The 142,752-nt window shown below is 45.1% G+C and overlaps 3 protein-coding genes and 3 long non-coding RNA genes across 10 annotated transcripts; 3 read left to right on the top strand and 3 right to left on the bottom strand.

Moving 5' to 3' along the window:
• Positions 1–34,351: 34,351 nt before the first annotated feature.
• Positions 34,352–39,897, bottom strand: LOC141942272 (uncharacterized). The gene is made up of 2 exons (XR_012628588.1): positions 39,266–39,897; positions 34,352–36,654 (listed from the first exon to the last, which is right to left on the bottom strand). It is a non-coding gene; the product is annotated as an uncharacterized LOC141942272 (long non-coding RNA).
• A 42,347-nt stretch (positions 39,898–82,244) lies between these two features.
• Positions 82,245–102,306, bottom strand: LRRC74A (leucine rich repeat containing 74A). The gene is given in 16 exon segments (XM_074864967.1): positions 82,245–82,320; positions 83,610–83,695; positions 84,304–84,411; positions 85,587–85,730; positions 89,613–89,708; positions 91,390–91,584; positions 91,930–92,015; positions 93,665–93,746; positions 94,536–94,585; positions 95,010–95,111; positions 95,838–95,940; positions 96,572–96,711; positions 96,714–96,743; positions 97,128–97,184; positions 101,030–101,149; positions 102,162–102,306. Coding segments are annotated over 16 exon segments (1,620 nt in total).
• Positions 102,307–104,291: 1,985 nt separating this feature from the next.
• Positions 104,292–120,746, top strand: ANGEL1 (angel homolog 1). 5 transcript variants are annotated; one of them, XM_074868468.1, is made up of 11 exons: positions 104,292–104,364; positions 106,281–106,880; positions 107,408–107,634; positions 108,276–108,345; positions 108,767–109,200; positions 109,890–110,016; positions 110,906–111,016; positions 111,784–111,853; positions 112,293–112,456; positions 113,303–113,467; positions 119,353–119,738. In XM_074868468.1, the coding sequence occupies exons 2-11, from the start codon at positions 106,514–106,516 to the stop codon at positions 119,415–119,417; spliced, it is 1,800 nt and encodes a 599-aa protein (XP_074724569.1). In that variant the 5' UTR covers positions 104,292–104,364; positions 106,281–106,513; the 3' UTR covers positions 119,418–119,738. The 5 variants fall into 5 exon arrangements, with proteins under 5 accessions (XP_074724569.1, XP_074724568.1, XP_074724567.1 ...); XM_074868467.1 differs by lacking the exons at positions 104,292–104,364; positions 119,353–119,738 and adding exons at positions 104,401–104,571; positions 119,988–120,746; XM_074868466.1 differs by lacking the exon at positions 104,292–104,364 and adding an exon at positions 104,401–104,571.
• A 2,350-nt stretch (positions 120,747–123,096) lies between these two features.
• Positions 123,097–135,664, bottom strand: VASH1 (vasohibin 1). Its single transcript, XM_074868471.1, has 7 exons — positions 135,392–135,664; positions 130,263–130,351; positions 129,098–129,154; positions 127,951–128,025; positions 126,540–126,921; positions 126,029–126,141; positions 123,097–125,428 (listed from the first exon to the last, which is right to left on the bottom strand). Exons 1-7 carry the CDS (start codon positions 135,656–135,658, stop codon positions 125,356–125,358), a joined length of 1,056 nt encoding a protein of 351 aa, XP_074724572.1. The 5' UTR covers positions 135,659–135,664; the 3' UTR covers positions 123,097–125,355.
• On the top strand, positions 130,559–135,013 carry LOC141943351 (uncharacterized). Its single transcript, XR_012628926.1, has 2 exons — positions 130,559–130,825; positions 133,689–135,013. It is a non-coding gene; the product is annotated as an uncharacterized LOC141943351 (long non-coding RNA).
• Positions 135,665–141,645: 5,981 nt separating the features above from the next.
• On the top strand, positions 141,646–142,285 carry LOC141943347 (uncharacterized). The gene is made up of 2 exons (XR_012628924.1): positions 141,646–141,683; positions 142,089–142,285. It is a non-coding gene; the product is annotated as an uncharacterized LOC141943347 (long non-coding RNA).
• Positions 142,286–142,752: the final 467 nt, after the last annotated feature.

Here is a 142,752-nt window from a genome sequence, read left to right as displayed (position 1 = left end):
AACGAAGGCAACTGAATCGGGCTGGCCTGATCTGCAGTCCAAATCCAAGGTTTGTGGAGTGGTATTTGTCAAATTACTTAAGACAGGGCCTTAGAGAGGAAGACTTTTGAGTTCACAGACACCACAGAGCTTTTTTTTGTAACTGACAGGGGATGCCTATGATCTACAAGGTTTTGCCAATGCTACCTAATGGAGACCTACCAAATTGGAGTGCAAGACTAACATCCTTGTTTCCTGCCTCACACCATTTTGCAGCCCAGGCTCTCTTAACATCTCCTAATGGCCTGTCTTCTACTCCATCACCCGAGGCACTGAAAGTGGACAATCAATAGTTATCTTCATGGGCTGTGCCTGGTACAGGGTGTGGGGAGAGGCCGTGAGGCTGTGCTTCAGCCAGAGGATGTGCAGGCACAAAGACCCCTTATGCTCAAAGGGGTCTTGCTAAGAGGCAGACCCGGGCTCCTAGTATAGTGCTACAGTCCTTCCTACCTTATGGACCGAGTAACCATCAGAGGCCTTGGAGCTGTCTCATGCACGGGAGAAGATACCTGGGGGGTCTGGATGTATCTGTATTACACATTCAAATGGAAACCGTGCTTAATGCACATATATTGTCTATGTGCAAATATCCATACAAGAATCTGACATGTACATTTGTGTCACCAAACTGTTACACAGAACATGTTGGATTCATTCATTGGATACAGTCATATGTCACTCTACAACAAATTAAACAGATGGGAAGAGAGTTCAAGATGAGCTGAATTTACATTTGCTGCAGTTTAGGAGAACAGGAGCAGAAAGCGGCCCCCAATTTACTTTTTTACTCCTTTAATTCTGACCTACCTGTGGGCTAATGTGGATCCCAGCAGAGTGGAAGAAGCCAAAGTGATGTACTATGTCTGAACCCTGTTTGTGGCTGCAGTTCCAGCATCAATGCTGCCCAGAGGGCAGGTAGCAGCATATGCTTTGTCTTTGCCCTTCTTCCCACATGGAGCTGAGGAGGATCTGTGTGTGAAGAGTAAATGCATAGTCCTGAGTACAGGCAGTGGTTATTTTATACTGCAGAGGAGCTGCAGGTGAGCCTGAGGATATGTTTCATTTCCCAGTTTCACAAATCCCGTAACAAAAACCCTAAACATGTTGTATTTCAAACCACTGTTGTCTTCTTCCTCATACTCCCCTATGCAGTTCAATGCACACACACATACACACCACCAAAATACTATTTCTTTTATAACACAGTATTGCTCTAGAGTCATCTACAGATAGGTAAAAATGCAAAATTCCTGCTCCAAAGAGTTAACCATGTCGGTTACTTTTACATCAAAAGTCTGATGGGAATACAGAGAAGTCAGGAAATGTGGATAAAGCTGAAATTACGTTCACAGGAGATCTTGCAGTGGTTGGGAATCACAGCCCATGCATGGACAAACCTGTATTGAGACTGCTGTAATCCCTGGGCAGAACAGGGGGGAGTGAAGGAGAGGTCAGTGTGCTTTGTGGGATTCTCTGGCATTACTGGGGCAAGGGGAGTTAGTCCCCCTCTGTTATTTGAACAGTGAGCAAGTATTTTTTAAAGGGTCTTTTTTATGTTGCTAGAATAAAAAGGAACAGGCAAGAGAAAATGACCCCAAATCATTAGGGGATTGATGTCTGTGGAAAAGTGCAAATACAGAATCAAATTGTTTTCCTGCAAAATCCTTTTCATGGCTTGTTTCCATGCCACCACAGAGAAGAATGGTGAAGAAAAGGGCTGATGTGCAAGGAAAAGGGGCTTTTAAAGATTCCCAAGAAGTACTGAATGGGTGTTGCTTGTTCAAATTCTCCAAATTGCTGTTACATCAGTCTGGACAGTGGAGATAGATAAACTGTCAAGAGAGCCTAAAAGCCATGGCACAATGCTTCAAAACACAGTAATATTTGTGTGTGCTTCGACTTTTTGGATTTACAGGATTTATTTTGCATACTCCCTTGGCATTGCCAGAGCCTCTCCGCAGACCTAACACTTGATCCTCTGTTGTGCCAAGTCCCCAGGGAGCTGTTGCTGTCTGACTCCCGTGACATTGTGGGTACCTGCTGAGGAGTCAGGGACAGGTTGTGTGGGTGGGGAAAGGGGAGCATGAGGAGGTCAGAAAAAGGGGTGCCTACGGGGCAGAGCGGAGCGGTAACTGGGCAGGTTGCGTCTCACTTGTTACCTGAAGGTCCGAAAACCACTGGAAGCGCTGAAGATGCAGAGGCTGGAGCCTGTTCCTTTTCCTGGGTTTATACAACTGCCTTGAGTCAAGGGTATTTAAATGTCAAGTTTTTATGTAGTTCCTAAATTGACTTAGGTTTGCATGTTTATAGCAGGTTTGTGTCCTTGTGCACTCCTATCCGTGTATATGAATGATAAATGCCAAGGCTTGCTTTTGGGGCTTGTGTTTTCCCACAGCCGTGGTGACACACTCCCATTATGTTTAACCTTCTCCCCCAAGAGCTGATTAAGTTTATTTCTTTTGGAAGGGAAATATCAGAGCATAAGCAGGCCCAAAGCAATTTTCTTTGAAGGCTGCGGTACCTGGGACTGCAGAAACAGTGACAAAGAGGAGATTGTGGAAGAGCTGCTAGATGGGAGCTCAGGCAGGAAAGGGTTACTGCCTGCACAGCTTTCTCTGTCTGCAGCTCCAGGCAAAACCCAGAGAGAGACAATGATGTCAGCACTACCTCCAGGCCCAGGGCCCCTTGCCTGACAATGTGGGCAATCCAACACATTCCCATCTGCCACAACAAGAGCATTCATGCTCCTATTTCCTGACCTCTTTGGATTGAAACATGTGGAGTTAAATATACATCCAGCTCCATGCTCATGCACTTGCATTGCACCAGAAATAGACTTACGGGAAACTGCCTGCAGCTTTTGCCACCCGACACTCAGGATCTGTGTCAACGTTGTCATCGAGAAACGCACACGTTGGTCTGGTCGGGAGATTGTACAGTCATGCACACATAGCTAAAATACAGTTCGCTTTTGTGCCTTGCAATGCTGCATGTAATCAGCACGCAATGAGAAAGAGCGGAGGGGGAAGGGGCAGCTTAAATAGAAAATGAAGATTAGTCAGAGGCAGTGATTTCAGCCTTTTAACCATATGAAACTGGCTGAGATTTTCAGTATCGCATAAAAAATTCTGACAGCAGACAGACCTTGGCCGAGCTGGGTGTCTGCACTCAAGGCTGGTGGAAGAGGGAGAGCGTGCGGCAGCCGTTGCACGCTGCCATGCTGGGCTGGCGGGGAGCACAGGGAGCGCAGCTCTGACGAGGAGAAGCTTTTTGTTTGCTTTACAGTGAAGCTGGTCTGGTCATGCAAAATGCTAGTAATAGAAGGATTTTATTGCTGCTTTTATTCACGATGCCTGGGGGGGTCTGTTTCACACACATGGGTATCGTGTTGTTTCTTTTTCATGTCTGTGTGTGCTGCGTATCTGTGCCTGTATGCCCATATGTATCTGTGTGTCTCCACGTTTATCTGTCATTCTGTGTCTGCATTGCTGTCTTTTTCCTTTTAAGTGTAGGAGTTGCATTTCTTTCTGTGCACAGATGAATTTTCCTTTACTATACGCTAAGGGGAAAGGCAGTGCAGGGATAGCTCACATTTAGTTTATGTCTTGCTTGACAAAGGCCATCACAATTCAGAAATATGAATGAAGAAGAAAATGAGACTATTTCTTTTCCTTACTCTCTTCTGTCTACAGTCTTCTGTCTTCTCTTCCCAGTCATTTCTTTTCTCTACTTTTTCCCCAATCAGACTGCAAACTCTTGCTCCCATAACAAATGTTTTAAATGTAATCTATCCTGCCTGCACAAACAGTCAGGCCCCTTTTCATAGCGTGTTTCTTATACAGTCTTCTCTTTCTTCCTTTTTTCTAACACATAGTGGGCCTCAACATAGTAAATTCCTGTGGGCAGTTTGGTTTAGCATCTCTCCCCTTCATTTGGCCCCTGCCTATAGCACTCAGACTCTCAGAGAGCACAACACAGGGAAGCAGAACAAAAATAAGCTCCCCAAAATCTGTAGTCCCCCAATGGCTCACAAGAGTCTTGGAAGAATGTTTAGCTCATAAAATCCTAATCGGGTGCTTGGAGGGGTGAGGCCAAATGGTTAATGTAGGATAAAAACTGCAAACCTCTTAATTCTCTTAGTGTTTGGCTTAACCTTGCCTTGACTCTGAAGAGATGGCAGTAAGTAAGGATGAGCTTGTATTAGAAACAGGATTCTCTCTTTCTGCCCAGCCCCTGCCGTGCCAGTTCCACTATTACAGGGCATCAGTGGTATAAACTTCTCTATCAGTTTCTGTTGGTGAAGGTTTGGAACCACCTCACTTCTCAATTAGTGTAATCAAGGCCAAGACCCTGGCATCTTTCCCAAGAGCTTCCTCCCCTCTGTGAAACAGAGGATACTGAAAACCAGTCAGAAAAATTAGAGCCAGACAGTAGCAAGCATTGAATGTCACTGGTGGCACAATAAGGAAGCTGCCTCTAGTGTCAGCCACTCTAAATGAGGCATACAGACAAGTTAAAGTGGTAATATGCATAATGTCTGTCATCCAGCTATTTCAGAGCATATAATAAGCTGTGATTAAATCATTAAACTAAAGAACTTCAAAGGGGTCTGTCTGTGCAGACTGAGGATCTACATGCAAGAAATCTCTATCCTTTTTCCACCTTGGTACCTGATTTGCCACTGGTCTGTCTGCTTTAAACTAGTCATTTCACACTGATCTTTAATTTTCCCATCAGTAACACCAGGGGTTAATATACTTAAGCAGAGCAGTGCCTCTTACAGAGTTGTTTTGAAGGAAGTGGAGACTTCTTGCAGGAGACTAAAGACACATTTGATAGGAACTTGCATGCCAGTTCGAAGTTCGTTGGGAGCAAAGTGGAGGAAGCATGTTCAGCATGAGATCATCACTGAGCTCCTCCACGAGGATCTGCAAGTGCAGGGGAAATACAGTGTTAAAACCAAGAGCCCTGAGTAGTTTTCAGGGACCCTAATTAGGCTGCAGAACGTAGGAAGAGTTAGGTTTGCAGTTTTGGACTGAGACACATGCAGTGCTTACGATCCATTCTTGGTGCCTGATGGATCTCTGCTTTTGCTACTTGTTCCAATTTCACACACAATGTCAGTGAAATAGATGAGAACAGAATCTCTATGTCCTGACACCCCATCCCTTGCCAAGAGTACCAGACTGGGCACCAAAAATGTGGAGGATATGTCCCCAGGTTCCCCTGCTTTGATTAGGACCATTATTTTGATGGGGGGTTTTAATTTTTCCATAGAAAGCAAGCAGTTTCTCTGTGTTTATGGCTACACATGCATCTAATATGGCTTTCTTACCCCAGATATGAGCAGCCTTGTGAGAAGTTCTCAGCAGCTGTTTTGGAGTGGGGCAGAGGAAGAGAGGAAGCCTGCAAGTCACATCCTCCTGACCGCCTTCCCCTTCACTGATGTGTTCAGTCACACCGCCCAAAGGAGCCATTTGGGAGATTTGAGAATGTATGCAGCAAGTGCTCCTTTTCATTTACGATCAAGATAAACAAGGGTGTCAGCTGAAGCAGAGCTGCTGAGGTGTTCTGTGCATTTCAGTGCCAGGCAGTAGTGGCTGCTGCTTAGGAGATGGATTTATTAAGATTATTAGTAAGTGTTATTTGGAGGTGACTGAAATCGCTGGGTGAACTCCAGAGGATTAGCTTTCCAAAGATAGCAAATGCAAAAAAAAGCAACCCCAAACAAACAAGCCACCAGTACCAGTTGTGTTTATTTAATAAAGTCTCTGCACAGGATTAGCTCACAAGCATTTGCTTGTTTTTGTGACTGGAGATATGGGGGATGGGAAGGAGGAACCATCTTAGCATGTAATTCCCCAAGTAAAAGCAAAGCTGGAGCACAGCCTCTGGCCCAGTTCACGGAGTAGGTGACAACCTGCTGTGAGCCGGATAGGCAGAAGAGGAATCACCTCTTCCTGGATTGCACCGGATTTAGGGAGCCTAGCATGCAGCAACTCTGATGCAGAAATAACCTGGCTGAGGAGGGCTCTCTCTGCTCAGGAACCATCCCGTCCCTGTATAAAGGGCACGAGAGCCTTAGGCAGGGCATTGTGCTGACCGGAGCCTGAGAAGTGGCCTGTGGGAGATAGAGCAGCAATCAAAATAGTCATCTCCTGTTCTCTAGCGAGGCCATAAAAGGGCCTCAGAGTGCTTGTAGACATGAATTCACCAAATATCACCCCCACAAGCACATCATTGCGGGATGGAGGTTGGTGTTACTAAGCCCAGATGGCAAACCAGAGGCAGTGAGAGGGTGTCGGAGGTCCCACAGAGAGCAGGCCAGATGGGAACACAGGGAAGGTAGCAAGAGGCGAAGACAAAACCAGGAGGAAAAAGCCATCCCTTGGAGAAAACTGAAGGGAAAGGGGCTTTAAGGACCAATGTAGCCAATATTTTAATGTTGTTTTGGTGCCTAGATACAGTTCCTAGATGAGTTCTCCAAAATGCTGCTGGTTGGTGATGTAGAACAAATGAGTCAGTTCTGCAGTGCAGTTTGGCTGTCCCTGCTTCAGTGCTGCCGTCCAGAAGTGGGGCCATGTGGGAGCTTCCCACTTACCCTTCAGCCTTCCCCAGCATTGCACTACCAGAAGTGTGGTCACCCAAAGGAGAAGTATCTTGTGTTGCTCTTTAGTGATTCATTGGGGCCCCTTTGCAAAGTGGCAGGAGAGACTGAGGGATTCTGTTCAAGTCAAGGTACTGAAAAGGGGACTGTGAAGCCCAGTGCCCTTGCAGTTTCCAGTGAAATTGCTTTTTTCCTTTCATGAGAAGCTGCTTGCTTGTCTCCTAAATCCACAGAAGTTGCACTGGCTCCTTTTCCCTCCTTCAAAAAAGTCCCTTATGCAGAACTGGGCCTGGTTTCCTATTGCCTGTGCTTCCCAAGACTTCCCTAGGCACCACGACAACAGCAGCAGAACTCCTGGATTTTGTAAACCTGTTCAGACAGGAAAGACCTTTAATTTTACACAGTCACAGAGCAGAATAGGATCTATGAATATAATTTAGCAACCTCATTCCTCAGGAATAAGCCATCACAAGTGGAAAAAGGAGGAGGGAAAGGCTGCAACTCACTCAAGTGGAAGAAATGGGGTGGGAACCCAGTGGTGCAGTTTATACTGAGTGGACAGAATCGTCTGGTAACCTGTGTGCTTAATCCCATGCTGAGATTGAAGGATATGTCAGCAGTAACTAAAATAGAAGCTAAGTGGGAGGTATAGAGCCCTGGATCCAAACTACCCAGCTTTTACAGGAGATGGCTTTGGTGCTAAAATTTGTGTTACTGAAATCCTCGATTCCTACTAAAGAGAAAGTAAGAGAATGTTGGACTAAGTGGCAGAGGAAGAGGGAAGAAAAAAAAGAAGAAAAAAAAGAGGGAGAAAGGGAAAGAGACTAGCATTTCAGGGTCATGTCCTCATCTCTTTCTGTTGGGCTCCAGATTTCTGATAGCAATCGTAATTTCCACATGAGAAGCTGATGGTTGAAGAAGCTATTTTCTTTCATAGATAAAATGAAAGTACCCACATCAAAATAAGAAAGGCAGGGTTTTCCTTTTCCATGAGTTCTTCATGCATTAGAGAAATGTCCTCTGTTCTCAAGAAAGGAAACAAAAGTTAATATTTATTTTGAAAACTGGAACACATTTTGCGGTAGGAATAAAAGATAGTACAGGACTGGTTTGCTCCAACCCTTGATTTACAGAGCAGTCCAAGGAGCTTATTGCTTTCACTCTCTGAAGGGGGTCGAGCAGGTGCAGGTTGCAATGCTGTGGTGGTGAATAGATGGGTCCTTAGCTGAGGCCCTAGACTGACTTCTGGAGGATCTCACTCCTCCAGACAGAGAGAAGTGCTGTGGCACATTGCCAGGCTTTGTGAACCCATCGAAGGTAAAGGGACTTGACTCTATGCCTGTGTGTGACTGATTCGCAACATCTCCAGAAAAAATCAAGCCCCTTTAGTGAGAGTCAGTGGGCTGCTCTAATTTACATCAGAGAACCCAGCACCCTGTGACTGGTGACACCAAAGGTGGTTTAAGGCCACCTCTGTCCTTGGACTTAATACATACATAGAGTATAGCAAAGACTAAGGGTCTGTCTCTCTCTGTGATAAATATCCACTTTTATGGGACTGTGGCCATGAGTCCAATTTAACATTATAAAATAATTTTCTGTGACAATTCAGATCCCAACTTCATCACTCTCATCTTTCTCTCTATCATCTGATATATTTTAGTGTTTGGTCTTATGCCTAATATGGAGAGATTGCAATGAACTGGATGAGGCATTTAATAAAAGAGATGTCTGGAAAGTGAGAAGGTTTTTATCTCTGAAAAAGTCTTCCAGTGATTGGTTGAAACATCCTATTTCAAAATGGGTTTGCCATAGAAGGGCTACATTTGTGTGATTTGTCCTCGACAGAAATTAGAGCCTCTCAGTATTTTTATGCGGCTGAATGATGATTTTTGAGTTATTCATTATAGACTTCTGAACCACTCAGGAGTCCATGAGGTCTTTATGAACCATATAAAAGGATGCAGACTCACTAGCAGAACAGTGAAAGTCCCAGGAGGAAAGAGATTTGTAACTAAACTGAGATGGACAGAAAGAGATGGAGAAGGTAAACTTCAGAAGGGCTGGAATAAAAGCAAATTCTTTAACAGCCTAACAACGATCTAGACTCCTGCAAGTCAGGAGCAAAGCAGGCTATACTGACGATGTTTAGAAGAAAGCACAGGACTATCCTGCAAAATTTTATTTCATATCTAGTTTGGCAGCAGGAGAAAGATAGAAGGTTTGTTTTCTAGGGCTTTCTCAAAACAGTGACCCTAAAAGAAACATGCCCGCTATCTTCAGAGGACCCACTCATGTTATTGACATGCAGGATACGCTCCAAAAGAAGAGTCATTTGCTCAAAATAGTCTGTTTACAATCAGCAGGGCATACAAGTCAAAGTGAAAGAGAGCAAAATCACTATTTCCGAGAAGCTACAAACCAAAGAATTTAAAGAAGATGCACAGACAGAAGTTGTACATACTGTAAATGCCTAGGCCTCTTAATAAACACCTTGGGATTCCCAGACTGGTTAGGAAAACATTGCTCGCTCTTACAAAGAGACAGTTAGATAAATGCCACCTGCTGATTGCAAAACTGGCTAAAACTTAGTGGGATCCATGCGTTTTACAAGATCCAGCTTATTTTCCTACCTGGGAGCAAAGTCTGATAGAGCTGCATATTAAATGGAGTGGGACAGAGCCAAAGTTGGCTAAATAATGGAAATGTATTTGTGAATATTTATTCAGTGAAAATATTGCCAAAATTCACAATATTATTGATAATGAATTATTTAATCGGCTCCAGACAAAACTCCAACAAAATCCCTGGCTGTACTGTTCTGCCAACAAGTATTATGCATGCATAGCACTCCCTCCGCAGTGACTGCAGAAATGTGCTCTGATTGCCAGACTCCAAGAAAGGATTCGACTCTGCTGCTATCAGCTGAGTCAAAGTTTCACAGTACTGATAGAGCTCCTCAGTCAGTGATGGACTGAGTCAGGCCCGTGGGCAGAGCTTGGGACAGAGATACACCACATCAGTATGCCCATACAGAAGCCCCATGTACAAATAAATGGGTGCATTTGGGATATCTGTTAGCACGTGGCAGTGTTTCTCCCTCCACATAGATGTGTGCTCTGTAGAAGCGTGCATGGGCTTATGCAGCTGTGGTGCAGTGAGGGGACATACATGTTTTTGGCAGCTGCGCGTTGGGGTAGACGTGTGTGTGCTGTGTGGGTTGTCCTACCTGTGCGTTTTGGGGCACTGTTCTCCATGAACTGTCTGGGGAAAAAGGAATTCCACAGGGCCCTGTCTTTTGTCTCTTCCTCTACTTTCTCTGTCTCTCATTTTCGGGTAACCTTTTCCACAACGAGGTCCTTATGTTGCCAGCGTGTGGGACGCCTGTTGCATGACTGTGTAGAACTCCACGTTGCTGCCTGGAGTGGCTGCAGGTGTCTGTCCTCCTGCCTGCGGCATCAGCCCAGGGATGTCTGTGCCTCTTCCCGTGTCATCTGCAGTTCACTGGCAGCAGTTGCTCACTTTCACCAGAGGACTCTCACGCCCAGATCTGCTGTTTAAGCAGAGGGCAGAGGCAGTGTTCAGTGAGAAAGTCCTGCATATTTCAGGCAGGTTTAGGGACATTTGTTCCAGGCAGCGCCTAGTTTGTTGAGCTCGCTTGTCTTTATCCCACGAAACACACATAATTCAGGTCAGCCCTTTCCTCTCTGCCCTGGCCTGCTCAAGCACATGCTGTTTCCAGATCAGGTCACACGTTCCCCTCTCTTTCCTACCACTGTTGAGCCTGTTCTTTCCATTAGGGTTTAATAAGAGGCCCACCAGCCATGGCAATCCCAGCCCTCCAGTCACTGCTGCAGCCAAGGTCAAGCCCGGGGCAGGAATTGTCCACAAATACAGACACTGGAGTGAAGGGAAGGAAAGAACAATAAGAGCCATTTACTTCCCAATGCACTTGAGTGCTTGAGAGAAACTGTCCTCCCAGATTGCTGAGTCAGCAGCGGCTGACAAATTAGTCAACAGGATGACTGGGCCTCAGCTCCTGGCAATTAGCATCGACAAAGCTTTGTGTGTGCCTGTGTGTTTTCCCATTAGCTGTGGCTTGCACGCCTGTGGAGGGAGGAGGGACTGGGGAAGGAAATAGCTTGCTTTGACTTCGCAAACACATGGAATTTGCATTCCCAAGGTCGCACAGCAGTCATTCGGCTTCCTGTTTCAGCATCTTTGCAGGCTGTAGCCGTTATGAATAAAGTATGCTGAGAGAGAGTGTCTTAGGAGGGAGGTGCATCAACACAGCTGGAGAAGGGTGAGCCCTGAATTGCAGTAGCAGAGGCACTTTAGATTGGGAGGGGTGTAGTTTAAGCAACCAGTGTGGCTAACAAAACCAGGTATTGTCAGGGTAGAGGAGTGTTGGCAATGGCCAGACAGAGGAGTTTACTGGTGAGAATGGTATTGCTAATACTAAAATTCAGTATTGTAATAAGAAGGGTGTCACAGATCCAGAGTGAGAGTCTTTGGCAGAGCTCAGAGTGATGAAATGATAGATGGAGACAGAGGGGGATAAGGACTGGAATAAAAGAGGATTCTGTAGGTCAGGAGTTCAGTGTCTTGTCAAAGCGATTTGGGAAGCCAGGGGCTAAAAGGTGGAGCTGCAGGTCAGGATTAATCTGAACCTAAGAGCTCAGTTCTGTCACCGTTTGGCAGAGGTCACTGCCTCCAAAGCAGGCTGCAGGGGTCATGGCCCATGCTGTGAACAATGACATTTCCTGGATTCAGCTCTAGTGGAACTACAAACACACTTTGTTGTTAAAATCCCATGCATCTCCTCTTGCCTTCCCATCTTCGAGGCCAGGTCACCAGTGCTCTCAGACAGGGTGTGAGTTGAAAGTCCGCAGAGGACCCTGGAAGAGAGGTCAAGTACAGTTGCTGTTTTAGCCTCACCTTCATCCACTGCATATCCATCTCCCTGATAAGTCAGACACTACCATATTATCATCCTCATTCACGATGAGCTGGTCAGTCTGATTTATCTAAAGTTCAGTGGTGCCCCCTGCTCTGAAAGGCCTAGCTGTGACCCGTGAAGGTTTAGTGGGCTTTGTTCTGGGTGCTCGGAGACCCGTCTCTGCTTACAGGCTTTCACAAAAGTTAAGCTCAACTAAGAGCCGCAGAAGAGTTCAAGCTATCAGTCCTGTTTGCAAGGGTGGGGGTGAGAGACATGGTCTTTGTATCCAGGGCACCACAACACGCTCCTTTGCTGAGCCTAACTGGAATCCCTGGACTTCAAATCCTGCTACTGAGAGCCTAGCAACAAGTGAATGTATCTACTTAAGCTTTTAAGGAACGAGTAGGTTAATGGAGGTGAAAGTAGGTCAGAATGTTTTATTTTCTGAGTTAGTTGGATTTCTTTCTAGGAACTGTAATGCTCTGCTTGTAAGTTGTCTTTGTGTCCAGAGACTAGCAGCGCCATAGCCATTTACACTCCTTTATGCCACACTAAACTTGAGACAGTTCATTCCCCTTCTGTTGACGGACAAGCTGCCTCACACTATCTCACGCTTACCAAAGGAGAGGAGCGTGCACTGAGGTGCTTTTTGTGGAGCAGCTGACACCCAGCAGCTTGCTGTTCCCACAGTGACCTCTCCTCATCTTCGCCCCTTGTGATTTTCTGCTTGGTTGTAGGCTGATTTAGGGCAGATTTTTCCTGATCTCTTAGCTGCCAAACAGTGTTTTCTGAAAATACCAGCTGGCATCTATCTGCATCATTAGGTGTCTAAATAGCTTTTGAATCTGGGCGTCTCTTCCTCCATGCTTCAATTCTTCGTCTAATAAAAGGGTCTAACTGTAGTTTGGGTTTGGGTCAGGGTTATATGCCTGCATGTGAATATGGCTGTGGAGGAGCTGTGGCCATCCAGGTGCTCCTGTGCTCCTGCTGAGGAACGTGAATGGGGCCTTCCTTCTGCCCCTTCTGACATGGCAGTGATTAGACAGCACTGTGGTTATGCCTGACTATTGCTGCTCTGCCTGAGTTTCAAAACTTTAACCTGTGAATTTTGCCATCCTGTCAGCCTACAAGGAGTAAATCCATTTAATCCAGGACTCAAACCACTACAGATGCAAGGAAATAGTGAGTCCTGAATTGCTTGGCTTTAAACTTCTGCAATACCGAGAAAATTCAGAGAGGCCTTGCTGCTGTGGTCTTACACCTTGCAGAAAAAACCAAGGCTGTCTAACCCATGTAACACACATAATTTATCAGATATGGATCCCATAAGGAACTGTGGACAAAGATCAGTTGAATTCTCTCTCTGTTCACTCATTTAACCTTCCTAGTGAATATCGTAAAGTGGATTATCACTTCATTACAAGTGATAAAGTTCAGGACAGTTTCACTGCAAATTCAGGCCCTTGGTTTTAGTTCCATCATTTTGCAGCACTTACCTCTGTTCTCTTTCAGTAACAAATCTCAGTGATTCCCTTGTCTGACGGCAGGATGAAACAGGAGGAGAAAGTGGCCAGACCATGTGCTTGTGGGACATGCCACTATTCGAATTCTTGGTTCACCTTTTCTCAGGGTTATGCTTTGGATCTAGCTGCCAGAGCCAATTCCACCTTTGGGAGAGAAGTATCCAATCTCTTTTTGAGTGATACCAGCAATACGGCTTCATCTCATTGTTCTGAGCTGGTCATGCATTCCCATCAGAAATAGAAGAAGTGACATACCCTATGATAACTGTTGTTCTTTGAGATATTATACTTCACATGGGCCTTGTGACTGCGTTGACACAACCGCAAGCTAACGCAGCCGTCAGACTATGAGGGAACAGAAAGTTTTAGCTGCTCTGCTTTTTCTCCCCTACTTCAGAGTACCAGAATGACACGGTTCACGCATGGCCATGCCGAACACAGTTGTTTAAAAAATCCAGACTTGTTCTTATGAAGTAGATGTGCAACTGCAGCATCTGAAAGAACACCTGAAGGAGCACCTCATCAGGTATCATAAGGAAAATATGTGAAGTTCAAGGTGCCCAGGTGTCACAGGGAGGACCCAAGGGTGTCTAAAATACTGTAACTTTGAGAGTTAGCTTCCTCTGTCTAGTCATATTTTATTCCAAATGAGCTATGCTTTGTACAGCAAACTAGGGGTGGATACAGTGCTGGGGTGCAGAAGTATTTTAGTAACCCTGAGTTATGACAGATTGTTACTAGCTGTAATTCCCATTTATTTCCTGAGGCACACTCCTAAAAGCAGGTACTTTCAGGAAACTGCTGCAAATAACACTCTTCCTGTCTGGCTGATACCCACTGCTCTTTAAAGTGGGTATTTTTCTGATGGAAGGCACTCAGTTAATTTTGGAGTCTAAAAGGTACATGCAGGACAGGGCAAGTTTCTTTAACATGGCCCTGACATTATTCCTCCTGCCCTTCTGGAAGTAATGTGACTGAGGAATGCAATGGCCTCTTTTCTGAGCTGGCAAGCAGTGCCATTTGTAGTGTTGATACTTGTCCCAGTGGGACTCAGGCTGAGATTTTTCCATCCTTCCCTTGCCCAGTTCATTTTGTCCAGAGTGCCAAAAAGCTGTCAAATGGCATTTTTGCAACTATCAATCTGGACTGGGCTGGACCTGGTGACATGAAGGTGAAAGGATCTGGAGTCTGTTTTCCTGTCCTGCTAAGCTAGCCAATATCTCCTTGTGCTTATTCAGGGTGTTAGTTCTGATAATATCAGTATGAATATTTTGCTGCCATTTAGCTAACAGCTACGTTTCCCATTGCAAACTCCCGTAAAGAGAAATAAAGGAAAAAGAACGGCTGTGACAGGAGACAAAGGCAGAATTCAGTGGCTGGTTTAAGGTGTGCTTGTGCCATAGCCCGATCCGACGTAACATTGTCCAACCGCATTGAGCAAATATCCCTGAAAAGATGTTTTTACAAATTGAATCATTGAGATTATAATTTCACCATTTCTCTACAGCTGTTCTTCAGTCTCAGATGCAGAGCAGATCCAACTCAAAAAGAATGAAAGGACTATAGTATCTCAATAAGAAGCAGTTAACCCCCCTAATATCAATGGTAAAAATAATTAAGTCTTTCTACTTCTCTAGTGTGTTCCATCTGAGGGTCTCAAAGCATTTTACAAGCATTAATTAATTAAACTTTTCATCTCCTCCCTGAGGCTTTTTCTGTGCTGGAGGTGGTTCAGTCCAGTTTGGTAGATGTGGCTGTGGAAATCACAGCTGATTCTCAAACCAGCGGTTAAAAACTGCCTCCAGAAATCTTCAGTTCTTACAACTGCTGCCCTTTCATCCCACAACTGTGCTTCCCAGTCTTAGTTTGGTGGATGATTTCTCTTCCTCTGGCCCATGCAGGCTCAGATCTGCAGGTCCCATCTCCTAGCTCTGCCCTGTCCCGGGTGGGTGATGCCACTGGCACAGTGCCCAGGAGCTAAACTGACCCTCCACTAGCCCCAGAATTACTGAAGTGTTTAAGTAGCCTAAAGCCACTTTTGGGTTCTATAACCTTCCCTCCCAGTTAGACCATGGGATCTGGACTAGAAAGAAATGAAAAGAGAAGGGATAAGGGTCACTAACTGCAAATATTTGAGAAGTATAATTTGAAATACAGCACGTGTTTACGAATAAAGTGTAGAAATTGCTTATCCCATTGCTGAAATCCAGTCATTCTTAGGGCTGAACATGACAGTTACTTAACAGTACAGATCAGCACTTGCATTGTCTTTTAAGGAAGGGAAGAATCAGATTATATCCAGCTGAAACTGGAGAGGAAGTGGGAGAAGGTAGAAATTAAGTACCCAAACTGGGAGGTAGTCATTGGGATTCAGCTCCCATCCTAAAGGAAATATATCAGAGAATCTGTAATAATAATTAATATGTTGTATTATTTGACTTTTTAAAAAACAGTGATAATAAAAATAGTAAAAGTAATAAATAAACAACTATGCTAAGTATGCAGCAAGCCTTGGGGCTTTTGTTGGCGAGAGAAACTGTTGAAATACTTTTGCACTGGTATTTATGTAACATCTTTTGTCTTGGGGATCCCAAACTATATCACCAACTGCAGCATTGAAAAGCTTGTGAACAAGGCAAGCCATATGTTGTTTTGTTGACAATATCATTTTGGAAATCATCTGTAGCATTTCTAATTAGAAGTATGTAGTGTAAAGTATTTGATTTCATTAATTTGAGTTCAATACAGTGCATTCCTCACCTAGAAACCAAAGCAACTGGCACATTATAAATATGCTGGCATATAGAATAGTTAAATGAATTAATAATTTAATAATGTGTACTGCTAACTGTGTGTCATTGGTTTCGTTCCGAGCAATCGAAGTGCTTTACAAAGGCTGGTGGTAATAAAGAATGATTCTTTCAGTTAATTAGGAATGTATACTTTGTTTCTGAGATACACAGTTATCCATTCATTGAACTCTACAGCTTCCTTGTGCTTAGTGCATTTTACTGCCTGCATTTTACAGGTAAAGTAATAGAAGGGATACATTAAACCCGACACAGTCAGTGGCAAGGCAGGAACAAATTCAAGTCTCTTGATCCTCTCTCTCAACATTGAAAACATTGTTCTTCTCTCAGTTTCACTGAGCAAGGAACACAGGACTAGAAGAAAGGCTTTTCTAGGATGACCTTCTGGGTCATCCTCTCCTGTCTCCTGCCATCAGGGGCAACACGTCCTTTCGTGGCTTTTGTGACTGTGACAAAGAAAGAATGAGTCACACTTCTCTGCTGGGCACCAGACTGTGCATTGATACAGTTCAGGTTGCCTTTCTGAAAAAAGGCAAGGGTGGTGTCTTAATGGAGTTTGCAGTGGGAAAAGGCTGGTCTGGTTTGTGCTCTGGGATTAGAGGAGAATGGCAGCCTTCCAGTTTCAGGTGCTGGGAATTGAAAATAAAGTTGCTGCTGAGTAGGGTTTTTCTCACAGACTTGGCTTCAGCTCTGCACTTCCCCAGCCATGTCAAACAGTACTTTCTTAAGGCTAGAAGACTCTCTTTAAAACACAAGAGAAATTAAATTCACGAAGCATCTTGTAAGAGCATCCTGCAGACTACCTTTTAAACTGGTGCCTGAGTTTAGTTAGGTTGGTCACAGGATTGGAAGGTAGGATTAGAAGATCATTCCATTCATCCTCTTATTCCCAGCAGGATAGCATTCCTGGCCACTGTTAGCTGAACTGTTCCTGAGGCTTTTTGATGAGAGACTCCACATCCTTCTCTTGGGTCCTCTCTAGGCCTGTTCACCGTATTGTGAAGCTTATCATCTCCCTTGCCATGATTATGGGGCCATTTTGCCCCTTCTCCATGCTCTGTACAATCTAGCCCTGCCTGAAGAGGTGTACTAGATGGGTTGTTTGTCCGTAAGTCCCTGCATGTATTTGGTCCAATTTCCCTCACTTTTACTCATATCAGTGGATGTGCACAGGCATCAGCGCGGCCATTAGGGAGGAGTCCAGGGAACACAGCGGGAATGTCCTTGCTCTGAGAGCTGGGAAGTGTCATCTTGTGTGAACTTCCTGTGCAAAAACTGTTTTCCTCCATGACTGTACAGTGCTCAGCAGGCTGACAACACACGGGAAGTAGCCAATTCTGTAGCCAATTTTATTCTTTCTCATTTTACTGTCAAGGGGAGGGGAATTCACAAAAATTGTGAGAATCTCACCCACTTCCCCTCCTCATTGCAGAGCTGCTGATCTATTTTCATTTCGTAATATAAATAGTTACAGAAACAAAGCTCCCCAAATGTTAAAGTGAATCCTAGCATGTAGCACCATACATGGGAAATCTATGTAATAATGCTTCCCATCACTATTGGCTCCATCCTCCCCACCTTTGGTTCCTATCTTCAGCTCTCTCTACAAGGTTTCAGAGCATGAGAGGAGCAGCAGTTAGACGGCAGGGACAGAGAATAAGATGGTGTAGAAGATAGCAGGAGGGATGGGAAAGTAGGTGAGTGACAGCAGAAGGGTCACAGGAACACTGCTGAAGCTGGGAAAAGCATATGCAATCACGAAAGCACTCTTCTATGGAATCTGGATCAGAATTCATTTTATCTGCATGCTGACATTTCTCGCCTGTCAGCTTACAGCTGTGAAATTCGCTGGCAAGGTGTGTATCACTGTCTTTAGTAGTACATGCAGTTGAAAAAACATCAAACCTTCTAATGGTACTAAATTCCTTGCCCATAAACTCAGGCTATAGGAAGACTGGAGAGGGAAAATAGACATTGAAATCTGAGTTTGGTTCAATTCACCGGGCTGGAAGGAAGGTTGATGATGTCCTTGTTTGCTGAACACTTCATGATGCCTATACTGAATAGGCAGGGGTCTGAGGCAAGGGAAAGGAGAGTAGAGGACTGTATTGCTGCACATGCATTTCTTGCCTCTTTATTTTTATTTTTGAGTGCTGGCTTCTGCAATCTTTACACTGTTTAAATTAGTAGTACTACTGTCATTTCTCCAGCCACGTTAGAAACACCTGCCTCTGCTTTGTGTTTCTTACTCCTTCTTAATGCTCACGCAAGCTGGTGAGACTGTTACTCACACAAGTCATGGGTTAGGCCAATCAAAATATATCAAGCCTTTATCTTTCTTTTTATTTCCTTAGTTAGATCTTACCAAACGCCAGATGTTCAAGTCATGGTGCCTTGTAATCATTGCTTCACCCCTATATGCCATTCCGAATCAGACCTGGATGGATCCCCGAAGGGGTGACAGAGCTCACTGCTACTGTGTTCAAAGCGGAAGCTGTCGAGAGCTGTGTCTGTCTGTTGGGTCTAAGGAGAATTTCCTATCTGAATATACTTGACTGAAATAGGCTGGAGGGGATAATCTGGCACTAACCTCTCCTTCTCCCACCCCACCCTGGTTGAAGAGTCGATGGGAACTAATAGGTCTTTTCCTGACTAACATCTCTAATTCACAAAACTTTCTGTGGCTGACATGGTGCCAGGAGGCAGAGGGGTTATTTTGGGGCAGATTCCTTTTCATTTGTTTTGTTTTCCTCTTTCTATAGCAGTGTGGCAATCCCCAGTCCTGGCAGCAGGGATGCCCTGAGGGAAGGGAGAGGAGCTGCTGCTGAAGACAGAGAGAATTCTTCATGGCTGCTTGTCCTCTGACTGTGGCATCAGCTGGGGACTGGGGGAGGAGAAGTGCCTCAGGCTCATTCAGAGTTGACCCATGGTTATTTTTAGCTCCTTAATGCTCTTTCCAAGCACACCCCCACCCCACCCCCATCCGGAGCTTATTTCTCTCCTCTTGGCAAATGACACTTTGTGAGCTACTCAGTCACAGGTTAGAAAGCACTGAAAAAAGTCAAAGGGCAGGCAACTGAGGTACTCCTCCGAGAGAGGCACTTGAAAGGTCAGGAAATGCCTGGGCTGTGGGTAGAAGCACCTCCTAGCCTAGCTCTGCTTATTAAGCAGGCTTGCCAGCCCATGCGGACAGGGCGATGGGACTCAGATCTGACACAGCATGTGAAGGAGGCAGAGGATGTAGGAGGAGAGGGTAAAGGAAGAGTAGGAAAAGAGATGGGGAGATAGGATAAGGAGACTTGTGGTATACAAAGGGGACTAAGTGAGGTGAAGGAGGATGTGCACTGTTGGAGCATGATTGAGAAAAAGAGGAAATGGGAATGGAGAGGAATTTTACTTCCCTCAGATTGAAAGCCTGGAGGATCTCTGGCTAAAGGACCCTAGGCTTCCTCTTCCCCTGGGGAGTCCCTACACATCAAAGCCAGGTCCACATCCTACAGGTCTTGGGAGAAGGCATGTAGGCAGCTCCACTTACTTTCCCATCGGATGGGGTTGCCAGTGAAGGGTGATCAGCTGGCCAACAGGAGGGTGCTGTGTCCTGGAGAAAGACGGGTCTTAGTCTTTATGGAGAGAATGGAGACAGCCACCGTGGAGAGGCTTTTCCTGTGCCTTGCAGAGCTCCTAGCAACCCACCCTGGCTCATGGCTGGTAAAGCATCAGGTGAGGTCTGAAGCTAGGCCTAAATCCTAGCACTTTGGTCAAAGCAGGATCTAAAACTCACCTGCACCTGGTGCCAGTAGAAAGTGATGCAGCTGTCACCCAGGCAATAAATAACGTACTAACTCCTGAGGTGCTTGGCTGTGGAGGACCGGAGCATGGGGCACTCCAAGGGCTCATAGCATCTCTGCCTGCATGTGCCAGTGTGTCTGTCCATCTGTTGATGGTTTTGGCCCTTAACATGTATAGGATTTGAGCTTTCCAAACAACACAGGATTTCTCCTCACCATGCCCCGCGGGGCCCGGTTACAGTGCACTCTCCTTCTCTTCCCACAGAGCTGGGGAATGGCTCCTGCAAGAGGCAGGGCAAGCCTTTCCCCATCCTGGTCCTGTGGTAGGATGAACAAGCTGCTCCCTTTCCCTTCTCTCTGTGGGGACCTGGAAAGGAGCAGCAGGTTGGCTCCATTGGCTACTGTAGCTGGGTGCAGTGTCACGCTGATGCCAGGGCAGAAATAACCTGCTCAAAATAACATGGCTCCCCCCCCTGTAGCCTGCTCAATACAGTAGCTTCGTCTTAGTTTTCCAAAGTCCCAGCTGTGTGTGCTTGTCTCAGGCAGGGGAAGCGGGTTGCCTGGATACAGTCCCTTTGATGAACAGTGCAGTCCTCCTGGAAATCAGGCTGTAGTCCCTCCCCTTCCCCAGCATCACTGCTCAGCATGAAAGATGGATTTGGATCCCTGGAGGGCTTCTGAATGCCAAAAAGGGATGGGGGGAAAGACAGAGCATCACAAATGTCACCATTGCCCCCTCACCCCAAAGGAACAGCCAGGTGCAGGGATCGCAAAGACAGGCAGGGCCAGGAAACTATTCCACCCATTGCTGGAGGCCAGCATGAAGCTGGTCCCAACCTGATAAAAGAGGATCCGACACCTGAACTGAGCCAAGAAGCCACTCAGAAATGTGCATCACAAGCAACAAAGATTAGGACTAATTGATATAGTCCAGCAAGGGCAAGCCTAAGTGAGTTTACGCAGCCATCAGGATAATCATCGCTCTGAAAATGAAATTGCACAGAATGGGGCAGGGTTGGGAGGGGATAAGACAATTCCCATTCCTCTTCGTGTGTGAAGGGATAAAACAATTCCCATTCCTCTTGGTGTGTCTTGCTTCACAGTTTCGCAATTACACAGCTTCCTTGGCACCAGACAGCTTCCTTTGGCTGATGCTACTAGAAAAATTGGCTAACGTGGAAAAACATCGTGATGTGCTTACAGGTGTCTAAACTATAAAGACCACAAGGAGATGTTCACATTGTTTCAAAAGGCTTTAACCAGGAAGAATATGAGAAAGATGAAAGAGCATACACTATCAATACCAGAAAAAAATATTAAAATCAGTCTTTTTTGCTTTATTCCCTAATGTTCTCAAGGCAAAAAGCCACACCTACTCCATTTCTAGATAACGAGTACATATACTGAAAATCCTTACAAAGGATAATTTCTCAGCAACATTACAAAGCCTCCACAAAACAAAATTCTGTAATTGAAAACTACTGTCTATATTACTGAAAGCATTCTCGTACTTAAGCCAACTGTCTTCAATGGTGTGTCTCCACCTTCCCCATAAGTCTCTGATGTGGGCCAATTTTAGAGAAAAAGTAACAGAATAATTGCACTAAACTGGATGGTTCCAGCAGGAGAGATCCTGCTCCAGAAGTCCAGTAAAGTAGGTGGCTTTTGTAGCAGACCCTAAAATACAACAGATGAAATGTAAAATACAAATATATTTCAGGACCAGAAAGACAAAAAAGTCTCCCAGCTAAGACTCTATTATAGGCGTTGCCCTGCCAAGGAGCACTCAGCCCCGTAAAAGCAGGGCATCATCGGAACTGCCTCTGCTGGCTACGGTGCTGCAGGATCTCGGTGGGAGGTAGGTATCTCTCAGTTACACAGGTCTCACTCAGGGCTCTATCATACCAAACAAACATTTCACATTCTGCAAGAAAAGCAATAGCCACCTACTGCAGTTTGGCAAGCACTGGCAGTTCCCAGTGAGAAAGTCTATTTAGCTGGCAGTCATCTGCATTCTGCAGTAGTTTCAGTTTCTTGGTGCATTTAGAGTACATCCCCTGATGCTGTGCTTTAGAGCGCATTCAGCATGACGTAATTCATAGATGACAGTAGGGATTTCTGCTCTGAGTGGAATAGTTGCAACCTTTTAGCCTCATTAAGATAGAAAAATGCAGTCTTGGACACTGGCACGTATGGTAATCTAAAATCATCCTCGGCTTTGATAGCTTCCTGTGGGGCAAACCAATGTGCCAGTGAAGACAGGCCCCAGCAATTAAAGAGACTCATGCCAGCCCTGTCATTCTTCATGATTGCTTCCTTCAACCTATCATCAGCACCTCAGTCATCTCTTGATGTAAAGTTGGAGAGTTACAGTCAGGCAACTGTGGGTTAAGCCGTTCAGCTGCATCACATGCAAGTCGAAAAAGACTAACCACAAAGCTGGGATTCATCCTTGTATACAGAATGCCACAAGTCATGCCTTCTTGCTGGCCCTTCTATTAATCCCATATGAATATCAAGTAATGAAAGTAGCAAGACAGAACTGCACAGCACCCAGCAAGTGAAAAGCCCTGGAGCAATTGCCACTAATATCATTCAGATGCTGCTAAAATAGGTGTGGAAGCTTCTCAGGGCAAACGTCCTGAGGGCAGGGCAGGGCAGAGAAAATAGAAGATAGTACAGATCTCTGGCAGGGGCAAAGAGGATACACAGATGGGGGGTTTCTTTCTTTAATCTCAGAAATTAGGATTAATCAGTGCGTAACAGGACAATATTGATGGGATTTTTTAACAATGATGGCTCCTCTGCTCCATTTTCTTCTGCATCAGACACACTGAAATCAAGAGACCAGGTAGAGATGTCATTGAGAATTGGGGTCTGACTGAGGAGAGAAGGAAAAAGGGAGAGAGAAGTCTAATCCCAGGTTCTTTTTTTACATTTTTTTTTTCTCATTCCCATTTCAAAGACAGAGAAAAAGAGAAAGACATATAGAGAAAGAGAGCGTGAATCATTTAACATGAATTTTGCCTGAATGAGGACTGACATAAGTGTGTGAAACAGGAAGGAAATGTATGAATAATGCAGAGCAAGGCTCCGTGCAGACAGAAGACTGTTATTGTGTCCCTGTTCACAGCTTCTGAAAGCACAATCAAATAGATATGGGAAGAGTGCAAAAAGCCTGCATGGTCATCTCATGTTGAAAAGGTGTTAAAATACATTGTGGATCACAAAATAACACCTCTCAATCACTGCACCGAATTCACTCATCTGCTCACACCAAGACAAAGAAGAGGAGTTGGTGTTGCTTTAAATTAGAAGTGAGTGGAATTATTTCTGTGCAGGTTAGGCTTGGTCTAAGCTCTGCCCAAGCTGCAGTGGCTGCTGTGGTAGACAAAGGCAGAAACACAGGGGGAGGACATACCCTAAGCAGCTCTGCCATGCAGCCTTGACCATGCATGCCTGGGAGAAGGGTTTGTAGAACTACAGAAGACAGATTTTTTTATGACAGTGACCCCTGAAAGAATTAATACCTGCCCTTCTGCTTATTTACAGTTGGTGCATGCAAGAAGCTGAACTAATTTCTTATTCCTTTTATGGGAGAAAGTATGGCTAGGAACTAGCACACTCTCCCAGGATGCTTGGGACAGCTGGTTTCCATTTGTGGTCCTGCCACTGGCTGGTTTTGGCCAAGCATCATTATTTTTGTGCCACTGATGAAGCACTTTGAAATCTTCTAACAAAAAGCAGCATGTAAGAGCTGGATATTAATTCTGATTATTCTAAGAAGCCCATCATCATACCGTGTGGTCTCTTGCATTCTGTAATTAAGGCACACTTCTGCCCTAAGGAGGGTATTCTATTCCTTCCCTTGCTTTATACCACTTCTGGATGGAATTTGCAATAATTTCTGAGGTAGCCTGTTGGATCCACTCCACATGTCTGGTCCTTTTCCAAATCACAGTCCATGAGTTCATCTGAGTAGTGATGGAAGACTCTGGCTGTATTGTATGCCTCAAGAATTCAGTAGCAGCAGAACTCACACAGTCATACATAGCTGCTGAAGATTTCTCAGAAAGCTTTAAGAAAAAAGGCTGACATACTGAATGACTCTTTCTCAAATTTATTGCTATATTAGACTAGCAAGAGATATAATACAACATTACATGGGTTTATGGAGGTGAGTGGAGAATGTTCATATTTTTTGGCAATATAGAGACGCTTACCTGGAGGTCTAAGGAAGGGCATCTTAAAGATTAAGACTTCAGGGAGAAATAGAAGGAAGGTGGGGGCAAAGTCAAGACACTAGGGCATAAAGCAAGGCAGATTCAGAAACACTGATGTTAAATTTTGGATCAAAAAGCAGCAAAGAGAGAAGAGGCAGGGTCTTTGAGGACAAGAGTGTAGGAGACATGAGAGCCTTGGAAGAGAAGGAAATTCTTTGCAATAGAAATACTCTTTGCGTGCAAATAGGAATTTTCACATTCAGCCTGTCTACCTAGCTAACCCAGTATCATATAAAAGGGCAGACTGTGAAAAGCCCTATTGCACAGAGACACACAGAGTTTTAAGTACAGCACTACAAGAAGCCAGGGTGGAGAAGCAGTGATGCTGATGCAATGCAGTGATGAAAATAAACGTGCTTGCTACTTCAGGGATAGAAAAGGCACATTCCACCTTCTGCCTCCTAGAAATCAGCTGCAGCCTTTCATCTGCCAAAAGAAGCAGTGGGCCTCAGTCAAAACCAGTCTGCTTCTGGCTCCTCACCTCATGCTTTCCCATTTCCCCTTGGTGCCCAGCAAAAAGGAGAGGCCAGCAGGGATTTTCATGTTTTCAATACACTGTATTTCTGTGGTGATATGAAAGTGCCCTCTATTTGCTTTTTATCTTTCACCTTGAAATGGGAGTTGCAGGTGCTTGTATGCCGTGTAGCTATTGCACATAATGAAAAGTGACAGAGCAGTTCAATCTCTGGGGTCCTTTCAGTCCATAGGCTCCCTGCTGAGAAACCCAGCAAGGTGGGCACTTGGGTTGATTTTTTTGCGTAAGTTGTTCTGACATATCTCTTCCAAGAATTGTACTGATGCCCCCTAACTCATATCATGCAACCCTCTGGCTGCATCAGCTAGCGTTTACTTCTGGTCACTGATTATCTGAGCTCCTATCAAATCAGTAGCCTAAATATGAAAGGCTTCATGCTGTGGTGTCCACAGCACTGCAAACAGTCCTGAGGAGGTAGATGTTAATAGGTGATTAGAGGACAGGTTGCACCCTTTTCAGCTGGGCTTTGAGCTCTTTTGAGGGAGGATGATATGAAGGATGGTGATTAGTGTCTTTTGGAGACAAAGACAACAAGCTTTAGGCCTGAATTAGCAGCTCTAAAATGCAGTCAGATCAGCTATTTCTGCAGACTGTGTGATGCTGCAAAGAGAAATCATGCCAATAGTAGACCTGGTGTAGAAGTTGCTTGGTATCTCATGCCATCTTCCCCTTTCTTCACAGCAATATACCCACTATCCCTGCTTCACTGCTCAAAGGAGCTGTAAAGAAGCACTTCCTTCTCAGACATTCAGATATGCTTCCATAACGTTGTGGTCCTGGAATATATCACACCCTTTTCTCTACTCCTACAATTAATTTACAGTTCATATTAGCTCCCTATAAAGCACGATGAGGAACAGTGAATCCAGCTTTTGTAAATGAGGGAGAACACCACCAAATCTACCTCTGCATAAATGAAGAAATATCTTGAGACCATCTCCTGTAAAGGAAGACGTGTTACACTGAATCCAGGCTTCCACACACTGAAATATAAAGTCAAATTGAATCTGTGCCTCTCATAAATGGGAAAGCACAGACAGACTTCTGAGTCAGGAAGGTCTACCATGCAGACCCCATAATCCCTATGTATTGAAACTGCCCCTGTCTTTCCAAACCTAATGTTGAGCTGAACTGCATGGATCCCTGTGCGAGCTGGTAATCATATGGTGCCCAAGCCTTATATATATGAAGGCCATGCTGAATCATCTCCACGTACATGGAGAGCCATATTCTGTCAATTTGCTCTAAAAGCAGATGAAACTTATTCAGTACAACCTACCACCCACTTTAATGAAGGTTGAGATATTGATCTCCCCAGTAAATCAAGGTGAGATCTATAGATCCCTCCCAATAAATGATGGTGGCTGTATTGATTCTCTCCTTCCCACCCCCCATAAGTGAAAGCAAGACATATTAGTTCCTCCCCATTAAATGAAAGCGAGCTGTATTGAGGCCACCCCCATAAATAAAGGGTGGGCCATGCTGACTTAGACCTTAACCACATAAATGGAGGTGAAATGTATTGATTCCATCTTCTGTAATTGAAGGAGCGCTGTATTATGGTCCTCCTTCCAACATAAATGATGGCAAAGCATATTGATTCCATCATCCTTGAAGTTAAAGGTGAATTTTGTTGAATATTCCCAAAATAAGGAAGGAAAGCCTTAGCAGAAGACAGAACTTAGCATCTTATCCAGAAATTTATTTTGATCTGTTATTTACACATTGAGGCTTTTATTGCATTTGGATGGCAGAGGTGTGTTACTGCTTAAAAGCTCTAGGCATAAAATTAAGTGATAAGGCACCATGGTTTCAGCAAGGGGATGTGATGGCTAAGGAAGGCCTCCTGAGGTCCAGTCCTTGTGTTCATATAGACCACTTGCATTTAGGCAGTTTTCCTGGCTTTTACATGTCTCATCTACCTAGTAAGGGTAATGATCTTCCTCTGACATTAGGTGGTAGAATAGATTTGTTCATGACTGTCTACAATGTTGTGTTGGCTAATGGGACCAAGTAAGTCCTGGAGATAGCAATGGAAGTGGATGGAGCATTACAGAGCAAAACGGTTAAAAAAATAATGTGCGCTGTATATGCCCTGTGCCTTAAGACAGGCTAGGGCTGTACACTGCAGATAAATAATTAGCAGCAGCTGCCTGGAGCCTGTGGTGATTTTTGGTCTTAAACTATTCCTGCTCCTTCCTACTCCTTTCACCTAACAGCACTGGTTTTAAATGGTCTTTGCTGATGAGAAAGATGCCAAAGGTACGTCACCTCAAAGCCATGCACTAGTTCAGGAATTCAGTCTTTTGGACCGTGACTGTTGCAAGCAAGGCAGCTGGGCCAGTGCCCATCTGCAAAGCGAAACATTCAGATTCAGCTGCACCCCTCCAGGAGATCATGTTCAGCCCAGCAGCCTGACAAAACCCAGGACAGTGCAGGGACAGCTGTTGGTGGTATAAAAGAGAGGTGCCAACTCCTTGCTTCCCCAAGGAAATATACCCATTTTCCCCATAGTACTCCATTGCACAGTCGTTGTCTTTTGTTACCTGTTACGAACATCATAATACTTGGGGAAGCTATGGAAGACAAGAGGACAGAACCAGCAAAGCCTCGCAGAGAGGCCTGTCTTTTCTCCTGATTTGTCCCAGCAGTAGCAACAAGATTGAAAAAAGAAAAACAAACAAAAAGACAAAGAACAAAGTGAAGTCAGGCACATGTAAATGACATGAGGAAGTCAAGAACAGAGCCCTTAAACATCCCCCACAATAAATCATACCATTGTTACTTTTTTGCCCAATGTCACAGAAAAGAAACACACCTCTGGTACCGTGTCTTGTGATGAGCAGGCAGAGTTACGGTGTCTTGTGGTCCTGCATGCTATATGGGGGGGTATGCATTCAGAGAGGGGGATACGAGATGGACAATTAAAGGAAAGCACGATTATTCTGTGAATGTGTGGCAGCATACATCTAAGAGGGACCCAGGCATCTTACATTGGCCATATCCTAGGATACAGTCATGAGTAGTGCAAGCTTTGATGTTTTCTTTAGGATGAAATACCGAGGTGTATTTTGCCATGTCTTTCTTAACACATAATAATTTATTGTAAGATCTTACCGAAAACAAGATGTGATGGCTTTTACATGAATTAGCTGTTCCTGGTAAATCTTGTGTTCTTCCCGTGTGGGTATTTCTAAGCATACTGCTTTGCCCAGAACAGACTTTGAAAATGCCAGTCAAATGCCAGTCCCCCCTAAGCCCATGAATGGGAAAGCTCAATTTCTTTGCAATTCTCTCATATCACCAGCTGTCTAAAACCCTCTCCGAGAGGATTTAGATTGGATTTTGTGCTGATTTTATACAGTTGTCTTATGTCTTTCCCATGAATGGTGAAAGAGATTTGTTCCATACAGCATTGGGGATGCAAATATCATTCCTGTTTCACTGCATCATTTGAAAGGAGGACCAGACAGTTGCCATGGCAACAGCACATCTGAGCCAGCTGTAGTTGTCATGGAAACAGGAACGATGGGAGCCAGGAAAAATACTCCCAGAGGACAAACCATTTTAGAACACACACAAAAATTCCCTTAAAGTACGATAAAATCTTGCTTTGAAATTCCAGGGCCTCAAAAACAAGGGGTAAACCAGAGGAGAATGCAAACACCCTCTCATGATCCCGGTGCTCTCCTTTTTTACATTTTTGAGAGACAAGGGAGAGGTCATTGGAAGTGATCCAGTGATTGCTAGAAAGGAGGTGAAAGTAAACTCCACCATACCTTTGGCCCAGTCTGCTGACCCTGTGGGAATGTGAATGCTCTGCATTGACAACTCTGCGCCATGGAGGCACAGATCAGTACTCCAGTCAGGTATTCCTCTTGTTCGCAGCAGGCTCTCCTATAAAGCTAACCATTCTCCATACAAGTGCTTTCAAATAATGAGATTATATCTTTGGAGACTCTTTAGTCCCTGCAAGAGGCATAGTTCTTATCATTAAATAGGGGGCAAGATGCACTGTTTGGGATGTCCAAGGCTTAAGTCTGGGAATCTCAAGCAACGGCTGGATGCCTGGCAGCACTGTGACCTGTGCTCTTGGCCTTCAGGGATGGGCCAGTCCGTTTGACGGGTACTAAAGAGAGGAATCCACAGCATCCTACATCTCATCAGGGTAACTCTTTTTTTAGCTTTAATGTTACAGTTAATCAGAGAGAATGATTAAAATAAGAAATGAATGATGCTGTAGAAGAAAGGCAAACAGCTTCAGCATCCACACAGAGATGCGTGGATTTAGGGTCTCCTGAGAATGTAACAGGGCAAATACAAGGGCTGAGACTGGGAGTGGGAGAAGAGAGCAGATGGAGGGAGAAGCTGATGGGAACAGATGGAGTAATAGGGGAAGGTGAGGCAGGACAGCCTCAAATTGGGAAATGATAGGGAAGAGGGAGGGTGCTGGTGCTGAGTGTGTATGGTAAAATGAAAAGCAGTGAGAAGGGCAGCAGGAGAGTAGGTGAAGCCTGAGTCAGAGCACAAAGATGGAAGCAGGCAGAGAGGGGAGCAGGATGGCAGACCACAGGTTATGAGGGTGGGTAGGCTGGGGGCAACACAGTTGACACAGCAGTATGGGACAGACAGGAAGGGAGATGAAGCCTGGCTGAGTAAGTACAGGGGCAAGGAAAGGCGAAGAGAAGTAGGAGGTGTGGAGGCCAGATAGGGCACAAGATGGTTTGTAGGGTAACACACTTTCTGTTGTTGTTTGTAATATTGCCATACTTCAGCAGATCTCCCTGGCTTTTCTAGAATCACTGCATGTGTAAATACTTTTGTTAGCTGGTTCACTCATCACACTGTGGAGAGGGCTACTTAATCCAATGTAGTGATGTACCTAAATTTTCCAAGTATTTCTTTCCTTGCTCTGTATCAACAGCTAATGTTATCAAATCTTTCCCTGCTTTCAAGGTGCAGACATCCATTATTTTCTTACTGAAAGCAGATTTAGAAGAGCAGTTCAGCATCTCAGGTGCCTTTGAATTGTCACTGTATTTTCTGCCTTCTCATTTTGTGATCACAGTTCCTGCCCTTTTGTTTCAGTCTCACTCCTTTCTTTCTGTCTATAAAAAAGGGAGATGGATGCTGCAGTCTGCACACACCTGTAATTTCTGTTGAAGCTGAAGGAATCTGCATGCATGTAACTAACAGGACTGGAGGACTTGGCTAAGGATTCCTGTTTAAAGGAATAATAAACTGCTCACGTTTACTGAGAAGGAGAAAGAAAAAAAGTCTTTATTCAAAATGTAAATCTCTTCCTGCTGAGGAAGGAACCCAAAAGTCAGCCTTCAGGATATAAATATTTATGCCTTTTGCATAAACAGCAGATGTAACATTTCCAATTAACTGTCGATCTTTCCATTTCTCTGGCTGCTGCTGCTTTCTCTCACAATATCGGAATGAACAGTCCGCTTGATTTGCCTGAGCTCAGATCTGTCACAAATTTCCACAGTCAGTAAGATGAAATTGTTCCTGAAAATGTTTATTTATCAGAGCCTAACAATTTCCCTGTATTTTTATTCCATGTATTCAATGCAAGATGAATTCTGTTCTGCTGAAAGATGTGAGAGTCACAGCCCAGATAAGAGGACAACAGAGAAGGAGCAGCAGCAGGCATAGGTGAGGGTGTGCACTCAGCCATTGCAGCACACTTCAGCCCAGCCCTAGAAGAAGCCCTCATGACATGAGAGATGCCGGTCTCTGACCCATTTGGCCCCTGGCCTTTCTACCAAGGCTGTCAGCCTGGGGCTGGGCAGCAGACTGTAAGAGGTTTTATGATGTAGCCACCTGTTCACGAGGAACCATCTCCATCACTTCTGCAGTGTCAGCCTTCTCAGGTGCCTGACATTCAATCCTGCTAATGGCAGCCTCCCACTTCCACAACTTTCTCTCCGGGAGAAAGTGTGAACTGTGCAAGCAAGAAAGTGAACCCTGCTAGAGCTGGTAAACATCAGTTTTCATTGGCATTGTGCCTACAACACAGAAGATTTTGCTGGAGCACTGGGAGGAGGGTAAGAACAAAAATCAACAGCAGAGAAGCAGTAGTAGGTAAAAAACAAGCCAGAAGGCAGGTGCAAGGGGAAGGAAAAGCAGTTGTCTAGTGATATGTCAGAAAGTGGGGATCCCTCTGTTCCCTTCTGCGGAGGATGCTTTTGTGTATTCTGTGCTGTCCTGTCCAGCAATACCATGAAGTTTAGCTCAGCGTCTCTTCGTTCCCTGGGAATCCAACAATTGGTTGGGCACTGCTTCAAACTGAGAGCTGCTGTTCAGCTGCTCGAGCTTTCACTGAGGGCTCAGGTGAAGAGCTCTTGGCCTTCCTGCTTACAGGGAAAGCACTGGCCTGGGAGCCGCGCAGCTCATCTGGGACAGGGCTTTGTGCTGCTCCCTGGGTTGGTGCGGGAGGTCAGCCTTGCTCTTTACCTTCCTCAGGAGCTGCATCCCGATGGCTGGCAGCTCTGGCAGGTGCTGTTGCTATGGGAACTGGCTCTGCTTTAAAACCATCCATGTGGCAGTGCAGGGATGGAGGCATCTGCAATCCTGACTGCTTAGGGGTGCACCCTCCTCACACACTTCTGCTACCTGCCACCTGCTTTTGTCCAGGTTCCTGGCACTTTGAGCTGCATTTTTGCCCCTTCCCCAGGCTCTTCATCTGCCACATCTTCCCTGGCTCTGGATTCTTGCTGGTGTGAACAGCTAGCCTCTCACATAGCATGAGAAATCATCAAACGCTAACCCAGAAAAAAGGGTCTAAATTCACAAGTAACTGGAAGTTTAATTGCTTAATAAGTACAATTTTCGCTTTGTTCTGTGCTGTGCCCAAAAGGCATATGTAGTAGTTCTTGTCTATATTCAAGTATAGTTTTGACTCAAGCATCTGTGACCTGTGATCACATTATCAGTACTGTAAAACCCCAAATAATCACCAACCTTTGCTTCAGGTGAGCTAACTGAAGTGCATTTTGACTACAAGTAGAAGCTAACTTTGCTTGACTCACTTATTGCAAATCCTTGCACGTGTAGGATTCCATCAGCAGTGGAGCAGGTGTACTAACACAGCTGAAGTTACTACCGGCTGCGTGCTACCTTCCTTTTCTTCATTATCCACATCTCTGTTTGATCAGTTACACCTAAAAGAACCTAAGGTAGCATCAGCAAAATGTCCAGGCTTTGCTTTCTCACTAGGAACAGGAGTCAGGGTAGCACCAGTGTTGACTGGCTCCTCTGTCATGCCCTGTCCTTGCTGGGACTCACACTGTTCCTCCTGCCTGGGGAGCTGCACAGGCATGAGGCAGCCCTACCAACTTTCTTCAAGTGGATCAATGTGGATTAACAATTTAGAATGGAGCAATCTCGAAAGGAGACTGAAAGTCAGTTTTCTTAAACCACAAGCATTTATTTCTTTTTTTGATTCAGCCCCCTTGACTGTGGCTGACTGTCTGGTATTTCTCTTGAGTTTTCACTGCTAGCTGAAGAGGCTCTCTGGTTTAATGGCATTCATTAATCATACAACAATGCATCTCTGCAGAACCAGAGCTTCGAATTCAAGTTACATTACTGATGGGCGTTGGCCCAGCTTCTCAGGTTGAGGGTGTTCTAAGGTCAAATCAGATACTTCAGGCTCTGTGCACATTTTGGGTGTAATGTAGGACACCCAGAATTTAGGGCAGCTGCTTGTTCAGGCACAGGAACAGACTTTCAGCTGAAGGTGCTGAGTGCTCCAGGTCATGAGTCACTCTTGGGGCTGAGGCAAAGGGAATTAAGCCACTGTCACACTTCCCAGATTTGAAAGGGATCTGAGAGCTGCAATGACTCTCCCAAGAATTGTCCTGATCTTTATCAGTTATAGCAGATCTTCACAAAGCCCAGGATCTCAGTCTCACATGCCCACTGGCTGCTCTTCTAAAAGGGGATGATCTTCCTATACACAGTTTGTGTTTTCCCTAGAAGAGTTTGTCAGGTTGTTACCAAGGCATCCAGTTTTTCCAGTGCTAAAGGATGCAAAGTCAGTATTGTGTTCTTTCACATGCCTTGTGGATGCTGTGATGACCTGCAGGCACACTCAGAAGCAACCTTCCAGTCTATCCTCCCCCTCCTAGCTGGACACAAAAGCAATTGCAGAGCCTGTGGCTAGAGTCTGTAGGAACACACTAACAATGGCCTTCAAGGGTTTCCTTAATCACCTTTCCCTAGCTCTTCTGTTGCCAAGATGTTATTCAAAGGAAAATGTCAAGGCCTGATCCCAGTCCACAGACCGCCAGTCAGATAACTCAGTGCTAGACACTCCCAGATTTGCTTTATGATCCTTGTTTCAAGGCCTTGGGTAAGCATTATGGTATGCACCATAGAACAGCAACACTGATACCTTTCATCTAGTGTGGGACTGCAGTTGTTTTTCTCACTTCTTAGGATGCAGGATCCCTTTTTGTTATCATAATCCTGTGCTTTACCATTAACAGAGCTTGACTTACCCCTGCTGCTCTTGCTTTGGGGAGGAGTCCGTTCCCTGTCAGGAAGGCTCCTGCGCAAATTCCTAGAAAGTGGCATTTTACTAAGTGACCAGAATTTCGACACTGTCTTCAAGGCCCCCGATACAGCTGTGAAAGTGCACTAGTGCAGAAGCAGGTGAGATATGCCCTTTCACCGTTCCCATGTAGCCTCAGAGAGACCCTTAAGGAAGGTCCCTTCCGAGAAAGACATAGGGTGTTTGTCCATTACATCATTCCCCTTGCACATATGCTCACAGATCATTTGGATTACCTCATTCTTCTCAGAATTTAGACTATGTTTCAGTAGCCAGGCCCTTGAATTTGCACATTAAGCAGCAAGACTCACTGAGCTGATTCTCTGGAGCCCCACTGATGTGATGTGTATGAGATCCATTCTGCCTTTCTCATGTCTTCCACATACCCCGTTACTTTCCCCATCTGTGTCAGGCATAACGGTTCAGCAAATAGATATGCTTCTTGTTGGCAGGTAGTCCAGGCATTTAGCTTGATAGCAACATTGAATATTATATGTCCTTTTATTTATTTTTCCTGAGTGCAAATTTGACTACAGGCTGTTCCATTGTCTATTTAATATTTTGTCCAACCTTCTGGCTTCCTTCTAGAGAGGAGGCAGCCTGCAGGTGCTGCAAACACTTTTTGTTCCTTTATGACTAGAAGAAACTACTCTATTCCTCTAAGGCTTTTAGTCTGACTTGATTCTGGCTCGCCCACCTGCCTGCTTTCTCTGGAGAACTGGCAGGTGAATATTTTTAATAATTTACTTTAGAACAGTTCTATCATCCTGCTATTTATTTCTGCTATAAATTATGCCCAGAGGTTAGGAGGCTCTTATCTTCCCACTCACAAAGGAACCGAAGGAAAATATTCTGCAGGGCACAGAGGCATCTTTGGGTGGTTTGTAAATATTTCCAGAGGCAGATATACTGGGGCGTGAAAAAGCTGTAGTCCCTACCCTGTTAGTATTGCCTGATATAACCTGCATCTTCTAGGTTATGCAACAGGGAGCAGTTGTGCTCACACAGCCCCCTCTTCCTACTGTGATTTACATCCAGTGTCTGCGAGATACACCTGCTAGTGCTTCAAAGCATGAAAAGGAAATAATAAAAAAAGGCCTTGAGAGATGATAGCTTACTCCTCACACAGTGGTTTGACTCATTAAAATCAGTGGAGCGATTTTCAGTGACTTCTCTGGGATTTGGATCAGACCCTAAAAGCACAAGCCCCAAGAGCTGGACTGCAGCCAACTAACTTAAGAGAAGCAGAATTCCAAGCAAATGAGTTTTCATTTTTAATTCAGAAGCTAAATAAAATTGAACTGGAGTGCATTTGGATGGGATAGCTCCAAGAAAAATCCAGGGAACTGAAGGAAGTGATACTTCTGGTGTGTTTGCCTCTTCTTAGCCATACCCTAAGGGGCTAGTTGCTCCACAAAGCAGTATCAATTATCCAGCAATGGACGCTCCTGCTCTTATTATTACTATATGCCTAAATGCTCATTGTGGACCAGGACTCCAGCAAGCTGGACAATGGACAAGTATAGAGCAAACAGATGGTCCTCGCCTCCCAGAGCATCTCGGAGTCTAGATTTACCATTTTATGCTCAGAGTTTGCTGATGGGTGTTGCACCACACAGAGTGGCATTGTTTTGTCCCTGTTGAAGTCAATTAGGTTCTTAGCACCCCAGGGAGGTGATAGGGAGATTTCTGCTGCTTGCTTTGATAGAAGATATAAAACATAAGTCCTGGTTTTGCCACCCAAATTCCACTATGTTTTGTTGGAAAATGCCTGCAGAAGCTTATTCAGCATGAGGGTGAACTTGGTTGTGTCATACAGGCTTGTTTACAAAATGCAGCATCTCCTGCCAGAAGGTCAAACTGGTACCCTGCGCCAGCGCTCCCTGCCCAGGTCTAAACAGAAATGGAGAATTAGCCTACACCATCTCAGTGCTTCATAAGTATGTGCTTTCCTCAGAAAAATCTCTTTTTCTGCATCTTCCTCTTCTTTTTTTCTCAGCATGCCCTGATTTCCTGCCCTTTCCTCTGCTACCTCTTTTTTTTCTGTCTTTTCTGATAGCATCACCTGGTCACCCTCTGTGGGTAACTCCTCTGGAGAACAGCAGACTTACAAAAATAACAGTTGTAAATCTCTCCCTGTAATTCAGTTGGTTTGTGAGGTGCAAAAATAGACTTAACTATTGAATATTTGGGGGAGCCACTGTGCTCCTTGCGTTCAGATGAGCTATACTTATGTTCCTCTGGACCCAGCCAGAAAAGGAAGCTCTAGAAATCCCATAAGAAAAGGTTGTCCTTGTTTTCAGCTTCCCCCATCAAAACCTCTGCCAGTGTGAGATAAAAAACCCAGTTGTGACCAAAGAAAGGAGAGGGAAAGCAACTCAGAAACTTGAGGGCAGTCCTGGCTCTGCTCCAGCAGCCGGTGCTCATCTTTGACAGGTACAGGGAGAAATCGGACTGAAGAGGGGATCTCAAGCAAGCAAACAAACAAATCAACTAAATGAACAAACTGGGTGATAAAGTAGAGCTGAGAATCAGTAGCTAACGAACACATCTCTGCCGCTGCACTGCTTTCTCCTGGGTGGAAGGGGAGTCAATTACCCACCTTCCAACAAGCTATTGATCAAGCTGCTGCCATGTATTGAATCGGAGCCCTGTCCGCCCTGCGTGTGGCTCTTTGATTTTCTCTCCCTCTGTAGCAGCACGTGGATGGAAGCCAGATGAGCCAGCACAGGACTATCGATCAATCTGCCTCCCTTCTCCTCCTCCTCTTCTTCACCCCAGTCACCATGACAACCACAGCTGCTGCAGCAGCAGCAGCACTGTTTACCTGGACCATTTATTTTCCTTTTCAATATCTTTCCCTTCCCCCCGCTGCTCTCACCTTGGCATGATATTGGCAAAGCACTCAGCAGTTGTAGAAGGGATGGGTTTTTATGACTCTGAGGAGGACAATGCAGTTCTTGACTCTACTTTATCACCCAGTTTGTTCATTTAGTTGATTTGTTTGTGAGGAATCATTGCCTATAAACAACAGATAGCTCAGTCAGCAACTAGGTCATGCTCCAGTCATGGAGGAGGACCTGTCATTCCAAAATACAGGTCTCCTTCATATGGTTTAAGTGTGCCTGTAGTAAGACCCACATTTTCTTCTTATATATTGCCCTAGAGTGGCAACAGAGAACTTATTCCAGGTATCCATCATTTACCAGCTGTTAATCTCACATGACCCGTGGGACAGTATAACATAAGCATTGGGTGCACTAGACTTTCTTTCAGGTCTTCAGCCGCCCTTGTAACTTCTGTTGAGGGCACTGTGTCCAATGGGGGCCAGCTGCTGTGGAAGGAGCAGTGGAGCAGGCCCAGTGTCACCTCCCAGTATGTTCACAATGGCTTCCAGCTGCATATGCTGAGCAGTCCAGTTCCCAGCTCTGCCTGGTTCTACAGCGCTTTCCATCATCCCTGCAATCTGCCCAAATGCTAGCACAGTCTTCTCCCATCTCTTTCTTCGTACTGCTTCCACTGCCTGAAATTGCCTTCCCATTCCTCGGCAGGATGACAGTCATGCTACAAAGACCAAACAGGAGATAAATGAACAATGTTTAAAGAGTAGCCCATTTCCCCCCTTCTGAATGTTTTATTTGTTGTGCCGAATCATCCATCTGCAGTTTCTCAGTGCAGGATTCTTTCCTGAAATGTAAGACAAAGAGGCTTTGTGCAGGGATATGGAATATAAGATCTACAAATAAAAGGTATCTCTTAAAATATAATACAGGTGTCCACCTTGTCTCAAAGGTCTTCCTGGCTTCCTTTTAATTGCAATTCTTCACCCAAGTCTCACATTCCTGATTCTCTCCACAGTAAAGTCATCAAACCCTTCCAGAAGACTCCTAGTTTTCCTTATAATTCAATGTGATTGATACAGGATGTAAAAGATCACTTGATGTTATCAAGTACAGATTATCCCTTCTTGAAGCAGAAAGCTCCAAGATAAACTGTGGAATTTGCTACTGCATGGTATTAGAGAAGCAAATACTATATTTTGAAGAGGAAACAGACGAAAGTTTCAACTCCCAATGCTGTAAGGCACAGGAGGACTGGGGTCAGTGACTCCTGCTTCATCCTTCTATTTTGCCTATTCTAGAATAGTGCTATGCTGGGAGTATTAACAGAGCTGTCATCCCTTCCTCTGAACAGTTTGGCAAGTCTCACTCCATCAGATACATTACCAAGCTCAATTAGCCAGGAGTATCTATACAGCAGGAGCTCAGACCCGAGATTGGCTGGGGGATGGATTCATTCAGAACAAGCAAGCCTTGGACAGACTCTGCAAAATGACACTGGGGTTGGGGGTCCAACCACCATAACATGTGAGGCCCTGGCCTCGCTGGGGCACAATTAATTCAGAGCACCATGAGAAAGAAGGATATGTTTGGCTGGCTGGAGTAGTGGTCTGATGTGACATGGCAGGAAGCATGATATTAATGCAAATTGTTAGTACTTATTAACTAATTAAATTGTTGTTATGCCCATAAGGCGCTTAACACTTTCCAGGCACAGAAGAGAGCCCAGTCCCTGCCCTCAGGAGTAGAAGATCTAAAAAGGCAAGCACAGAGGAATGGTGAAAGAAAAACAATTAACGTAGAAAGGGGTGTAATGAGAAGCAGCACATGGTTTTGCAGTTACAATGTATGTCTGATTTTGCAAAGAAAGCTTTATGTGATCACAAGATTTTGGCAGGGGGAGCATGTATGACATGTCTGTCAGATGCATGTATAATTTTTGATGCATTGGTCAACTGAAAGCAAATTGAATGGGTGAGGAGCTGGCTCAGATATACTTAATTTCATTAAAATCAAAAGCCCAGAGAAGAGAAGACCCTTTTCTTGGGCTCAGAAGAACGTTGCAATAGAAGTTCATATTTTTTCAGACTTCAGAAAATTTGCGTGGGCTGCACCTCTTAAAAACACCCAGTTAGAGGAAGTTTTAACTGGTGCTTAGAGTCGATCAAAGACAAACCTGTAGGAAATCAGATTACCTTAGTTGCAGAGAGCTGACCTGGGTAGCGATGCAGCTGCAAAAGGTGGAGCAAAAAGAGGTACGTATTGGAGAGATAGCATGAAAGAGTGTGAGGAGACTGGTAGGGCTGGCAAGAGCTCACATTGTTAGTGGAGGAGACAGGGAGAAACATACTGGAAAAGATGGATGAGCAGTTTTGTACAGGTGACTTTCATTATAACAAGTTCCTTAAACAGTGCTAAGTAGGAAGTAGTGGATAAATGCAAGACAGGAACAAGACAATACAGTGTGCTGCAGAGATGACCTTTGTAGCTCCATTTGCCGTGTACTGCAGGGAAGAGAGGTGCACATCAGACCTGGGATGTGAATGTTATAGTAATAAAGATGAGAGATGCAGAGCCCTTGATATGATGGCTATAGGAGAAAGATCTTGTGAATAGTGAGTGTGAAGAAAAAATAAAGTCTGTCCGCAGATGGGATGGATAGAATAAGAAAGAGTAAGGAATTGTAACATTTAAGCTACACAGGGGCTGGCTGCGGAGTCTGTTAGAAGGAAAAAGAGAGCAACGAAGAGCAAGTGTAAAGGAAGATTAGGATTTCATTTTTATCCAGAATCTTAATTAATGGCAAGATGTGCAAGAGGGAGCATGCATTCATGATACCAAAAGACAGTCTGACCCAGCCAAGCCCGTCTATTCCACAAAGCATTAGAGTTTCAGTAAACACTGAAGCGTTGCTCTGTTGTTTCATCAGACACGCCGCTCTGGTGTGTATCATATGATATGGCAGCCGTTCAGCCAGGCGGGGAGCAGCACAGCCTATAATTTCCTGGTCATATGTAACTGGGTGGGGAAGCGCCTGATCCTGAGGGTGAGTAATGCTGGAACCGCACCATGTGGCACCCTGCTCTTCGCTGTTCGAGGCATCGGGAGGTGTTGCTCTTGCTATTCCGGCAGACATCGCCCAGGGCATCTGAATGTTCTGACGCTCCCATACACACACAGCACCCTCCTGTAACCCGTTTCCCTGCGCCCCCAGGTCACTTTCCCGCGTTCCCGGGGGTTCCCCCTCGGCAGGCTGCGGGCCCGGGCGGGGCACACACCCGCCTCCCGTGGCAGAAGGGTCCCAGCCTCCCTCCCCGCCGCCTGAACCCACGCACCGACTTCGGCGTCGGCATTGCCTCGGGAGTCGCTCCGGGCTATTTTCGGGGGGAGCGGGGGGAAGCCGGCCCAGCCCGGGCAGCTCCTTTTGCCGCCGCGGGGGCCCCGCCGCGCTCCTCCCCGCCGCGTCCCGCCTCCGGCCGGGCCCCCGCGGCCGCCCGCCCTGCCTGTCCGCAGCGGGGATTGGGGGGGCCGCCGGGCTCCCCGCCGGGCCGGCCCGCACCAGCCGGCTCCGGCCCTCCCGGAAACCACGCCGGGCCAGGGTTGGTTTGTTGGGGGGGTTTTGTGGTGTGGGGTTTTTTTTGTTTGTTTTTTTTTTTTTTTTTTTTTTTTTTCCTGCCCCGAGACATTTTCCTACGTGTACTTTTCTCCTGCCGAGCTGATTTACGAGCTGGGTTTGGCGAGGGCCGGGGCTGCTGGCCCCAGCTCGGGGGCGGGGGCGCGGGGGAGAGGGGCTCCCGCTGGGCTCCCCAGCCGGGGAAACGCACGTCTCCCCTCGCCGACATGAGCTGTAATTTCCGGCAGACATTTGAGGTCCCCGACATCTGCCGAAGGCGCGGCAGCCTCCCCGCACCCCCCCCCCCGCCGCACGGCGCGGAGAGGCGGCCATCGCCGGGGAGCGGGCGGCCCCTCCTGCCTCCTCCCGAGTCATTTATGTTTTACTCATTTCCTGCTCCCAGTAACGAGGCCAGCGATGCCGGGGTGGCGGCGGTGCTGCTGAGAAGGCAGATTGTTACACTCACACACATGGATGTTTTTGTTTCAGGGTGAATTTTTAGTGCTCGTGAAAGGGAGGGACTAAGCAGAGCTCACTGGAGCCTGGCACAGGACCAGCAAGCTTCCCGGCAGCCCTTTGCCAAAAAAATCCAGACACGCAGTTCGCCCCCCCCCCCCCCCCGCCCTGGTTCCTGCGGCCCCTCCTTGCCCGCTCTCTCCCCCCTCGGCTCCTCAGGGGCCTCACTCCCGGCCGCTGTACTGCCCTTGTACCCTGCAGCCCCTCTGCCCATCCAGGCTGCAGCCCCCTCGCAGTCCCCTCGCCATCCCCTTGCTGTCCCCTCGCTGCCCAGCGCAAGGTTCCTCCCGCCATGCGCAGCCACGCTGTAGTCCTGACCCGTCACTCCTTAATCCCAGTCTCTCTTCTCACTTGTCTGTGGAATTACTGCAGGAGGGTGGGGAGACTCTTGTGATATAAACATATTATCCTTGGAGGCGAAAACAACTTGAGGCCAAACAGATTCATTGCACTAGTGATTTAAACTAGGTGAAATGTCGACAGTTACTCAACATCACATTCCCAAACTCGTTACATAAACAAACCTTCTAGTGATGTTTTGTATAGGCTCCAGCCAGCCCCAACCCCACCGATCTGCTTCACTCCCTAAGACACGGCAGGGACGTGGGTCTCCTGGCTTGCGACAATCTTCCCCTGCACATCCGCCATGGCTGAACTCTGCCATTTGTCTCCTTTGTTATAACATACTAACAGGATTCTGTGGGTTTTGTTCAGTTTTGTTTTGCTTTTTAAAATTTGTCGTTAAAAAAGAGAACAAAAACTTTTTTGGCTGCAGCTATCAGCTCATTTTTGGTTGCTTTCTAATGCCAAGGCCAGCAGGATCCAGGAATTCATCTACTGGTGCCAGCAAGAAAGCACTGACCCAAACAAGGGAGCCAGAACTTGGACTGCAGTCCTTGCCAGGGATCAGCAAGAGGCCAGAGAGACCATGCTGCTGAGTCATCACCGCTCCAGCTGCTACAAGCCTTTTCTGGGGACGCGGCTGTTGCTAAGATTCCTGGGAGCTGACTGATTGCTCCTTCTATAGTCATGTAACACACACGTACACGTCAAAGGAGCAAGGCAGAGCAGCTGGGGCCAGCTCGGAGCGAGAACACAGCCTGCTGGCCATGAGCAGCCTGGCTTGGCTGTGTGCTGGTGCAGGACCTGCTGCTCTACGTGGCTCTGGGCTCCTTTTGCAGGCTAAAGCTACCTTGCTCCCAGGGAGCTTCTCCTGTCACCTGCTCATGGAGGCGTTTCAAAAGGCGAACGCTCCGGGCAGTGGTTCTGTACAAAGTTTTCTTTCTGTTTGTACTTGCATGTTTCACCATGCTTGCTTTAGACCAGAGAGCCAGAGACTTTAAGAGGTAGGAACATGCTTAAGATCTGTGCATTGCATTCCTTGTAGGGCCAGTGTTGGGTCATTCCCTTCATACAGTAAATAAATATGTTCAATCGGCAGGCAAGTAAAGTGAGCACTTTGCAGTTCTGAGGCCCAGAACTGAAATTAATGACATTTCTTATTAAGCTCTGTCAAGTTTGAGAGTATTCTGCAGCCTCACACACAGGGAGGGAACGCTTTGTCATGTGCATCCTGCATTTTCCTTCACCCAATTTAATCTTTTAAATCTTTTTATTCTCTTGCCTTTTATCTGCCTCAGCTACTTGCCTCCCCCAGGTGCTGCAGTTACCCTTGTTTCCTACTCCACATTTGACACTCAACAGACTAGATGTAGTCGGGCTTTTAGATCTCTCCGCTCACATCTAGGTTGTTAGAGCCTTAGGGCCTGTCTTCTCTCTCTGACATTAGACACATCACTGATTCCAAAGGAATAACTAATCATACTAACATTTAATAATAAAACTAATAATTCCAGAACCCAGTCTCCCTGCTCCTCTTTATCGAGTGAGTGTCTGTTGAGGTGCCAAGCTCAGAATTACAAATTGTCAGATGAGGTTTCAGAGCACTTGAGTTTTGCAGGCACTTTTTTCCAGTAGCACCTCAGAGTCCCAGCCATGGACCAAGACCACTGTATACCGTAATATGAAAAAGGGTCTTTGCTCCAAAGCATGAACAGTCTAAGAGAGGAGACAAGCGATTGGCAGAGATAGATAGGGGAGGCCCAGCAGGCAGTGAGTTTGTTTTGACCAGCATGGCAGGAGGTGGTCTTCACAAACAAGCAAACCAACTGAATTTTAGGGCAGATTCAGGTCGAGAAGAAGGGATTCTCTGAGATCCTCAACTCAATAGCTCCTTTTTGCAGGAGAGAATAGGCACCTGTGGTCATTTCCCAAAAGGAGCTTTAAGTATTGCATCAGGTCAGTAGCACGTTCAGATCCACTTCTGGCCAAATCAGAACAGAAATAGTCTCTTGGCATATGAAATCTGTTTATGTAGACAAATGTACGTATAGCCAAATGGGTAAATTTATCTGTTAAGTGTTTTGAGAAAGCTGTTAAGAAATTTTATGCATACCAATATAGAAATAAGTAAATTCTAAATTGCTCAAAGTGGATGTGGGCAATCTCCATCACACCAAATGTAAGAAAAGCCTGAGGGACACAGTGAAAGTGCTAGTGAAAAAGTGCTTGGACACATCACTGGAAGAAGCCACTCTGTACAGACTGTAAAGGGACAGATTAAATGGGATCAGATGTGATTTTGCTAACTTTAATTTATACAGTGTTTTAGGTATTGTAGAAAACAGAGGGGGAAAAAGCACTACACACACTAAGTTTCTAATTACTTGCATATGCAGATTTGGAAGCTGCATTTGGCTTGTATTAAGGCATTATAGTGCTCTGACAGGATGCCTGCATGGATGGTGAAAGCCATGTATGGTGAGGCTCATCCCCTCCACTCCATGTAGCTAGAGGCATGATATCCTTAAAAAATTCTGCAGTTACGATGTCTGAATCTTGCTTTTTTGTTAACTGGGAGTGTTTTTATGCCCCTAGAGTGACTTGCTTTTCATAGTACAGCGAACTTTGTTGTGTATTGCTTGGGGAAGCTCACCATCAACAAAACTATGAAGAAAGTACATCCTGAACTAAAGATGCTAGACAACATCCCCCATTCTCCAATTTAGGGCATTTTGATATCATGAGACCCCTTAGATGTGTTGTAAAACATCAGTCACCACTTGTATTTCAGACCCATGTCTGCTATGGCTGGGACATCCGGTGAAGGATGCCTGGGAGCAGCTTAGGCTGCAGCTGACAGGAAATGTTAACACTGCCTTTGAAGAAGAGGTCAAGCTCTGCTCCGCTCTGAGCTGTACTGTTGTTCAGCCAGTCCTACCGATACCATCTCTGGAGCAATCAGATCTTCAAAGCTACTACTTGGTGTCAAACCTCCCATATTCAAACAAGGTAGTAGAGTGGCCCTAGAGTTGCTGCCTGTGCACCTATCCATCACTGAAATCTTGTACAGTCCTCAGCAGAGGTTCAAGCTTGGTTGTGGGATGGAGGGTGCTGGCAGCACAGACAAACAACCTTCAAACCAACACATAGGGAGGGGACTTCCATCTTCATTCTTCTGGGTCTGCCTGCAGTGCTTGCTACAGTTAGCTTCACAGAAAAACTTTCTTACCCCAGACACTGGTGATATTTAGAGAGCCTGTGAAACAGATCCTTTCTTTTTGTAAGAATGTTTGTTCACATGAGATAGTCATGGATAGCTGCTTCCTCTGCCTTCAAAGAAGTCATGTGGAGAGCCCCAGAAGGCTTCAGCCTTCCCCCCCAATACTTTCTACATCAATTCTAGGTCTTGACATTTATTTTCAAGGCCTTCTGTGAAACTATCCAAGAATATCTTAGAAAAGCCCCTTTCTTTGCATGTTGATAGTACTGTTCCTCTGAACCCTGGGATAATGAAAGACAAGGCGTTCTCTACAGCAAGGTCATGGCTTTACAGATCCCTCTGCTTGAAGATATAAATCTCCTTTCTCTGGCTTTACTGAAGACAGATCTGAAAACAGCAAAGAAAAAACAAGAAGGTGAAAGAAAAAAGAGATAAAAAGAAAGCTATAAGTGAAAAGAGCTAAAGCAGTGAGAGGGAGGGAGTGAGGAAAGAAACAGCTTGAAAATGACAATTAAATCAGTTATAATGAAGAAAAAGATTTTACCTTTCCTGGGACATGGGAAAGAAAATCAGCCCACTGGGATGCTATGCATTGCTCAGCTCTCAGATACTCTAGAGGGAGAGTTTATGAGCACATGGAGAAAGGAATTCCACACAGTACAGAGATGCTTATATAGGTGATGTCCCAGTTTATACAGCTTAGGCCAGTCTACCTCTGTGCAGACTTTCAGTCGAATGTATAACCAAAATAAAGTCCTGTGCTACAGGGTTCCCAGCTGTTTGCTAATGTGGATACAGGAGCATTTGACTTGATGGCAGCAAGGATCCATGTGGCATCTCACTCCAAATCGCAAGATTTTATGGCATCTAATTCTTAGCCTTTCTCATGTTTCCATCCTGCAGCTTTAAAATTACATTTCCTCCAGTGCACTGTAGTGATACACTCTTTCCAAGGTCATGGCACAGCTTTCAGTGTACCTATACTAAATATCTACAGGTACTGGGCAGATCTGAGGGCCACTGTGAGATTATATTAATGGCAGAGTAAGGGGTCTGGCATGGGGATAGACATTTCTACTCCCATGCGCATCCTTTTGAAGGTCCACAAACCTTTAGTCCAAGAGACTTAATAGGATTGTAATAGGATTGTAATTCTTGGAAGTGTCATGGCACTGCTTTAGTGTCAGTGTCATAAAGGTTTTAAAAAGGGTAGTTAATCATTAATTGGTTCGTGATACTAGAACACACTATCGATTAAAATTAAAACATAAAAATCTAAATAAAACACACATACCCACCAGCATTTCACAGTGCCGATCATTACATTAATGGTAGCTCAGTGGCTACTACATTCCCTTGTCTAGCCTTCTGACACAGTGCAAGCCTGACTGTGCTGTTTGTAAGCACTTCAGCCTTACCAATGGACAAAATACTCTTCCAGATTCTCTTTGCATAAACTATTAGCAGTTTTTATTTCACCTATGGTAGGACCATCTGTTTTTATTTTTGCTGTACTAGATTATAATCCACCTAAAACTTTTTTCCCTCTTCCATCCACTCGCAAAATCGTGGTGCATCCCCATTCCTCAGCAAGGATTCAATTGCAGAATGCTTTGGTGAATTTTAATGTTAGCAAGATCTAGTTTTACAGACCACATTGCACTACATTTAGAGAGATACCTGAAACTAAACCTTAACTGTTGTTCTGAAATAAATGAGCAAAAGATGTTTCTGAAGGCATAGCAACACATAGGGCTCAGTAATACACAACAGGGCTCTAAGTGGAGCGTGAGATACTGGTTGATCACAGCATCACTGTTGAACAGACTACTTAATCACTTGCTCAGCATTAATACATGTATGGAGAGGTTAAAAAGAATTAATAGAGGGCAGGGAAGCACCGAGCTTAAAAAGGGGCAAAAGCAGACTTTGACATTGTAAGCGAGTCAGCTAGATTCAATATCTGAAAGAACACCAGAATAAATTATCAAATAATCAATTCATAAGCACCTAGAGGATATCAGGGTAATCTAGGACAACCTGGGTTCATTTGTTAAGAACAAATAATGTCAAAGCAATTTAAATCTCTTTTTGACAGGGTAACTTCCTAACAGTGAATGGCAAAATAATAGGTATTTATGTCTGGATTTCAGTAAGGATTTCAACAATGTCTTGTCTGACCTTCACCTAAGCATACAGCAGAAATGTGCTGTAAATTAAATCATCATGAAATAGGAGCACAATTTTGTGGAGGTACAGTTTTAAGGAAGAGTTTTCAGTAAGTAGTTTGCTGTCGAATGGGTGGCTAGCATTTTAAAAGGAGCCTCCATACAGGTCTGTGCTGGTCCTAGTCAAAGATCAGAATTTGTATTGTTCTGGTTAATGGAGAAATGGCTAAAACCTGATTCAGTAAAGGCAAGTGGCATCTTTTTCTTTGAGTCAGCATAGATTAGACAGAGCTCTGCGAGCACTTGTTAAGATATACTGCCTTAGAACAAGAGCGATCTCTGAGACCCCTTTCAGTCCTTACACGTCTTTACTTTCTATTAACTATTTGACTGAAACGAGACTTTTTTGCTTGATGTTTGTATTAAATGAAAATATTGCAAGGCTGTTTTCATTTCAATAGCCCTATATAACTTTTCTTATAACCTCAGAGTAAGGGGCACATAAACAGGTTAAGCTGAGATTGTCGATTTGTCTCTCAAAATGACAAAGCCTCTCTCCTGGCTTGACCAGAGGGTAACTCATGCTTTTGTATGCATGTGGGCCAGGATGGAGCCTATGCAGGCTTCCAAACTCCTGAGCTGCCTGCTTCTGTGCAGCTATTGTGGTGAGATTTATGCCACAAGCTTTGCCTTTCCAACTCTGTGTCTCTAGCCCAAGAAAATGTTTAATAAATTGTATATATGAACTGATTTTAGTATGCAAATGTATCATCTCTGGAAGAGGAATATATTTTTGTCTTTGGCACTAGATTTTTAATCTTATCTTTGTGTATAGCACAAGCATAAGACGGGAGTTTGGGCAGCTGAAAGGAAGATGGGTCAAGAAGTTTTCAGAGGTAAAAAGATTAAGTACATGTGAACCAGCAGCTATCAAGTTTTCTGCCACAGCCAGTCTTAGGGATGAAAGGCTGTCTCCTTGATTTGTGTCCCAGATTCTCACTGGCGAAACCTGTAGCCACACACTTACATTTTGAGTGTCATGTGTCACACAGAGAGTGGAGACTAAACTGAAGTATGTGTGACAGCAACAGCAATAACAACTAAAAAAACCCCAGCCCATATCGAATCCCAGAATCAGAATGATGCAAAGATTAATTCATTTCAAAGGGCTGCGTGATGTCTGACTTGGGGTCATTTCAAATCAGCAGTCACAGCTGTCATAGTCAGGTTCTATAAAACATAAAAAGAACAAAAGAAATCCCTGCATGTGCGCACATGCACTTCATGTCACACACTCATCAGGTATTCAGAGAAGAAAGAGGGTTACATACATATATGCAAATATTCTCCCCTGGACACAAGTAAAGAACTATTAACAGCCTTAATCCCCGCCGCCCCCCTCCCCCCGCCCCCCCCCCCGAGTTACTTTCAAACATTTGATGCATTTCCATAAAGCAATTTTCTTATTTTCCCTCCTCGATAGCCTCCCTGTGACTCCATGGCTGCGGCTCTCACTGTGTTATCCTCCCAGTGAATAAGGGCACAAATCCTGGCTGTGGAGAAGCCACAAGTCAGAGGCTTTGCAGTTCTGCCAGCTTCTTTCCCAGACAAATTGTGCACAGTCATGGGCACGCAGGGCCTGGTTCTAGCACAGATGCTTCAAGTAGATGGGAACTGTGCTTTTTGCTACTGAAATAGCTGTTGATTTATTAAAGTATGAAAAATCCATATCTCGGATAACTATGATCAATATTTGTGATCTCACATGAGGCTCCTAAATTCACGTTTACACCTCTTGACAAAGATGTTGTCTTTGGCATGGGATAGGGCTACAAGAGCCTAAGATAAGGGACATTATATACTTACTCCAGAGGCTCCTATTAAAAGATTCAGAAAAAATTACTTTGTAAAAATTCTCTCTTGCTACTGAACACAAGTTGTTCTGATTGACTTTACTGATGGACATAATTGCCTCCTCTGATAAGCCAGTGTAGGTAAAGGAGTGAGCTGGGTGTTGCTCTGCTTTGCATCTCCATCACATCCATGGCAGCTGGGTTGTGACAGTGGTTCAGGATAGGCAGGGCTTAAATCAGGCTATAGAGGGGTTGTGCAGTGAAGCCCAAGGAGGGAGAGGGGATCAGTCTGTTTTCTGAGCGTGTTGTGTTCTCCTAACTCAGTACTCCTCTATTTTGAATCCTTGTTCAACTTGGTGTGAGAATACCCACCTCCCAGCCCTCTTCCTATGTCATTTAACACTAACTGTCCCACAAGTGACCAGCTGAAGAACATAAAGATCACAGAGGTCATTTTGTGCTGGGTATAGCTCAAACCATAGATCCTCACCAGGTGTTTCTGGAATCAGTCACGTAAGAGATGATCCAGGGCTGAGTAGGAACATATTTTTAAGCTCTCTCTTGAGTTAGCTCAGACGGCAGAAATTCTCCTGCATCCTAGACAACTGACCTCACTGTTAAACTTTTTTTGTTTATCTAAATATGCCTTGTGCCTGATTCAAACGACCAAATATTGATGTGCCTTTTTCTTAGAAATTATACAGTGAAGTACTGTCAGAACTCTTTCCTATATATCCACTTAGAGACTGTAAACAAGCTACCTTAAATAAACAGATTAAGCATCCCAGTCTGTCATAGAGGGATATGTTTTACAGTTCTCATATTATTCCTGTATCTTGCTTCAGAACCCTTCCCAGCTGATCAGCATCCTTTCTTCAGATGTGTGTATTTGGTTTCCTCTCATCATCTCTAAATATTTTTCCAGGTCTCTGCAGTCCTGGAGACACTCCCATTTTGGAAGCTCTTGTGCTGGATATATGACTTTGCACTTGACTGTAGTCAGACACATGTTGTTCGGATAAGTCCATCTTATGAAGCTCTCCAGATGGATCTTTATAACTACCATGTCCCATCATTATTTATTTCTCTGCCAATTCTTCTGTCACACAAATGGATTATCTATTTTTCTTTTAGTTAATTGATAGAGATATTGAGTGGTTTTGCGCCCAAAACAAATTTCTTAGGTGCTTAGTAGAATAACTTACATATAATGATGATTCCCCATTTACACTTTTTTATGATATATCAGTTGAGTAGGAATTGAATTTGTTTAATAAGGGCAACATTGATTTGTGTAATGCTATTTTTTATCAAATGCCAGAAACGACAAAGTCAGCTGCCTTACAGAAACCTAAATATGTTATATCAGTACTAGTTACTTTATCAACCAAATTTGTAAATGCATCAAAAACAACATTAAGGTTTTAGGTGGGACAAGGTATTCCATACTGTCACATTGTTTGGTATCAATCATGCCACCTTCTTTTTATACTTCACTGACTACTTCCCAGTTTCACAGAACTTATGCCAGGCTAAGCAGCCCAGAAGCCACACAGCACGCTATTTAGCTTTGTAAATATTTGCACACATCAGGTTATTTTCTCCAGTGTGCTAGAATTGTCTTGGTATTCTGAAGTTTAATAAACAGAAATGAAAATTAAAGATTCAGGGTGGCATATACCTCACCTAACATTAGCTTTCTAAACCCTAGGACCTTGTGTAAATTAGTCACCAAGGCGTCTTCCATAGTCTGTGCAAAGAGGGCAATTTGCCTGTTTATTAGGTATATTTCTGAGTAGGTGAGATGAAATGCTTTGGGGTGCCGTTCTGTTTCTTTGACTATGAAATGCGTGAGGTGAGCAGTTTATTTCATCTTTTGGGTAGCTGGTCAGTTGAGATGCTTGCCAACCTCAGAAAGTTCCTCATTCCTTCTTTTAATAGTCTCGTTCCCAGACATACATAATAATTTTTACTCATATGACCTAACCATGTGGGCTCTAAATACTTCCTTAGCTAGGCATCCAGCTTTTCATTTTTATCCCATAAATTTGCACAGATGATACACTGATAGTCTTCATTACATACCTCTGCTGAGATATTTTGGCAGGCAAGGCAATTGATTACTTAGGGACAGAGCCTGCAGCCTTTGCCTGAAGGAGGGAGATTATATGGCTCTTCATTTGGGACTATTCATACAAAGAACAGCTGCAGACTTGTGGTCTGTACACATTGCATGGCATAGGCCAACATGCAGTTCCTACATCGTTACCATTGGTGGCATCAGGAAGTTAAAGGAGACACAGTGAAAATTATTCCAGTACAGTATAAAGCCAAAGGTAAAGGAATAAAGAATGGTTACAAAAAAGTTCAGGTTTCATGGATTGCTATGTCAAAAAAAAAGACATGTCCTTTTATCTGGATTTAAATTTCCCTGTGTTAACCGAATCCAGTAGCAATGGATTTAATAAATATAAACAGTTTTTACAGTTTTCCAAACTTATATAACAGTATAAGCAATGTCCTACTGGGTCAGACTAATAGTCCACCCAGCTTAGTTTTCTGCTTCCAGCAGTGCCAACTGGAGACTGTATTTAGGGAAATCACATGAGTATTTGATAAAAAGAGGTATTATACAAATCAGCGTTGCCCTTATTAACCAAATCTGGTTCCCTGTGGACCACCTTGGGGAGGAAACTTCTGAGGCAGTTGCCATCCTACTTGCTGTTGGGATATCTCCTTGTGGACATTTTGGAAAGCACGGGACAATCTCTTTGTGTGCAGTTGTTCTTCAAGCTGTTGTCCCTGGAGCCATGAGACTCTGTGCTTTCAAGATTTGTTACATGGACACATCCTCATGAGAGCAGAGAAAAGATGGAAGAATTGACCACTTAATAGTTTCAGAAATCAGATGTAGAAAATGTTAATATTTGAAAATGTCTCGTTATTTTAGTCTTTGACTTTTGGTGTACGAATGCTTAGCACTGGCTAGTGGCTATGGTTAGTCCCTCAGTGCCTCCACTTCCTAACGTTAAAATGCAGAGAGTGACATCTGCCTCCTTCATGGGATACTGTCATTATAAATATTTTAAAGATTATGAGATGTTCAGATACTGAGGAGTAGGCTCTATCCAACAATCTGACCTAGAGATACATAAGATAAAGAGATTTCCAAGAAGTGGATGGAATCTCTTCTTAAAGGGGAAAAAAAATCACCATTGGGAAATCAGCATTGGGAAAATGAGCAAAATATGACCTTGACCATTACAAAATAAGAATGTGCAGACATCAGAAGAAAGATTAAAAGGAAGCATTAAGCAGGACGTTTTCGCAGATGTGGTTATAAGGGAATCACATGGGAGTGGGAGAATTCTGCCCAGAGCTGGAAGACCCACTGTGGACAGTCATGTCTCTTCTGTTTTCAAATTCCAGTGTCACCATTGATTGGCCGTGTGTCTCTGAGTAAGTCATAGCATGCATGAGGCACCATCCTCTCTGTTGGTGACAGCGGGATAACAGGGGCCCTGACAGGGAGATGTGAGATAGAGATGGGGAGATTACATTAATTAATGTCTGAAGCATTCTAAACTCTTCTTGGGGATATGCTAGAGGAAGATCAAAAATACCACCATTTGTTAGTCATAACATTGACTAGAAAAATTTTGAAGAACATGGACTCTTTGTTGTTATTTTAAAATTCTAATGGATGTTGTCATGGATGGAAGACAGAGAAGTGACACAGGGACAGTTGTTCTGGTGCAGCGGCATATGACCCGTCTGATTCCTGCAGAGTTCAGTATTGGTGAGAGGTATCTGGTATCCTTTTCCATAAAGCAGGGACAGAAACAACTGTCATCTCCACCTGTGCCTCAGACCAGTCCTGGAGCCACCTGAGGATGAATAGCTTATTCAACCTTGGACCACTCCTTTGAGAGGAAGAAGTGCCAGGTGTGAGTGGCTTTTGGAAGGTGGGAACTACACTGAGAACAGATAGTGCATTTCCCCCGGTCAGCAGGGAGACATTGCCCGTGGTCTCTGCCCTCTTGGGCAACGTTAGAACGGGCAACACGTGCTGGAAAGTGTGGCAAGGACATGGCAGAGCACCTGCACTCTCCAGAGATCAACCAGCTTTTTTCCAGGTGGAGATCTGTTCTTCCCTCCCTGCTTTGAATAACCTAAAGATGCCTTCAGCTGCTGCATTTCAAGAGACAAACCATGGATATCTGGCACCTGTATGAAACATCTCACTGAATTAAAAGAACCAGAGTGCATCATAAAGACCTTTAAGCAAACCTGCTTATTGCCAGATAATTCAGAGGCTGCCCTGGTGGTAGCCAGCAGTTGTTGGTCTGGATTCCTAGCAGCTTTCCTCTACCTGTGACACTATCTCTTTGTCCCCTCCATTCCCATTGCAGCCATCTCACGTTTAATATTTAAACTCTGCTTTCCTTCTGCAGAGCCCATTCTTTTCTTCTCTGTTTGCACACTGGCTAACACAGTGGGGTATTGGTCCATGACCAGGGCTACTGGGTACTATGCTAATGATTATAATGGCAGTAATTAATAATGCTTTGTTCTTTGATCTCTGGGCTTGCCGAGGCAGTCAAGGCAGTCAGGCAGTCGGCTGCTGCAATTGTTCTCTGCCCTAGGGCTGAATGTGTAGTCAGGTTGCTTTTTTGGCTATCTGGCGTTTTGATCTCAGTGCCCCCTCCTATATGCTGACCTGCCTTCAGACTGGCAGACTGGAGTCTCCTAAAATGGTTTTGAGGGCAGTTGGCCAGGTTGCCTTTGGATCCGCTCCTTCCACTAGGGATACCCTGCTCTACTGCTAGTGGTACCTTTCTCAGTGCTCACAGCCGCTCCCAAATAAGGTGTTCAGATTTCTCTGCTGTGCTGCTGCCCTGTCATGATACAGCAGTATTTTTTACACTGCTAAATATATGGATTATTGACGGGTCACTTGTTACGTCCAAGTCCTTATATCCATACACAGCTTCTGTTGGTTGACTGGGGATTTCAAGAGGAGAAATTAGAAGCAATAAATATCTCTGAATGACTAGCCTGAACATCTCAGGTGATCCAAGGAGGAAATCTGAGAGAATAAAATGGTATGGATTTGTGTTACATGTCACAAATCATACGTGCTTGTGCATTTTTTGGGGGATGCACTACCAGGGAAAGTTGTATGTGCAGTCCTGGAAATGCCAGTGGAGATTGCATGAGTTCCCTGTGCAGCCTTGAGGGACAGAGGGAGATTCCCCAGATCCTGAGCAAATGGCTCCTCCAGAGCAACTGCTTCTCCACTTAGTGCTTAAATTCCCCTAATAACAGAAGTGATAAAAATACTATCCACAGCAAGAATGTGTGGATTATTTGCCTTTCCCTCCCTCTTTTTTTACTTTTTAAAAAAACATTCTAAGGCCATTACTGGTCCCTCAGCAATTGAAGAGGCTCCCTCCTAACTATCCTGCTAGGTAGCTGAACTGTGTCCTGCTGATAGCAGCTATGCTGCCAGGGTCTGAGTGGAGTCATTGGGACAAGTCAGCTAAAAATAATGTAGATATCTGAGGTCCTAGAGAGAGGCTAGAGATAGGTGTGGCCTCTTCCCCCCAGCAAGACCTCTAACACTTTCTCCAGAAGTGGAGTGGTGCCATCAGCTTGGAAGGTTTCTGCAGCTGTGATACCATTTAGATCCCCATATATCAGCATGCCACCAGGAGACAGAGTGTCAGGAGGTAGAGTCTGGAAAAATGGGAACTGAAACCCACTTGCCTTTATTCCAGACTCTGTCAAAATCGTTGCCAAGCCACCCAGAACAGCCTGAATACTGCACAGGTCTAACATCTAAAGAGGAAACTAAACTAGTGAGTCACTCCAGGAGGGTTGGACTAAGGCAGCAAAGTTGGAAACTTCATCCTTTCATCAAAACCACAAGAGACCAGGGGATGGCCTGGACTGGCAGGATTAGAAATACAAAGGTGTTAGGGAACATGGCAAGAGACCTAATCCAGCTTTTGGTGACTTGCCTGAACAAACAGCTATGACAGAGAGCTGAGAAATATGATATTTGTGCTTGTGTGAGAACCAGCCCAATGGAATGGTTATTATCATCTGCTGAATTGGACAGAGCATGGTGGAAAGTCAGGATGGATCTCTTCTAGCTGGAGAATGTGACCTATCAAAAAATGATAGATTGTTTCTCAGGACTTGCTGAGTTTTCCAGGCTATTCAACGTCACTTCAGCTGCAGTAGTGGAGAGGACAAAAACACTTTTGCAACAAAACTCGTCTGTTCACTTTGGAGATCCAGAGCGGGTCATATCTGACACAAGGCTTCAATTTTCTTGTGAGGTCTTTTGAGGCATTTGCAAGCACCTTGTTACATCCAGGTCCCATTTTACTTGGGGAAAATGTTTCCTGCAGTGAAGACAATCAAAGATTTCCTTTCTGAATTCTCATACTCCCATCCCCTCCTCTTGGCAAAGCAACCAATACCTCTAGCAACGGATTCAGCCTTGCAGATGAACTGTGGGAAGAGAGCTGAGGCCCAAACATCTCACCCTGCCAGATCCTTGCTGGCTGTACTCCTTAAGTCTACAAAAGAAGGAAGATCAACATAAACCATCTGAAAAGCAGAACTTGGAACAGTCAGCTTCTTCTGAATACTAAACTCCTGAGATTTTCTTTTCCAAACAAGATGGGGTAGTGCAGGGAGGAGCCAGAAACCTTCGGTTCCATTTTATTAGTGCGTTAGCAAGAATCACCCATTAGCTCATTCTCATCTTGCTGCTTCACTTAATGGATTTCAGATACACTCTGATGTCTACCCTGAGACTAATGCTGACCCCTTCTGATCCCGAGCCTGTCCTCCAGATCCTCTCCTTGCAGCTAGGAAAAGAGAGGTGTCTTCCTGAAAGCTTGGAAGAATTGAAGGATCCAAGTGCATTTAAATGCTGGTAGGCAAATATTGTTAAAGGGCAGAATAAACCCTGATGCAGGGTTACACCATTGTGTGTAGAGCTGTTCCTTCTTGTGCTGTATTGATGTTTCATTCCCATTTTCTTTTGTTTAATGAAAGGTTCACAGTCCTTCCCTTTTCATAAAGGGACTGCAGTATTTATTACGAACGTTCAGACTCCCTGCTCAGGGGACAGTTAATGAGCACGTAGTAAACAAGTAAGAGCCTGTGTAAACAAAAAAATAGCGATAATTCTTTATTCACCTCGACCACAATGTTCTGAGTCTCTGAAATCTTGGCAACCCCCAAACTCAGAGTTCCTCCCTCCACTGGGATGAGACATTAGCTAGTGTATCAAGCAATTACATAGGGTATTTTTTTCTGCAGAGCTGTGACATCATGCCTGGCAGCTCCCCAAGGCACCAGATCCAATTACCTGAGTCACCAGCAAAGGGAAATTGCCAAGGGGCTGTCACTGAATTCAGCTCTGGTGAATGCAAGAGCAGAAAAAGCCAAGTGAAATGGCTGACAGCAGACAGGGGGAGGGAGAGGGGAGGAAAGGAGCAGCAGCAGCAGTTCATCATCAGAGAGATGGAAAGAGAAATGGATAAGGAAAGGACAAAAGCAATCTGGGAAGAAGCAGCTAAGAAAGAGCCGTAGGGGAAACTCTGTAAGGGGAATTTCCAAGTATTCCCCCTGTCCCACATAAGAGATGACTGGAGTCACTAGACTGACACAGGTCAAATGCTTTTGGAGGGGGTTTTTTCATATGTAATTTAAATATTAATCTTCACTGTCAGTGGAACTGATGCCCTTTTCTTTTGTGATCCCATCTGGAACCTCCTTTTCTAATTTGCTGCATTTTCCAGCTTTCTGCTAAAACGGTTTTCAAGGACTGAGAAACGGACCTCCTCAGTGCTCGCTGTTCCCTGCCCTGGGTTATGTTCCCTTTGCAGCTGCAATATCTTCCTTGCCTGGAGGAGTTTGCAAGGAGTACAAGGTTCCTCTGAACCTGGCACGTGGAGCCTTGTTTTCATAACCAGGCCTCTTGAGACTTCTGTTAATTACTTCACCAGAATCCTTATATATAGCAGCAAAATGAAATTCCCCCAACACAGGGAAGAAATATAGACCTCCATTGCCTAAGGAGTCAGCACTGAAGTGGTGACTTTAACACGCACAAAAGTACACCAACTGATATCAAAACCCTGACAAATATGTTCCTTATACCGATCGCATTTGCAAAATGGGATGTACTCATAGGGAGAATTTCACCTGAGTGCGGCATAACCAGCTACAGTCACAGGAGGAGGTTTTATGTGCTGGGCACGGGCAGCGCACACACAGAGAATTAGACAGAAACACAAGCACATGCAGATACACCAAGTAAGATGAAGAAAGAGAGTCCATAAACCACAGAACTACACACTGCTCACAAGCGCAGATTGAAGTACTGTGCACACACAAAAGCTATTAAGATGTAGATGCAGCCTCATTAATCTGGGCTGTTTTACAAACCTTATTCCCTAGCTTTCATAGGGGATTTAGGTGATAAATGAGGCCATTTTGAAATCTGGCAAAATGCCGCCTTCCTCAGAGCATACTACAGAATAAAATTCTTATATAATGTGTAAAGCACAAGGGGGAGGGGGCATCTCCAGGAAGAAACACATGTCTGGGCGTGTGTTTGCATGTAAACTATTAGCTTTATCTCCACTGCAGCGCATTTGTGCAAGTATTCTGTGTGTCTGCGTGTGTGGGTATGGATGTACTGCTGAGGCTATGTGAACTGATTTGTGCATCAAATAGGAAGAGAAGGGACCTTTGAACGTGGATCTCATACCTGCCCCCGTCCCCAGGTTGGAAAACTTGCAACAGCTGACCTTCAGGGTCTGCTACAAATGTTATGGGTTAAGCTGGAATAAGGGCCTTAATTTATCATGAGTGAGTTGGGGAGTTGTCTAGCAATAAAGATATCTTGTCAGCGTCATGACCTTTGCTTTGTGTTTGTGATCTTCTACTACTGGTACCCCAGGGGTTTAGAAGAAATGAAGGATACAAGCAGATATATGGGTATGTGTATGATATGACTGTATGATATGACTGTCTTGTTCATTAATTGTGGAGCCATGTCTAAAAATATTTACATATATATTTTCCTTTCCCCTCCTTCATTAATTTCAGAGTTATGGACGCTCAGGAATTTAGCGATTAGTCTTTATCAAGATTGCCTCTGGCAGTGCAGACCCTCAAGCAGCTTTGAACAGGTGCCACTGACAGAATCTTCCGTGAGTGATGCTTCACCTCCTGTAGACTTACACCTTTCTCCCTAAATTGCACAGTAGCCCATGTCATCTCTACATCTTTACAACACCCCATTTGGGTAGGAAACTGCATATATGCAAGTTGCCTGTGTGCTGACTGGGCACCAGTACAGGCAGGCTGACTGGTACCAGTGTACTACAGTTAGATTCTGCCCTCCCTTGCCCTCTGTGGAGACACTAATTTGGGTTGCAGTACTTTATCCAGCCATTCATTTTCATGAAACTTACTGCATGAGATTTTTCTTGGGATTTAATTGCCTGAGAATTCTGCGAATTGCACTGCAACTCATCACTGCTAAAAAGGTAACAAAGGAGAGAGGTGTGTAGGCAGCACACTCACATAAGCTTTCTTTCCTTGAAGGTAGTCTGAAGAGGAATATTTATTTCTCTCACCAAGTAGAATTTACCCTGACTAAGACTGAAGTTAGGCAAGATTCAGACCTATAACGTTATAAGTAATTTACTTATAACATATAACACCAGCAGTTTTTGAGTCTGATATCTCCCTGCAGGGAAAAAAAACCAGACAGCTTTATCCTATTGGAAAACTACTGCCAAAGAATTATGGTGGGGAAAAGAGTTATTTCTTTAAGATTACCTCCCCCCACTCCAGTTTCAGATAATTTCTATGTCTGAAATAACTGACCTATGTAATACCATAGTCTGTCATTCACCAGTTTTCTCTGGGCATACTCTCCTACTGCATTTGTGGAGTGTATTTGCAGGAGGCACACCCAAGCTATCTTTCCTGGGGTTAATTCAGGTTAACCCACTGCTGCTGGAGAAATGTGATCCATAGGTAGCTGCCTCAACAATTACCCGATTTCCAGGAATTCCCTCTGCCTCTGCAGCAACCCGTCCTGCTGTGCTTCCCTTGTCCTTCTCCCCATGTGCCCTAGGTTAAAATTAGGCCTCTTGCATTTCTCTCAGGCAGAAATGTGTTCACCTGCAACTGTGGTTTCAGTGCTGCAGCTGCCAGGGCAGAAGGCAGAGCATGGTGGTAGGCCGAGCCCATCGGGCACGCCGAGGCCAGTCGTCCAGCCCGGCGTGCGCCATCTTCCACACACAGAGCAACTGTGCAATGCCTGCGCTCGCCGTCTGTGCGTGCACGGAGCGAGGGCTCAGGGCATATACTTCCCATCTGTGCGTCCCTGGAGTGAGCGCGCAGGCACACGCCTTCCACCTGCCTGTGGGTAAAGTGGCCGCTTGCTTGGGACCGCCTGGCATCGGGCACGCTGTCAGAGCTGTGGTGGGAAGGGGGCTGCTCCCAGGCAAATGGCCTCATTCCTCTATTTTCACTTGTGCAAAATTTCTGGGTGAAGAAGAGAAACACGTTGAGGAGCAGCCCCAAAGGTAGTGCAAGTGCACAGATCTGTGATATGTTTATATGTGCTGTTTACAGGACGGACTTAGTCCCTGGGTGTATCAACAGCCCGGTTCCGGGAGGGACTGCAATACAGTCCAGAGATCCTACAGCCCCTCTAATGGCCTGGCTTGGGTGCTGGGAGCAGTCTGGCTGCACCAGCACTGAGTTCGACTCACAAGGATTTGCTGTGCTTGCTTTATCATGTATAGGTTTGGTTTTGTTTTGAAGAAGACTGTTGATCACATGTCTCTTCATTTGAATTCAGTGTCCCCAGTGTAATGGCATCTGGATCCTGAATAGGTCCTTGAGGTGTCGCTACTGCGACAATAATGCCAATAATGATAATAACAGCAAGGGGAGGATCACCAGTGCAGCACAAACTACTTGCTTCTAGCCTTCAGATGGATCAATACTCTGACCTTCAAAGTCAAGGCATATTTATCTACTGAAGATCTTTTTAATACTTACTTGAAATTTTAATGTGTTTTTATACTGCCCCTCTGCAACTTCAGCAATTTGGTTTGTGGTACCAGGGTATCTGTGTGTCTCGGCAGGTAGAAGCATTCAAAATAGCCTCTGTAAAAGGTTTCAGAAAGCTTCACACTCTTTCTAAAATGGCTTCTCTGTAGACATATATCTTAGAAGGAATAATGGCAATAGGTGGTTAGAGGTTTATCTGCAGTGACCTGAATGATTCATTGACAACAGGGGTGTGTGTGAGCAGGTGCTGCGGGTGCAGCTCAGCCTGCCTGTGAGCCTGCCATCGACCAGGGAGCGCTCCGCTGTCCCCCTGTGCCCAAACCCCACTTGCAAAAGCCTCAGAGTGTGACTGTTCAAGCCTTCTTTATCCTCCCTGGCCCAGGTGTCAGCCAGGCTGGTAGGTGTCACGTAAGCAGAAACTCGTCTGGGATGCATCTTGGGCAGCTGGACTGAGCTTCAGCTGGCTGTGATGACGTGTTGTGATCTGTATCCCCTGGGGTTCCTGCTCTGCAGAGGACACTGGTCTCTCTCCTCTGTCTGCTACTTCAGCTCGAACAGCTTTAGAGCTTGCACTTTACATTTTGGAGACAGGCACTGTAGTCCTGAGGGGGAGACAAAATGGCTGTTGTGGATATTTGCATATATCCCTATTTATACGTGGTGTTTTAGGTGTGGATAATGAACAGTGCAATGCAACCTGTATGTGCATAAATGGAGCCCGCGTTCAGCTTCAGCGCGCACAGCAGCACGCACTCAGCCCTTTCTTTACAATAGTGCAGGTCTCCGGCTCTGGCTGGCGTGCAGCGTATTCCAGCGAGGAGTGAGATTTCACAGCTGAACCCCCTGAGGTGGCCCTATTCTCCTGCCTCCTGTTGTTGCACAAGAAGGGATGGGGTGTCTAACCGAGACTTTAGCTCTCATGTTGCTGGTGGGGGAGTGGAAACAGCAGCAGCGTGATTTCTAATGAAATGTACCCCATGACCTGTTCTATCCAAAGCAGGAAGCCATTCCCCAGGGGCCTCTTCCCATCCCTGTGTCCCTGGGCTAGCAGGGGGAGGTCATTGTGGTACACTTGGAACCCCCAAAGTGGCTGGATTTTCCACACTGCATACACAGCCTGCTTCCTCCTTTTAGAGGATGCAAAACATGTGCCAGGGGCTGGGTCTGCAGCGTTCCCAAGAAGACAGCATACATGGCCGCATGTGTGGTGGGGGCAGTGAGGGGATGGGGAGGGAGCAGAGGATAGAGAAGAATCCCCTTTCTGCCATGCAAAATCTGTCCTGCTTCCTCCTCCCTCCCTGTTATCCCCGCTTCCTTCATATTTTGGTATCTCCACATCTGTGCAGAATTTCAGGCACTTGGGGCTCCCAGGAGATAGCGTCATTTTTGTGCTAAAGATGCTTATTGAATTTGACAAACGATGATTTATGACAGGGCAACCCGCATGGGGCGCGGTGAGGAGTCTCAGTGCCTCGTCATGGACCGGGAATCTGTTTCATTCCCATCTCAGCTCCTCGCCTGCCTCTCATTGGAGCTCAGAGCAGATCAGACTCGACAGATGCTGGAAATGTATTGCTTAGCCGAGAGAGAGAGAGAGAGAGTGAGTGAGAGAGAGACCACGACAGAAACAAAGAAAGCAGAGAGAGGAGCTGATCTCCCAGTGTCTCTCCCTTTAACCCATGACAACACCTCCAAGATCTTGTAGAACACTCAATAAATAAATCAGCTTTAACTGCCCTGATAGCCTGGGTTTGAATCCAACCTCACTGAATTTTCTTCATGTCATGACAGTCCAAATTCAGTTTTCAGGCCCCGTTTGCTGTCCTCTGGGCCAGCTAAGGGCTGGACCTTCTGGATGCAGCTTACCCAGATCTGCAGCAGTCTCTCCTTGCTACTGTCTCCTCTGGCCATTTCACTTCCACTGTGAACCTTTGTGCTCCAGCAACCTCATTGTTCTGGTCCTGGAGCCCACACACAGCTCTGCCTCTGCACTTCAGGCCTTGCTGCAGATGCAGAGAAAGTTGAGCCAGGCCAGGTATGGCAGGACTCGGAAACTGAGACTTTGTGCTGCACCATGCAACTATGGCCATGCTGCTTCCAGAACTGGTTCAGATCTCTGAGTGGCTTTGCGACTTCTGCAAAATCCAGAGCTCAACCTGATAAACCTGCCCTGAGCAGACTCAGAGGGGTTGTTTCAGGACCACGCTGCTGGAGCTGCGAGGGCTGGGAACTACAGCGCAAAGACACCTGAGAGATTTCACAAATCCTGCTGGATACAGCAGGGCCTGTGAAGCCTGGCTTAGCACCAACCTGGCCAGACCTGGGCTTCCTTAGAGCCAAGCAGGTGTCTTTCCACTGTGCTCTGAGCACGGTGAAGCGCTCTTAGTTCAAGCATATAGATGCAGAAAGGCAGCTTGTATCTGGCATTGTGCCCAAGCCAATAAACCCTCCCAAACCCAGAGTGCTGGGAAGCGCAATGTGGAGACACTTCAGTGGTCCTGTTGGGAAGCAGCCCAGGTCCAGCAGGGTTGATGCAGAGCCAGAGCTAATAATCCCCGCTGGACTCAGGCTGAGCTTGTACAGAATGGTTGGGTGTCCCTGCATCGCATTTCCAGCACATCCTGTGGGCCCCACATTAACAGGGCTTTCCGCTGTCTGAGGTATATCCCAGCCCCCTTATCTTGGGTCATGGAAACTTGACAGTAATGTCTTGGGGAGAGACGGTGCATGCACCAATCCTCTCGGTGACAGAAGCGTGTGAGAGGCAGGAGGGTGGGAAGCTCTGGAGGGAGACACTCCTCTGCTGGCAGGGACCTCAGTGTGGTGAGGGGGAGGCTGGGCAGCACATGGCTGCTCCAGATGGAAGCCATTAGCTGGGAATGTCTGTGATGTGGTCTGGAGCAGTGTAAACAAGAGCCATGAATTATCCAGCACCTTGTAAGCAGGGCTGGAAAGGATCCCCTGCCATCCTCTCCTTCCCTCCCTCTTTTTCTATCTCCCTCCTTCCTTTCACCTCCTCTCCCTTGATTCCCCATATTGCTGTAGATGTTTCTTTATTTCCATGTGTGGTTAAATAAGGCTGTGCTTTCTTCAGTCCTCCTGCTTTTAATTCATGCCACTATTCCTGAGAGAAGGGGGAGGGCTAGAGCTGGAGAGGGGCCAAGGTCTCATGTACCACCTCTGAGCTAAATCAGCCCTTGGGTGAGTGAACATAGCTCACTGGCTTGCTGGTTACATCCACCTCCCCATACACTCCTGCCAGCAGCAATGCCCTCCCAGTAGCCCTGCCAGTGACTCTGACTGGTCCTTTTGCCTCTGTTATTGTCCAGTGGGCTGACTCCTGAGGAAAGGGAATATCATCAGTCTGCTGAAGGTCTAAACCGACTCAATATTCTGTCAGAGTCTAAAACACAGCTTACAACAGCACTAGTGAAGTATCCTGTCTTCTTCAGTCTCCAGACTAGTGTCTTTCAGGCTATCTGAATACAAAGATCAGTGGAAAGGGTTAAGGAGAGAGTGGTTGGGCAGAAATGTCCTTTACCTGGCGGGTTCTGGTGAAGTGACTAAGCTGACCATACTGGATGCTCCTCCCTATTAACTTCTTTTTCTCCAGACAGCAAAATCAAACCACAGATTTATGTTTATACATCTCAGTGATCCCAACTAGAAGCTCTAGAAACTATAAATACTAGGATCTCTTCACTCACTATTGAAATGTAGCTATTTCTGGCAAGGAAGAAGGAAGTTATTTAACAGAGCATAGCAACGCTATGCAACATTTGAAGTAGCAAGATGCTGCATCCAACCATCTATGATATGGAAAATTTACGAAGCAAAATGAAATTGGTCAAATTAGAATACTAATTAACACCACAGTTCTCCAGCAGATCCATGCGTTATTTCAGGGCCAGGAAAGGAATTTCAGTTCTGAAAACAAGATGAGTCTTTTAGCTATACCACATGCCCAACACAGCACTGGTTTGTGGGATCACTCCTCACCACCTGCTGAGCTCTCAGCGCCCCATCCTGTAGTATCTATTTACCTTGGACTCCTCTGAGAAGGTGTCATCCAGTCAGACACCTCTGCGTCTGAGCCCTGATGGAAACACTCTCCTGAGTTAGATAGCTTCAGAGCAAATGTCATGAGTGTCTGCATTTCTAATTCTGCAATAGCAAATTATGAGTTTGTTCCCTTTTAGCCAGCCAAATGCAGAGTATCTCCATGTGGGGAAGATCTCCAATGCTTCTGAATAAAGGCGTTGTAACCCCCCCCCCCCAGTCTCTGCTGTTGGGGTGGATGTCATCTCTCCAGGACGATGGATAGGGCATGGTGGGCCTCCTGCAGCAACACACGTTCCAGGAAGCTATGCAGCTTGGTGGCAAAATGGCTTTTGACGGAATCTAATATGGATGGCAGTACCTCAGAAAGCAGATGTCAGGAGGAATAAGCCCCGGCCAGCTGGACTGCTGCATGATTTAGACAGCAGCCTAATGTCTGTTCCTTACCACCTCCAGGAGGGTGTCTCTGCTAATAGGGCTTCTTCCTGTCAACAGCCATTCTCAGTTTCTTGAACAGTAATGAAGCAAAACTGCTTTGGGGAGAAAAATGTAGCCAAGAGTGGGCAACACTCCAGACCTTTCCCAGGGTTCTTGTGAGCACATCCAGAAGGTCACATCTACATCTATGGCATGGGACAACCCACACCATGATTCTTCTAGCAATCCCATGGCCTAATCCTTATTAGTGGGGTTACTCTGTACACTTTGTGGATCCCTGTCCTACTGCCACTGCAGAGCCAAAGAGTCTGAGTAATATCGTCACAATTCAAGTGATTTCTGTGAGTTCGATTAAGATGCACCATTTTACGCCAGGAATGAAAGTGGCCTGTTTATTAGATGTGGACTGTAAAATGGTCTGGCTAATCTCTGATCACTAGCAGTATCTGCCTGGGAAAGGAGTGGTGGTCTGATATGGTTAATACAGTATACACTTAAAACAGAAGTTTCAGGTTTTAGGGATCACTCCCCTGGTTCAAGGAAATTTCTTTCACTGTATACTGCAATGTACTAGTGGCCAGATGGATTACCTGCTATTCTCACCGTCCCTCTGAGGCTTCATCAGGTGGACACTGTTAAGACTGGTCTTCATAAACAGATATTCCCAGTCGATCTGGTAACCCTGTGCTCATGTTTTCAGAGATTTTAAGGACAGAACAGATCATCTACTCTGGCTTTTTACATAATGCAAGCCCTGATTTTAATTCAGCTGGGGCACACCCTATTCATTTTCACTTTCAAAGATAATAAGGATAAAGTATGTCTTTGCACAGTCCTCGTATTTAGAGCTGGAGAAGCCCTAATTGGTCTCATTTCATGTGTCTCCTGGGGACCGACAGAGGATCATTTCCTTTACCAAGTGCAGATATAAGTTCTAAATGATTCAAAAGATGGAGTTTCCACTGCTTTCCTGGCAAAGAAAATCTCCTTCTGCAAAAAGATCTTGCTTAGTTTCTCCAGTGTGCCTAGTAGTATCTCTATAAATACAATAATTCAAACCTCTGAAAATGTTTTCATCTCAAAAGAGGCTACTGGCTTGCTTTGTGCACTGCCTCCCAGGGGTTTGTACAGCTTTTGCCTGCCTCCAAATTCACGTTAGTCTCACTTTGACATTTCTTTTCAGGTGTAAAATCCCCAGGTCCTTGGATCCACCACTTTCTAATTTTCTTGGCCACCTCGAGAAAGTCCTGCCTGTCATCCAAGCTGAACCCTCTGCTTTAGAGCACACCCAGCAGTGAGGAGCTTGCACAAGTACCAGGCCTTGGGCGTCTCCACAGCCAGGAAGCTGCTGCCGCCCACTGGGTACATCAGTGCCAGAGATACTGTCTCCATAGCAACGCAGGGCTTTTTGTTTTTCTGATGAACAGTTTCAAAGAATAGAAAAGCACATCTGGAGTTGCCGTATCAGCTGCCCCCCGCCTCCCCAGCCTGCCAGAGTCAACAGGAGACAATACCTCAGTTTTAGCAGGCTTAGAGCTGAACATCCCAGGAGACAGAATGAGAGTGAGGTGTCCAGGAGAGACAAGTGTGTATTATTGATATTGGGGTGTGTTATTGATTTAAGGGTGGGTTTGGGTTGGTTACCTTACCACTGTCATATGAGAGGCTTTACATGGGAATAGCTCAACCACACCAGCCTGCTATGTGTTCTCTACCTGCTACATGTGTTGCTGAACATTTGAGTAGGACTAATTTTTGTATCCCTCATTTGTAAAGACAGAGTTTCTAAGTGCTCCTAGTTCAACTGCACATGTCTTAGAGGGTAGAAAATGATCATCCTAACGTGTTTTGTTCAGCACTTTAAATAGGTTCTTTAGATATGTCGTTATTTTAATTTTCTTTGTCTAGTGCTAGCAGCAAGTGCATTGCTGCTGTTGTCCACTGTGCAAGAAAGCCTCTTTTTGCAGCACTTAATGGCTTAATGGGGTATCAGTCAGGAACGCTGTTACTGCCATGGGACCATACATAGCCCCTTCTGGACTGTACGTGGTTTTTTTTTAACTTTTTTGACTCCTTATGGATCATTCTTCAGGTAATTTTTCCTCTGTTCTCAGAATGGAGAGCAGATGATCCTGTTCCTTCCCTGCCCTACTCCAGCTTCTGTTGCATACAGCAGTTTTAGCAGACAATTTAAAAAAGAGGTGATGCTGGCTGGCTGTGTCCGGCACAGGAAGAGGCAGAGGAATCAGGCTCCTTGCCATCAACCTCTAACTTCAGCAGGCGGGATGTGGGAAAAAGCAAAGCCCAACCCCAGCCAAATAAAGCTGGCCTGCAAAAGACCTTCATTCCTGAGGAATTTTTGAATTAAATACTGGCTACAGCCAGCCAGATTCCACTGAAAATGACTATGTCAACTGGTTTTAAATAACAGTCTTTCATGTATATGTTTTTTATGTTGCTTCCCATTGTCTGTTGATTTCCCCGTAGACACTGGGAAATTAAATCTTTTGTTCAACACATTTTTGTTCCTTCTTACTTGGCAAACATGGTTTTTTGAGTCTGACTGGAAACAAGATGGCTGGCTATGCGTTGCTTGCTGTCTGCTCCCTGAATGGCCGGTGGGAGGAGGTGACAGCTGCCTTTGTGCAGCCGACAAAATCAGTGCCTGCCTTGGGTTTTCTGGATGCCTACGACTCATTCCTGTAGCAGTCCCGGTTACTCTTCCTATTATTTCACTAGTACTGGAGTCCCACTGTACTCCTTATGGAACAAGCCAGTCCTGACTACACTGGGCTTCTTTTGTAAATAGGCAATTCATTTCCAAACCTTCTCCTAAAAGTGCCAGCTCCAGTGTGCAACAGTAGCCACAGATTGCAGAATTATTTTTGTAACTTACCTACCTCCAGCGTGGGGCCAGGAAATGAGGATTAGTCCCTCCTGGGGACACAGTGCCCTTATTACATTGTATTAGAAGAAGTCCGATTTCTTTGGAAAAATAATAGAACAACTAAAGCCACCTGAATCCCTCTGTCTGTAAGAAAGTCTGACAGAGACTTGGAAAAGGCAGCTACGGTATTCCTTAAAATTACTGAAAGCAAATGGTAATGAGGAGCAGCTGGAAAGAATGAAATCTTCCACATGGCTATATGTGCCATCCATATTGGCCCAGATTGTATGGCTAAAGCCTGAAAATAAAGGCAGATCCCTTACAAGCACCCTTGTGTTCCATACTATTGCTACACTGTGGATTTATTTTTCATAGCACCCAGAAGTGCCATGAGAAAGCACACAAGGCTGCCTGCCCACAGGACGAGTCTCTTGCTCTTGATGTTACTGCAGCACCTAAGAACTGGTGGCTCTCCTGCTGCCAGAGTAGACTTCTTCTCAGGATCAGTAGTACATGACACTGTTATTAAAACATTTCTGTAATACTGTAGGTCTGGAACACGGTTCGCACTGCTTTCATATATAACATTAGGTGAGCATAATGTCCCTCTGGCTTTTGACTGGCAAAGATAAAATAATCTTCTATAGCCCAGCATTGTATGGAAAGATCTTCAGGGCAAATCTGAAGCCTCCCCTTAAACCAGAATAGCTTCTGGCTTGACCTGGGCCTCCTTTGCCTGGAGAAAGCGCCTCAGTTATGATCTGCCATTTGATCTGCTGATTCATTTCAGCATCTTGGATTTAAGTGAGCAGGTAAGGAGGAAGAGCAAGGGATGGTTGACTGCATGACTTCTAGTGCCGTAATCTGGCAGAAGTGCGCTTTTCTAATGGTTTCTAATCTTTGAACTTCTGGGGTTTTTTTCCAAAACTGCTTGATACCTAAACTGTTCCCTAGGGTGTGAAGTAAAGTCATCTGTAGCTACTATATCATACCTGGAGAGGGATACAAACCTAGGAATGTAATTTGTTTGACTTTGTCTCACTTGCTATGCTAAGAGCTAAGTATTTGCTAAACACATAGGAAGTAAACCAAAACATAGTGGGTTCACTGTTGTTAAATCATTAGAGTTGGTACCTAATTCATGGAGACACCACAGCAAAAGGTGAGCTGAGAAACAGTTTGAAGGAAGACAGGTTCATGGTATCCTCCTCATAGCAAGAAAGAAGCATATTGATACTTGCCAGAAGGATACAAACTGGGAATCAAGAGCTGTTCAGAGGAGTGACTGGACAATACAATAAAACCAAACCTTCCTCATGGGATGAGAGGGTAGCTAGTCGTTCAAATCCAAAAGCAGTTTCTGTTTCTGCCAGGAACTAAGTATATGTCTTATATTCAGTTATGTCTTTGAGTACATAGTCTGGGCTCTGAGGAGGAGGAGGGAGATCATGGTTATGATCATTAGATTGTTTTTGCTTTACAGTGTAGTCAGGGTGGCATTAGCTGGTCATCTTTGGTGTTTGTCATTTCTTTTTAACATCCTGACATGTAGGAGAGATCCAGGCAGCAGCTGCTGAGCATAGAGGAGTCGGCGCCAGGGGAGAGCAAGGGCTAGTGTCTCCCTGGGGACAGAGTGCAGGGAGCTGCAGGGAACCCTGTGGGGTGACAGGGCCAGGTCTGCCCCCAGTGGGGGCATCAGGCACCTCCCTGGGGATGGGGACAGACCAAGGCTGGGCTGCAATGTCAGCTCCCTCGTGGGGAGTTGGAGACCAGCATCCTATGGTGTCACTGATGCAGGGACTGGTGCCACTGAGGGGACTGAAATGGAATCCTGGGCCATGGGCAGGGTGAGGGGAGCCCCATATGAGGGTATTGGGACCCCGGCAGTCAGGATTAAAACACCATAAGGTGTTTAAAAACAGCATCAGAAACCTCATGCCATTTTCCTGGTTTGGGGTTGCCAAGTGGCTGGGGCTGGATCTGGACTCCCTGAGCATGCTCCTGCTCTTCCTTTCATCTGAGTGAGCTTGGTCTGAGTTAGTTAAGTACATTTAAGTTTTTTATGCACCAGTTTTGTGTGACTTCTTTGTCAATCCAGAAGGAATTAGGCCTCTTATAAGTGATTTTCATTTGTAAATAAGATGTGCTCCTGGCACCCTTCCTGTAGGGAGAGCTACTGGTGATGTCTTTGTAGCACCAAGCAGTATCATACAGAGATGCTCAAAATTAGATAGGAGAGGTAATTTTGGTCAGGAAAGAAATGTAGCCATGTTAAGTGCATACATTTAAAAAAGAGAGTAAGGAGCCCAGTGAGAGAGCTACGCTAATGGGACTGCGTTGCTTTGGGTACTAGGGTTGACTTGGATATCTCTTAACTGCACTATATGCTGGACACCCCTTAGAGGCTTCAGTTTATGCTTCTAGCTGCATACATCCCTCAGGTGCTTTAAAAGTGCTTCTGACGCAGAAGAAATATTCCCTACTGAGTCACCCCTTTCACTTCCACAGTGCCACAGCTCTGGCCTTGTGTGGGAACACTGGGGACTGACACAGACTCTTCAGCAGCAGCACCCCAATGAATCATTCCTACAGAAACAGACAGAAATTCTGTGTGTGACATTTGCAGAGCTTCCAAAGATGTAGCTCTAACTATATTCAGCCCAGGCCGTGCACATATCTGTGAGGTTTCCACTGTCTTCTGCCCAGGGTGCCATGTGTGTGAAATTGTTCAGACTCCTGTTTTGACTAGAGGAGGCCTAGCCAGTTGCAAACTAAAAATAGCCAATATATAACTGTCAGCATTAAAACATAAAAAAATTAACTCCTAGTAAAAGAATGTAAAAAATGGAGCGTGTCAGTAAAATATTTTGGCATTTCATTGGTATAAATACCCAGACTCCCTAAGATCTTTCAATGCATAATCTAGATTTACTGCCTTTTCGAGATGGCTGAAGTGGTAGATTCTTTAAAGCTTGACATGACTGACCATAAGCATGAATTGTACAAATCCAGAGTTACAATTTTACGGCCTGTTTGAACACTTTTAACTGTGTTCTTTAGAGATTTATTGAGGTTCTCTATGTTTGAAGTGTTTTTGTGAAGAAAATTAGAATGTCAGTTAAAAATGTGAAAGTGACCAATAAATTCTCTTCAGTTTTGGGAGGTCAAAGGAAAAAACCTGTTGGTTTGCATCTCAAATAAAAGCCCCCCTCAAAGGAAAATATTTTTTTTTCCCTCATCTTCTCCCCTATTTTTTAAAATTGATTCAACTTGATGAAGGTTACCAGGCCAAGAACTTTAGACCCAGAGGATGAAAAATGTCCAAGCTTCACACAGCCAGGAAAACACAAGTAGTGACAGGATAAGCTTCCCCTGTGTGCTGTTCCCCAGCCAACATGTTGGTGCTTTCATTCATGCAGTTCTCAGCTTCCTAGACTACTGCATAAAGTTAGCTAGTAATTAGATGGAGACCCTGTACCTCATTTCAAAAGAACGTATACCAGCCGTCACCTTTCAGCATCAAGAAGACCTGAACTGGTGACTTAAACAGAAGCCACATCTACATCCTTCTAGTGCAAGGAACCATATTTCAGACTTGACTCAGCTCATCACCTCCCACCCTCATTGCCTCAGATTCCCGCTGAGACTGACTGCAGAATGATGAAAATAGCAAGACAAGGCATTTCGCGTTATATTTCTGATCTGTAAGGAAAAGCAAAGAATGAGAAATGTCAGGAGTAAAGCCAGCCTTAAGAGATATCCTCTTCCCAGACAAAAGAGATTTGGAAGCACAACCATCTTTATTTTAATGCCTTTCTGAATAAAACTTCTGAATCTCTTGATGCATGGACCACCACTAATGTGATCAAATCATACTTAGACTGTCTGTGGTTTTCTAAAGCACCTATCGCTGCCACAGCTAGGTGACAGATTACAAGAATTAGAAGAGACATCGCTGCAGTTCCATTTATACCATATTCTCTGTCCTCCCTAAGGCATTTTAAGATGGATTCTCTGGTCTCTGCTAAATTTGCTTTGCACTGGTTATGGAGCATAGAGAGAACTCAAACAGGCAGGAGATTCCCAGAGGAAAATTCCCTCAATACAAGGGAGATCTGTGCCAGTTGTATAGCTGTCTCTTCTCTGCTGGCTGTCCCTCTGCTCTCAGCAGGAACAGGATAAAACAAAGTGCTATATTACAACAGATCTTTCTCTGGTATAAGGTCCATTATCTTGTTTGTGCTGGTGGTGTAAACTGGAGTATGTGATTTATTGTTATAGCTTCCAGTCGGATAAGGCGGCTAAGATTTGGACATCTGCCTCTCCAGCATGCCTTAGTCAAGGGTCAAGGTCTCTCTTACTCTGTTTTGCAGGATAGCCACAGGGAAAGACACCCACTGTCTGTTTGGCAAATGACTTCACAGAGCAGGATTACTTGCATGCAGGGGCACCATGTATTGGTCTTAGCCTGAGGTCAGGCTGAGCTGCTACTCCACTGGAGAACATGACAAGATGTTCTCATAACTGAAGGTTTTCTGGCTCATGGGATCTTTTTGCCTCAGAGGATGGCAAAACAGAACTATGAGCTTCCCAACCTCAACCTGCTCACAGGAAAACCAATCATTATTTCTTTTCTTCTTTTCTCTTGCCTACGTTTTCACACAAACTAATCACAGACTTTTTACTGACTGTGGTTGATCATCTCCTCCTGCCCCCACAAACCTCTCTAAACCAAGCCAGCCAGCCTAGTCATTGGAGACGGGTTAGTTTCAGGTTCCAGGTTTACCTGGATTGATATCTGCCTGCTATGCAATGAAGGTGCAGTTTAAGTTTCTCAGGTTTTATTAGTCTTCCAGTTCTTTCCCCTCGCTCCTACTGCGCCCTGCAGCTGGTTAGCCAAAACTCATCCTGTACTTACTGCAGCCCAGAGGACCTCAGGGCATTCCTTCTGGGCGTCTCAAGTCCAACTCCTTGCTTGCACAGCCAGCTATGTCGTACAATCAGTTGAGTAAATGTGTCTAACTGCCTCTTAAAACCAGCTTGGTTTTTGGCCTTACTAAACCCATTGGGAGGCCTTCACAGAGTGTCAATGCTCTCAGCATTAGAAACCTGACAATCCCTAGCCTAAATGTATGCATGGCTAGTTTATACCCATTTGTTCTTGTGCCAGCATTGTCCTTTATCTTTAAATAGCTCTTTCCTCCTCCCCATGTGTTCACCCCCTGAAGTATTTATTTATAGATTGCAATTAAATCCCCCTTTGCTAGGCTAAACAAGCCAGGCTCCTTACTTAATTAAGCTCTGGTGAATGATGCAAGGCCAAGCATTGTGGATGCCCAAAATCTGCCTCAGTCAGGTCTACATTAACAGATTTTCAGAAGCCAAAAAGGACACACCTAATTTTTACCGGCGCTGATTCTAACTGCCCTCTGACTTAATGGGAAGCATCTTAGTTCAAGCTTCAGTCAAGTCTTCACTAGCCAGTCCTCCACTTTATCTTTAAGGTAAGGCAGATGTGGACTGCTTTTGATGCACCCTGTTCCATCCTGCTTGACATATCCAAGTGGCTGGGTAATCCATTCTACATTAATCACATCAGGGTTTATTTTTAAAGTAGAATTAAGAAGTGAAAAATACGTGAATGTCAGTTGCTTGCTTGTTCAAAATATGGTCAGACAGAAACAGGAAATGTGTGAGGCAACGGTCCTGCATCAGCTCTGGGAGATGGGCTGGAGGAGTTAACAGGGCTTTTCCATCTCTAGCCTGTAGGACTGCTGTAATTCATCATTTCTATAGTACCATAAATTAGATGGTACTTTGCAAGCACAGAGGCAGTTCTTGCTTCCCTGAAGTCTGTAGCAGGACTCCCAGGATGGGGTGCTTGGCTGAGGCACGGTCTTCCCCAGAAAGGCTTCCACTGTGAATACTATGCCTACAGGACTATGTGACAATACTGCCCCATTGTCCCATTTGGAGTGGGAGTAAAAAAGCTGGGGAAGGCAGAGGGCTTTTTTCCCCAACTCCCCCGTATCACAGCTGGACTTCTCGTCTCTCCACGGCCTGTTTTAGCATTGCCCGGATGGAGAATAGGCTTCTTGGGGCTTTGATGCAGTCTGGCTGTCCTCCAGCAATATCCACAGTACTCCCTCCCCTCCCATATGCTCTCCATTAACATCCTCCTGTCTGCTGAATAAGGAAAGAATAACTCTCCCAGCCCCAGCCAGAGCCCCTGAGCCAGGGGAGTTCATCAGTCAGACTGGTTTCTCCTGAACCCAGAATAGGCCTCGTTAATGGGCCAGGAGGGGATTTTATTTTGCCTTTCAGCTAGTGGCTACCCTGAGCCAGGAGTAGAGTCAAGTTACTGTGTCCGGGAATCTCAGCTATTCCAAGAGTAGGAGCAAGTGAGCTGCTGACTCAGGAGATTTCCTAGTATTTTCAAGCAGGGCTTGGTCCTGTCAGAGCAAACTAAACTGTTGGTCTTGCTTTCTTCTAGCCCCAGGACAGGGATTAACGAAAGTCACATCAGACTGGAACAGGCTGGGGAATGGAACTGGAGCAGGACTGTGGTTCACACCCTTTCCTGTCATGGACGCAGGGCTTTGCAAAGACTCATATTAGTCCTTCACCCTTTTTTTACTCCTCTCCTTGGAGGACTGTTTAGTATAGTATAGACATCCACAAGCTATGAGGCAGCTCAGATTTATTTGCACCATTTTCTAAAAGGGAAGATAAAATCAGAGGGAGAAACAGACTTATGAGGCAAAATGTTTCATTGCAAATCAGTGTCAAAAGGGAGACTGGTTCAGAAATCCCTCCCTCCCTGCACCCTGCTGTGACCCAGAGACCACCTTGTTTCTGTTTTGTGCAGGGATGCAGGAGGATCCCTCCTGTGTAGCCAAATCTTCCTTTGGGCTTCCCAGAGCCTGGAACTGAGTCCCAGCCTGTGTCTGGGACAAGCAATTAGAAGTCATGCTGAGTTCAGTATTCTTGTCCTCATTTCAAGTCTGCCTACATGCTCTTATCTCTTCAAAAGGAACCAATTTCTAGAGGTTAGCTGAGAAGATGAGGCTACTAAAGCGGTCCCCTGCACTCACCCCTCGTGAAGCAGCGCATACTCCTTTGCACAGAGTGAAGTCACTGGAGAGCATATGTTCGCACGTTTGCACCCCTCCACCTCCCAGCAACACTGTGACTCCAGCCGGCCTATTATAACGTGTCTCCTCTCAACCCCTCCAAAGTTCTGTCAGCAGAGCGAGCCTCAGCTCTCTTCTTCCACATCGTGTTAGTCCTTTCTTCTTTGCTGCCTTTCTCTGTGGGCTGTTTTCTCTTGCTGTCCTATCCCCTTCCTCCAACTCACTTCAGCAATGAATAACCAGCCTAGTATGTAACAGGCCGTTGGGTACAAGCTGATATGCATAAAACAGAAGGTTTCTATCTGCCTGCAGCTATTGGCATGTCTATCCCAGCCACATCCCCTAAGACTAGGATCTGGGAAAAGACAGGTAAGAGCTTCTCTTACTTTCCTTCAGTCTTGAAGATACAAAGGTCCCCAATTTGAACAGCTAGGGAGCTCTTGGACTGTGGCCCAAATGCTACCTGTCTCTGCAGTGTGGCCAGATGGGTAGGATGCCTCTTAGCTAGCATCTCACAGAGATTTCCCTGTGTAAGGAGAATTTTCAGCTACCTTTTTGAAGGACTTAATATCCCTTCAGATATGCCCAACATTACAATGGTGACAAGCTACAGACTAAGGCTCTGGCCCACTTACCTTTGGCATGCTGCTTGCTTTAGATCAGGAGCTGTGTAGAGGTCCACAGATGGTGCCTGGGAGTTGTGATCGGTACAGGGAAGCAGACAGGGAGGAAGACCATGCCCTGGGATATTTTCTTTTCTGGAAAACTGACAAGTGCTGATTTTTCTCCATCACTTCTTAACACACCATTTGGATTAGGATGGGAGTCCCATCTACAGAGTTTGTCCATTAAACAATGACCCCAAGAAATCTAGGTGTCTTCCTCCAAAAATCTTTGAATCAGAGGGGACTAAACTGTTTCATTTCAGCTAACCAGGGCATGAATTAAGTATGTGTAACTGGAATAGATTAAAAACAAACTGCAGAAAGCAATGCCTGTAGGAATAGATTTCATTTGGCCTGCTTGCTACCTGTGAGACAGGGATCCCTGTAAAAAAGGCAGGACAAACATGCTCTGATAAATATGACCAGGTGAAACAACTTATTATTCATTCTGTCATCTAGTTCAGTGAGTCACATGTGGTATCTCTAGAAAGTTGGTAACACCCCAGAAGTCACTAACTTAATACATGTTTAACTGAGGTCTTGTCTCATATTTAATAGCAACTCCAACTGGGCTTGCATGACAATCTAGAGAAGGGTGGGGAATGCCAACATGGGCCTGAAAAGAGCTCTAATAACCCTTTAGTGTCCGATGCCTAAGAAAAAGCAGAGCATTTGTAATTGTAGCCAAGGCTTATTTGCAAAAAGTGATAGAAATGTGATAAGTCACACTGCTACAGTTGACTAAAAAGCAGGAAAGCACGCTGAGGGCAAAAGATGGACACAGATGGTGGGCATGCCCTGAGTAGGATAGCTCCCATCTGAGGGCCACATTCAAAAGATGCTGTGAGCTCCAAATGTCCAGCTTCAGAGACAATGACTGTCTTGAGGGTGTCTGGATAAACACAGCTAAGCTATTAGGATGCTTTAAATCCTCAGAGGGAGGGAACCCAAATGCTGCAGTGTTGCAGGCAGCCAGAATAGCATGTGCTGTGTGATGTGAAATATTTAAGCACACATGGGCTTTGTGGCATTTCCTGCCTATCTGCAAAGTATCAGTGTGGTGACTTGTAGTGCCAGGAGCTGGATTAAGGAGAGGTGTTCCCTGGTGGGCATAACCTAGCTGCTGTTCTACATGGGGGCACGTGGCTGAAAGGCATGACTTGGCTATGGGGAAACCCTGAAATGTCACACTGTCCCTTCCAAAAAAAAAAAAAAGTATCCACCCCATCTCTGTCTTCCAGAGAGTCCTGCTCCTCCTCCTTCACTAGCTCTGCACCTGAGGAAACAGAAATCTCCAAGTTCCCCAGCTTGCCCCAGCTGTACAGAGCAGTGGCAGTGACAGGGGAGTACAGCATGTAAGGGCTATAACTGTGCCCACAGATTGCCCTTTCCTCTCGATGACTTCTCCCCCACGTGCAGAGGTGACTCCTGGTGAGGCAGTCATCCAGCTGCTTCAGGTGATGCACATGTGCCCACTTGACTCTCTCCTGGAAAACCTCAGGCCTTCCTTAAGGGTTGCTCACACCCATCCATATACATACACATGTAAACAGCGTGATACCACATTAACACAATTGAGACCTATGATAATGGCAATGAAACATGAAAGCTTCTCCCCTCATCCTTGTTTTTCTGGTTTGAAAGAGCAGGGTGTGAGTCCCTGAGTGGATGAGAGAGGGGTAGGTGCTCCTTCTGACAACTTAGCAGCCTTGCTCCAGCACTGCTTGGCCCAGCGCTTGGCAAGGCAGGTACTCTGCAACTGCTTGTGTGCAACTCAAGAGCTTCAGGTCACTTATGACCTGAGGTGGCATTTAGTGTTGCTAGTGTTACTTTCTTACACAAAACAAACAAAAGTTCCTGCTGCACCAGCACAGTCACCTGCTGTGGTTTACCCAGGGGAACAGGAGTGGATAGCAATGGCCTGGCTGATGCAACAGAACACTCCGTGCTGCTCCATGTCTTTTGGGGATTAGGGACATTCAAAATCTTTCACAGTGCACATTAGCCAGTTTTCATCTCTACACCCCACACTAAACATAGGAACTGTCTACCTGACAGCCTTGTGGAAGGAGGTAAATTGGAGTGCTTATAGGTGTGTGACTTGAAGTGCACAGGAGGGACATGCAGATGTCCCTTCCCTTCCAGGCCAACTGGAAGTGTGGGTGGAAGGGGCTGGGAGTGGGGAAGGGGAATTATCCACTGAAAATGACCAGGATCTGTAAGGGAACAAAGCAGTGCCCCAAGCTTTTGCAAATGGCTTCCTCCACTCTGAACACCAGGAGCATGCGAAGGAAAGGGAGGTAAATGCCATTTGGAGAAGAGTCGAGATTTTTTTGCCTTGTTGCAGGCAGGACCAGCTGCGTTCCAAACCCGTGACTGCAGCAGCCATGACCCCTCTGAAGGGAAATCTGAGCCTGCAAGCAGTTGTGCTGGGGAGGGCCACGCTCTCACGTTTCACTGTTTTGTTTTGGAGTCTCTGATAAGTAGTGGGCTTGCTTTTTTCCTTCCTTTCTTTTCTTTCTTTCTCGCTCTTTTTTTTTTTTTCTTCTCTGAACGTATTTCCACAGCCTGAAGGAAGGAATTTAAAAAAAAAAAAAAAAAAAGCTTCTGGAATGGGAACAAATATGTTTCAAATTACAGAAAGGATGTGAAAGGTTCAAGAATTTGAGCCCTGACTCCGCCTGTGTCTGTCTCCACCCCCCCAGAGAGCAGCTCGCATTGTGGCTTTTCCACCGCGCTGCACAATAATGTGGCAGCGGGACCAGACCGCCCGGCGATCCCGGGGAGGCCGGGGCGGGAGAGGTGCCCTTTGGCGGGGGCAGCCTTGCAGAGGTCAGGCCGTGCCTGCCAGCCTGGGCCGCCCGCACCCCCCCGCCTCACCAGCCCCGTGCCTGGCTGGATTTTCAAGGGTTTCAACAAACCTTGTCTCAGCGCGCAGTTTGTTTTGAGCTTGGGGTTTTTTTTGTGTGTGCGTGTGTGTCTCCTAGGGTGTGTATGTATGTCTGTGTGTGTGCAGGACTTTTTCCTTCCAGTGGTTAAGCTCCATCCCAGGAATGTGCTGCGGCCCCACTTCTGAGAGCGGAGCGCCCTCTGCTAGGTGGAGAGGGAGGAAAAGCAGGCAAAGGTGCAGCTCCAGGATGGTGAAGCAGGTTTCTTGCTCCTGCTGCTGAGGTGTAGGTCCTCATCAGACACTGGCACACTGAGAGAAGCCAGTGCACGGTGCATGGACACATCAGTGCCCTCACGGTGACCCAAGGGGAGGGCTGGTAGCTGTGCTGTAAGTCGTACAACGGCGGTAAGCCGCTGATTCTACCTGCCCTGCTTGGACTTCTCAGCACACGTACCCAGTGTAATTGGCTCCCATACCAGCTCCACAAAGATGGGGTAGGGAGAAGCTGCTGGCAAAGAGGATTGAAATGGCTTGACCTTCCCTTATGGGGATTGGATCTGGTCTCAGTCCCTTATGGAAGACCTTCTCCATCATATGACCACTTTATCCTATGTCCCCAAATGCAAACATAGACCATCAGGGAATGCACATACTCAGTTTCCTGGAAGGAGGATCCTGTGAATAAGGTTATATGGCAGGACACATGATCAGATACCTCCTTTCCATGAGGCTGTGAAAGCTAGCATATTTGTCCCTTGAGACATGCACAGCAAATAGCATGTCAGTGGAGGAACTAAGGTTCTCATGAAGTGTCTGGAACAGAGAAGGCTACCAGAGCAATCTGTCCAGCCTGTGGCAAGTGTCTGGTTGCCATCTCAGCAGCCTGCAAGAAAGAGGGTGGCAAGGAATGAACTATGGGTTGATTGCATTCTTCTGGTGGGCCAAATTCAGAATGCAATCCTTTGGCTGGGCTCTCTGGATTAAGAAACTATGGAATAGCTTCGGTATTGTTGACAGATAAGGAGTTACCCACGTAAGAAGTAAAGAACAACTATAACATACATTTTCAAGAATGGAGATGTCCACTATGATCTTGATCTTTTCCAGTGTCTTGTAAAAACCATTAGCATCAGTCAGCTGACCAGAATCCACTGCCTCATGCTGAAAAAATAAATTTTGTCCTTGCAAACTTTCACTCCATCATCTCTTCAGATTCTATATCATTACTGTGACAGATCCAGGTGAGGTTTTACTCAGTGAATGAATGGACAGGGGACTTAAGCATCTCAGTTGGACTGCATACATGGTGCATGGGATACTCCCAGTCCCATGAGGCTTGATTTTGTGCACGGCTGCAGAATGCCCCTTTGCATAAGGTGTATGTACACTGATATATACTGAACACCTTTTGATATACACTGAACACCTTTTGATATACTCATTATATGGATGGGAGGCCACTGGAACAAAGAACAATTGATGCAAGTTTAAAAGATGAAAACTAATATCAGTGTACCCACTTCGGCAGCCCATGAGATTTCTCCTTTGAAAGTAAAGCCAAAAACCTTTAGGCCAGTTCAGCTAGACAGATCAAAGATCTTCAATGTGAACAAGCTGAGATAGTTTGGCATGTAGTGTTAGTCTTTATACTTACTCTGAGATTTCCAGAGATTCTGACTAGTGATGTCCTTTTTAATGCAGTGTTATGTTGTCCTAAGTGTTGTGGTGGCTCCTAGGAAATCAGTCTGAATTGGGTCTCATTCTGCTGGATGAGATCCACAACAAAAAGATCATTTCCCCTGCAAGAGATCCAAAGGTTCATCTAAACTAGCTAACACATTAAATACTCTGGTGTGTATGCTGTGTTTTGAAAACATGTTACTTAAACAGTGTTATTTTCTTTCTAATATTGAAGAGATCTGAGAATGTCACTCGGCTGTGTCACTCTCACAAGTCACTGAAGATACAGAGATTATGTTTAGCCAGCTTTATGCACTGTCTAATTTTGTGCTGGCAGGCTGAATTCCTGAGGTATGTTAGATGAGTCTCAGAGCTGCCTTAATTTATGCTGGCCAAACCATTTCCTTCTGCACCATTTCACAGGTGCAGGATCAGCAGAGCAATTCATGTTCCACTCCCCGACCGCCCTTACTCAGTATCTACCACAGTTTATCCCTGAATTCCCAGCAAGGGGATGAATGCTGCCACCAAGCTTAAAAAAGCTTTATTGATCTGAGAGTGCTCAGAGAGACTCTGCAACAATACAAACTGCAACTACATCCCTCCACCACATTGCTTGCATTTGAATTTGGAGAACTAAAATTTTCACTAGCACTCCCAGTTTTATGCTAGTATTTTAATTGCATCTGGCCACATAGTAGGACAGAAGGCTGCATCTAGTTCTTTCCCAGAGATCTAATCTCTTTTGATTTTGTGTTTGGCGAAGTAGATAATTTTTATTTATCAAGCCCTTCTGGAATGGAAATTTGGGCTCAAACTCTTCAGCTGAAAGAAACCATCCGATCTCCTTGTAGGTTCTTCGTGGTGTAAAGGTACAATCTAGCTGCCACATCATTGTTGAGTCTGGAGTTTAAGTGGACACTCAAGTAAATAAAAGCCACACCTGCCTCAGGCCAGTACCCATCTCTATTTGATTATGTTGTTTTCTTACAGAAGATTTTTGATGGCTGTAGCTAATCTAGAATCTTAAGGGCGATAATTGGACAAATCAGTTTAGTTGGGCAGCCGATTCTGTGCAAACCTAAGCCGAATAGTAATGTGTGACTAATACACAACAGCACTCTGCATGAGATAAAGAAGCATGTGTAACATACGCAACACAAACTAAGACACTGTGGGAAGAAAAGACAAAGATACTTAACAGTATGTATGTGCTACTCCTCCAATCCAAAGTGCAGGAGTCTTCATCTCAAAGTGCATCCTTTTCTGCAGAACACAGTGCTGTAGGGACAGTGAAGCATGACCTTCATTCTCTGCCATCAGGTACCCCAGGATCCCATTGTTCTCTCTTCCACAGTTTCCAGTCTGGAAACAAGTGGAAAACTTCTCACCCCTGATCCAGCTTAAGTGACCATAGAGCATCTGCCTGCTGATAAGCCAAGAGGCTCATTTTTGAGGAAAATCTGGGATGGTGTAAGTCTTGTTCTCTGTCAGGTAACAGTAGTTGCCAGGCATGCCAAAAAAAAAAAAACCCACTCTCTTTTTGTGCAAATATAAAATCATTAAGTGTTCCCAGCTCTCTGGCCTTAATTCTCAGACTGCACATGTTGGTATTTACACTGTATGCCTCTTAGGCTAAAAAAAGACTCAAAAAAGGATTTCTTGGGGCTGAGGCGAGAGGCATAGATACTTTACACTAGCATAGCCAGTGAATGGTGAACACTTGGTCAACAGACTTGGAGCCACTGAAGAACATCCTAGCAGATGACCTGTTTTAAACGGCCGCCTCCTCCAGAAATGATGAGTAACTACACTCAGGTCCGTGGATCACGTGCAGTAACTTTAGTGGATCCAAGAGGTACTAAAACTGTCCTGCAGTGGTGATACCTCTCTGTACACATCACAAATGCGGGCCAGCAAGCAATGTCAGAGTTGTCACATGGGTAGGGACCAATTGACAGGTTTCTCCAGTCCCTCAACCGCTGATGCGGGGAGCCCAGGCCAAACGCACCACATCCACTGCTCGCCACCCCACCAGCCCCTGGAGCAGGGTGGCAGGGGAGTGTCTTACCGCAGTGACAGTGACGCTCCTGCTGGTAGTACTTTTCAGGGAAGAAACAACAAAGTTGTTTTTGGAAGAGAAGCTGAAAGCAGGCTCCAGGCAAAGCCAGTTGGCCAGTCCTGGCGTGGCGTTGCATGGTGTGGCATGGTGTGGTGTGGTGGGTCATGGCGTGCTGTGGCCCTGGGCCCACACGGGCAGCGCTGGCCAGCAGTAATCTCAGGAGCTGCTGTGGGCCTTGGCTGAGCCCTGGGCTGTAGAAGCGACCTTCCCCTGCCTGGGACCCGTGTGTTAGCAGGTCTGTCCTGGGAGTCAGCAAGTTGCGCAGTGATGGGCACGGACTGCTCCCCCACCCTCCCCGAGCCCTACTGTTCAGATGTAAGGTCTGGCAGATTTGGTGTACGCTGCTATGAAAACACACCTCGGTGCTTAGGAACAGTCAAGAAAACCTAATTACATTTTAGGCATGATTAGGAAAGGAACAGAAAACAGAAACCCCCTCAAGTGTTATACCACTGCAGGTGCAAACTACCCAACATCTCAAATGCTCTCTGCTCTGCTGCTCTGATTCTTCATCTCAAAACCCACATATTCAGTATGTGAAGGAGCACAATTGCAAGTAAATTCTGGAAGAGTCACAGGCATCAGAGGACACAGACCTGCTGCAGGAATGGGTTAAAGCCTCCTGAAGATCAGCAGTCATACCAATGAGCAGTCATACCAATGAGCAGTCATACCAATGAGCAGTCATACCAATGCCACCATGTCAACAGTCATGCTGACCTCTGCTGAGGCACTGGAGCCACCTGAACTCTAATTCAAAGATTTTTTTCCAAGTGGGTTAGACACTTAGCAGATGGTAACTAGCTGCTTCTTTTCCTTTCCACTGAAGGCTGGCCTTCCCAAAGTGGCCAACATTTCCCAGTTCTCCAAGGTTCTTGGTGTATAGTCTATGTTGGCAGTTGCTGACATGGCAAAATGTTCTTCCTGTGGATCTGCTCATCTGTACATGTTGACATTTTCTAAATTCTATTTATTTATAAATATTCACGTAGGCAAGGCTTTCATTCCTTCTTAAGAGTTGTTGAAATATATTTTTTAAAATGCTGGTTTTAAAAAAGCAGTTCAGTATCTAAGCCATTTAAAATTGTTACGGCTTCCATACTTCTAGCATATTTTTTTCCCATGGACATATTAAATAAAATTCCCGTTACCCATAAGTTTTTAAGCAACATGAGACTAGTTTCTCATTAATTTAATTTTTCTCCTCTTGTAAAGGTCCCTGTGTCAGAACTGCTAAGTCTGGTAGGGTGTGTCTGCAGGACATGTGCTCTCCCTCAAAAGGGAATGGTAACAATATATGAGTGTCTTAGTTTCCCAATTCCCACTTTTTGTCTCAGTCTTTGTAAATAAATTCAGCATTGTCAGCATACAGGGTAAGACAGATTTGGTAACCAGGTCCAAAGAACTAATCTTTCCTTAACCAAAGGATCAGAGTGTATAGGGACCTGCTGTGTAGTGGAACATCAACTTTATTTCTACATTCAGTAACTTGGACTGTCAGAATCCCCAGTGTTGGGCCTCCCCAAGCCCAGGGCCACTCTGAGCTTTCTTCCAGTGTTTGTCATACAATCTTTTATTGTTTGACCTGCCTTCTTGCTTCATTTTTATGGCTCTTCCTTTTCTTGCTCCTCGATTTTCCCTTCCACAGGTTTTTGTGCGAGCTTCTGTTCTTTTAAGTGACTGATTGAAAGGAAGGAGGTCAACCAGTATTAATGTAGTACACTGAACCTTCCCTGACAGGTATCTTAAAGCTGCTGAGAGGATCTTGAGGAAACAGCCCAAGGTGGGAACAGTAAGGACAGCAAAGGTCACAACTCTTCTCACTCTTGTGTACAAGGTGAATATTACCACCTCCACGCGTGCTACAGTGCTAAAATGAATTAAGAAGCCAGATAAGGAGTAGATACATCTATTTTTTCCTACACAACAACTCAGATGCATTAATGGCACCAGATGAAGTCTTTGCCAGCTATTGGGTTTCAACAGTTCCTAATCTGCTTGCTACTTAACCACAGTTCTGTGATTCGTGCCTAAAGTACATGGGAACCCCATGTAACCTCTGATTCAAGATTAACCAGTCTAAGGCCCATCTAGCATCTGAGCGTGGATGTTTTTAGTACAGCACCAATGTATGTGAAGAAGTAAAGACTGGACCTAACAAAGTAATTCACTTCTCTGAAAACATTAGGAGGCTAAGAGGGAAGAGATTTGCAAAATTGACCCATTGCTTCTAGCTTTAAAACTAGACTACAGTATATATTTAAACCCATCAGTATGTGCTGAGGGATGGGAATATTTGGGCATGATTAATAGGGCTTTCAGCTGATGAGTCACATGTCAGAACTGACTGAAAATCTAGGGGGAATTTTGGGTCCAATGACAAGCGGTTTAGCCTGCAGCGACTGACAACCTCTGAGGAGTTTGCTGCTGACTGCTCAGGCTCTCAGAACTTGGACATGATTGCTACAGGCACTAAGGAAGAAGCACTTTCAAGAGAATGAAAAGTTCTGTAGTTTGAAAGTGGGTTTCCAGGGAAAACTAGGTCTCCTAAGAAGAGGGATCTGAGGGAAGGAAAAAAACTGAGAGTCCCTGAGGATGGAAGAAAAGGTCTGAAGGCACAGATACGCTGTCTTTGCAAATCTTACCCTGGCTTCAGGGGGAGGACGGTGTAGAGCTGATGCTTCTCACACAGGCTTATGAGAATGAATGAAAATGCCATTCAGCTCTGAGATCCTTGCACTCTCAGAGCAAGTTGATCAAACAGAAATATAAGACTGACTTCTAGTTTGACTCAACAGAACTTCTAAGCATACGAGGTGTTTTTTCATCTACCTTTTACTTAGGTAGGTAACGGACTGGCCAAAAACATATGTCCCTTCACCTCTTAAGGTGACTAAGGTGATGTTTATTTGGTGTTGAGCCAAATTAAAAAAGAAGGACAAGCCAGGACAGTAAGTGGAGTCACTCACCTGGAGTCCACAACCCCTGTCTGATTCTGGTCTAGCTTGCGCACTAGTTCCCCAGTTTGGACTTGATCCAGTGGGATGTTTGGTTGCTAAGAGGAGAACACAAATGCTAGCAAACCTGGGTATTTTTAAGCAGAGAAATCATCCATATCAGACTGGGGCCTGGCCGTCTTTTAATAGGTGAGCAGATGGCCTGGTGCATGGAGAAAGGGATGGAAAAAATCCAGAGTGGTGATGGGGAGGCATTTTCACTCTTTTAGCACAAAAATAAGATTTTTTTTTGCATTATTTTGTAAAAGAGCATCATGGCTGGCAGACCATTGCTACTGATCCCAAGCCCCATGGTGGTTTTGGCAGGAAGAGAACTGTCTACTCAGTGTGTAGAGGCAATGCCTGTTTTTCACTTTCCCATAGCAGTGAAATGTAAGTATCTATCAAGATCCTGTATATCCTATACAAACAGCAGACCTCTGTGATATTCTAAAATTGATCCATTATCACTGGTGCCAACTGCAGTATTTCTTGGACGTCATAGCATTTCTGTTGGTCACATTCAGGGCTCAACTCTTGCGATTTAGCCTTTTAGCCTGAGCAGTGTCACCAGCAAGGCTGGCTGGTGGCTGTGCTGCAGCAGAGGGGTTTCTCTAGAGCAGTACCCTGCCAGAAGAGCATCCTGGCTGTGCTTTCAGAGGCACACCTGCATCATGGCTCTCCAGAAGCCTGCCACAGGGATCTTCATGTTTCCATCCCTGTCAATATTCCTAAAGAAGTCCCAGAGTCATAAGTTGTGCTCTTTCATATAGTTCTAAGAGAAGCAGAGATAAAACATGGGCATAATCATGAAACAGCCACTGATACCTGCTTCCAGCTTTCACCTTATTCTTCCATCTGTTACCCTGCCTTTACTCAGCCTGTCACTGAAATATATGAGTCCTTAACTCCTTGTGCAGCCACTCTACTATCAGAAAAAAAATGCTTTTGTTCAGGTTAATCCCATTCTTCTCAGTTATACCTCCTTCTCCCCCTACCTTGAAACGAACTCAGTAGTAAACCTGTTTCTTCTGATAATTGCATTTGGTTATTTGGTCCTCATCCCAGAAGCCACTGCTTGGCTAGGCTGTCTAATCCAGAGACAGTCCTCTCCCCCAGATCTCTGATCATTTTAGTTGGTCTTCTCTGAATTCCCATCTGTTTGAATAAGGACACCTTTGAGTACCATAAGATCTGTTAAAAACTGCAAAGCATGCTAGTGTGAGCATCACTAGCTGTGAAGCACAGCAGCACTGTTTGATGTGAGCTAACAGCCCATGCTTTTGCTTAAGTTCATCTGAATCCACATCTACAGCAGAGTCTCACCCAATTACCCGAAAATCTGCACAGCAGATAAGAAACACAGTGAAGCTGGTAGTGCAAAGTGTTATTTAGCTCAGCAATGCTCAAGTGCTTGCCTTGCCTTCCAGCAAGGAGGACAGCACCATCTGCTGCTATCCGTAGAGATTACAGACTTTGAAAAGCGATGTAATTTCTATTTAGGACTGTATTTGCTTGTCATACCATATCCTACTTTTATGAAGCACATTAATTTTGATGCTGAAGCGCAACTGTCAGTAAAAGATTCTATGAAAGTCAGTTGTTGTGGTGGACTTTCGATGAGGATGGACACTCATTTGGATCAGACCTGAAATCAATCAATTTGTTTTACACAGCGAGCAAACATCTATTCAGATTCTTTTTTTCCCCAGTCCTCTCAGATCCCAAGCCATTAGATTCTCCTGAAAATCAAAGGATTTGCTTAGTCAGTCTGTGCGGACTGAGATATGTGAACATTGTGACAGTCTTTGTGAATATACTCTTCTGAAGGAAATTGGCTGAATTTCCCACTTGGAAGAAAGCTTACCCCTTCCAACCTCTATCCCTCCAAGTGCTTGAAGCATGTGTACTTTGTACAGGGGAGCTATGAGCCCAAATTCAGTAGCTCGCCCTAATCACTTTCATGGGATTTGGATGCTGCTTGGGGATTGTGGTGATATAGCCTTCGACCTCACCATAGATGACATCTAGTTCAGGACGCATTTGACACACTGCATCCAGCAACTTGATGAAAGTTTAATTCACCAACACATTCTGATACATAGGAGAAAGGAAAGCACAGTCAGTGTAGACACCCAAAGAACAGCAAGTACTTGTTTATATTCACAATCCATCTAAAGTCAACATTAACAATTCTCTCCTAAGGGTGGTGCCTTTTCCTATCTCTGCTCTTCACTTTCAGGAATCCCATGGAGGCCCGACCCTAAATAAGTGTTCTTTCTCTTTTCCCATGTCTGAGACACGAAAGGGGCTACCAATTTATGTAGAAATTAGTTTAATTCATCAGGTAGATGTCTACACTGAAGACCTCTTATGTTAGGTGATTCAAGTGATTCATGTTCATCCCTGAGACAGTGCTAGATGGGTTTCCTCCTCATTCAGTTTAGATGTGGACTGCAAGTTGAACAGTTAATGGCCAAATTGTGCCAGAGTTCTGCAAAAATGAAAAAAAAAAAAAAAATCGTCCAAGGCCTAAAACGATTAGTATCTCCAGCAATGCAGCTTTATAGCCCAAACAAGAAAGATTCATCTATCTGGGAAGGGTTGGAGTGTCTTCAGATGAAAAAAATTTTTGGTAAAGCTCTGTTTCATTGTGTAACCCTAGTGGGAAGCTCCAGTCAGCAGTATAAGACCTGATGTTTGTTTTTTCCTAAGAATTTCAAACAGGGTAGTGACAGCTCAGCATTTCAGAGCTCACACTGTGAGTTTTCTGGTTTAGCACTTACAGAATGGGCAGCAGCACAGTGTCCTGACTCAGGGTTTTGAGATACTAGGAAGTAAGATATCAATGCAAATATTATTAATGTCACTGTAGTTTATAAGGGCATGTAGTGATAGGACAAGGGATAATGGCTTTAAACTGAAAGAGGGTAGATTTAGATTAGATGTAAGGAAGAAATTCTTCACTGTGAGAATGTTGAGGCACTGGAACAGGTTGCCCAGCGAGGTTGTGGATGCCCCATCGCTGGCAGTGTTCAAGGCCAGGTTGGACGGGGCTTTGAGCAACCTGGTCTAGTGGAAGGTGTCCCTGCCTATGGCAGGGGGGTTGGAACTAGATGGTCTTTAAGGTCCCTTCCAATCCAAACCATTCTATCATTCTGTGATTCTGAATTTAAGTTATGACAAATTTGCCTTTGCCTTGACTCACCTTTTAAAAACATGATTATGATTTTGTTCATACCCATGCTGACAGGGGAATTGTTCATGTATTATGTTGGTTATATAATTAATTGCTGGAAATTTCAAGGCAGTTCAGGAAATTAATGAAAGCTTCTGTTTTCTGGCATTGCAGGAGGTTCCCAAGGCATCAAGCACCTTATATTTTCACAAAGTTTATTTATAAAGTCTCCCAGTACATTCTTATAGCTTCTTTTTAGAAGCTTAAGATCCATCTAGAACCTTATGATCTACTGTGCATTGAACCCTTGACTGTTACTACTCAAAGACAGTCTTGAATGAATCTGGGTCTGGCTGGGTTTACCAGCCATGATTGTATGGATGCAGAGTGACTCTCTGAAGAAGCCATTCAGACATCCTTGCACTATACACATTAGCAGAGTGTCCTAGTCCTGGGAACACAGCACCGGAGAGCCCAAGCTGGCTCTGCTGGCTGCCAGCTCTCTCCAAGGTTTGCCAGCCTGGGCTTGACCCCATGAGAAAGCCAGTGGACTGCCAGTGAGGCCTCAGAAGCAGCATAGCCAAAGCACCACGTCTGACTTAACAAACCATGCTGGGGTCCGGCGGCACCTGGAGGGACCCAGCTTGTGCATTTCTGCATGTTTGTCACAGTCAGTTCATAGCCCAGAAAAACAACTCAGACAGCTGAAAAGCAACAGTATTTTCTTTTCAACTGTGATGGTGAAGATGGGCATATGCTGGCTATTTTGATTCATGACTTCTCTAAAATGTTTGATTCTCAGTATCTGCAAGTTAAAACCCTATAAAGAGTAGATTATGAAAAGAATGTGGGGAACAGTCATGCTTAGAAATGTTGTCAGAAGCAATAAACTGCTAAAAATGTGCCATTCTCTTGCTTCACCTTTGCTAGTGCTGTCAAACCCATGCAAAGGTTTCTAGATATGATCCTTATTCAAAATCCCTCTTACAGACACACTAATTATTCATTGTTTAAAAGTCAAGATAAACATTTATCACTGGGAAAAGGGGCAGAAGAGGCTTTTGCTTAGGTCTTCTGTTAAGTTTCCTATGAAAGATTAAAATCTTTACTAATTTCTTAAAGGTTTAAGACAATGTAAGATCTTTGGAGCTGTATATTTGCCAATACTTTGAATTGAAATGCAAGACTACCTACATCACAGGTGGAATGAAGTCTGTCAGACAGATTGGATGTTTGCCTACAAGCATTTGATTGGGTTACTGAAATGTCATTGTAAATTTATGCCATTGACCATTTATCTTGTGAAATGCCAGGTAATTTAGACTTTCTGAGGGGTGAGGTGAAAAGAGCATCTGTTAACCCTAAAAAGCAGAAATTCATCGTAAGATTTATGTTGGATTAAAGATCCTTAACGTTAATTAACTCCTTGCCTCAAAATTTATTGAGTGCCTCGTTTTAAATAAATGCATTTAAATAATTTATTTAATTTCTCAGAATTTAGCTAAAATACATTATTCTTTCCAAGTTCATGAATTGTTTAGGTTATTAGTAACCTATTAGTTATTAGTAATACAACTAGCAGAACCATGTATACTGTAATGAAGTCCTTTACCCTCACACAGCCCATTTTAGTTTTCCTTTGCAGAATGAGGCCTGACTCCTTGCAGACTTGGCAAATAATTCTCTTTGATATTAATTTATGCATGAAAAATTATCTGCCCTAGAGGAATGCCTGTTCTTCAGATGATCTCTGTTGAAAGCCCTTGATACTCTCAGGAAAGACCATAGATGAATATTATTTACTCTGCTTCATTTTAGTTTCTTTCTTTAATACCATAGCCATAGGACAAAGAAACATATGCAGATGTAACTTAGATACAACCCACTATGTGAGTCTCCAAAACTGTCCATGAACTTTTTTTTAGCTTGTTTCAAATGTGAACATGTTATTTATGTTCCAAGTCCTAAACCTAATCTTCATGAAAATGCTCTTTACTTTAATCATAGTACTCCCAAAGGTGGATGGAGGGTCCTGAGGCCTCTGACACCTTCTGTAACTGCTCCCATGAAGCACAAATGCATGGATGGGAGAGCCAGGAGTGGACTGATGTGTGCCCAGGTCTCTCCCCAGTGTTGATCTGTAATGCAACCCCTTCCCTCACTCAGGAGCTCAGAAGCATTTCTGGGGCTCCCATTTTAGAAGCAGCACATGTGGTTACAACAATAGGTGTCCTGCTCCTGACTCGCTACAGAGTAGCATACTAAAATTTGGCCTCTTAGATTTTTTTTTCCTTCCACACCAGTCTTTTAATGGTTTTTTGTTTGTTTGTTTGTTTTGTTTGGGGTTTTTTGTTTGTTTGTTTTTAATAAAATTGCTTTGTTTCAATGCCTTGAAGCATCCATCTTCTACTTCTCATATATATTGACAGGGTATCAAAGCACTTCACAGTATCTAGCATCTTAGGCTACCCTGGAGGCAGACAGCTCAGGGGATGAAAAGAATTCATCCTCCAGTGGGAATTTACTTCTCGTTCTTGTTCTGCTATTGCAAAAATGGAAGGAAGTGCAATGAGGTGATACTACAGGCACTTCTCTCCAGAGCTAGACCAAAGCCCTAGAATTTCCACATGGCTCCTAGAAAGGCTGTCAACTAGTAGCTTTTTATTACTGGCTGTGCATAAATGAAACAAACGGCAAGTCTCAAAACAGTTTTGAAAGGGGGAAGCTCTGTGATCCACCCAGTTCCTCAAAATGTATAGTGTATGGTCCTAGAGGCTTTCCAGCACATAAGCTCTTACTGAGATGTTGATCTCCTCCATCATGGATTTGGGGTTCTTTCTGACAGATGTGACTAGCCCAGTGGCACCTTCCATGGTCAGGGAATTATTTACCATCTGCGAAAGAAGAGACATAGATCTAGACATGGTTAGAATGAGGATTTCATGCCTGGCAGAAGGCATGCTGTAACCTCAAGGATGACCCTTTCTTCCCATTCTTCAGCAGGGCTGTAGAATAACTGTGGCCCTTTTTGATGGGTTCATCTGCTATCTCACCATCTCTTCTTATCTCTGTCCCACAAAACTCTGCAATGCAACTTCTCAGTGGACTTGCCTTCTCAGCTTCTCTCTGTCTCCTTGTGTGGAATTCCACGTATCAGGTCCCTTACGTCTGTCACACAGGTGTATGTGATGTGGATCATGTTCACTCATGTGATGGGGAAAGGCTGAGGCAATGGGCTGCATTTGAATGTGTGCTCGCTAGTAGGGTCCCTCTGCATGGGGGTATGCCCCTTGGGACATTTCCCATACTCTCAGCTCCTCTTGGCAGCACAGCAGCTAAGAGCTCAGACTGACTGGCTGCCTCTGGCCTACAAGGCTATCTGGCATTACAGGGTTGGCTTTGTCATGTGCATTTCAGTGTGTGAACATCACCTCTTCCCCACTTTGGACTTCATGTGCAGTTTCCACTCCCACCATTTGAAAGAAAACTTTCTTGGTTAACATTGGCCAGCAGAAGACGTGTCCTTCTTTAAATTAAGTCCTTTCTGTTATCAGCTCCTAAGACAATCTGTGCAGCTGCACAGAGAGAGGAATGCCTTGGTCTGAGCTAGCAACCTTACCTCAAGCCAGGTTAAGAGCAAGGCAAACAGATGCATTTACTTATATCATCTAAACCAGCAGTCCCACAGACTTCTGTGGTTGCAGTGATTTACAAGGGCAGGGGTGTCCAAAGACAGGCTTACATGAACAGCTTTAAAGATGTCCCTCAATCACCATACTGCCATTTGCAGGCTCTCAGGATGGTGATGTTAGATCTAGCTGAGAATGCAGCTCATAAGCAAGTTGACTTTTCTGAGCTGAATTCCTAGAGAATGATCTTGGATTGAGAAGACATGTTAGCTCTCATGCCTAACCTCTGAAGCCAGCTTGTCTGGTCATTCAGTTTTGCCCTTTCCAGGATTATTGATCCCTGGTTTACTAGAAGGCAGTTTTGGCTTTCTTTTTTCAGGACTTGATAATACCCCACTCCTTTAGGTAGTGCTGTGGCATTGCTCTGATATGGCAATGACATTTGATTCCATCTTTGAATAAATTCTTAGCAAATCATTAACACACTGAGAAAGGCACAGTCTTGCCCACCTGCAAACTTCAGTGTGAACTTTTGCCTTAGGTTGAAATGCATATTAGGTGTACATATGTACCTTCACAACTACATTTTATGTATATATGCAGACCTGTTGAATGCCTAGGCTCTCTGCTAGACACGTTGAATGCCTAGGTTCTCACTTGACTGAGACTAGACATGACAGGTATCAACCACTTTGGGATGATAATGGGTGTGGGGTTATGCCAAGCCGGTCCCTGGGAGATTTTTTGAGGGAACAGTGCAATTTAGTTGTCCTGGAAGCAATACACGGGATAGAATTTCCTTCCGCTCTGCTCACCTTCAATCCAGAGCAATACCCATTTCCTCCAGTTCTAGCTCAGACAGCTCACCTCTGTCTTCTGTCCCACCTGACTCAGATCTTTCTACTCCCTCTGTTTATTCCTCCAGCACTGCTTGGCTTTATTTTACTGTCAAGATTTTGAGATTTCTATTGACTTCAAGGCCCCTGCAGAGCTTCTTGTCTCCCTCATTGTTGATCTGGTTGTTTCTGATGTCCAGGTGAACCAGAACGTTGTTGACTTTGAGAGCTTCTCCTAGGTCCAGTGCTCCCTCGTTGCCAATGCCATTCCAAGAAAGGTTGAGTATTTTCAGTGCAGCGTTGCCCTTCAGACAGAGAAGAGGGATCTTAGCTACTGCATGTCCATCTTCTGTACCACTCTACCCTTTCTTGCCTGGCTGAGACAGGAGCATCCCTCAAGTCACATCCAGGCAGCCGAAATGAATCCAACGTCTCTGCAATGTCACCAGGGTCTCTCCACCATGTAAGTCACCCCACCTACTTGCTGCTTTAGTCTTTCTCCTGGTGCTGACATCCACGTCAGTAGGAAAAGCCTTGCTAGAACTACTGAATCCTGCTCAGACCTCAGGGATGCAAGTTCCCGATCAGTGTTTCAACCAGCTCCTGGTAATAATCACTGTGAAGGGTATCACAAAACAGGGCTTTCCTACCCTGAGACCTGTGCCCAGTGCTACTGTTCCCTTTCTCCTCAGGTGGTTCCAGCTGAGGTCCAGAGTCTCCAGTGTTGTGTTGCTGGCTAGGAGAGAGAAACAGATGTTAGCTCATGGTCTGGACACAGCTGCTGACCCACTTAGGGACTAAGATAAAGTTTGCTGGGAGTTCAGCAACAACCTTCATTGATTGCCGTAGGAGGAACCTGTACCTACAGAGTCTTTGCTGTCCACAGCACCCAAAGAACAGAGGATGGGCTGTTGATCACAATCAGAAAGGGAACACAGTTTTTTTCCTGGCTTAATCAAAGAATAATTTATGAAGGAGGAAGGTAGAGAGAGGGAGGATTTCTTATATTAATAGACACTGTTTTTCTCACTGTGAAAAATGGCTGGATTCTCCTTGCCACATCTAAAATATCAAGACTCACTCTGTGTACATTTGATTAGCAGAAGAGAGGAATTCAGCTTCATATGGTAGCTGTGCCCAGCTGTATATGTGCCAGTGCCAATTCACATGCATAGCACACCTCATGGTGTAAGTTCTACTTAGAGCGGGGTATGTGTGAATTCATTTGTGTCTACTGCGACACTGGGAGGGATAGAACTTGCTGCCAACACTTGCTTTTCATTCTCAGAGAGAATTTCTATCCAGATTTTCCATGGATGGGAGGTTGGATGGAGGCAGATGGTGAGTTTAGCTGACTTAAAAATATTCCTTTAAGAAACAAAACAGAAAAGTAACAGATTCTGCAGTAATCTCTGTTGCTTCTGCCTCAAGTGAGCTGGAAGGAGAGAAGAGCTGTAAGACCTTTAATTTTGGAGAGGTATTTTTCTGGGCTAGGAAGGTCATAAGTTTTAGTACTGATCTCTGTGTTGCCTGTAGGCTTGTCCAAGGCAGGAGCACAGTGCTTTGTCCTCACTGCAGTTTTAACTGATCCATCTTTTAAAGGCATGGACTGTAATTAGAAAGAGATATATATCAGTGGACATACTGAACAAGGAGAAGGAAAGCATTAATTAAACTGAAGGCATTGTGTTATTGAAATACTCAAGGAACACTGGGTGCTTATAGCACATGCCTGTGGCCATTATGGTAGCAGGTGTGTTGGACATACTGTGGGAAGAAGAGCTGTGGGATACTCATGCAAGTCTTTCCCAATGCACTAATAGCACCTGAGATTACTGAAAGACTGTAACTATTTTTGTCTGCTTTCCCCCTCCAGGACTACTAGCACACTCTGGATCTCACTTAGTCTGAACAGATAAATAAGGCAGCTTAATTTTATTTCTTCCTAATCTGTTTCCCTTGCTGCTTGCTGTGCAATGGATCAAAACATTAGGGTTTGGGCTACTTAAGAAAAATTGAAATCACTCCTGACCTTTGAAATCAAAAGCTTAAAACAAATTAGATTAGATTTTAGATTTTAGTAAAATGCAATTTTCTGCTTTATACCCCCTGATGGACTTCTCTTTCAGCTCCCTTCTCTCTGACACAGACTGCTCTGTTACTGTGGTTTCACAACCTGCATTTATGTTCTGCATCACCTACGGTGATGAGAGTGAGCCTGTGGACCATGCAGGAAGCTCTAAATCTGGGCACCCCATCTTTTGTACTACTCACCAGGTCATGGGGCATTTTTGCTGGAGAAGGAAATATATGTTCACTGTGCTGACACCATCAAGACCCCAGTGCCTGTACTCCTAGCTTTGTGGGAGTAATAAATTAAGTTACCGAGCGTCTGTCCCAGGAGCTGTCCTCCCTGCTCAGAGAACTCATTGTGGCTGAGGTCCAGCTTCTTCACTTGGTAATTGCCCTGCAGAGAGAAAAATGTGTAGAGACAATGAGATCTTCCAGCCAGCTGCAACCAGATGCCATGCCAAGGCCCCCACATGCGGATGAAACAGAGATAGCAGATACACTGAAATTTTCAGTGCATGGGAGATCATCAACACGGAGATTGTGGGTCTGCATATCCCAGAACAAAGCTTTGTCAGTCATATAACATCACAGTGATTATCTTCCCAAAACAGCAAAGGCAATGAGACTTTGTGGTGTGCAAACTTCCCTCACACAGCTCATGTCTGGCCTGCAACACATCCTGCAATTCTGTTCCCGCCTGTTTCACTCCCACCATTGTACCCTGACCAAGAGCAGTTTCTGATATCAGGTCGAGGCCTTGCTTCAGGGCAGCTTCTGGTGGTGCCAAATGATGCAGAGGCTTTGAGACAGGGACTAACCAGATAATTCAAGTGTCTTATTTTTATTGAAGAATTGCAAAATGATATGAAATTGGGTTATGTATGCTTCTTGAAATTTTTTTGTCACCCAGATGTTGTTCTGTTGTTCTGTTACACAGTCCTGAAGGTTTCTCAGCCAGAGTCGCAAAGCTGTCCTGAGAAAATGTTAACACAGTCCATCCTGCTCTGTGTCCTCCCAGCCTCTTTCATTTCCCAAGTAAGCAAAAAGCACTTAGCAGAATTATGCCAGGAAATCATATGGGCATTGCCAAGTGAAATCATGCCAAGTGAGTAGCAGTTTCAAGATGAGGAGAGTCTGTTACACAGCCAGATCTGCAAATGACCTTGGATTTCAGGTAACTCACCATTAATGCCTCAGCAAAGTATGGTGCAGTGTCCTCTCCAAAGTTGTTTCCTGGGGAAGAAAATTTTGTTAACAGTGAGCTGATCTCTCCCTTGTGCTGTTCTGGGGTCTGCAGGAAGCTGTGCTTTTACATGGAACCTCCAGTTAATCACAGCCCATATCTGGCTATAAATTAGTCACCATTCCGTTTGCTCCATAGAGTAGAATTACTCCAAGATGTGGGAGACACTCCAGCAATTATCTAAGTTTCTCGTAAGGGACTGGTTTTCAGAGGTGCTGGAGGTTGAGCAGGCCAAATATTTAATCACATCACTATAAATCTAGATTTCCACTGTTACTCAGGTTTCCATCAGAGACATAGCTGAGAGATTGATTTTGCCCATAATCTGACTAATATTTTCAGGATGAGAGACTGGAATGAAACACATGTTATTTCACTTCCGCTGCCATCACTCTTTGGGTGCATACAGCCCACCTGAGAGCTGAAGAGCACGGAGGTAGGGTATGTTATCCAAAAGCAAACTGGCAATGGCTTCAGCTCCTGCTGTGTCTAAGTGGTTATTGGAGATGTTCAAGAAAACAGAGGATAAGAAGGATGAGTCCAAAGAATGAATCAGCTTTATTGTCTTCTTAATGCCCAAGATATCAAGGGAATAATGCAAGATGAGCAATATGAGAAATGTCAGCCAGACAGTGATTAACATGTGCATTATAGGTGTGTTTAACCCTGCATCCATCCTAACAGGAATAAAGCCCTAGAACCATCAGTTTCACATGAGTCTTTGACTTCAGTGAACCAAGAGGCATTTGGCCAAGAATCTTTTCTTCCAGTGTAACACAGATCCCATGGCCTATCAAAATGCATTTTGTATGCCCCAGTTTCAGATTGAAAGAACATTCCTACCAGTTCATATCTGAACGTTTTTCATTATTCCCTTAATCTATTTAGAAAAGTTTCCCCATGTCATATTGGAGAATGAAAGTTCATGACCAAAACATTTTTTCTGTTGGCTATGAATTAGAAAGACTTAGTTATGGTAATTACTGTCACATCTGCTAATGAAGAGAACAGTTCCAGACTCACTAGATTGCTATCACAAGCACACTTCTGCTTTTCAGAAGCTTGTACTTTTAAAAAGTAGAGGAGCATAAAATATCATGACTTCCAGAATGTGAATGTTTTTTCATGGGAACAATGGTTATTTTGTTAAAATTGTAATGGAATGAATTGGTTTTCTTTCAGATGATTGGACTTGGTGAACAATAATTTTGGCTACAAACTATGTCAGATTGGGTACCAGTTCTTGAAGGGAGGAATTCTCTCGTAGCATCTCTGCTATGGGTACGGCTCCTTCTGCCAGAATGCAGTTGTCTTCCAACTCTAGGTGGGTGACGGTTGCGTTGGACTGGGAAGACACAAAGGTAAATAAAGTCACACCAAAAACTGCTGAAAAGTTAATGAAAGGTATAATTTCCTCAACAGACACTGTACATTTCCTCCAAACCTCAGAAAGCGCTGCAGGTCAGGAACGGGAGAGTGATCAGGGGACATGACAGAGCCATGGCAGTGGGAATTGGCATACAAAGAAGATTTTTTTTGGAGAGGTTTTGAGTGGGTAGGACTTTCCACTCCTTTCTGCCAGCCTGGAGACCCAGGTTCAGATGCAAGCTCCAACTCATCTTGGGCCTGTCCATTGGTGAGTGTAGCACATCCCTATGCAGAGCCCAGAGTAGGGGATACCAACCCCTGCAGCCCTGCCTCTGGCTCTGTAGGGGTTAGGAGTACTGGGGACTTGTGTTCCCATGGAAGAGCATCAGTTTGCTCTCGGGTGTAACTCCAGCAAAGGCCAGCAGTGGCCACACAAGACTTTGCTGTGCAGGGGATTAGAAACATTAGGGATGCTCAGAGCTCCTATGGGGAGGATACATGACTTTTTCTTCCACACTGTGTACTCAGTGATGGCTTCCAGGCCTGAGAGAGACCTAAAATGCCGATTGTGCTTGAGAACAGTGGCCCCACTCTTACTGGCTACTCACCACCAGGGCAATAGCAATGGCTTTTACACCTCTGGGTCCTAGACCATGGTGGTTCAGGTTTCCATAAGGCTTGGCCAAGTTCTGAATAAAGTGTGAGATAGGCACCACCTCCATCAGCCTGCATGCTTCCAAGTACATGCACCCGTAATGTCTGCAAAGGCCTTCTTAGGATCTACAGAGAAAAAGGGTATTGATGAGTGGTGCATTCAGTGTCCTCCCTCCTCCTTTAAATAAATTAAGTAATTTAATAAAATTAAGTAACACTATGCAACAACAGTATGGTTTTACTCTTAAAGGCTTATCGTCCCCTGGTTCTCCCCATCCCTTTATCCCAAGAGTTAATGTATCCTCCTTGCTTCTCTATTTGGCATCCAGTGACTTGCTGCAGCTTCTCACCAGTCTGCAATGTGACTAAACCTTTCTTGGTGTAATTGAGAATTCTTGACATCAGGCAAAAACATTTTCATCTTTTTTTTTTTTCTTTTTTAAATCTTAATTGAAGCACACAGCTGATATTGCCAGCAGAGCTAGGGCAGCTCAGAACATTTTGGCTTACAACCAGCAGAAAGAATCCCAGCATTCTCATCTTGGCCATTGGGTGTTGTTGACACAGCTGCAGCGAGACATATCAGTGCAGCTGACGGCTGTATTTCCACAAAAGCCTGTCATTTGGAATTCCTTCATCAAACCCCATACTTAGAGCTCATATTTCTCCATGTTGTTATATGCATTCAATGGTCTGACCTCAAGACAAATTCCCCTCTCATCAAAGCCATTTTCCAGTTCAAGCTGAGGCCTCTAACAAAACAGTCTTTTGTTCTTGCATTCTTACGGTTTTTGATTTTCTTTCCATTTTTAACAAGTTAAAAAGTTCTCATCCTAAATTATGGACAAATTCTACTGTTACAAAAATGAGTGCAAGACTTGTTTAGCCAGTGGACTGACTTCACTAGGCAGAAGATAAGAGGAGAGCCACCAGAAAAGTCTAGGACAGTTATAGCAAACCTATGGTACGCAGACCACAATTGCTATGCAGTGTTTCATCAGGAGCAGACAAACAGGGCCTCAGTCCTATCCCTGATTTCAGCTAGCTGCTCCTGCTGCCCAGGCAGCAGGCTGGTCTGGTAGTGTTGGTTATTAAGGACTAGAGGAGAGAAGAAGGAACAAAGGAATAGCCATGGTGTATAGAAAGCGGTTGAAGGAAGATGCTTGATATCAAAGGGAGAGCTCTTAGAGGGAAATTCATTCCCCCCACCTCCTGCCTTTATCAATTTCCAGATTACTCGTGACTGTCAGGACCCTGGCAGGGTTGTAAATGCAAGCCCGGCAGACGTGTGACTCCCTGGATATGATAGACTGCCCACTGCTCTCACTGAAGCCTGAGCCCCTCTTCAACATGCTGTGGATGCACTCCTTACCCAGTCCCTCTTCATGCCCACTGCTCCCTGTGCATTGTATGTGTGTGGTGCTGGCCCTTGTGTGGGTGTGGGCTCACTCTGGGGCTGCAGATCTGCAGATTGGCTATTGCTTGGCAGCTTTTGGAAAGAGCCCTCCCCAGATTCTGCAGCCCATGTGTGAGGGACTCACAGTTCTCTTGCATTAGGTCTTCGTTCCCTCATGAGCTGCCTTTCTCCCCTTTCTCAATTTCTGAGCCCACCAAGCAAAGCAAATTTCCCCTCATCATCCCATTTCCTCGCAGACCTATAAGCCAAACCCATGCCAGTTCTCCTAGCTCTCCTGAACTGACTCACACTTCCCCAGGCATGGGCAGGACACTGTTGGCTGACTTTGCAATCAGACTGGGAATGCTTTGTAGTACTCTTCAAGCATGGCAGAAGAGAAAGTATTTGAATGCTATTGTGTATTGGGGCTGAGTGTAACTAGACACACTGGAAGTGATACAGCTTGTCTTGCCTACAATTCATAATTTATTTTAGAGAGGAGAATTTGGAAAATTTCTTTTCAAGAGGAATAAATGCATTAAAAAATAATGAAGAGTAAGTCTGCCAAAATAATTTTTGGCTAATAACATAATACATATTTTTTTCCTACTCTGAATCTTCCTTTTCATTTCCTGTCACTGCTTTTACTACTTCTTCCCTTAGTCCTTATTTCCCTTTATAACTCCAGGCTATTGACCTGTAATTTTGTACCCTTCTTGGGTGTCACTTAGCGTTGATGTGTGATGCAGAGCTTGCAGTTTGGCTGTTCATTCAGACCTATGTGAGGGAAAGACTGGCCAGCTGGCACCCACATCACCACATTTCAACCAGCTCTGCAGCTGCAGCTCCTTCATTAAGACCTTCTCCTTCTGCCAGACTTTATTTATTCAAATGATGGGTTTACTTGCATTACTTTAGTATGAGAAAGACAAAAGAAAGGGTAAAAATAGGTCTAAATCCCATGTAAAGAACTCATGAGACAAGTAAAACCAAAGATTTGGGACATTATGACAGTATCCACTGATCCTCTTTGCTTAATGGCCCTACAGTGCTGGACATGCTGATAAAAATAAACTTTCCACTCTGGGAAACAGACTGTCTATGCCATACAAAACCCATCCAGACTGTGTTATCCCCCGATAACATGGCTGTCATGTGCCCAGTACATCAGTCAGTCCTGCAGTGTGTGGACTGAGCTTTCTGAGGTAGATCCAGAAGTGGTCCCTGCACCCCTGTGGAGCTGTAGAAGTTGGCACTGATACAGATGATAATACTGCCATTCAAGCAGAAATTTGAAAAGCATTGAATCATGATTATTGGTGTTAAAACCAATGCAGTGGAAAGTGATGGGTCTGGAGACTCCTTTATCGCCCTCTCCTTTCCTCAGGTGTTGGGGCTGTAGAGGCAGCTTTCTGGTCAGCCTGCCTCATGCATGGCTTGTACCAGTCATGAACCAGGAGCTAAGAGGGCCGTTCACTCCATGGTTTGATGTGCAACTTGAGGGATGCATCCAGATAACTGCAAATCCCTTCTCTCATGCTAGGTTAACAATGCCTGTTCTCTGGGTATGTTGCTTTATGTTGTCCTCTCATTTGTGTTGTACAAATATTCAATAAATCACACTAGCAATTTATACTTTAATAGCTCTGTGGAGTAGAGAAAATGTTTCTTATCTTTTGCCTATCATTGCAACAAGGTCCTAGTTTGTGCTGCTAAACTAATGAAGTGGTCTCTCGTAGAATCACTAGTGATGGATGTAAAGGTCAGATGAAGATTTTAATAAATTGTTCTCCTCTGTCAGGATAAAATCTAATTGATATATACTAAGGAATTTCATCTGTGAAAGGAGGCTACCAAGGTTGTCCTCACTTCTTTCATTATAAATGTCTGGCATAAGAAATACATCAGAATAACAGCTCAACTGGGGCAACTCATGAAATGGAACATAGCATTTTGCAGTATGCAGACAAAATGATACTAATGTGAATGCTCAAATATAAGCATTTTTTTACATTCTGTAAGGAATCAGTTAATTCAGTGATGTGTCAAACTATATGATTATACTAACTTGGGAGTATTAAGTAGTGAAGGAATTTATGAGGAAACAGCTATGAGACGTGATTTTGTATTTAAGCAAAGTATTTAGGATTTAGTATGTCATTTATTGAAAAATTGAGACATTGGGTTTATTGTGGTTTGGAAAAAACTGTGTGTGCCTTAGCTTGGTCATCTAGTCAAGGGTATAAAATCTTTATTTCCTATTTTAAGTCATGCCACTGTGGATATCAAAAGACTTCTAGAGAGATTATAAACAAGTATGTTAGATATTTGTGAAAAAAAAACCAAACAATTTTTTCTTCATCCTAATATAAATAATTTAGACCAAGAAAAAAGCAAAACAACCAGACGTTTTGACAACATTTTGCATCTGGAATGGGGTAGGATTAACAATTATACCATTCTCCTCACTGCTACTGTCAGTCAAATTCAGCCAGCATTTTACCTGCAATTATTTAATCCAATATATAAGGGAAAATGGTGACCAACTATTAACTGACCAGGTATTTCCTAGTGATAATATTTTTAAAGTTAATGCTGTCAAAACCCCATGAGAAATACTCATTTTAATATAATTGTTTGGGCTTGATAGCAAATAATTAATTTTGTCAGATCCCACTTAAGGAGTGAAAGTTTTAAGAGTTCATAGCCAAGAACAGAAACCTTGTTTGCAGAAAAGTTATCTAAAAGGGGCTAATCCCAAAAAAGCAATAAATTATTATTGCTGGATCAGAAAAATCCCCAAAGCTACCTTTACAGAAAAATAAGAAAGGATATTTAGACAAATGTAATTGTGAAACAATGGAAAATATCTGATATCTATTAGAGCAACCATTAGGGTAAGCCTTCCCACCAGTGATTGGCCTGCTGCAACAGCCATCCCTCTCGGGTGTTGGTGATTTTCCTTTGGCCATTTCTGACTATTTCTGAAGTGAGTTTGCTAGGAACTAAACAGCACACCTGTTCTTCTCAGACTCATTCTCCATGTCATCATTAGCGAGCGGTGGGTTCATTTGCTTTTTTTCTTTGTAAATGAGAAGTTTACAGCCACCTCCTAGACCCTGTAAGTTCCTCACACCTACACAGAAAAAGCACAGCCTCTTGGCTATGATTAAAACATCTTGAGGAGGAATGGTGCCACATGTGAGATCTGTGTTCTTGATTTATACTGCTTATGAACAAGAGAATCCCATTTCCTGCTTGCAGGGACTGGCCGGGTGTCATGAGAAAGCCCACTGCGAAGCCTGTGGCTGCCCTGTCCTTCCACCACCACCCTTCTGTGACTTCACCTGCACCTTCTGACTCCAAGGGGTGACATTCACTGCTGGAAACCCTGTTGCTCTGGGATCCCTTCAGCTCCCGATAACCGAGAAGAGAACAGCTGCAGTTTTGGCTGTGAACCTCCCCCCCCAGATGTATCAGAGAGTCATGCCAGGCTGCTGGTAAGAGTTCTCCTCTCCTTTGAGTTCATATTCCAGTTTGTACAATTTCATGAGAAAGCCAGACTGCGGCAGTTATCATCTTAAAGGATATGAGGATAGAAGGAGCGTATTCGCCTTATAAGTCTCGATCAGATTCAGACTTCCTACTGCCAAATTCCCGGTACGCTCAGTAATAAAGTGTGGCTTGTAAGCATGTCAGCACTTAATGGGCCCTCGAATCAAGTACTCATTCATCCCACCAACAACTGTTGGTGCCAAAATTGGTTCGGTGCCTATTATTTTACATCATTTATACCAAGGACTTTGTGACCTTTCCTAAGGAGCTAAAACCAAAACTGTAACAGAAGAGGCTTTCTGATAAAGGTTGAGCAGAACTAAAACATACGCTTAGAAATCTTTCCATTATGGGCGATGGTCAGTGAACATAATCTCTTGTACAGATTTTGAAGTTTATGTAGCCTACACAGTGTAATATGGGCTATATAGAGAGGAAGAAAAAGTCCATTTCCCCAAGAATAGGGTATTTTTAGAGGTTTTATTCCCCTAGGTTCTACATAAACCTCTCAAGTAGTCCAGTCATTAGAGACCATGGTAGGGTTATGTTTGGATATAGAACAAAATGCCGCAAAAGCCAGCGGAAGGTTTGACCCTGAAGCAGATGACCATTGTCAGCTTTGATTTTATTGCCAAAGTTTGTAAATATTATTTCTAGTGTAGGCCAAACAACTGTGGCTGTCCGGATACTTGCTTGTTTGTGGCACCAGTTAACATTCTTCTCTGATTTCAGTCTCATTATCCTGATGTGGGTTGGGTCTGAAGAGACTTTCTTAGATCTTTCCTTTTAAAGAACAGCCTTGTTTTAAATGCCCCAGTCACCAGCCCTTAATGTTGCAGATCCTTCCTCTGAAGAACACCGTCCATTTTGTGATGGTTTCCAGAGGTTTCCAGAGGTTTGCTTACTGCAGCAGGAGATGTGAGACCACATCCAGTTCTGTGCTTTGCCAGGGACATCTGTGGGATTTGATACAAGCCATTGCGTGTATGGTCCGTGGTGTTTTATAACTGGGGATTTGAAAATGAGACTGGTGGGATTATTATTTATATACATTATAACATCAGCTCAGATCCTAGCCATGGACACCCATTGTGCTAATCACCATACACAAATAGGGTAAGAGACAGGTTGTACCTCAAAAAGTGTTTCATCTAAGTGTAATGAAACAAAGAAATTAACTCAACAGTCAGAATCCAATAGAACTGTTAAGCAGTATTCTTTTATCGGCAGTGCTGGGGTCGCCCTGAGGATTCTCCACCATAAGGGCTCCCAAGAATTAGCAAGGGACATCAGTTTACAGACACACAAATCATACATATTCGTTAGATTTCCTAGAAAGGGGTGTCTTATGATAATGAGTTCCCAGAATTCATTTGCATAATCCGAGCATGTGTAGTGAAAATAGGGTGAGGGTCGTCCATGGTCGGGGGAGGAAGTAAGCAGTCTTCTTCACAGTGTTCGCTAGTTGACTCTCTTTCCAGCGCATGCGCTGTGAAGTAAAGTCCAGGTGTCTCCTAAGTCAGCAAAATCAGTTTCCCTATAATAGGGTCTCTGTGTCTCTGTGTTAGAGCCCCCTTATCTCATTCTAGGAGTTGCCCAAGTGTCCACTGAAGGCCTTGAGTCTGCTATCAGTGATTTACGTAGGGAGCCTAACGAGTGTTTCAATCTTACCTAAACGGACAAAGGGACCTAAGGAAACCGTTGAGGAGTCAGGAGTCCTTGAGAGACAAATGAAGCAAAACACAAGCAAAGCTTTGAAGCGAATGAAGCAAAGCACAAGCAAAGCTTTCATACATCATAGATCAGTTTAGTCTTAATAATTGTTAGAAATTCATTTGTTTGAGCCCTTTCATTCCCTTTCAGTAACCCAGGAGACAGCAGCTGGTCACCATTGAAGGAGCAGTTTGGCAGCACTCGTCAGCACAAAAGGCAGGCATGACATGAGTCTTGAGTCCATTACAAGTGCCCATCTTAAAGAGAGTTTGGAAGAAGGCTACCAAGATCACACATTTGTGTATTTGGTGTAAAAAGCCATAGCGGTGCTCAGTTTGATCTATTTGCATTTAGATATTGTATACATTTAAATGTGGAACAAAGCAAAACATTAGAAATGTAGACTTCAACTGGGATTTCTCTTTTCATATGAAACTGTCTGGTTTCAACATGTGGCGGGTCTCAACTTGCAAAGGCCACAGTGTGCTCACAGCCGTGTGAGGGAGTGATTTGGCAGAGCTGTGGTGACCTGTGAGCAGCACACTGAGGGAAGCACGCTCTCGTGCTGGTATTTCACCCACCCTCAATGGCATTTATCCACATAGAGCTTGTGTGCTGCAAACCCTTGACTATCATCAACTGTGCTTGCAAAGCCTGTGTAATTATTAACTTATCTGGAGCACATGGGAATTTATTTGCCTGGTGGCTTTCCAGGGGAAAAAAATCGAGGAAATTTTCCTTTCTCTTCACTTTTCTGGAGAACGAGTGACGGGGTGTGAAAACTTTTGTTCGAAAACACAAATTTGAGGGTGGTGAGGCCAGGAAGCCGCCGTCACCCTGCTGAGGGTCACAACTGCTGACCCCCGGGCACAGCCGTGCTGCCGGGCCCCGCCGCACAGAGACCGTCCCCCGGCTGCGCCCCTGCCCCACAGCGGGGCGGGCACGGCCCCACCCCGGCCCGGCCCGGCCCACCGGCCGGCCGCGGCCTCCGGGGAGCGGGCGGCCCCGGAGCAGCGCAGGAGGCCCAGGCCCAGGCGCAGGCCCGGGGCGGCCTCCAGTCCTGCGGCGCGGCGGCCCGACGCGGTGAGTGCCTGCGCGGCGCCGGGGCTCAGGCCGAGGCCGCGCCGTAAGGCCGTTGCTGAGGCGGGGCCGGCGCGGTGCGTCGCCTCGCTGGGGCCGGGCCGGGGGCGGTGGAGGCCGAGCTGCGCCGCGCCGCGCCGGGCGGTATGATCGGCACCGTGCTCTGCTACGTGCTGCTGCCGGCGGCGCGGCTCCTCCGGGCCCTCCGAGGTAACCCGGCCCCGAGCGGGCGGGCGGGCGGCGGCGGGAGCCGGGAGAGCCGGCGGCGGGGGCCCTCGCCTCCCCCCGCCCTGGCCTGAGGGGGATGCGGCCGGAGGGGCCTCGGCGGCTGGGAGCCAGGGTTGTGCCGGCTGCCCCGTAGCTCCCCGGGTGCCTCGCCCTGGGCAGCAGGAGAGGCGGGCGGGTGGGGGCCTGGGGCAGCTGCCCGAGGTGGCGCGGGCACTTGTGCCGCGCCGGGGCTGCGCGGCCCCGGGGCAGCTGAGGGGCTGGGTTTTTGGAGGGAACAGTCGCCGACTGTTGTGCTGCAGTGGCAGACTGCAGTCTGCGTGGGGCCTGAGCCTCCTGGCCCAGACCTGCGCTGCAGGTTTGGGGACGTCTGTGGAGATGGGCCGCTCTGAGGTCTGTGGCTTTCCAGGGACCTGTGCGTGGCTCATGAATGAACTCCTGCTTTGCGTACATCAATATTTCACTTAGTTTCCTAGATCCTGCTGCTACTTCAGAGTCCCTGGTGACTGCGTTGATATAAATCCACCCTCCTGCCTGAACCTGTCCCCAGGCCTGTAGCAGCCACTGGCACGCTGTGGTTGTAGCGAGCAGCTAGCTGACTCCTCTCAAATTCAGCTCCCATCCTGTAGTAACGTGCTCTTGTAACAGCTATGCCTGGCTAGTGGTGTGTGAATATTAACTCGGTGCATTGGTATTTCTGATGTTCATGAGCTTAATTACAAAACTACAGAGAGGAGTATGGTTCTTAAAGCTCCATTTCTGACACATACAGGAAGCTTTGACATGGAGGATACAGTAAAAGCATACATGGGTATTGCTGACTCCTGTATGTTATTGCTCTGGCTGACTGACTGTCACAGGGATACATTAGAGTAAAAGTGATTTGTAGACAACAGAAATTGCTAGTCAACAGAAGGGACTAATGTCTGCAGAATTCATAGCAAAATGTAAATGCCATCATCTCTTACATAGATACAAGTGAAGAGACTCCCTGTCTTTCTGCTTTACCACACCAATATTAGAATATTCAAGTGTTACATCAACAGCAGGGATTTTTAAATTTTTTGACCAGAGATGTCAGTCATTAGGTGATCTGTAATTCTTACCAAGACTGCTGTGCATATATGCCCTCTAATAAGGCTTTTAACTGCATATGTTGGTCCCTCTGTGTCTTTATTTTTCATCTCTTAATAACAACAGTTTTATCTTCCATAACACATTCTTGTGATATGTTTGATCCTCTTAGCTGAACTCTACTTTCTTAATCCCTGGAAAGAAACTTGCTCCAAGTGCTAATCTACAGGAGCTTGGCTTCTTAGCCTGTAGACCCCATCAGCTAAGTTCTATAGACTGTGCCTTTACATTTGTTGCTGAGAGTTGATAATTTCCACAAGCCTTTTAGCTTGGCTGTGACGCTGTGTAAGTTAGAATTGCATTCCTTAGAGTTGGTAAAGCCATTGCCATCCTGTACAGTTTCAGTGACTTTGTCTAACGTAACTAGAATTGGACTGTGGCCTAGTGTTGAGGGGAAGGCAGATTAAGTTATTCAGACTGTAACTGTTTTTCTTCAGAGAAGTCGTTTGGTTTGCTATACTGAATGGTTGTATTGCACAGTTTCAGCAAATGCATAGGAAAAAGAAAAAGTGAGGATTTCCATCTGTCTTATGTTGGTTTTGTTTGCTTTTAAATGGCAGATGCTTTCTTTACCTGTCGAAAGAATGTGCTTCTGGCGAAGAGCACGTCCACCCAGATAGAAGGCGTCTTTGCTGCGACCAGAGGAAGGTCGGTCCCAGAAGAGCAAGAAGCCCTTCTTCAGCAGTGGCTGGAGGAAGGAGCAGGGAATTTGCCAGCCAGTGAGAGTGTTCCAGCAGTGGGGAAAGTATCAGTTACCCTCACTAGTGACTGGTTAGAAGGTTCAGAGCTATTGATGACTAGCCTCAGTGACCTGAATTCAGCTCCAGAAGTCACCCAGTGTGCTGGTCAGCAGCTCACAGAGCTACATGCCTTGGCTTCTGCAGAACCGCAAGATCATGCAGTGACTGAACTGGCAAAATTAGCACCAGAGGAAACAGTGGCTGTAGCAGGCAGTGCCCCTTGGGCAGCTGTGGTGCCACAGTCAGATCACCAGATAGCTGGCTGCGCTGCTATCGGTGTAGAAGTGCAGAATGAAGACCCAGCTGTGCTGGCCTGGAGTTTAGCACGTGACGCAGAGACAGTGCCAACGGAACCCCCAGCCTGGCCCATTCAGGATACGATACAATTTAGTCCTCTTCTGACAGAGGTACCCTACCATGGTCAGTAGTAACAGCTCTGAATCTAATGTTCATTTTGGTATTTGCATTTGTAGTGATTGTGGTCAGGTTATTGTGTCTGGGCTTGCTGTCAGTAAGACATTGATTGTATCTGTCCATGCAGAATTGACAGGATCTGGTAGTGAAAACTAAAGTGAGTTTTTGCTGAGGGAGGGCTGGTCACAGGTAGTAGTCTCTGTGCTATTAGACCATCTGGTCTGAACATCAATAAATGTTTATTTCCCAGGAACTGTTCCCAAGTACTGGCTTTATAATATAAAAAGCACCCAAAAGCTGGCTGAGTGTTTCAGTATGCTTGACTGATCCTCTGTTGTGTCAACCCCATTGACAACTATCCAAAGGCATCCAAAAAGAGCACCAGAAAACCAGAGTGGGTGAGGATTTGCTCAGAGGCTACAACACTCTGGCTTAGAGAATGAGAATGGCTATTTTCTGGGTCCCAGTGGGTCAAAAGTATCAGCAGGGTACCCAGCATGACTGTAACTTGACTTTTTGTCTCTTACATATAGAGATTTTATGGAGAGACTGGGAAGATCTTTCTGTCCAGCCCTGTGTGCTAGAGCAGGTCTCAAAAAACACTTCTCTTTTTGAATTTCGAGTCATGTCTTACAACATCCTTGCCCAGGACCTGGTGGAGCAGGGCCTTGATCTCTACCTACACTGTCATCCAGACATCCTGAACTGGAACTACCGCTATCCAAACCTTTTGCAGGAGATCCAGCACTGGGATCCTGATGTGAGTATGACTGAGCCCTTCGCACGTCAGTGTCACCAGAATTTGAATTCCTTGTTTGATCTAAGAGCGTTAATTTAACAAAAAAAAAAAAAAAAAAAAAAAAGAAAAAAAAAGAGAACATGAGGGAGGAGTTCTAGGAAGATACTACCTGCTTGGTAACTGAACACTGATTCCTCTGAGGGTGTTTGAGGCCTTGTTCATATATTTTTTTGGTGTCTGTCTTGCTTTGATTGTGTTACTGTAGAAACTAGTCATACTTTGATAGGAAGGGTTAACTTCTTTAAACAGCAGAAGTAGAGGAAGAAGAGATGATGTGTGTTTGGGGAGGAAAGGACCAGGTTTACAAGGCAGCACAGAAGGGGAAGCCTGCATAGAAGAGGACTTCATGACTTTTTCTATTCTTTGAGTCCTCTTTGTGTGATGAAGGATCTTCTGCCTCGTCACTGGAAAACTGAATGATAAGCTATTGTGACCCAGAAGGTTATTGCTCTCTATCTGGAAAGTACAAGACAGAGTTGCAGTGATGACCTTTCTGGTTGCAGGGTTGGTATGTGAGTGCATTTTTCCACTTTCTTCCTTCCCCAAAACAAGGTAACTAGCAAATACTGGTGGAGCGAGTGAGGTCTCTGCCTTCCTTCCAGGTTCTGTGTCTCCAGGAGGTGCAAGAGAACCATTACTGGGAGCAGCTGGAACCGATGTTCAAGGAGATGGGTATGTTCTGCTTTTGTGGGTCTGTACCTCCAGCTCATGGGACTGGCCAAGCAGTGCTTCCTGCTTAACATCTTCAAAGCATGTGGTCTCAAGAGAGCTCATCCTGTTTGTCACATGGCTGCTGGCCCTACTTCTGAACTGTCTGCCTAGGCTTTCACCCTTTCTTTTGTAATTGATCTTTCTCATAGTTGACAGATCAGTGTAATAAAAGTGAGAGGGTCCTAGAAGGACAAGGAGAGAGAAAATATCCTCAATGATAAATGATAAACTGTGATTATTGGAACAGAATTGGGTATAATGCCATATCCAGATGTAGTAGGAATCTCATCTGCTACACAAACTTGCTGAACTCCCCAGCTGATGGGGGGAGCCTGAGATAGTGACTGGATAAACCTTTTAATAGGTGATGGCTTCTTTTCAGGCTTTGTGTGCTTCTATAAACGGAGAACTGGGACGAAGACAGATGGCTGTGCAGTATGCTATAAGCACAGCAGGTTCCAGCTGATCAGCTTCAGTCCCATAGAATATTTCCGGCCTGGCCTGGATGTCCTCAATCGGGATAATGTGGGCTTGGTGCTGCTGCTGCAGCCTCTGCTCCCGGAGGGCCTAGATCTGAAGGCAGTCAGTCCTTTGTGTGTGGCCAACACTCATGTGTTGTTCAATCCCCGGCGGGGAGATATCAAACTGGCCCAGATGGCCTTGCTCCTAGCAGAGATCGACAAGATTGCAAAAACTACTAAAGGCGGCTACTATCCTGTCATCTTGTGTGGAGACCTGAACTCTGTACCTGATTCCCCACTCTACAAATTCATCCGGAACGGTGAACTTTCCTACCATGGGATGCCAGCCTGGAAGGTAGGTGTCAGCCAGAAATGGGATTGGGTAACTCATTATTGCATGATGCTAGAGAAGTGCATGGCTGTGTCCTTCCTCTCATGAGGAAATAGTCTGAATATTGAATTCAGTTATTCAGCAGTCTTCCCCAATGCCTCTAGCACTGGTGGGGAAGGAAGCGGACAAATGTGTGCGTGTTGTTTCCACCACTGCTTTTTTGGTTTCTCTTGAGGCAAACCAGTGATAATAGATCACTTAATGTCAGGTCCTGGTTCTTCCTTGAGATGGGATTTTTGTGCCTGTGTGACTGGAAGTGTAGGGGAGTACAACTCCACCAAGATTTGCTGAAATGTTACATGAATGTTTGATCTGAAAACAGTTTGAAATGGGCACCTATGGTAGAGTCTCTTGTGGTTACCTGTTACTGTGTATCCATGATCAACAGCATCATTGGCTTTCAAGCTAAATCATCAGTTCAGTAATACATGCCTGCAAAGTATCTTGTCAGGGGACTTTTAGCTAATTGTATCTGTCTCCCACAGCTGAAGGTTTATTATATTTGCACGATATTCTGAATAGCTTAGTTTGTGCCTTTCTGTGAGAGCATTTTCCTGTCTTGCTCTTGCAAGTGTATGTACGTATATTGTAGCTTGCAGAAGTTCTGCTCTGTGTTGCTGATGTTTCCTCTCCTGTTTCTGGCCTCCTTGCAGGTGTCTGGTCAGGAAGACTTTTCCCAACAGTTGTATTCACGGAAACTGCTGGCTCCGCTGTGGCCGAGCTCACTGGGTGTAACGGACAGCTGCCAGTATGTCACTCTGTGCCAGCCAAAGAAACCTGGTGAGCTCCAGTGTGCACTGAGAACATGAGTCTGCTAAGGATGGACAGTTTGTGGGCCTTGCTGTCTCTCTGAGTAGCTTGGGTGTGTGTTGCATGAGGCACTAAGCAAAGATTCTCTTCTATCCATTTCCTTGGTATATGAATTGAATTTAATTTTTCTGGAGTCTATTGCTGTAGCCCAATTTCTGCCATTTTCTTTCTGTAGTCAGGAGCTGAATGTTCCCCTACCATTGCTCTACATCTCTCTTTCATATTCCCAGACTTATGCTTTTGTACAGTTGTAAACCATGTTCAGCAGCCACAGCTTTCAGCTGCAGGTGTTTGTGGGAGCGGTTTTAGGTGGTATTTGCACACCACTATTAGGAAATAATTCCTCAGAGCCCAGTTGCAATCATGACTGTTCTCTGCTGTCCTTAGAGAGGGTTAAAAAAAAGGAGCCCACACTAAATAGCTTTTGTTGGAATTTTGAATGTAGAACTTGTATTCAGCCTGATCTCCAGAATTGTTTTTTCTTTTATGGCAAACATTTCCTTGAGTTGAACACTAACTGATCTGCTTAAAGGTCCCTTGAACTTGTGGTGTCTCAGAGGTGACATTCTTAATTTGTTTTGTCAAGATGTTGGTCGTGACTGTTGCATTAGCTAAAGAGATAGCAATAACTGTGCTCTGTTCTACATTTATGTGTCTGTTCTGTTCTACATTTAGGTTATTATTAAGTGATTCCTGTTCTCATGGTACCAGAGTGCTTGGGCACAAAAACCTCTCTCAAACTAAAGAGCTCTAAGAGGTCTAAAGGTCTAAAGACCTTTAGATGGAGATGCAGATGTTATCTGTAGATGTGACTTTGTTGCAATTATTTTTTTCTTTTAACTTGTATGTTTCTCTGCAGGCAGACACAAGTACAGCCGGGACTTCCTGCTCCAGTTTCAATTTTGTGATGTTGCCTGTGAACGACCACTGCAGCTGGTCCTGTTGGAAGGTGTGACAGATGCTAAACCAGGTATTAATGGGAGATTTTTCAGCTTGTGACTCTCCTAGCTCGATTTTGATGAAAATGTGAGGTGGAGGTAATGCTTGGTGAGAAAAGGGGAAGGCAGAAGGCTGCCTTCCGTGGCTGTGTGATTACTGATGGATTCTGTGAGAGCTCAGAGGAATACAGTCTCACCACCCTCGTACACACTGACAGTGTTCCTTGAGATGCACTGAGATTCAGCCTCTCTTGGAGGCTGTTTCATATAAAGTGAAATTATGTATGTATATATACACTTCTTTTCTGCTTCAGGATTTTTGGTGAGAGAGAACAAACCTGAAGACTAATGTCACAATGGCCACAACATATACATCTCCAGATGCTGGTACCTAGTAGACACTGCCTCACCTCTGGGTGTTGTAGCATGGCTGATTCTGCTCTCTCCATTTCTGTTCTGCCTTTCTAGACACTGTTTGAGAAAGCTGTAGGCGAAGGCAGATGAACTTTCTTTGAGAACAAAGGTTGAAGTATCCTGAGCTTTGATAATATTAAATGCTTTAAGGACAGTCCGTAGCAGTACAGAATATGATTTCTCAGTTGTTTGCACTGATCTGTTCTTAGGATGTTCCTGGGGTTCCCTTTGAATATTTTTCTTTAAGGTACCTGTGACTGGAAGCTATCTGCTCTTCTTGGGCAAAAGATTCATTTGGTCTCAGGAGAACCTTGTCAGACTTGGGATGAGCAGCCTGTTCCAGGATCTGTGTAGGTCTGGCTGGAATCTCTTTGCTCCTTTGCAGACCGCCCTGCACACTGGCCCAAGCCTGCTGCCATGGTGAAAGACCCTGATCCCCAGCCATTTGTCCCAAGGTAACTTGGTGCACCTTCCATGGCCCCACTCTTCAAGCCCGGTCTTAGTTTTCCTGAGCACCGAAAATCTGGCTGAAGTAAAGACTGAAATAAATGTGAGGGTGGAAGAGAGTAAGGAGGGCTATCTTGGAAGAGCCAGATCCACCCAGGATTGTCTCAGCAGCTGGGTGCTGTTCTGTCAGCATTGTGTTGGTGAGGTTGGAAATGAAGAGCATAGACAGGACTGGGTATTGGAGACCCAGGAAGTTCATAGTCCACTTTGTCTTCAGTGTAAGTGGAGTGAATAATTCTGAAAGACTGTCCTTTATGTGTTCACAAAGTAGAAATAGTTTGGACAGTTGCATCAGCAAGGGGACATCCAACTTCAGCTGTGACTGCAGTACTGAACACTGCATCATTCTCTTTCCTTCCTTGGTAAATGGTGGCTGTTCATGTGCAGGTCCTCAGGCGTTATCCAGCATGGCCTCAACCTGACCTCTGTCTACAGCCACTTCCTGCCACAGAGGGGACGCCCGGAGGTCACAACGATGCCTATGGGGCTTGGAGCCACTGTAGATTATATCTTCTACTCCGCGGAGCCTGTGGAGAATGGAAACAGGGGGGGTGAGTGTGGCAGTGTAGGGCTTATCCCTGTGACATTGGGAGAGGGCTGTGGGGCATGCCAGAATGCAGCTTGGTGTTGGGCAGTGCATTTTGTTAAGCTGGGCTGGATCTACAGGGTGTGACTTTGACTGAAATGATGCACGAAGTGGAAGCTGCGTTTGCTCAGGTATCATGCGAAGACACTGTTTACCTTTGCTGTGGAAAAACTGAAGGTGTTTCGCTTAGGTTCATGTAGGCTTTTGAGGAAGCTAGAACAGAATGGATTCTGTTCTTTTGTATAACTATCTTGTGCTCCTGATAACAGGTAGTGCTGGGTCTTAAGTTCAAGGCTTGGACTTCTGGTCTGACTGATACCACACACTGGCCTTAGAAGGTGGTGACTCTGGTTACCTTACAATGGCACCACCTCTCTACTGCCTGAAACAGGAGTTATGCTGCATGTAAATGCATCCAGGAACTGTCTCTGAGCTGGTTTGGATTCTGTCAGAATCAACTTTGGGGAGGAGGTTAGGAATGAAGAGATGAATTCCTCCTCAGGGGAGAATCTGAAGCTATTGCTAGTACTTAGTACCATGAAAGGAGCTTCTCGTGTAAGCAGCTGCCTGGTGAATTTAGTGTGTACTTGTTTCCTGTGCCTGCAAGTATATGAAACCATTGAACAGCAGTATTATAGGATGCTCACTGCTTTCACATCTAGGCTCAAAGGTGGATGCAGTGTTTGTGCAGGCTGTCTTCATTCATCAGGGGAAGAATAGAAAAGCATCAACAAGCATCCTCCTGTGAGTGTATAGGGTTAATCTACAGCACCAGTCTCTGGCTGATGTTTCTTTCTGTTTTCTTTGTCAGGTCGAAGGCTGTATCAGGATGGAGCCCTGAAGCTGCTTGGCCGCCTTTCCCTTCTCTCTGAAGATGTCCTGTTGCTGGCAAATGGCTTACCAAATCCTTTTTGTTCATCTGATCATCTCTGCCTGCTGGCTAGCTTTGGCTTGGAGATCTCCAGCCTTAGAGAGGGTTAGTGTTGGTTCCCTTTCCCTAAAGAAAAGCTGTTCTGAATACAGCAGTTGAGGCTCTGGATTGCACAACCTGCTTGCAAGAAAACTCTTTTCCTTTTCATGCCCTAAAAGTCCCTTTCTCCTCTCACACCCTCACAAAAAGCAGGGATGGGAGAGTTGGAGTGCTTTGTGCATTGGTATTTTGTGGGTCTCTGCAAACCTGAGCTGTGTTCCCAGTAGGCTTCCAGTTGCATTCAGGCATTAACATCTCTTAAAGGGATCCTTGTTCCGCTGCTTTGTTTAGCAGATGTTTTAGTGCTGCAGGAACCAACATAACTCCTGTGTTTATTTGTCCCTGTGTGAGATCTTCAAGGAGCTGGGAAAGAGAGGGACAACACTCCCTACTTCTGCTTAGTTAATTGCTACTGAGGAGCAGGGGATGTATACACCGGTATTCTTTCACACCAAAACAATGGTTCTTTTAATTTCTCAGTGATAGTTTATGAAGTGTGGTCCTTCCAGGAGTAGTTGTCATGTTGCCTTTGAGAGTGTTGGCTCTGCTAACTGCTTGGAAATGGCTTTTACTTAATAATGTGTAAGGGCTGCCTTGCTGGCAGAAGGGTTTGTGTAGTTGAACCGTATCTACAAGAAGCTGCCTGCTGTGATTAATGGACTAGGGAATAGCATTGCCAGGAATAGAGCCAGGGGTTCTAAGAGCCATCTGCAGGAGCTCTAGAACTGCAGCAAAAGCCTAGAGGTCTTTGGGAAGGCTCCCTTCCTTTCTAGCAGTCTCAGAATGGTACCTAGTTTGGCACTTGTAGGAAAAATATTTACAATCCTCCCGGTGAATATCAGGTGGCAAAAATCATCCTGTGAGGCATGGCAATGCCAGGAGCCTGTAGCTCTGGGAGGTCCCAAAAGAGAGATGAAAATGGAAGGCATGTGAGAGGCAGCAGAGCCATCAGATGGAAGAGCTGATACTTGTCACTTGTCCTACTCTTTCTCTGTGCCCTCCTGATTCCATTCAGCCTGCCAGGTGTCAGATAGCCAACCTGTAGCATCCTCCTGTGCCAGACAGAAGTTTTTGCAACTGTCTGCTGGAGCCAACCATGTTTAGGTAGGTAGAACCTGTAGGACTGACTCCTGTCTCTTGACAGGTGTTGGGAGGGAGGACAAGGCTGTGTAACTTGGAGCCAGATTGTCAGTCGTTTGTACCCAGTGTACTTTGTCAGCAGTGGCTTGGCCAGTACAAAACCAATAGAACTGTACCTGTTCCTAGGGCAGATTCACCAGTTCAGCTTGACATTTGGTGCTCAGTTTTTCCATGAGAAATTAGAGCAGTATTGGTAGAAACATTACCAATCTTCTGTTCATAAATGGGGCAGGGAAATCTGATCTCACCTCAGGTTTTTGTGGGAAGGTACGGGGAGACTTGAAATATTCTTCTTTCTTCCTGGATTCTATTGGGAGACTTTAATATTTTTAATGTTACTTTCTTACTGAAAAATAAAATTTTTATAATCTAAGAAAAAAACACAAAGCAACTGCAGCACCTTGTGCTCCTGGCAGCTGAACCCTATGAGGACTTGCTCAACAAGGCTTTGAGGGCTGGGATGTGAAAGAGGAGAGGCCAAATTAGCTACACAAGATAGTAGTAATGAAGATTGAAGAGAGGGATGAAGCGGGCCTCGCTGTTGTCTCCCAGCACACCCTCAGATACCAGAGGTGGTTTATTTGGCATCGGACTTGTTTTGCAAAATGGTTTTCATTCAGGAACCCTTCCCCTCCTCCCAAAGAAAGCAAGTACTGCTCATCTTTTTACAGCTCACTTCTGTAAACTGTACAGAAACAAGGGGTGTGTGGGGGGATTGTGTTCTGTGCCCATATGATTGTGTAAGGACTGTATATTCCCTTCTTGCCCCTGCCAGATGTTGTGGTATTTGCCTGGTGATGTGCAGCTGGCTTTTGCTACCTAAGTTGGAATAACATGTAGGAGTCTGTATAAGTGAACAGCAATCTGAGGGTGAATAAGTCTGTGGCTTTGTTTGCCCTTAGTTTCACAGGTGATGTTTCTGGTGTGGCACTGGTGTTTGTACATGGGGAGCTGTGTATTTTTATGGCTCTGTTTATCTGACAGTTGCACTGATTTCTGCAAGTACTCTTTGATTTTGCAATTGGTTGTATTTGTAAAGGGGGGGAGGAAAAAGGAAAATTGGTGAACTGAGAGCTTTGTTTTCTGTCAGGCTTGAAAAGAGGTTGCCAGAAAGCAGGCTGGTTGCAGATAACTCCCACCAGCTGGTAACATTGTAGTAGAAAACTTGGAAGACACTAAAGGTTTGAAAACAACCAACCAAAAGCAAGACAAAAAAAATGCTGTGACAGTGTTGGTATTCACATCTTTGGCTATCTGCTTCAGTTGTAACTGCTGGCTAGGTCTGATGGTCAGTTGATGAGGGGTGCGTGTGCTTGTGTGAAAGCAGCCCTCCTGCCCCACTTACTGAGACCCACGAGGTGTGCACCGAGGCACAGGAGCAGTGCTTCAACATTGGAATTGCTTCTTCCATTTTATTTAAACCAAAGACTTAACTTTCGGGTAACTTGCATGAAGGCATCTCTCAGGGAGGTTTTAAGGTTCCAGCTGTACTTTGTTGGAAAATCTAGTGTTCCACAGGTCAAGCTAATGCTTTCTTTTTTGATACATGAAATAGTATGGTATGAACTTGGAATGGTTAAGTTGTTGAACACAGGATATGGAGTCACGTGCTGAGAAACCCCAGGACAATGCTGCAAGTCTTCTGATTCTTCTTTCTGAAGGTTAGAAAGCTCCCAGAGGGACCTGCAGCTCCCAAAGCCCTGGCTCACACATACTTCCTTGGGCATTTGTAGGTGAAACTATTGCAGAAATGCAAGACCATTGCTAGTGACTGCATGCAGACACACAGAGGTAGAGTTGAAGAGTTGATTGCTGTGATTGTTTTGACCATGGTCCCTGAAGCTGTGGTACAGACTCGTAAAGAGTTGTCCTGTTTCAGGAAAGAAAAAAAATCCTGTTTTCTAGAGCAATTTGGAGTTAACATCAAATGGATCTGGAGACCTGTTAATGCCTCTGATTGTGAGGGACTATAGAAGATTGGAGATGGGGTGGGTGGAGAGTCCCTACCTCTAAAATAGCAACTAGTATATAGTTGTAGGGAGAAAAGAGTATGTTCTGTGGTTCTTTAAGAATAGCACACAGGGATACAATAAGAGGCTGTGGTAATGAGCAACTTGTGGTGGGACACAGAACTAAGATTCCAGATGTAGCTCTTAACACTATTTCCTGACCTAAGTTGCCATTAGCACAGCTTTCTGATGAATTACAGAGGGGTCTGTAAATGGTTATGAAAGTGGAACAACGGGAATAGCTGCTATACTCAGAGAGGGAAGGTATCACAGAGGTAGGATTATCTACATCAACTTAGTAGTGATGTAGAGCTCAGGGAGACTGATACTTAGAGGAAGGGGTGTGAGTGTCCACTGGCAGCTTGTATACATATCCTGTTATCAGTCTCCTAAGCTGAAGAAACATGCAGCTGTAGAGGCAAACACATATTGACAAAAGTATCTTTGCTAGACAACAGCTTAGATTGTACCACAGCTGCTAGTCTGTATTTAGTTATGGTATTTAGATTGAAGTTGGACTTCCTTCACTTTCTCAGTTTTAAGCTCATCACTTCAGGAGGATGCCCTTTATAATCAGTTTTCTCAATTACAGGGGATGGGAGGAGTGGTAAACAATATAATTGCACTGGTTTCTTAATAAATGAAACTTGGCTGCTGCTTGAAGTCATCTTTCTCCATGCCTGTTCCTTATGAAGTATCTCTCCAGCAGCTGTTTTCCCACGACTACCATAACCAGTTAGCTTTCTGAGTTACTGATGTTTATTTTTTTCTGCAGCTGTATTTCTTCAGTTAAAAGCTATGGGTGGAATTCTTTAGGGCCAAGTCTTATTATAAACTCAACATTTAAATAGTGTCAAGCCATAAGATAGTGGGTTCCCTCACCCCTGAAGAGTTAAGTGGGACGGATGAGAGCTCTGAGACCAACACTTAGATGGGAATAACTCTTGTTACATACAACAAAAAAAAGTTTATCATTAGTGCCCTGTATGCCACCTGCTTTGTGAAGCACAGAACTCTGAAATTGACCGTAGTTCCTCTTCTCTGAGGAGTCTCTTAGAAGCTATAAAAACAGTTTAGCATCTCAGAGAGAATCTTTTAAGAGTGGATCAAGGTATGTGTTGCACTCCTAATGATAGTTGTGAGTGGTGTTGGCAAACAGTCCGCAAAGCAGGGTGCAATTTCTTCTCCCATTGCCACCACTTCACTAACGAACATTTATTGGATGTACTGTTAGGAATTTGCAGACATATCCATGGTTCATCCAAATGCAGATGAAGCCTTTTGTGGCTCATCTGAAGGAGGAACACACAAGCCTTAGTGGGATACCCTCTCCTTTCAGTAGGCTTCCTGTAGGGCAAGTTAATTGAATTGCTGGCTATGACCTGCTCCTTCCCAAACTGTAGCTGCCTGGCCTGTGGCACTTTCCATAGCGCCGTCACACTGAAACGTGCAAGCTGCATGATCTCTGCCATTGAATGTACTGCATTGTGTTTCAAAGTATGATACCGAGTTTCTATAGAGAACTCACCTGCTGTAATGATAACCAAGATGAGTGATTTAACAGCAGGCTTCACGCCTCAAGCTCCTTCCTTTTGGCAGCTCTACAAGTTTGGTTTCTCCTGTCAAGGCGAGCTGTCCTCTTAACTTCCACTGAAAATGTCATTCTAGTCTTGAAGCTCTTCTTCCTTTTGTTTATTTAAAAGTTTATTTATTATTTCAGACCTAGGCTGCACATTCTTGTGCTCTAAGGGAATAGGAATGCTGTATAGTAGAGCTGGAAAATTTTTCCTAACTTTGGTTAGACAAGCAGCTGTTTTCAAGGTGCTGAGGTGGCAAATGGGAGAAGGACTAGACTGGACACTGGCATATGCTACACTAAAAGATGCATTTGTTCCATCCAGTCTTTCCTGTTATACTCAAAGAAGACTTGACTTCAAGCCTTAGCAATGTTACTTAGTTTTTTAGTCCTTCCTTTCTGGATGGAAAGCTGCCTACAGCAGTCTTAAGTTTATTCAGTTATTGGCCGCTTTCAGGAGCTGCTCCTGAACTGGGGGTAGATGAATGCAGAAGTTAGTTATGCTAAAGCTATTCCTTTTCCTCCCCCAGTGTGAGGTTGAGGTAGGATGACAGTCACTCTTCACCAAAATAAAAATATAATCCAGGCCTGCTGTCCACAGCGTGTCATACGCCTTTGCCTTCCATAATCCTGCAGTCTGTGCATGAATGATGCTCTTAAGGCTCAGTCTCACTCTCTCATGAATGGATTTCTGTATGCTTTTAGGCATCTGAGAGTCTTAAGTTTTGTGGTCTTCAGCTTCTCAGTGTAGTAGCTGACTGGGTTTCTTTTTCCAATTTTTTTTAAAATTACTACTTGCTAAGTTGTGTATCCTTTCCACAATAAAGGTTTTTCTCTAAGGTCCAAGTAGTGTAATCTGTAACTGACTTAAACACCTATAGCTGCTGGAACTATCAGTAACAGGGAGGAAAGCCTGATTAAAGAGGGAGCAGAAAGTTTTATTTTTAATGTCAGCTGTGGCCAAGTCACTGTTTTGCCCTTCTCACTCTATTGTCTAGCAGTCACCTTGACCTATCTATAGGGGGGTTAGGAGTGACCTGATTTTTAGTAAAATCTAAGACATGGGGCAGAGGATATTTTCAAGCAAGCATCTGAAGTAGAGGTTTACAGAAGTCACAGCATTTTAGTCTTTTTTTTTTTTTTCCTAATACTATTAATCTTTTCAGTATTTAATAGTGGAGCAAGAAGCCTTCAACTGCTGCTGAAGTCTACTGTCAAGTCCTGGGCTTGAGCACAGGCCATGCAGGCATATGAAGTGGCTACTTTCTTCTTTTGTGTCTTCATACCATCTACTAGGTGCTGTGCAATTACTTCCCCTCAGGGCCGAAGTTGTTCATATAATTAACTTAGCTAAGAGGGGCTATTGTATGTACCATTCTCTTTGGAGTAACAGGTTAGGGGATATTTATTCCTTTTCTCTACACACTGTGGGCTTGCCTACATCCTGGCCCTGGTCCCAGCTATTACTCATTTCCCTAGAGAGAAGGGGTATGTTATGCCTGAAAGATGATAGTCTGAATAAAGTTGGATCCCCCTTGCTGGAGAAATGCACTGAATCTTGCAGCTGACTGTCCTTTATTAACCCAGCATTTGTCTTGAGAAGTCTTGGTGAGGTCGTTAGTCTGGAAGGCCACTAAACTACAGACCTTAAGCAGAATTGCTTTTCAAGCCAGGAAGGGAGACTGGACCATATGTTGTAGAGCAGTCCAAGCAGAGGCTCGTGTTAACCCTTACAGTATTGTTTCAAAACTGAAATTTCTGTTGCTGCATCCACTGATTTTTTTTTTTTTTTTCCATTCAGCCTGACGGCAGTTCAAGAGGCAAAGATGAGTTTCAGCCTTTGCTACACAGCCACATACATACTTCTTACTCTCTGGCAACTGCCTCTGTGTGTACAGACATATACTCACCTGTTCAGATGATTGAAGGAGAATGAGGGTTCTTCTATGTCCATAGTGTTGCAAGTACAGGGCATCTATACCTCATCTGTCTGATACCATCACTCAAGGCTGTGCCTTTCACTTAGCTGACTGACAGTGGGGAAGTTTAAATTGGAAAGAAAGACAGTACAGACATCTTGTTTTCTCTGCACAAGCTGAGAGCAGTACAGAGGGAATTTTATTGTCTAAGTGTCAAAGGAAGCAGGAAGAAGTATCAACATGAGGGCTATGGGAGGTGCAGTAAGAACTAAATCTAAATACAAGTTCTGTGTTGGCTACGTAAGAACACAGAACCACACCGATTAATTACAAAAAGACACACATGATATTGTTCTTAAAGAAAGAAACCTTCCATTTCTTAGTTCAGAGCTGTACCAGTGATAAAGATGTAAATGGTTTTGGAGCACCCTAACAGTGCTAGAGTAGAATACTGATGTGCATGGAAGGGGACCACTCTGGTCCTGCTAGCACCATCTCAACCCTGACCTGGAGGAAAACTCTGCTTTGCAGAGATTATGGGGGATTTAGTAGCCTTCTTGGCCTAAGCTGAGTTGCTCTTGAGCAGACGGGGCCAGGGCACCACTGAAGGGGAGTGGTTGTGACACATGTAAACACCTGCTCAGAAAACAGACAAAAATATTAAATTCCCTAAGGAGTTCAGCTTGGCTGTAGAGGGACTGTCTCCACCTTGCTCTGGCAGAGCAAACACCAAGCCAGAATAGCACTTGCTTTCTTAGGTTAAGTTATAAATCCATAATGCAGGTCTTAATGTTGACAGGACAACAGTGCAAGACCACTGGAATATGCGGTGTTACTTCAGACAGACGTGCACACACTGTACGCATGGGACAGGGCACCTCCTGCTTATATCTAGGGCCTGATCATCAGGACCACTTGAAATACTTCACTTAGAAGGAGCAAGTGGCTAAAGCAACCACCTGAAGTGATTAGCCAAAGCCACTGGAGAAAGGTCAAGCCCATCAACTCCAGACTCTTGCCCTTTGGCAACAGAGCATTCTTCTGTACATTATGGTTTCTTGAACTCTGCAATTTTAAGGACAAGTCATGTCCATACACCACCACATGTGAACCTACCTTAAGAAGCAGGCACCTGATTAAGGCTTTCACCTGAAATACTTTTAGAAAAATTCTTCACATTAAGCAGATCTGATAACAGCAATACAGCTACTGCATAAACAGAAATTTGTTTCAGCCACAGTTCTGGACTAATTTATTCTGGTAGATCCAAGCATACTGTGTACTGACCCATACATACAGTGGCACACAGGTAAAATAGTTAACTGAAAAAAAGCCACTCCACTCCCAGCTAAAACACTTGCTTACATACTTTAAGTTCCTAAAGACTCATTTAGCTTATTGTATCAGAGTTTAAAAAAAGGCTAGTGTGTCACGGACTGATGGACACCCAACTCCACTCTTTAGTATATGAAGTTTGTATCAGAATGGCACTGTAGCAGAAAGTTTTGCTAATCCATTAAAAAAAATTGCAGTTGGCCACGGACTTGCCTACATAAAAGTATAAAGAGGAACTCTTATTTCGAGGTTTGCATTACATTTGAAATAGTTTTGCTAGTAGTAGGTCAGCATTTGTTCCAAATCTTTCAAAACTCACCTAGACTTCACATAGAACATAGGCAGTGTCTATCCATTACTAGAGTACGTATGCAGTTCCCTTCCACAGAGTTCAGAAGGACTTGTACTGCAGAATAGACATCAGGTGACACCTATTGAACAGTGAAATTTACACCCCAGAGCTACATGAGCGATCATATTAACGTTTAACATTAAATAATTAATAGGACTCCTCAAGATCCATCGTTTTTGTTCTGCAGGCCCTAAGGGGTATGAGTTACAGTCCAGTTCCTTATTTTCATTCCTTCTCTGTAGCTCTGAAGACCACAGAAGTGCAAAAGACTCATCTCCAGCCTTTTCTTCCTTATGGTTAAAGGAAGACAGGGCAGGTGGATAAGGGAGGAAAGAACTGGAAGTGTAAAAGTTTGTCTTTCATTGTTCCTTCAGGTTTCTTACGGCATAAAACTGGATTGCACTAATCTCGCTGTCACAGGGGGCTGCTATGCTGTCTTGTTAGCAAGAAAGCTAAACTTTTGTCTTGAAGTGACTCATCTTGTTACAAAGATGGGGAGCAAGTGCAAGAAGGGGAGAACTATTTGGTCATTTTCCAGTTTTCTGCACCATCTGCTAAACTAGAGATACAGAAACAGTAAGGGGCAGAAATTCTACCACCCAGAGAAACATAGTAGGCTTGAAATAGTAACCTAGTAGAGGGCTCATGTCTGCTCCTGTGTCTATCTTGAGAAGTCATCAACATTAGATACATAATAATATTATGTATCTATTAATTCTATAAAAAATCTATAATATTAGTAAGAATTAAATGCCTCCTAATGTACATAATTGTGCAACTAAATCTTGAAAGAGCATATTCTTGGCTGGCTACAGCTGAGGATTAAGAGACCTTGAACTCTACCTGTCATTCATTTCTTAAACATCCACTTCCTTTGGTTTTCTAAGCTATTGGCCTCAGTCACATCCTGCAGGAAAGTGCTTAATTACCAGGTCAAACAAAGCATTTTGTTTTAAGCCATTCTGTGCTGGTGATCTAACACTGCTGAACGTCTCTTTTGCCCTGCTTTCAAGAAAGCATCATTAGCTTGCAGCTGACCCCTCACTTGCCCCATCTGTTTTGAAGTCTTCCTCCCCCCAACACACTTCCCATCCTTTCCATCAAGTCTGTCCAGTTATTGAATGTGCTCTGTATAAAGCTACTAATTATTCTCAAGAGCTTTCCAGTTACTCTGAATTAACGAAAAAAAAAAAAGTCATGGTGAGAATGCATCCTAGTTTTATCTAAGGGGCTTTTATAATTTTTTTCTGGATTTCATCCACTTTAATAAAACCCGACATTCTGTCTCCCTTGCTGACTGCTGCTTGTATTTATCCTATGATTTACAGTGGCACCTGAACTTTTAGTCTGCTGCAAAGCAAACATTATGCAAAGGCAGTTTGTGGCTTCCAAGTGACCTGTGGTATTGACAGGTAACTGTGGTACCTTTACAGCTAACATCATCAATAGCATCCAGATGTTAATTATGTTAATTTACAGCCACACAAAATTGACCAGAGGACACATTCAGATGGGTGCTTGGCTTGCTACTGCTGTCTATTTCAAATTGTTGCATGTAGCTGGAGTGCAAAGGAAGGGACAGGTGTTGCACTGAACTGAGAAAACTGGCATCCTCTTCTGGATTAACCTTATCTTGGATCAGGAGCAAGTTCAGTGACCTCACCATGGACTGTCCTCCTGGTCATACAGCATAGCAGAAAAGTACAGACTACAAAGAGAGCTCTGAAGGACAGACTGCAGCGGTATGGATATAGCGCCTTGCAGGTTACATCACAGTTAAGGATGTACAGTTAGGAACCTGTAAGGCCTGAGTTCAGTCGCTTGTGGGTGGTGCTTCCAGGATTAACACTGCTTCAACTCGACAAAAGAGCTGATTTGTTTGGGGGTAAGAATCCCTTCTCTGCTACCAAAATAACACTGCTTATATGAGGGTGTGGCACAACAATACAGCAACATAAATTCTGGTAGAGCTAAGCTCCATCATGTTTCTAACAAGTTCACAGAAAAGAGTAAACCCAGTTCTAACAAAAATATGTAGTATTTCAGAAAGTTTAGCTCCTTTGTCAGTGCTGTGATAAAACAAGATTCAGTTTCTCTCAAAGATATTCCCACTCCCAACCCTCAGTTTTTGCATGGCCTAGATCTGTGCATCCAGAAGACTTCAAGGCCATGCTATTCTGACTTCTGGCAACCCCACTGTTTCCAGGCCCTAGGTCTCAGAGAGAGGTCTGACAACACTTCAGATTTCTGACAAGCGTTACACTGCTTAATCAGTAGCATAACACTCCCCTGAAAAGAAGTGTAGAAAGAGTCAAGGTTGTTAGGGGGCAGAAAGGCCCAGCCCAGCGCTTTGGGGAAGGCTAGCATAAGTGGTGCTGTCAAATACTGCAGCTATCCGAAAAGCCAGAAAACAAGCACAGCTCTAGGACTGGGGTGGGGAACTACTTTCAGGAGGCTCCAGACTGAGCTGTCAGGAAAGCAGCTGCAACTTCCTTGAGCAGGGCTTCCCACCAGCAGGTGTCTGTAACTCTAGCACTAACACCACAGTGAGGGAAGGAGCAAGACCCTTGTGGAAAGGAAAATTGCTTGTAAAACCTGTTCACATCATTAAATCCTTCTTTAACTATTTACTCTTCAAACTTGTACCTCAGTGACTGAAGTGCCTTCTGAAAGCTTTCACAGTAGCACTCACTAGAAGTTAATAGAGAGAAGGCTGATGAAGAGATGACTCTAAGTTCAGGCTTCCCACCAGCCCCTGCCTGCCCCCACCTCCACTGCTGGGACGATTGAGGTCTCTGTGCCTGTTTTCATGTGGCAATGGCATAGGCATATCCTGACCCACTCGACCACAAAAGGACTTAGAGCAACAGCTCACCAGCATTGCAGTGGGTAAAGAGGACTATCATCCCACTGTCTACCCCCTAAGAAACAATGAAATGCTTTGAAATAGGTAGGACTAAACACACAAGATGTGGTTTCTCCAATGAGTGGCCTTTGTATGATCGATAAATCAGGAGGCTGAGCAAATTCAGCCCTGTCTCTCACAAAAGCAATGCTGAACAAAGTGTTCATAATGACAAAATTGAGTTTTTGCACAAGATGTGGGTGCCATCCCATTCCAGCAGCACTTCTTCCTCAGCCCTGCAGGCCTTGCATGGGCTGAAGCCTTCTGTGCAGACAGGGAAGAAGTACTGTCAACAATATGCTTCATCTACTTGCTGCTAACACAAAAAAATTGATAGCAGGTCTGCTGACCCCACTCACTTCATATTCTTCCTGCAGCAAACTCCCACCAACGTACAGATCTTTTTAAATTTTTTTTTAAAAAATACTTGTTTCAGTGAATTAAGATGGACACCTTTCCCAGAAACAGGCAGGTGAATCCTCTGGGACCCATGGGATCCAGCTCTGGGACTGGCCCACTAGGAAGTACCTGGAAGATCAGCACTCTGTTCCGCTCCTGCTCCCCTGTCCCCTTTGTCAGAATCACTGCAGGTGGATCCAGGTCCCAATTGTGGCCAGAAAGAAGTCTGTGGAGCCAGGCACACAAGGTACAGCTCTCTTCACACCCGGATCTGGTACCCATTGAGGTCTGGCATGGCTTTGGAATCGGCAGGCTTTTTCTCACCAGATGGCCTGTGAGCAAAGAGGGTAAGAACTATTCAGGAACTGTTTTTTCACTCAGGAGGGGCTGTACATAGAGATGGCAGCAAAGGAAAAGGTACAGGAAAGCTTCAGACTTATCCTACACATCCTACACTATTGTGGGCAGGATTATTCTGCAACCTCCAGAAACTCTCCCAGTGATCTCCACAGAAGTGAATGCAGGTTAGGAGGAATAAGAAGTCCATGCTGGTACCCCAGATCAGTTTCAGGAAGACAATATCACTGACAGCAGTGTAATTTTTGGAATCTGTTTGGGGCACAGATCTGGGAGACACCAGCACTCGGACCCCTGTGTAAGGTTAAATACCAGCTACCAAGATCACTGTCTGAGCTGCCTTCCTCCTCCCTGCCAAAACAAAACAAACCCCAGCTGTCCCCCTACTCCCCCAGCAATGATAAACTCAAAGACACAGACTAGGAAAGAATACTACTGCAGGTGAGAGAAGTATCCCCTGTTATAAAGAACCCCAGTAAGACATCAGAAGGATCCAAGACCAGACAGCAAGATGGGAGTCCATGAGTAAACCAGAGATGGTCTAGATAGGTCTCCTGCTCAGCAACCCTACTCACCGTCGGTCCCCACGGCTATTGCGCCGATGGGGGCTGGCCTGACCTCTTTGTGGGGAGGAGACATCTTTCTTTCTGTCCTTGGTGGGAGATGGTGGCCCAGTTCCTTTGCCAATCTGCCAGAAAAATTAAAGTAAGAACAACATAAGCAGAAAAGAAGTATGAGTAGTAACCAGAAAACACAAAGCCTAACCATGATTAATTATATGGGAGTAAAAGACAAAAAGGCAAGGCAAGTGCATCAAAAATGCAAAAGCCAGAAAAACAAGCTACAGTGATAGCTATGGCTCCAAGGACTGTATACAGTCCAAGCTCATCACAACTGCAGTACTGCACGAGCATCCATTAGGGGACCAGCCTGTATACAAAGGAAAAGAGCCCCCAGCCTCCAATTCACCCTCTAGTCCACCACCACCTAAGGACAGGCTCCTGCCACTTCATTCCCCCAGCACACCATCAGCCAGGCAAGACAGCAGATGCAGCAGTGAACAACTATTCCATCCTTCCTAATTACCTTCAGCCTCATATCACGGGCATGTCTCTCAAGTTCTTTGCGGAAGTCTTCCCGGGTTAACTTGTCTAGATCCAGGATGGAGTGCTTCCACTCAATCTGCTCCACACTGTGTGGGTCATGGGACACACAGTGGCCCAGCTTCACCTTTTTGAGAGTGTGCCAGCAGCGGCGATATGCCTCCTCGAAGTCAAAGATGAGTTCGCTCAGTGTGCGGAAGACGGGTGCTTTGTACATGAGCTCCTCACGTCGGCTGATGCCCAGTGCCCCATAGCGGCCTCCAAAGTTCACCCCCAGCACAATGTGTCGGAAGTAGTTCCCTGAGAAGTGGGTTTTGAAGCTGATGGGGAAACGGTCCAGCGTGGTCATGTTGTTGGTGAGGTAACTGACAGCAGACACTATTCAGGAAACAACCAGTGATACCATTTTCTTGACAAGATCCTTCCTGCTCCAAACCCTCCCAGCCTGCTCAGGAGATTCACCACTGATTCAGGCATCCCATAGGCAAGATTTTTCTCCAGGTCAAGAGTCCAGCTCATTGCAAGCTGCCCTACTTTATTCTGGGTCATGGGGAAACCAGACTTGGCCTCTTCAATAAGACAGTCAACAAAGGTAAGTTAATTTTGAAGCAGTTTTGTGATGCAGAAGTTGCAATGTTAACAACGTCAAGTGTGCTGTATTCCATAGCGCCCAAACTGTTAACACTGTAGCATTATTCCTCACTTTGTTTTACTTTGTTTTACTAGCTACTATTTCACACACAAACTGAGGAACCTTCAGGACAAAATACTCATCAGACCGCCCTTCTGAACTTGCCATCTCTGCTCCTCCATCTGGCTTTGCCAATGTGCATCAAGAATCTATAGCCTGAGTGACATAGTCTAAGCCTGGAAGATAGCTAGGAAAGATGTGTACTTAAAGACAACACGTGTCTAGAATTTAAAGGTATTGCCTAAGCTGGCAGGCGGCGTTAGTCATAATAGTAAAGTGACACACACCATGATTAGAAGTTGGGGAGGATCCCTAACTTACTTTAATGTAGAACACATGCAGCCAACATTGCAGTAAGGGAGCAGTGTTACCCACAAAGGACTTCCTGACCTAACTCTAGCTATATTTTGCCCCTCTTTAGATGTTCCTTAGAGCCTTCTTTTATCTTTTACTCACTTGTAGAGTTATCCAGAGCAGCACCACCCTACTTAGGAAGGAGGAGCAAGAACTAGTTCTAGTATTTCAGAGAATTGCTTGGATTTGGATTTTATTGGTGGGGTTTTATTGGTGGGAGAACTGGGGAGGGAAAACAGGGATATGGGGCTTGGTGACAATATTATCAGCAGCCTCAAAGCATCACAAGAGAGCAGAGGAGAAAACACAAGGATGGGCAGACATGCACAATTCCAAGAGGAAAGGATACATTCCCAGGATCACAGCTTCCAGGCATTTTATTGGCAGGGCCTCTTTGGTCATTTCTTTGGCCAGGTCCATCAGCCTGCAGAGTGGGACAAGGGAAAGACAAGGACAGTTAGAGGGCTTGTGCTATGCAAGACAGCCAGTTCAGCCCTTCTGCACTATATAGGTAAGGTAGGTTTCAGGAGAGAAGGTGACCCACTGAGGACACAGAACAGAAGAAAATATCTTCTTTAGGAAGATATTAAATCCAAACCAGGACTCTACCACGTGCTATCACTGCTTACAAGGAAATCCCTTCAGTGAGTTACCACAAAGCTGCCTACTAGGCCAATCTCTGTTCTCAGGGAGACCACAGCACTTGGCTCAGGGAGTTCTGGATGGACACCAGTGTGACCAAAAGCAGAAGCCTCAAAGGACCAGGCGTCAGCAATGTTTGCCTCACAAGGTTCAAGGACAGTGAAGCCCTCTTCTGTGGCATCAAGCCTACTCTCCGTTCAGCAAATACTGTGGAGGAAACATTGCACTGATTACAACACAGGATATTTGGAGTCATGTAAGTCTATGGACTAGACCAATAATAAGAAGCCAGTCTTGGGAGACTCTCAATATGCTGGCAAGAGAGTCAATGAACATCAGGTGCTTTTCTCCAGGAACTTATGGGGCACAGCTCTTCCCAAAATCTGCAGTCAGAAGAATCCCCCTTCTCCTTCAAAGTATGAGACACCAAAAGCTCAGTGAGCCTATATTTTGCAAAGGTACTCACAGGAGCTATGAAGTTAGACCTGTAAAGATACTTGGCTTTTACAAAGCTTGTTTAGGGCAGGACCTAATTCCAGAATCCACCAGGAGTTCATATTCCAATTGGAAGAAGGCAGAATGTGCACATCTTTGAAATACATTATTTTACTGGATTTACTGATTCGTGACAACAAAACCTACTCTTGTCCTTGAGAAAGGCCAGATGCAGCTCTGCCCAGCCATGCCCAGGCAACAGACAATAAAGTCACCTTAAGTAAGATGGAGCTGCAGTACTGAAAGACCTGAGTACCACACAGACCTTGGCCAGGGGATGGAAGAAAAAGCCGTGGGTATAGCAAGGCCCCAACATCTTAAAGCAAGGATTCAATGCTGTAGGAGCTGCCAGCACTTACCCAGTCAGAGGTCTGCTCTTCTTAATCTCAAAGAATTGTGTCCCAGTGTGATTGTACCTGGAGGCAAGAAGTTAAGGGCTTGGCAGCTTGGAAAGTAGTTTGAAGAAAACCTGTCTAAAGAACTTTCATGTTACTTACAATTCTCACAGCAAAGTCATGATCCCACAAATCATGATCCCAGCAACGCAAGAAAATCCCCACCTCCCTCTCCTGCCTTTCTTCTGTTTATAATCCCACCTTACTTACACTGTATTTCCTTCTTGTTAATTTTTCTCCTACCCACACACAGGTTTCCAGTCCATTTTCCAAAGGTCCATGCTGACAGCACATGCTCTTCTCAGCTTTCCAGTTATCAGGGCAAAACAAAGTTTGATAGATCTGTGCCTGCTCTGGTCTGCACAGAATGCACGGAGCACTGAAACATTCATGGTACCTTATTCTAAGACTGACCGGGACTCATTCCAGAGCACAACCACCTTAGAAGGGTGAGAGGTGCCAAAAGGTCTGCATTCTTACCTTGTTTTAGGGCTGAAGCCAGAGCTAGCTCTGTATCTCTTCAGTGAGATTAGACTGCTTGCATGGCATGTACCTGCTGTCCAGCACAACAGGGATGGAGAAATCTCATTCCCAGGACACAGTCACACAGGCAGCTCTTGATATAAAGAGGCAAGATACCACAGCTGCACAAAAACAGGGTGGCTGACTGTCCCTTAGGCAGCTACAGAGAAGAGTATTCAAGTAGGATGACCTGAGAGGCAGTTTTCTCACCACCACAGCTCACCCATGCCTTAACAGTGAGGTGACACAGTTTGTAGTCCATCTGAGAGCCAGCTGTCAGGATCTCAGATATGCATGTTTTTAATGAAATGGCACTGTAAAGCCACTGATCTAGAAAGGTTGGTAGTGGGGAAAGGCCCTTGACAACATGCCCTTTTGTTACATGGAGTGAACAAGATCAGAAGGTAACTTAGGCAGAAAATAAAAGAAACAGAGCAGCATAACAAACCATCATCCCAAGTCCAGCTTCCTGTTTTCAGGGAGCAAGTTTCTGTTCCCTTCCAGCTACAACAGAATGATCTTTTGTGTTCTTCACAGGGAAAGAGCGTCCCCTTGCTCCCTCTTCCTTGGTTATCACACCAGGGACTAAAGTCACAGTAAAGGATACTGAAGCTCCCTGATATAGCGCTGTACAGCTTCCAGGCGCTCAGGGATGGGGGTGGATGGCTGGAACGCAGGCACACTTGGTATGGGAATCTGAAATGAGGAGCAGAACATAAAGCACTGCTTGAAAACCTCTCCAGCTTCTTGCTGAACTCAGTAGCACATAGCTACAGGGAGCATGTTCCTCTGAAACCAGCACCTTTTTGCTTCCCAAAGTGACCACACCAGGAATATTTCTCTGTTCCCACACCGACAACTGGGAAGAGATTCAGAAGGAAGCACCACCACAGAGCTGCAAGAGAAACTGTGTGAAAGGGTCCTGCATTTAGGCATCATTACATTGGAAGAATTAGATAAAATTAACTGACAAGGCAAGATGCAAGACAGAAAAGCTATCACCCGAGGGAGCTTGGCCTCATTTGAGTATGCAACTGGAAGGCACAAAACAAAAATAAGAGAAGGAAAGAGAGGCAAAAATGGAGAATGAGTTTCCCCAAAACTACCGAAGCATGGAACAGTCCTGTAAGAAAGGGTGTGAAGGTTCCTCGCTGCCTCCTGGAATTTCAGGTGAGTTGGCACTGACTAGGATATAGGCTTGACAGCATCATGACTGCCCCCCCTGCAGTGTCTGCTGTCCCATTCTGAGGCCTCGGCCTTACAGGTCCAGTCAGATTTTCCTCACCATTTGTTCCATGGGGGATAACTGCAGCCTTGTCAGCAGCTGAGAAAACGTGTCTAGGGAAAGAGAAGGGTCCTGTCCACAGGACAAATGTAATGGAGAAGACACAAATTAGTGTGACTGACAGGCTTGGAGAAACAGCCCAGCATTCTCCCTCTGAAGAATAGCTCATGCCTCGCACACACCCCTCTGGTACCAGACTGCAGCTTTTCACAGCAGTTTGGTTTTTAGCATTTCAGTTCTTCCTCAGACTTCCCCCAGAGCTGGGCTATCCCCAGCTAAGAAAGAGTGAGTCAGAACCAGATCTTCCCTTGGGCCTTCCACTCCGCTGTGCACAACTGCCTCTGCTGGCCATGGTTTTGTAGCCAGCAATGCTGCTTAGGCACTCATCACCCTCCATGTGTATTTCTGTGGCCACTCATTTCCATACCTCCTTCTTCTGCCCTGGGTTGGCACAAGTGACTGGTGAACCAAGTCAGGCACCTGAACCAGCTGAAAGCTGAGCCAGCAAGCATGGGTAGTTTTCAGTCAGATCAGTTCCCTGTCCTGGTTTGCCACATGGTTGCACTCTGCTTGTGCCCACACAGCACAGGGGCCAGAGACTGCTTAACCTTGAGAGATGGGCTGTTGGTGCCTCTGGAAACCATAATCTGTAAATGTTTCTCAGTCTAGCTCCAAACACTATCAGCAAGTAAACACTGAGCTAAACAAGTCTCTATCCATTTTTTCTCCCATGTTTTGATCTTTCTTTTCTTTTTGAAAACTAACTACCACCATTTGGCCACTGGTACCCATTTTTCTACCACCTCTTTGAGGTGCCAGTTGCCATGTCCAGTGCCTCATTTCTGTACCCTGCATGGAACAAGCAGAGACACGGGCTGGCTCACTTGCAGGAGATGGCACAGGAATGGCAGGAGCAGATGTGAAACTGGGTTTGTTCAGCCACAGCAGGAGCAGGGAAGGCTCCAGAGAGTGGCACAGGGATGGAGCCGTCTCTGGAACCGCACAAGCTGAGTCAGTTTGGATGCTGTGAGCTGACACACTGAGTCACAGGAAATCATTTTCAGGCAGAAACAATGAAAGAGGTAACAACCAGGACAGGCTGACTATTTAACTTTGTTTCATTTCTTCAGAATAGAGACTTGAATGCTTTTTGAGTGGAGACAGACGATGAAGTGCATGCTGACAGCACAGGTTAATGATTCTGGGTAGTTACTCCTCCCTTTACTAGTACAGACCCCCAGATCCCCTTATCCTCAAAGGACTGTGCAACACTGAGACAGTGTAATGGCACCCAGTTCAGCAGGGGACTAGTTAATGCAAAGAGCCTCCTGCACCTCAAGTGATTAAACTGATGAAAGTACAGCATGCTCTCTCTCTCTCAGATCTGGGCCTGCAGCCCAGACTGGGCTACAGTTTCTTTTGCATCAGGTCTATAGCATTTTAATGGGGCAATAGAAGTAGGAGGAGAGGAAAAAGGTCTCCATCCCTCAGTCCCACACTGACAGCATAGGAGACCCTCACGCTTTGTTCTTACCCAGCATCATCCACTACACATCTCAGAAAGGCTATAAATACTAGGCAGTCTTCACAATCCTCCAGAAAGCAGAGAAGAATTTATTTGTGACAGAAAAGATAGGAAATCAGATCTATTCTGCTTTCCCTTTAGTTATTCTGAAAGCTGGAGAGAGATCTAGGAAGAGAGCCCAGATTTCCCAGAGCACATACCTCTGCCAGGCTTAACAGACTGAACATGTCCTTGGTCCCTCATCACTTGTGGAGGGGTTGCATCACCCCACTCCTAGATTCATGTACCCCGGCAGGCTGGCTACATGCATGGGATTGGGACTCTGCTTTTAGAAAGGGGATCCTGAGAACAACAGAGATTTTCAGGTACTGAATGGGCCATGCTGTGCGTGACACAAGGCAGATGGGAGTGAGGCACAGACAAAGCTCCAATGTTACCCGTATCACAGAAGTGCTTTCTGGCCAGCCTAGTTTAGCAACAGTTTGGTTTATGGTGCTTATATGTATCCAAGCACCTCCCTAATCTTTCTTTTGCAAGCAACATGGGAGCAATACCAATGCCAATTGTTAGCCTGTCTGAAGAAACTGGATTTTTCTCCCTCTCTCTTTATATGAGCCCATTAGATGCAACTCTTCCTGTCTTTGCCCTCGTAACCACCTCATTTAAAATCCATCATTTCTTAATGAGGCAAGCACACATCACTTTGTATTTCCAGTGTGCACCCATCTGATGGTCCCAGCAGCTTCAAAGAAAGTAATACCCCACCCTGTTGCTAGAAAGGAAACAACCTACGAGAGGGTGGCACTCTGAAGCCTAGCATGCATGGCCAATCAACTATGTCCTGCCACCCTGGCACGGCTCACTTAGTGCCCACTCACCCCAAATCTACTGGAAGGAAATGGAGGCCAGAGAAGATATCTGAGCATTAGCACCCCAGTGAAAGACACTGCCCCTGCAGCTGATCTGTGAACATATTTATAAAGTCTTATTCACTGCCTCCCTGCAGTCATCGTTTTACGGTATTAAGTTTAGTTTATGGACAACTCTTTTGAGAGTTATTTCCCCCAACACAGGCCAAAAATTTCAGAGTAGGCAAGCCAGTGTCCAATTCCCAACACCTAAGAAGGCCTATTCATCCTCCAGCACATGGAGAGTACCTGGCTTTTCAAAGAGCTAGCCCTGCAGGGTACACTCATTGCCCTAATTCTCATCTGTTGCATCAGCCATTTGAAGAAACATGATGGCGTGGAGACGGATGGTGATATAAGCAGCCCTCAGAGATGAAAACACATTCCTAAAGGGGAAAAGGAGCTACGGAAACAGAGCCCGTCCATCCGTGCTCCTTCCTGCATTCCAGCATCCTCTCAGCTGTATGCCTGGTGAGTTTGGGAATGGGATCTCAGATTGCAGATGACAGAATAGAGTTTATAGATCTGGTTCCCAGGGGTGCTAGCAGACACCAAAAAAAAGAATGGATAGCCCAATTTCACCTGTTATTGCAAGAGCTCATACCACGTGTGTCCCCTAACTGTAACCCTCTGGCACCAAGACTATAAAGTGAGAACAGTGGAAGTACTTCACATTAAGACCAAACCCAGAGACTGAACAACTGTATTTCCGTCCCTTCATGCACTGGACTCTTGTTTAACTTCTTCCTTCCATTTCCCTCACCTCTCCTGCCCAAATCAGGCCCTTTTGGTCAGGAACTTAAGTAGTGTGTGTTCTGATTGATCTGAAACATGTTTTCAGCCTTCACCCAGGCTTGGGACAAAGTCAGAAAAGAGGAAGGAAATCTTTAAAGGAAGGAAAAGTCTAACGGGGTTAGAATAGGGACTGTAATCAGGATTCAAGATTTGTTCTGGTTGCTGCCACAGATGCCTGTAACTCTTCACTGCACAAAGGATGTTACATCACATGCTCCTCCAGAGTTCGTCGTGGAAACCAGTACAGATTGCCTGTGCACTATACAATAGCATGTTCTTGCATACTTCAAATTAACCTTCCCAAGGAGGTAAGTCCTTGCTAAAAAAGTCTGAGCAGAAAAAACTTCATCTTTTTGTATGTGAATTTCTTCTGTTGGCGTGATGGGAATACTCTCATAACCCCCCAGTGGAGTGACACACCAAATGTTTGCTATGTCTTTTGTTCACAGGATGCCAATGAACGGGGGAGATTTTCCTCCAGCTGAGGTGCAGCACAGATAGCAACAATCACAAGAATTCACATGGAAGTATTTCAGTATGGCACAGGGACACAAGGTTAAGTGAAACGATCACGGGTTCCTCTTTTCATAGAGTTCTCTGCATCAAGGCCAGGAACGCACTTGTAAATCACATCTGACACTACACCAGCAACAAGCTCTGTAAGCGTTCGCTAACTCCTCTTACAACTCTTTTGCATCAAGAGTCTCTTTTCTGACAGACATGGTTCTGTGCAAGAATGTCTTTTTCTGAGGAGGCTGTACCCAAATCTAATTTCTCCTGGTTCAGAGCCTCACCCCTGCCTGTCTCACTTGCGCTCCCACCTCAAGTATTCGGACTCTTCTAAATCCGACCCTCCTCATCTTTTCATCATTTATCCAGTCTTCCTCTTTAGGGCAATCCCTCTCCCTCCCAGGGGGCTCGCACATTAGCCATCTGAAGCCTGTTTTCCAGCAAGGCCTCAGAAGAAGAGGGTGCTGCCGGCGCCCCAGGGCCGGGCAGAGCCCCGCAGAACCCTCCCGCACTCCGAGCCAGAGCGTGGCTCTGCTTCCCGCAGGAGCGGCGCAGGGGCCCTTTTCCCAGGGGCTGGCCCCCGAGCTGGGGCGAGCGGACGCTCCCAGCAGGTCGCCACCGTTTCCCCCCTTCCCTTCTGCGCCCCGTGGGGGTCGGCCCGGCCCCTCCCGCCGCGCCGCACCAGCCCCGGGCGGGGGGGGGTAAGTCCTCACCTTGGGCAGGTCGGCGGCGCCCCGGATCCTCTGCGCCACCCGCTCCCCCTCGGGGTGGATCCTGCCCACATGCCGCCACATCCGCTCCCAGGTGGGCTCGTCCACGGGCAGCCCGCCGCGGTTGACGAAGAAGGGGACGCCGCCGTCGCGGAGATCCTCCTCGCCCTCCTCCTCCTGCTGCTCCTCGTCCCGCGGCGCCGCCGCCGCCTCGCCGGACGGGGGGTGCCTGGCGGCGGCCGCGGCCCCGCCGCCCCCCGGCATCGGCATCGCCGCCGCCCGCGCTCAACGCCCGCCGCCCGCCGCCGGGCCGCCGGGGGCCGCGCCCCGCATGGCCGGCGCACCGGGCACGGGGCGTCCCGCCCCCGCCTCGCCCCCCGGAGAGATCAAGGCGGAGGGCTCTGGGGGGAGCAAGCCGGGCAGGGCGGCGCCGGGTGCCGCATCAGGCCGCCGCGGCGGCGGGGGGGGGGGAAGGCGGCGCCGGCGGCCCAACCGCCCGCGGCAGTGACGGCGGGCACCGCGCGGGGCGGGCCTGCCGCCGGGGCGCCCCCGCCGCGCCGCCTCCCGTGCGCTCCACGGGGCGGGGGGGCGGGCGGGGACAGCCGCCTCCCCGGCCGATGCTGCATGCGGGGTAACAAAGCCCCCGCGCGGGGCGGGGCGGGGCGGGGCGGCGCGGGGCCGGGCTGGGCCGGGCGCCGCGCCCCTCCGCTCCGCGCTGGGCCGAGCTGCGCGGGGTCTCGCAGGCCGTGGGTGGCGGCGGGCACCCACCGCCGTCCCGGCGCTGGCCGGCCGCTGGCGGGGGCCGGGGCGTGCGGCTGCCCGCGGGCGATAGGAGCGGGAGGCGGCTGCGGCCGCGCGATAAGTGGGGCGGGGCGGGGCCACGCCACGAAGCGACCGTTTAACGGTCGCCGCGAGGGGCAGCTCGCGGTCTGCGCTGGGGAGTTGGGGAGTGAGGGAGGAGGGGGAGCGGGGCGGGGGGGCCCGGGGAGGTGGCGCCGCTGGAAGTGGGGGCAGGTTTCCATGGGGAGGTTGCGTTGAGGAACAGAAGAGCTGGGATAAAATTGCCAGGTAGAAAGCAGTGAGCGACGGAGAAGGTATTTGGGGTGCTCCTGACTTACCAAGTGGCACGAGGGGATCGTGAAGGATGGACTTTCCCCAGGTGGGAACGGCATTGCTGATCTCGGGGAGGGGCCCAGCAGGACTCTTCTGCCTGGAAAGAGACAAAACTCACCTTTGTTGTAAGGTCTGGAGATGCACCACAAGTGACATACCGGGTGTGTTGCTCTGGCTTTGTGGTCTGGTTCTCTATCTCAGCCCTGCTGTGGTGCTGCAAAGCGCGCAGCTGCGATGTGAGGTTCTCCCCACGGTGCAGGAGGTGTGGAAGCCTGTTCTCCACTGGGTTCCCGGCACGATGGTTGCATCCTCATCCATAAGAGCAGGCTGTGTTTTGCCATGGACAGGACTGCTGCCTGTTTTCTTGCCACCCTGTAACATTAATCCATTTTGAAAGCACTAGTATAAGATAAAAATGTTCTGTAACTCAAGCACCGAGTAAAAGAAATGTGTACAAAGTAACAGGTCAGCTGTGGAGGAACCTTCTGAAGGGCATCTCAAATGCTGGCATTTAGCACTCCAAGCACTCCAAAGGGCTATACATCCTGGGGCTGGCTGCCATGGGATTTGATGGGTCCTGAGAACTGGGTATAACCTTTACAGAGTCTGGCAGAGGATTTCAGAGAGAAATGCCACATCTCTGGTAATGCCCCGTGGGCAGTTGTTCACATTTCTGAGAGCAAAATACTTGAACACAGCATCTCCGTTGAACTCAACATTGCCCAAATAGATGAAAGGTTGATTTTTTTTCAGGAAAAATAAGCTAAATGCATATCCCTGCTTCTTCCTTCAGCCTTCCAAACAAATCACCAGCATTGCTGCATGCAACCTGCTTTGGCTTCTGTGATAAAGTTAAGCATATGCTTCTTCACTGAGTAAGGATTTTCTATTGAATGGGGGACCTTGAGCAGCGCTGATTTATCGCTTCAACAAGGTTTCTAGTGTTTTTATGGTTGTCCTTGTCTTTTGCCTGTGAGCAAGTAGAGATTGGTAGAAGTTGACTCCTTTTATATATAAAGAGACAGCAAAGCCTGTGGCAGCAATCATTCTACAGCCCCGGAGTGGACACGCTTCATAAGAATAGTTCATACCCCCCATGTCCTCAGTCCCTTCTTCCCCAGTGGCCACTCAACTTTGGTTGAGTGTCAGGTATATTTCCCGTAGCAGCACTGGGGAAAGGATGGTGTGCAAAGGCTTTAAATGCTGCTTTTAGAGCTGTATTGCCTCCCCTGTCTGAAACTGAGCACAGCTACCCGTCGAAGCGAGGATGCTGGTTTCAATTTTGAGCTCCAGCACTAATTCATGGCTGGTAATTCTCATTGCCTTCTATACCTCAGCTTTTCTACCTGTAGGGGGAAATGCTAATAACCCTGACTTGTAGCCAGAGATTTTGAAAGATTAGTTGGTGGTTTTGGCATGTTAAGAATTATTCCTAAAAATGAAAATAATGTGTTATAATAGAAATGAAATACAATCCTTGTATCTTTAATGCCTTAAAATATATTCTCAAGTCTCAGTTGGAGAAAATGTAGCTGGTGATCACCATCAGGCCTCAAAATAAGGCTTGTCAGGGGATTTTTGTTTCAGTTTATACTAGTTAATTATTAGGCAATGTCCCTCCATTCTGGCCATCACTTTAAGTAATTTGGCAGCAGCAGGGAATCAGTATTTTAAGGCAATAGCATAGCACTACACTTTGTTTAGCTGGGAAAGAACAGAGCATGGCCATGCCGAGTGAGCCAGTCCCTGCGGTGGGGACTGAACATAACTGAGGTGACAGCAGAGGACAGAGACTTCGCTGCCTCTTCTGCACAGCTAGTGTTTCCTTGTCTGCAAGTGTTGTTACCTGTGGCACAGGCTGTGTAATGTATGTTAAACACTGCCTCTGATTTCTGGCAGCAGATTTTTGTGTCTAGGATGACAAGGGACCAGAAGACCAATTTTTTTTTTTTTTAATAGCAATATAAATCTTTTATTTACCTATGCTTTGTAGAGGAAGACTTTGCAGACACTGTGTGAATCACACCTGAGAATGGCTTAAACAGGTGAAGGTTTGTTAAGACAGAGTTAAGATTTGCTGTTAGTGAAAGAATGAATAACTTTGATAAAGGATTGAAATCAAGTCAGAACTTCTTTGAATAGGGAAGTTATTTCATAAGGTGTAAAATATCTGATAAAATTAAGCAAGTGGTGTAGAAAGCACTTGAAAAATAAATTCTCTCCTCTGCTCTTCTGGGTGAGCTGGGAGTTTTGTCTCTGTTGGAGGGGATCCAAAATTTGTTTCTGTAAACATGGATAATGAGTGATAGTGTTGACTTTCTGTTTTGTAATGTCTTGTACATTTTGATTAGTATTTCATTTTTTAATTTCTGCCAATCATTTGTTACTGTGCTGTCATTTTGGTTTAAAAAAAAATCTACAAAAGCACCAGTCTGTTCTTTAAGCAATGTCTTTGTGAACTTGCATAGGAGCAATTAAAACACTTACCAGAGATTTATACTTCTTGACAGCAATTTTAGGCCACTATTTCCATAGTTTCATTAACATACATTTTCTTAGTGTGAACTGGAACCCTTCATTTAAGATCTCAGTGGTCTTAAAGGTCTTTTCCAACCTAAATGAGTCTATGGTTCTAGATAACACTAAATGTTGCTTCGAGCATGGGGTTGTGCTGTCTTTATCCATCTTGGCCTAACTCTTTGTGATCTAAGCTTCTCTGTGCCACTAACTTCCTTTTTTGTAACTGTTTTGGAGTGGGTTCCCTTTTCTGTATTCCTGAAAGAGCTAGTCAACCTCATGTGACAAATCAGCATCTTTCTGAATCTATTTCCCAGAGTTTATTTAGCTCCAAAGCAGTTATCAAAACCCACTGAATTTGCTTCAGTGTTTTTTACTTATTAATTCTATTTAATTCTCTGTGTGTTTGGAGTGCTTCTTTAAAAGGCAGCTGTAGTTTGTCTAAACTAAATTTCAGAACTTTGCAATTGAGTCATCCAGTGCCTCTGTATCACATTGGATAGCTTGCAACATACTTTGTGAGGGCCCTTCTCCTGAGAGCTGTATTCCTGTGTATCACAGGGTTCCTTTGCACCTGTAGGAAATCTGTAGGAAACTTCCTGCAGATTTGCATATTTTCATCCAGGCTTTACTCTACTGGTGGCAGTTATGAGAGGAGTTGAGGAGCTGAGGGCAGGAAGCAAAGTTTGCAGTAGCCTGACTGTGCTTGGGCCCTGCTGTATCTAGCCGAGTCCCACTGCAGAGAGGAATGGGCTGGGAGGGATGTCATGGTGGAGTCCAGGATGGCCTTGACCTGACGGGTTAGCAGAGCTGCTGTGTTCAGTGAAGGGTTGGGGAGGAAACCTGTATAGCTTTTAGTTGCAAAATCATTACGTGAGATAATTTGGATTCACAGTACTTATGTTCGATGAACATATTTCCATGAACCTTGATTTTGTGTGAAATAAGTGGGGAAGCTGAATTTGTTAACTCCAGGAGAAGAGAAGCCTGAGAGGGTACAGTCTTTAAATATACCTGAATAAAGTAATGTCTTACTCTTCTAGGGTATATAGGACAAGAAGTAATACATGTTTAAAATGTAATGAGAAAGATTCAGGTTATACATTAGAAAAAACTTTCCATAAGAACAGTGAAAGACTGGAAGAAATGGCCTCAGCAAAATACGGAGTTGGTATCATTGAAAAGTTTCAAGCATTGTTCATCAGCCATCAGTCATGAATTATTACAGTTGAACCCAATAATCTTAAGGGTCTTTTCCAACCTAACTGATTTTATAATTCTCTGATTTAGTTAGAGTTGATCCTGCTTTTGGGAGGAGGGGGAATGTTAAAATCCCTTAAAGCCCTTTCTTCTGTGCTTGAAAATCAGTGGCCTAATGTATTGACCACTGAAGGTGGGGAGAGCTTTTGATGATTTGAAAAGCTCTCTTGGTGAAGTAAGCTCAACTTGCTTCCATTAATGACCCTTGCTCATGCAGCCTCTTGACTTCCAGTTATGAGAGAAATAGTATATATCAGGGTGGAAGATCAGAGCAGACTGGCTCAATGGAAGTTTTCTTCCTAATATCTTTTTTACACATTATGTAAACTACTTTTTTTAAGTGTTTGGTGTTGCTTTCAGTTAAAGATAGAGGGTTGAAACTCAGGTTTTAAGTGGTGTTTTTTGTTTCTGTGGTGTTTCCTTACTGTGCTTAGTTTTTTCCAGCTGACAATTGTACTGCCTTTAGCCTGTTCATACAAATGTCTTTATGTGCGATGAAATTCTCTGCTGTGCAGGAAACCCTGATGAGCTCAGTATACTACTGAGCAGTATGCATATGCTTCAGTAGATCTTTGCCCAGAGCAGGAATTCTACCTTTGCCCCTAATTCTGCTCTTGCCTTGGTTCTAATCAGGACTATCTCTGAAGATAACAGCAAAGCTTCTGTGGTTTGATTGGAAAGCCGATGTAACCTTTAGTCTGTGTGGGAGATTGACAGGCATAGCAGTTCCAGAAGAGCCCTATTCTGCGAGCAGCTAAGAATTGCTTCATCAGAGACTGATATAGTGAGTCCACACATTTTCCTGTTTAGGTACAGTCATACTGATTACTTTTCCTGCGTAGGTCAGATCTAGGAGAGCAGAGATTAGATCCGATCAAGTTATCAAATGTCAGCAAATATTTGTGAAACTTTTGCATTTATCTTCCTTTATCATTGTCCTGTGGAGTTGTCACATAACCCAGCACATTGTGGCATGGCATTCTCCGTCCTGTCTGTCACATGGTTGATAAACCAGCCATTCATCATCCAACACGTGGAGATTCACACACTGGGACTCAAGAAGGCTGAAAGGTTAGGACTTGCTGGAACGAAGAGAGGACTATAGATGGTGATTGAAACTTTACAACTGGACTGTTTTATTTGGAGTTTCTAATTTGTCCTTAATAATAACAACTCTTCTTGATGAAAGGAACTTGCAGAGGGCTTGGGTGTGGAGTTTCAGGGTTGGGAAAGGAAGCACACAGCCCATCATCTTGCGTGCTTTGTGCCACCCCAGCTTAGAGGCAGGGTGTGAGACCAAAAGCTAGAGTTTTGGGTTGTGTGCAGAACTGGCATCTGAAGATTTATTCATCCAAATAGGAAACACAAAAAGCACCATGATACCTGGGTGACAAGTGAAAGAACTGTAAGTAGAAATGCTTTCCAAAGTTCAGCTATCTCTTTCAGACAAAGACCATAGACTGATATGGTTTCACATCAAACTTCAGTGAAAGGAAGTTGAACAGCTAACAGGTATAAAGTATTCTACTTAGCTGGGAAGGAAAAGGGACTTTGTTTTCAGAAGAGAGTGGAAAACTCCAGTTTTAGGAGTCACGAGTTACAGAGCTTTCTCCTGTATGAGTGCTGAACAGACATAGCTCAGTTAAACTTGAAGTTACACTAGCAAAAAAATTGTTGAACATAAATTGAAAATAAGTACTCCTGATTTTGAAGTTCATTATCTTCTCCAGTGAGCTTTTGGATAAAGCTGTAAGGTTCTTTTGTAATAAAATTCTTAATTTCCTTTCTGTCTATCTGATATTTTTTCTAGAGCTGGAGAGGAAACAGGCTCCTATCCCGTAAAACCTCTTTCCTGTTCTACACTGGTACAGAACAGACATTTCTGGAAGACTTAACAGGAACCAGAATATGAATACACCAACATGTAGAGTATTTATTTAGGTTTTTGGAAGAACTGCTTTCAAATGCCAACAATGCTTTATGTGAAATAAATAGAAATTTAAACATACATTTCTTGCATCCAAACAGGTGTGCTGACCTTGGGCCATAATGTGAATCTTTCTTATACGGGTCAGAGTGAGCATTCAATTACACGTAGAAAAGACGCTACTCCCAGGTCAGGTCAGGCCAGGCCAGGCCAGAAGTTATATGGAGTCTTAGGTCCAATTCCCTGTGCCAAGTCTCTCTGTGCATGCAGTCTGAACTTAAGTCTGTCTTATCATTGACTCTGCAACTGTCAGTACATTCTGGAATTGGCACCTCTCCCTTTTGGTTTGATCAGAAAATCCTCCTTGAACCAAAGTAACCTTTCTTAGCAGAAATTTATTTTTCTTCAAGAAATATCAATAAACTGGCATTTTGCAAGAGTAAAGGTATTTCCCTAAGAAATTTTAAAATTATTTTCTCAGTCAAATTAGTCCTGAGCAGTTTTCTGTTCACAGCTTGGTCCTTAGTGTTTCCAGTTTTAACTTTGT

The sequence above is a fragment of the Strix uralensis genome, chromosome 4 (assembly GCF_047716275.1).
Source record: "Strix uralensis isolate ZFMK-TIS-50842 chromosome 4, bStrUra1, whole genome shotgun sequence".
In the NCBI taxonomy this organism is placed as follows: Eukaryota; Metazoa; Chordata; class Aves; order Strigiformes; family Strigidae; genus Strix; species Strix uralensis.
Note: the sequence above shows the minus strand (reverse complement) of the source record. Positions and strands in the feature narration are given on the sequence as shown.

What these genes read in the sequence shown, in the direction of transcription:
- VASH1 (XM_074868471.1), bottom strand. Translation starts at nt 135,658, where the DNA reads ATGCCGATGCCGGGGGGCGGCGGGGCCGCGGCCGCCGCCAGGCACCCC. An exon ending in GCGCCGCCGACCTGCCCAAG is followed by an intron (nt 130,352 to 135,391) that starts GTGAGGACTTAC and finishes TCCTCATTTCAG; the next exon opens with ATTCCCATACCAAGTGTGCC. An exon ending in AAGAGCAGACCTCTGACTGG is followed by an intron (nt 128,026 to 129,097) that starts GTAAGTGCTGGC and finishes CCCACTCTGCAG; the next exon opens with GCTGATGGACCTGGCCAAAG.
- ANGEL1 (XM_074868466.1), top strand. Translation starts at nt 104,508, where the DNA reads ATGATCGGCACCGTGCTCTGCTACGTGCTGCTGCCGGCGGCGCGGCTC. An exon ending in ACCGATGTTCAAGGAGATGG is followed by an intron (nt 108,346 to 108,766) that starts GTATGTTCTGCT and finishes GCTTCTTTTCAG; the next exon opens with GCTTTGTGTGCTTCTATAAA. An exon ending in GGAGAATGGAAACAGGGGGG is followed by an intron (nt 112,457 to 113,302) that starts GTGAGTGTGGCA and finishes TTTCTTTGTCAG; the next exon opens with GTCGAAGGCTGTATCAGGAT.